We start from the raw sequence: 144,179 nt of genomic DNA, 5'->3' as shown, positions 1-144,179 counted from the left end.
TTGGATGTGAGCTGTCGTTGTAAAAGTTATGCCATTTAGTCGTTAGACACTATGAAGCCATAGATAAATCTATCGGTCCACCATGCTTCACCACGTTATTTCAAGAAATGTGGCAACCAGAGTAACGGGCTTGTAGCACGTTTCTCCAAAAATAACCGTTCAGCCCGACTTCATCGGCGACTACAATGCACAGCCGAAACATTAATCACAAAGCATTTTTTTTCTGAATATTTTTCTTTCGGATTCGTTATTACTTACGACTCGCTTTATGAAAAGTTTTGCTTCGGAACCAAAGTGTCCGTGTTAACGAGGCACAACTTTATTAAAGTAGCGCGTTCAGTGCAAGAATGCCCATTTGTATTGCCAGCCCAGCTTATAAAGTCACGAACACGCGCGCTGTCCATACTGTGAACCACTGATGTGCATCGGCGCTGACATACACGTGTCCGTTACAAACATGACGCGGCGTAAAACATACGACTTGACGTCCCCAGATCGACACGGGCTATGAAAGGCGTCATAGAGGGCTCTGGATAAAGTTCGACCACCTGTTTCTTCATAATGTACGCCGACACCACGCAGCACACGGGTACCTGTGCTTCGCCTCCATCGAAACGCGGCCCTCGTAGCCGGGATCGAATCTGTCTCCTTGGGCTCATCAGCAGAATGCCTAACTTGAGCAGCCGCGATGGGGCAGTGAACAAGCTAGAAGCCAATTTCCCTTGAGAGGGACGGGATTTTGAGCTATGGCCACCAAAATCGGGCATGAAGGGGTAGTGTCTGCTAAACATGCCCAAGCCTTGCTGGGTCACCCAATCAGGGGATGTGTGCGCATTGGGAACACTGCCACACGAAATGACCGTGTAGCAGCGCTACGCTCCTTCCTGCGCTTCCTGACCCTTCCTGCAGTGATGGATTGCGGACGTATGATAAGCTGCATCGAAGTGAGTCTTGTTTTTCAAACAGTTGGCGAAAAAAAAATGATAAAAAACAACGGCACGCCTTATACAAATTTCTTAATTATTGAAAACTGTTCGATAACTTCCGCACGGATTCGATTCATTTCAAATAACTTCAAACATGGACTCTTGATTCGTTCAATGAATCGAATAGGAGGGTATTTAATTCACTATTCAGCAGCTTTTAGTCCCTATTACAAGGCATCTTGTAAAATGTGTCTTAAGAGTTTTATGGATCCTAGGGCGGAACTGGTGAAAAGATTTAACAAGCTTTTGTATATGTTTTAGATCTTGAGTCACCGTCGGGTCTCATTTAGCGCCGCGTAATAGCAACCGACTCGTTTGCACTCATATAAGCACACGAAATACCAAGCAATTAAAATTTTTGCACTCACTATAAGAAGAAACGTTCACTCATCCTTTAAGCATACCGCACTAAAACGGCATCCTTATATGCGCACGTGTATATCTGCTGATCAACAAACTTATCTAAGATACTTATGCTCCTGTACACAATATTTGTGCGGTAGAATAAATCAGGTTTAAATGCAATGTTCTGTTACTTCAAAGCTTAAATTCCTATATGAACATCAAAATAAACAAATGTGAAAGCTGTTTTTGTGTGGGCATAGCAGACGCATTGCACATTCAAGCTCTAATGTAATGTGCAGACGTCAGACAATGAAGTTTTATCGTTGACAAAAAAATATAGCTGGTGGTTTAATTTTGGTTAACCTTGGAGGGAAGCGAAAGCTTCAGGTACACGGCTACGCACATTGCCAAGCTTGCATTAAACACATTGTGCGTTTCTCCAAACGTAAAGCCCGTTCTTTGTTGGTCTCTTCGGCACGTCGCCTTTTCAGGGACTCATTCCGAAGTACCTTTGCGTTCCGACGCGCTACTGTAGCAGGGTGTTCGTCTTCCTCCATCTCGCGAAGTGGTGTAACCTGGGCAGGAGCCCGGGGGTTCCTATTTATACACGTATCGCCCCTCTAGCGCCCTCTACTTCCACGTCACACTGACATCACCTCACGTGACTTTGACCTTGACATTGGTCACGGTCCACTTGGTGGCCTACGTGACTATGACCCAAAGTTACGTGGCTGCCACCAGGTCACGTGACATTGACCTTGACAGTGGGCACGGTTCACTTGGCCTACGTGATTATGACCCAGTCATATGGCGACCACCAGGCTTAGCACAGAAGTTTGACCTCTGAATCTCGTTACCTTGACCTTGAGAGAGGTCACGGGCTATTTAGTGGACTACGTGACTATGCCCTAAAGTCACATGGTCACCATCAGGTTTAACACAGAACTGACCTCTAAATCTCGTGACCTGGTCACAGTTACGGGCATATCCACGGGCCACTTGGTGGCCTACGTGACTATGCCCCAAACTCACATGGCGATCACCAGGCTTAACACAGAAATTTGACCCCTAAATCTCGTGACCTTGATCTTGACAGAGGTCACAGGCCACTTCGCGTCCTACGTGACTATGCCTCAAAGTCACATGGCGACCACCAGGCTTAACACGAAGTTTTACCTCTATCCTTCCGATGGCAGGTCATGCGACCTTGACCTTGACAGTGCTGACGACCACTTGGTGGCCTACGCGACTATGCCTAAAGTCACATGGCGACCACCAGGTCACGTGACCTTGACCTTGACAAAAGTCACGGGCTAGACCTTGACTTTGATAGAGGTCACGGACCACTTGGTCTACCTGACTGCCCCAAAGTCACATGGCGACCAATATGCTTAACACAGAATTTTGACCTCTAAATCTCCCTCAAGATGAAAAGCGTGCATACCTGATGGGTCGATCTACATACTGTAGTGCAGCTTTCGCTTCAAACTGCTGGCAGCTATAAAGCTGTAAAATAAGTGACGATGTGAACGTCGAGTCCGATTCAAAATGCCGTTCAGTCTGATAGGCTTGCTTTCAATGTGACAGGGCTGTCATGTGAGGAAGCCAACGTTTAATGCACCGGCTGTACGGTGAAGCCAGCCTTGCTGGCCAAAGGCTTGCGGCGGCTCTCGCCGTTCACGTAGCCTTCATCGCTGCTGAAGGAGACGGAGGAATCAGCTGCTCCATATTTCAACTTATAATTGTTATTGCGTTTAGAGTGCATGATAGTAACAAAATTAAGCGTCTTATGACCAGCGGCCCCTTTTCCCAAAGAACCGCCGTAGCAGTTTGATGTGAAACCCAACCTCAACGGCTCTTGCATCCACGCGGCGCCGAAGCAAGGTGCGAGCAGCTCGAGCTGCGACGCTCCGATCTATCCCAATGAAACGTTTGGAGCGTGCACTTGCCCCTACTGAACGGTACGTGGAGGTGCGCCAAGTTCGAGGCTGTGCGATGGCCGGTCTAGCGCTCTCCCTCGAGACCGGCCGTGGCGGTGCACCCCTCTTTTCGACTCGTGGCGTGAGGTGACACTTGGAGGCGCGTATGTGCTATAGAGATCCCTAGTGTGCGCGCGTGCACCTCGCGTGTCACAGCACCCGTGGCAAGGTGTGGGATCCCACTACGACTGGCGGTAAGCACATCGCTGCAGGAAGCGTACCGCTAGCGGAGGTGCACCGCATTCACGCTTCTGGGTTTCAGTGGAGCTCATCTGTTTGTGTTGGTAAACATTCTATATATCGAATTATCGATGCACTTAAGTACCGTATTTACTCGATTCTGACCACCACCTTTTTCACAACCGTAATGCTCAAAGTGAGGGGAGGGGCTTAAATTCGAAAAATCTCCCCCCCCCCCCTCCTCCTCCTCCTCCCCTCTCTGTTCTGGCGTCAAAATTTTGAAGAGACGAGTGCGAGAAGTAACAATTTATTCTGCAAACAAACTTCGCAAACGTCTTCCTCAAACGCGATTGCAGTTCGTTTGAACTTCAAACTGTGGCAGCCCTCTCCAAGCTCATTCCGCCTTCCGTTACGGATGCCAAACAGCTGATACAAAAAAAAAAAAGCAACGTGGGCCCGCGATGTCTGCGAAACATATCGAGATCCGCCGAACGGCCGCCGATTCCACTTCCACTTGGAAACACGTTGATAAATCAATCGGGGGTCGCTTTTGGCGTGATGTGCCGCCAACTGGTGTGCGGTGTCGGAACGCAGCCACACAAGACGCCAGAGATCGCGCTGCGGACATCGCACCACTTCGAGTCTCTAAGGGCTCCGGTTCGGATGTGTGAGCAAGCGCGCCGACAACCTCGTCTACGCTCTCATACTGGCTAAAAAGAGGGTCCTTAGTTTCGCATGCATTTTTTTTTTCGAAAATGTTTTTGTGAAGTTCGGGAAGTTGCTTAGAAACTGGGGCTGCTTATAATCGCTAAAATACGGTATTTCGCGATCCCCTTTTAGTTTGATATGTACGAAATTATGAGTCGTGGCCTCCGAGATCAGGCTTGAAGGCAGTCTTTGCCTAGCTATCCTGAGCTCTGGCGCGTCTTCCAGTCTTGTGAGCAATATGAACGTCGCCACACGAGTGGACCGCGTCGCGTCGCGGAGCTAAGCCCTGCACCGTAGAAGGATGGCACGCGGCGTCGTTATTGGCCCTGTTTTCGAAACAGCCGTCTAAGACAACTGCGGCCGGCCTTATTAGAACTTCGTGTCAATGCGAAGAGTGTTCCAAAAATTTTGAACACATTCGATTTGTTGCCAATAATATAATAAACTAATAGGAGGATGTTAGATTTGATACCCGAAATTACTGAATATTTGCGCACATCTATTAAATTTTCTCTTATATACTTCCTGTATAACTTAAAATATGCAAGATCACTTTAGCTTTTCTTTAGATATCTATGAGACGTACTGCGCACGATGAGAAAATTATTTCTTTTAAAGAGTAACGTGAACTGGTTGTCCCATAACAATCAAAGCACTTTTCCGCTGTGCTCACTGTGCTTATTTCCCAGGTAGCACCTAACATTAAAATAATCTTATAAGATGGTTATATAAGTTCCATTAACATGCAATTGAACCGTTATAGCAGTTTTAGAATTAACATATAATGTCATATATGGTATTGTAAGACATTCAAAGTAAAACGCTATTGCTGTGTTCTAAATGTTATTCCCAGTAAGCAACATATCTGCCCATATGCGCATAAAAAGGATGGAATGTCCCAGACCCATTATATCAGTTTGAAGCGAAAGCTTCACTATGCCACCTCGGTTCAAGGTCAACGTGGGCTTCCGTTTGACCTTCAAGGAGCAGGAGGACAAACTGCTGCTATGAGGTTCATGTTTCTACGTAGAAAAATGCAACAGATACTGTGCCTTTCCTTTCCTATAAACCAACACACAATGTCAGCGTGGGCTAGCCATTGAACTTCAATCAGCCACGGAACAAAGTGTGGCTATAATATACTGTGCATTCCTTTTCCTAAAACATCCGACCACTTGACCTTCAAAAAGGTGGTGTGGCCTTCATCTGATTAATTGTAGGCGTTCACCCAAAAGTAAATTATGTATTCATTTCCCTAAAACATACCTTATAGAAAAAGTATGCGCTTCTCCGCCATGGCGTAGTGGTTAGGACACCCGACTACTGTTCCGAAGTACTCGGGTTTGAATGTGACCACGGGCGGCTGCGTTTCGATGGAGCCGGAACGAAGAGGCGTCCGCGCGCTGTGCGATGTCAGTGTACTTTAAAGATCCCCAGAGGGTCTAAATTACTCCGTAGCCCCCCATTATGGCACCTTTTTCTCTCTTTCCTTTCACTACCACCTACCTCCCTTCCCTTACAGCGCGGTTCAAGTGTCCACGCAAAAGGTAGACATACTGCGCCTTGTATTTATAAAATATGCAAAAAACACAGAATGAAAGGAGGTATTAATGGTGATATCGCGGTTACTCTCACAGCTTTCGCTCGCATCACTAGGTTCAAGCCATGCTTAACCCCCCCCCCCCCCCCCCCCCCCCCCCAGTTTTTTCAAACATTTCCAAAGAGGTGGGACCTAGAACCACAAGGAAGAAGAAATTAATCCTATTAAGGACCCAGAAAAGTTTCTTGAGGACCACTGCTGTGAATTAAAACATAAGGAAAAATAAAACACATTTTTCTTCCCGGAAGGCAAACTCGGGAGAAATGGTTTAAAAGGAATGGATGGAGAAAAGCTAGCACCTAAAGCCGCGGGACAAAGGCTTTGCCCTTGCACGTGTTAAGAGATCCGCTCGAACAGTCGAAGGAAACGGTTGACATCGCACCTCTCTCGGGGTATACGGCGTTTCCTGTGGGCCGATGATGCAAGCAGGTGGCGACGATCTGCCTTTTCTGGCGCTTTCCTGGCGCATGGCTGCCCTGGAGTGTGCTAGCTGCTGCAGGTTTCATATTTACCGCCGTGGATTATCGTGTTCATATTCTTCTCAAAGGGCCTCTGCCTGCACAACGGCAGTCCAGTGCACACTCGTGCGCCCGGCTTTCTCGCTTGGCAGCGGCCACCTTGCTCACTCTGGCGAGCAGTCCCCGGCTGTTCGCGTGCCACTGCTAGCATGCGACAGCTTTTGATCTTATTTCTGGGCTGCCGTGGACTTTTTCGGATTCATGGTTTGTGATTGAATTCGCCTAACGGCCTAGGTGGACTCATACCATTACTACCCGGTGCGACGGTGCACCGCAGCTCCTTTCCGTAGCTTCACGGCTTCCAGCATGCGCCCGTCATGCCCTTCCGATGGCCGGAATGATTGCGATGGCCGGAATGATTGCAGTGGGCCGAAATGAACTGCGGCCACCAAGAGCGCTCTTCTGTTCATTTCGGTCTTCGCCGGGAGGGTTCTTTAGAAGCCACCCTTGTTTTGTGCGCTCATGAAAAAGCATGCTCTACCGGCTTTGCCGACACAGTTTCCAGCTTGTCGCAGCGTTTGTGTGTTGTGTCGCCGTCGCTTGCGACACGCCACTCTCCCCGGCCCATGTGACTTGGATTAACCATGGCCTTCCAGATCACCGGTTTCCGGATGCCCAGGATCACTCAATTGTGTCTTCACTTCGCCTCCCATGCTGTATGTACTCTAGAGCGCGCGGCCTACTGGGTCTTCTGACGTATCCCTCTTTGTTATGGCTCATGCTCGCGGTTGTGTCCGTCCGTCCGTAACGCTTTCGTTGCGTGGGAGGCGGCAGCTGGCAGCTGACATGGCCGAGCACTAAGTGGACATAGGGCTTCCCGACATTACGTTCGGCAGGAGTTGCCAACTCGGGCCTCATCTCCTGTCATATAGGAGGGTGATATCACAATCAGCCTGCCAAAACCATTGCATTCACGTTATCCCTAGGCCACGCAGGCAAGTTTGTGCGGCTCGGTCGAAGCGGGGCTTTATATGTTGGCTGGTAGCTTACGCGTGTTATCGCGTAGACGTGGGAGCGAAAACACAGAGAAAGAGGTGCCGTAGGGGAGCGCTTCGAACCACCACGCGATTGAGGCTTTTGCCTCTTCGCAGTTTAGTGATCCAAAGTGTCCCAAGAATTTTTTTCTATATCCCCAAAACTCCTAGCAGACCCTTATTCCCTTAGTTTACAAGAGGAAAAAAGTTCTCAGGACGGTCAAGGGTGTAACCTTTTCCTTTGGTGTTCGAGCAGGACAGATGGCTGTGTGAAACGTCGCGGTTGCCGCCTCTTATTTCACCGCTGGGTCTCCATTGGAAATGTCATCAAGTTATGTTGATTCAGGATTTAGGATTTACGCCTAGTAGAACTAAAATCGTACTTAAAAAAAAATGTACAAAATTCGTTTCCTGACTCAGCTTGCAGTATGCGCCCATTCCCTGCCCGTCCTGTACCCCCCCCCCCCCTTTTTTTTTTTTTTGAGCTCCCAGCTCCCAAGTTGTTCTTTTCATGCCCTTGCTCTTGTGTACGTATACCTTATAGCTCTTAGAATGTTTGCCCGGGGTATTTTGATCAACTTTCAGCCTACATGCTTTTCCCAGAATTTTTTTCTTTATCCCCAAAACTCCAAGCAGACCCTTATCCCCTTAGTTTACAAGAGAAAAAAATCCACGGGACGGTCACGGGTTTCACCTTTCCCTGTGGTGTACGCGTAGGAAAGATAGCTGTGTGAAACGTTGCGGTTGCCATTTCTTATTTCACCCCTGGGTCTCAAATGCCATCAAGGTATGTTGACTTAGGATATAGAATTTATGTAGAACTAAAATTATATATATATTTTTAAATTTGAATTTGTACAAAATTCGTTTCCTGACTCCGCTCTCAGTATGCATCCATTTCATGCCTGTCTGTCCCTTTATTTTGTTTAGCTCCCAAGTTGTTCTTTCCATGTATTTGCCCTTGTGTATGTATGCCTTATAGCTCTTAGAATGTTTGCCTGGGGTATTTTGATCAACTTTCAGCCTACATGTTTTTGTCGCTTTATTTTTTTTTTTCATATCGCTCAGAACTGCAGAAAACCTTCAGTGTTGGGATGAATCAAGTGTGTCATTCTTATATTTCGATGCTGTATCACTACATTGTGTATTAAATGGTGCATATATGCCTCCGCTGCTTGTGTTCATTTAAGTACACTGCACAGATTAAGGAAAGGAAACTACCTATAGATTTGCGCGGGAAACTCGAAGTATCACACACATGACCGCCTAGTGTTTTAGAATAACAACAACAACAACAACAAAAACCCAGTGTGTCAACGAAGATCATGATGAAAAATAGCGCAAAAAGTACGTCCGTGTTGTCCATCCGTCCTTCGTGTACTTTTTGCGCTATTTTTCATCATGAACTTTCACCAACTCACCTAACTTTCGGCACTGCTTAACGTCAGAGAAGGGCTGAGAAATTTGAAAGTTAACATTTCGGAGCTATTTTCGGGACGCACAACTTTTTGTGCACTGCTGGTTGCGGGAACATTTTTGGATATGTTCGGGAAAAGTGAGTGTCCACCTCCTGGGAAGATTAAAATGTGCTGGTGGGATATTTTTAGGACACTCTCAAGAAATTTTGTTTTGGGCCATAATGTTTAAGTATATAACTGTAAAACAACAATGAACATATATATTTTAAGCATTGTACCTCAGAAGTTTCTTTTTTTTTTTTTTTTTGCAGTAAAGACGTTTTTCAACAGGATTACTTTACGCCTAAACGTCTTAGGTTATGCCTGCCATGTAAACTGTGCATGCACAGCTCCATTATTTTGTCAGACACCTTTGATGATTACTACCCATTCACCCCTGTCACTCATGGCTCATATCCTTCAATAGTGGCTGCATAAACTAGATGTACAGTAAAGAAACAGCTCGAAGAAACGAGAAACAACCGAAACATACTTCACCATCATTTTTTTTCAAGAGTTCACAAAGAAAATGCGCAAGTATATTTCGGCCTATAGTAAAAAAAGAAAAAAAAAAAAAAAGAAAAGAAAACTGCGCAAAAAACAACAAAAACAAAAAACGACGACATAACTAAACCGTTCGTGGTGTCCTTTCCGATTCGTCTTCCACCGCAGTGGGGTTCATGATACGATTGTGCTGTGCAGAAGCCGTCTTTATATAAAAAAATGCATATTTTTAAAACATATAGGCGAACTTCCTTTAAATATTTCTTATAGGCGGGCCTTAGCGGGTGGGATACCTTTGCTATTCTAGAGAATATTGCCTTTATGTCCTCTATAAATGCCTAAATAATATTTAGGCAACGTTTTCTGAACGTTGATATGTAATATTTTATAAACGCTGAAAAAGAAAGGACATTACGAACATATACTAAGCCGGGACTAAACAAAAAACTTACTTTGCTGTAACGTTTCAGTGCTATACCTAAATTGGCATGGCAGATGCAGAAAAGGCACCACGCTCATATGCACAGAACGTGACCGGATGCGCATGGTCATCTGCAACGGCACAGTTATGGTTTCATGATTCCGCAAAGCAAATGCATCTTGCCTCTCCACTTTTTTAATGTGTTCCCAGCTCCCCCCACCTCCTCTTCCTGGTAATTTAATAATAAGCAGAAAGAAGGTATAAGTGTCCTGGATCAGCCTACAAAAAATGCAGCCTACGTATATTTAGGTTCCAATGTCCGCAGGCTAATCTAGCGAGCTTGCGAGTTTGAGCTATATGAAAGGGCATCTGATTCTGAATACTACGAGGGAGAGCTGCCGTGTGCGGCTTGCCTCCTCAAGCCTCCACACAGTTCTCTTATTTCTGTTCTCCCACTTTTTAAAATACCTTCCCATGCTTGTTTATTAATTTTTAAGGGTTTGGGGGGGGGGGGGGGGGAGGTATATATCTCGCGCGCAATTTAAAGAACTGCATGACCTCCATATGCTACCCTCTTTGTTATAAAACCACAGTCTCATCGTGCCCAAAACTTTCACTCTCCACGAACTTGCGAAAATGATTCTTTGGCGGGCTTTCGACAATATTAATTCCTGGAAGTTTGCTTAAATTTCTATTCTCACGAAGTTGCCTCGAAGCGTGCTTTTCCACTGAACACCAAGATTCTGCTCCAGGAGATGCCTCAGCGTCCCGACAGGCGGCGATAGGTGAAAAGAGCGTGAAACGTAGGAGGCGCTAGAGGCGCGGAGCAAGCTGCGGGTGCGGGCGGAAACATCAACAAGCGCAAACGATAGCAACGCACGCGGGAATGGCTGCTGTTCATCCGCAGCCGGCGGAGACCCTGCCGTCGGGTTGGGAATGCCGTTTCGACCCAAGAACGGGCCGCAAGTGAGTGGGAGAACCGCTGAATCAGTTAGTTGTATGTTTGTCGCCTCGACCAAATCAGTCCGCTAGTCTGTCTGGTTCTTCCGTGCTGTTTTAGGCCTAAACCCGCGCTACATCGGTCGGCGTTCTTACGGCGCTATCGATCGGATGGGTGCCGTGGTCTGCTTTCTAGCGTAACCAGAGTGCTATGATCTGGTGACGTTTTAATGCAGACCATTTGCTTATAAGCACATACTGCACTGTGAACCATACGATTGCCACAACTTCGGTGGCTTGAAAATGAGCCCTTCCGGCCGGCCAGTTCTTAAGGTTGCGCAGAGCGTGCGTTGTCAGCTGTAGATTAATATAGTATGCTCTCCGTCAGGCTTGGTAAGGGGTTACATTTACGCGCTCCCGTGTCGTGCTGCTTACGATCGCCAGCTTCTGCCAGATTGCAAATTTGTCACATGCAGTTTTCAGATATGTATGCATTCCTTGAGGTGCTTGTATGTACGTGACCAACTTGTTTAATTCAATTTGGAATAGACTAGGTTAGGCCTTTGTGGAGTTAACAGAAGTACTGTTTTTATAAAATCGGGTGTGTTTTTTTCTGTTATGTAACATGACTGATACTGCTTTTCCGTCTGGTTTCTTTTTGATCTTAGCTACTTCATAAACCACAGAGAGCACACGACGACGTGGGAAGATCCGCGGCTGCGATATCCACAGTTGCAGCAGGTATAATCAGGCCACCAACTCATGTAATTCTGCAAGAATATACTGTAACAAGAGAGGTGGATGCTTCTTTGTTCGATAACCTTGTATTCTGTGTGCTGTGAGTAAAATGCTGCTGAGGAAGGGAACTGAAAGTGCCAATTTCTGTCCCCTTTCTCTGATGCTTCATTATGAAAAAAAAAGAACAAAAAAAAAAAAGTGTGCTTGGATTTCATAGTGCCTTTTAAGACAAATTCACTTTACTTGATTGATTATGTGTGTGGAATGGAAAATAAGTTGCTGTCCCATATACTGGATTATATTATATTTAATGCATCATTAGCAGGAAGCTTTTTCTTAGAGGAAATCTCATACAAACATATGGGAATGGAGAGATGCTTTACAGCAGCTGATATGGACCAAATTTATAATTTCTAGTAGAGCAAGTTATGATTTGTCACCAGTTGATAGCCAGACCTCTGACTGAGGCCATACATTGTACAGAATTGACAAAGCCCAGGCAAGTTCACAATATCAAGTTTTATATTCACAAATCCATCACTGATTAACAAAAACAGCCTTTAGATTTTGTAAATGCCTCTCTGTGTCTTTTTCTGTTGGTTTTATTGGTTCAAAATATGTTCCATCTCACCTAGCTCTTCACTGTAAATATGTTAAAATGTTTAAAAAAGAAATTTGAATTGTATCTTTTTGTGGTTGCTTTAAACAATACTTTTGTGAAATTCTCGTGGCTGTCTAACAATTTGCATAACTATGTATATATTCACTGCAGAGCTGTGAAGAGTGAGAATGAAGCTTTCAAATTTTGAAATCTTTTTCAGGTGATTTTTAGTTATGCATTGATAACAGAGACAAATTTTTCTCCAGTAGTCATTAGATATTAATCTTTCTGTTGAACAAGCTTTATCTACCTTGGTGTAGCAGTCACTTGCAGAGAGATTTTTTTCATTCTATGTATTAATTGCAATTTCCAGTTTGAGTAGCAATGCACACTTTTAGCAAAAACGTGGGTATTGTTAGGAGCACTGCTGATGTGTATGTGTGCATGTGTACATTGCATTATCCTAAATACTGAAATATAGTTGATATGCATGTTTAAAGAGTATACCTCTGGTGTGCAGATGCACTTGCTTGAATGTACACAGGTTTGGACTTCCTTCTTGCTTTCTTTGAAAAAATAATTGACTTTATTATAACACTGACATATTTCTTATGTGTGTGCAGTTCTTTGTAAAATATCATGTATTTATAATGTTGTTTGTTGAAGTAATTATGACAAGGTTGTTCCCATGAACTGTATTTGAATCCTTTTTTCTGAAAACCTGTTGGGATCCAATGCAATGACTTTCTTAGCTTACTGAGCTAGTACGTGCCATTTATTCTCATTGGCTTTCATCAGTAACTTTGTATGAAGCAGGAAGCTAAATATTTCACAAGATGCTTGTGAAGCTTTCCTTAATATGGCATGTTTTTAGCTAGAAGTAGTAATATCTTCAGCCATAAAAGTTCACAATGAATGCTTTCAATATTGGTCAGATACATTTAAAATTTTATATTTTGAAAACTGCGCAATGAGTAGAATGCTCAAAAGAAACGATACGAAGTTTGTTGTCTACCATATGGAATTAAGAAGAGTTGTGCTTATGTTTCACAGGAAAGAGAAATATTTGATTTTAATGTCTGAAATGAGACACAACTTGGTGCTACTCCTTTCCTCAACTCGCTGTTTGTAACTGACACATCCACTTCACAGATGCTTGGCAGTTTACGGTAAGTGGTCGGAAAGGCTACCCAGTCACATTAGCTATTCAGGACCAGTAGCACTACCTATGGACTCTTTCACTTGTTCCCATTCATTGTAGCTGCAGGGAGTTTTCTATGACTAGCTGCTATGCATACTATTCAAACGTATGATTTCAACAGATCTGTTGAAATCTTTAAGGAAAAAAAAAGAAAAACAAAAAGAGTAGTCAACACTTTTGTAAAATATCTCACCTTGGAGGCATAGCTGAGGCATGTGCCACGTGTTCCCCTCTTTCTCTCCTGTCCCCTTGCCACCCAATTGCAGGGCAGCTATGCAAAGTACTACCTCTACGGCAGTGGCAAGCCCACACCAGGGCAGGCTGCAACCAAGGTGCAGTTCCCTTCTCTTCGTTGTCTCCCTCCACTGGCCGTTGCAGCTCTTTTGCATCTCTCCATGCGCACGTCGCGCCTCCCAGCTTGCTGTTTGTTTTGCCGGCCACGCATTCTGCCGGAATTTCCTCCTCTGGCACCTGTCCAGTTCTCGCGTTTAGCTGCCGTACTAGTTGCTGGAGCAAATGAAAACACAAAAGTGCGCACGCTAGCAGAACTCCCCTCTGCATGCCCCTTTTTCTCCCCACCTCACGCCTGTCTTCGCACTGAAAAAGACGGAACAGAGTCTCACTGGTGGGAGAGGGAGTGATTGCTTTCTGTACGAGGGAGGGCTGTTCTTCCCCCTCTCCTTTGAGCTTTTGCCTTTCCTTTCTGCTCGTCTGTCTCCACTTTACCACTAGCTGACAGGAGGGTGGCCCTGTTCTCATCGATGCAGCTCTATTTATCGCCCCTCCTGCTGCTTGCTTCTTCCTCTTCCCACGTCCTGTTTGCTGTTGGTCTTGCTCTCTTGTTGCTTTGCTTAAACATGCTTGTCTGAAACTTTGTGGCAGCGTTTTTCGCTCCAACTCCTGCATTTTCATGCGTGGTAAGCTCTTGAAGTGAACAGCCCTTTTTAAAGGAACACTGAGGACAATTATGCAAATTTTGTTCTTGGTAAAAATTTTTGTTTTTAAATCTTTCTGGGTGTGGTAATGTTTATCCAGCAGCAAAAGATGCACATATTGCTGAAGAAATTGCAATAAGGACATTAAAAACTTTTCTCATCACTCGAATGAAACTTGTGAAACCTTCACTGGAGAGGACCTGCGAAATTGGCCAGTGACGGTAACACCTGCACTTTATTTTTGGCCTTTCTTATAATGTTTCTATTTTCGGGGAAAGTAGCATCTTTGTCTTTAGAAGGGGGAAGGGGGGGAGGGGGTGTAATATATATATCAGTACAGGCCAACTTCAGCTTGTCCTCCTCGTCTCTTTAACAACTCCCTTGAAAGCAAATATAGAGCACAAATTACTGATGTCCTTACCACTTGGAAAGATCTTGTTTTGCTGTGGAGTAATGGAATTGTGCATTGTGCACAAGTTTTCAGTGATCAGGGATTTCTTTGTGTGCTGTAGAAGTTCAGTGAGTGACCTGCTTTATTATGAATGTGTGTTTTCTGCTGTAGCACTGTTACATGATAGTTATCGCAATCTATCTTGATGATCAGCAGTGTTCTAAGAATGAAAGCCCAAACCTAAGGTGTACAGCTATTGTAGAATTATTTTTTTTTGCAGCATTATTTGATGTGTTGCACAATAAGTTCTGTGTATGATATTATTCAAGCTGTATGGTTGTTGTTAGCTACATTTTTTAGTGCATGCTGCATGAGTACTATGTGTGGAAGAGACGGCTATCAAGGAAGGAAAGACTCACAGTTTTTGCACGCAGCTAAAGGAATACGGAATGTGAGTTTATAAGGTGTGATTTGTATCTCAGTCAAGGTCTGTCTACTTAAAAGCAGCAGTATAATTTAATGAACCAGAATTTTTAACCAAGAAGTTTAATTCTGTGCTTTTTCATTATCTTACTCAGGGCCCTGCCCAAAATTTTTAAGAGGTGGACATTTGCGGACTGAGGTTATGGGTGGGAAATGGCTTTATAGACCAAATAAAAACATAGTGACACAGTAGATGTCTTCAGGAAAAAAAGAAAAGAGAAAAACTACAGCATGATAGCTGCGCAGCTTTTCCTTTCGGACCCATCTTGCAGCACATGGCAAATAGTTTGTTGGCTTTGGCTGTGCCCTGCTAGCACTAAATTGCACAGGATTTACGTTGCCCTTTTTCAAATGTGGGAAGTTCAGTGGCACTGTACAATAGTGAAAAACGGAGCAGTTTGAAAACGTAATCTGCCAAACAAGCAGCTGCTGTACTACGGTTACATAATATTGCATGAAAGGGAAAATGTAACTTTTCAGAAACATAAACAGTAATGAAAGCAATTAGAATAAAGTGGCAGCCACATTGTCGATGCAGTAAAATCCCGTTACTTCAGCCTTCGAGAAAAATGTTCAAATTATCCGAAAGTTTGCCTTATTGAATGGCTCTAAAAATTGCCGAAAGTCGTTTGCATCACAACATACTCTAAGAGCTGAGGAAGTATGTGGATGCAAAAAAGAAAAACATAAGTAGGCATAAGAACGGTGTGACGCTATCCCGAAATAAACCTAAATGGACAGCGACGCGCACTGCATAGTATGAAACGCCGTGGCTAGTATGAAACGGCGTAGCCAAATATAGTTGTCGGCGGGGGGGGGGGGGGGGGGGGGGGGGGGGAGTGATTGAAAAGGTAGGCGGTCGGCCTTAGAAGTGGGGGTCAAAACCACTGCCGCCCACCGTGGGGCGAACCCTGATCTTATTGCTGAAAGTTAGTAGATAACTGGCCTGTAGTGTCCATTGCATTTTTTGTTATCTCATTGCCAAAAACTAGTATAGGCTCATAGTGGCTATTTCCTTACTCTCCATGCTTAGTAGCTCTACCCACAGAATTGAAACAGGAGACAAGCCAGTAGGTGAAATCCTTCCGATATAAGCCGTAATAAGGATATATTGAGTACATGTCTCAAAGTTACATAATGCTTTTTAAAACCATCTCTAAATCAGTAAGTACTATTGGCATCATGGCTACTATGCAAGGTATCCATGCATGTGTAAGTTGGTTGATTGGTTAAACAAACATGTACAGTGCTCTCTAGGAAGTAAAAAAAGTGCAGTGAGCACTATCTATCTGTCTATGCTTGGTGCTTCATTGAAAACCAATGTAACTGCAAGTACCACTAGAACGTTAAAATACACGAGTGCCCAAAAGCAGCCTATTGCCATGCAAAAGGTGTCTTAGGGCAGAGAGAGATGTGCAGATCTGAAGCATTTGCATTGACAGCATACTTTAGGTTGCAAAATCAGGTACCGTCTTTGCCAAAAGTAACCATGCGGCATGTTCCGCTTCTCAGACGGGTTGTAGAGAATTCGTATCACTTCTGAAACTGTAAATCTGTCCAAAGTAAAGGCGAGCTCCTGTCCTCACTTCTTAACATGTTGTGATCTTCTGGCTATCCTTATTGGTTTTAGAATACAAGCGAGAAGCAAAGCATGCAGCCTGGTTACTTTTGGCAAAGACGGTACCTGTTTCTTTAATATGTCTATGTGTGCTTTTAGTCAGTTCCATTGTGTATGTAATAGTTATATTCTCGTTGGCTCCCATGTTGCTCCAAGGCCGTGGCATTTCAAGTGAAGCTGTGACATTGAAAAAACAAACAAAAAAAAACAATTTTTAACATTTAAAGTACATGCCAGGCCCAGTCAGTCTGTAATAGGCATAGAAATGAAATGAAATGCTTCTAATGCAGGTGATGGATAAGTATAGAAAACAATAGAAAGCAAGGGCAAGTTGGTGAACATTTTTTAGGTGTATCCTATTTTTTGTAGGTTATTATGAAATTGAGGTATTTTTATGCCTGTCAGAAAAACACATTGTCATGAGTGATTATCACGGTTAGAATAGTTTATAAAATATCTCTTGGAAGTTTCTTTCTGCCTGATTTATGACTCGACAAGTGACACCTAGTTTTTTCACCCCAGATTTAGAAAAAAATATTAAACCAGTGATGCAGGTGATTCCATCTAAATGTAATTGTGCTTTGGAGTGAAATTGCCCTTTCCAAGTTGGTGTGTGGTTTTGTAATGGACCTTTCGTTGTTCTATATTTGTTGTGCAGTTTTTTTTTAACATTACCTATTTATTAACTGTATTTTTAATTTTCTTTTCTTTCTTTGCACAGCAAAAGTATTTCCAAGATGACCTTGCAATGGTAATTTTCTCTGCCTGGATTCTAAAAGTGCTGCAAGTGCTTGCTTTCCATTCATCTCTTGCAACCACTTGAATCCACAGGCGTGCCCCCCATACTATGGCATGGTCTACTATCCACCACCACCACCTTCAACGACAGTTTCCAATTCAGCAACGGTAAGCCATGCTTTTTTCGTATGATGCAGTGTTTAAAGCAGTGGTAAAAACGGTTCTACACATCATACATATTTCCTTAATAAACATGGGAGTTCAGTACCTCTAGGTCGTAGCGGCAAATTTTTTGTTTTTGCAAGCCTTGGCACACCTCTTTTTTTTTTTTTCTTTCAAATTGTCCTATATACAATTCATCCTGAACAGTCAGTGACATCGTTTGCGTACCACAGTATCACCTTACACCAAGAATTGAAATTGATATTGCTTGAGATAAGTGATGCCACAAAGTATTTTTTTTTTTTTTCAAGTATGGTAAGCAAGAAAACACTAATCCTTCTTGAGAAAAAAAAATTCCATAAACCTCTATATCAGTGATAACTGCTGCATGTAAAAAATCCCAACTGTTGGCATGCAGGATCAGGGCACTAGTTGGCAATGGCGATGGTGATGTGGCCGTACCCTTTTCAATGGGTGATCACCCGAAGGGATCTGACCAAAAAAAAAAAAAAGCAATTATAAGAAGAAAAAAATACTTATACACAGCAAAAGAACATAAAAGGTCCCAAAGGTCCTTCTTCTTCCTTTCCCTTTCTCTCTGTCTTCGAGCTGTCAAAAAGCACTTCACTCCGCATCGCCCAAACCTCCCGCACTTCTCCATGGTCTCGCCGCTCCTCACATCCACCAGAAATTCTAGCCGCCTTTTAGTGCACTGCACAGATGCTCTCAAGGCTTCTGCGTTAGTCGCACTTTAAGAATGCTTTGGCTCACCTTCTGCAACAGCCCCACTGCCGGTGCCTGTGCATCCAAGTGCAAGGGGCAGGGGTGCTTGCACCACATCGTAGGATCACGTGCTCCACCGTCTCCTCTTCCTCTCCACAGAGGGCACAGTCTGGCAGGCACCCCCTTGTGAATTTTGCTCTTCACTTCCGCTTCTTCAGAGCTTCACACCGGGCCTCCGCCAGTAGCACGCTCCCCATGGAGTTGTCATACCATGGCTCCGGGCCAATCCCTGTCTTTTGTGCGCTGTACAAAGCCAGTGATGGCTTCACTCAGTCCCTGAACACCCACCCTGCCATCTCCGCTTTCTTCACTTTCTGTCTCAGTTTTTTTTTTCTGGCTTACCGCAGGCACCTTTGAGAGGCATGTCGTTGGCAGGTGGTACCTTTTCTGCAACTTCGCTGTCCGCCTAGTCCACTTGGTCGAAATCTCAGCGTAAACCAAGTGAACCAGTACCTGACGTGCCAGGTTGTTCTCCGGGAGTTGTGTCAGTCTATCCTCATAACCGCTTCCCGCGCTATGAATAAGGACCATCCAGCTTCCCCCTGGATTCCCTCCACTGCCGTGTGTTTCGGAACCCCTAAGGCCACCCGGCCAACTGCCCTCTGGTGTCGCTTGAGAAATTCCCACGAGCTGGCGAAAATGCATAACACCGCATTAGCATATGTAAGAGCCATCACCGCCACCATCTTCCACAGGGCTCTGGTCACTTCGTAGCGTTTATACGCCCATAGCGCCCGACCGCCCAAGACACCCCGGTAACGCGCCATTTTCCCACGCGTCTCCCTTTCATGTTGTCCAAGGTAGTTTGCCCGGCTGAGAACTGGGCCCCGAGATATTTTGTTGACTACACTCTCTCTATCTGATGCTCCTGCAGTTCCCACTTGTGGCTGCTCTGTACCTCTCTGTCGCCCCATTCCATACACAGTGCCTCACCTGGGTTGCCAGCATTGCTGGAGGTCTTTTTTCTTTTTTTACACATATGAAGAATCTGGACCTCTGTGGAAACGTGAAATAGTGGCCTATGCAGCTTACTGTACAGTATAGAGCATTAAATGAAATTCACTTTAGTGTCCCTTTAAGCTGCATGCTCTTTCCTTTTTATTTTGCAAGTGAACATACTCCAAACAGTTGTCAAAGTCAGTGATAGGTCTGAAGTTAAGAAAATAAAATAAGGCACATGTTTAACGTTTCCAAACATGTAGGGAATAGTAAAGAACCTCCTTGCAGTTAAAAATTGCATCAACACCTCCAAAACGAAGAAAATGGCATTGTGCTTTTGAGGCGAATTTGTGAGGATGTACTTTTTGCATGGTTAAGCATTACTTTGGAGTTGGTGAGGGGGGGGGGGGGGGGTCTAAAATAAAGGCTTGTCACTAGCGTTTGTTCAGTGTTAATGTCAGAAGACATTGCAGAGGTTATATTTTGCTTATTGTGAAGCTTATAAGTTCATCTTTCTAGCTGGCATCATAATTATAAAGCACGACCTTAGATTCAACTAATATTTCGTGTTTGGTATGTTGCATTGAAAACTAATGTTATTATGTGATGTCTTCTGACCACAGAGGGTATTCTAGAAAGCAACAATGGAATCTGATATATTTGTGTATGTACTGGACCACGTATTAATAAGGTGTCCATTCTTTTGGTGGTGAACATTCTCGCTCTGCTGCATTTCATTGATGCCTTTTGTTCCTAAGCACTTCAACGTGGCTCTTGTTGCAGAGCAGCAATATAACTTTTTTGCCGATACATCACTGCTAACTCTTAAGCACATGTCAAGGTCTGCCAATTTTATTTTTTGATTTCAAGACAATGCCCAGTAAACATGCTTCTTGCCATGTGTGGTCAAGCAGTGTCATCTTGTGTATAGCGAGAAAACAAAGTTCCATTTTCAGGTTCAGCTTCTTTTACCTTTTACAAGAGTGTTTCTTTGTTTTGTTTTTTTAACCTCTTCATGGAAGCTCAGCACGGAAGCACCTTTGTTCTGCTCTGATTATTCTCGAAACCTAGCACTTATCTTGCAGTTGCAGTGAACTGCTCTCTTCCTTGACTGGAGTGGAGGCAACAACATTCAGTAACTTCTTGACATCAGTGTTAAACATGGTCGGTCTCAGTTGACTTATGAAAAGCCCAAGCACAGGTCACATGACATGGAGAAGCATCAAAATAGCAAGCTTTTGTGAAAAAACACAACTTATATAGCTTAAACCTGTCAAGTCACCCACTAAGCGCAGCCTAAAAACCTGCCTTCATTCCAATATAATCTGATTGATGGGTCACTTACGCAAACATCACCTTTCTTTGTACAGAATGCCTTGGCCAACTCACGTGCCACCTGGTTACAGCTCCTCTTCAAAACTTTAGTATCTGCCAACAAAGGCAGGCATGGCCTATCACGTCTGGGCATGCGCCACAGTAGAGGGGTAAATTTGACCCAGTACCTGATTTCATCGAAAGCTGGTGTTCTTTTAGGCGATCATTCAGACAATGGCCTGTCTGTCCGATATAAACCCTGCCACAGGTGAGGGGGACCTCATAGACAACACTCATCACACAGCTGACAGAGTGGCATGACGTTTGATGCAGTCTGTCTTACTTTTCCCTTCGGACATAATCCGAGGGCACAATGAGACCAACTTGCGAAAAACACAAGTTGGTCTGTGCCCTCGGATTATGTCCGAAGGGAAAAGTAAGGCAGACTGCATCAAACGTCATGCCACTCTGTTCGTCAGGTGTGTGATGAGTGTTGTCTATGAGGTCCCCCTCACCTGTGGCAGGGTTTATATCGGACATTGTCTGAATGATCGCCTAAAACAACACCAGCTTTCGATGAAATCAGGTACTGGGTCAAATTTACCCCTCCACTGTGGCGCATGCCCAGACGTGATAAGCCATGCCTGCCTTTGTTGGGAGGTACTAAAGTTTTGAAGAGGAGCTGTAACCAGGTGGCACGTGAGTTGGCCGAGGCATTCTGTATAAAGAAGAAAGGTGATGTTTGTGTAAGTGACCCATCAGTCAGATTGTATCAGAATGAAGGCAGGTTTTTAGGCTGTGCTTAGTGGGTGACTTGACAGGTTGAAGCTATATAAGTTGTGTTTTTTCAAATAAAAATCAGTCGCGAGTCTGAGCTTGTGGTGTTCACTTCTGGTCCTTATCTTTCTGTGCACAGTACCCTTTTATTTATTGCATTGGTCACAATGTTAACTTCTTTTTCTGCTAATCGGGAAGTGTCGAACCAAGGGTATTGTGGCTTTCCATAACCTTTTCTGACATAATATGCTACAAGATGTGTATGCTAGAGTTTTTTGGCTCCCTATCTCTAGGCTTTATAAACTGACTTTTATTTTGAAATATTTGTGTTGGTCGCCTGATTTTTTCGAAGCAAATAGTGGTTTTCATAACATGTTGTTACTATCTTGTCTTCTTTCTCCAAGTTATAGAGCAGACAATTCCTTTACACATATTACATCTTACTATATGTAAACCAAAAGGCTTATATTTATGGCCCAATAAATTCTTCAAGCACGCCACTCTCAGGCAGCGTTTCTCCTATTGTAAGGAAAGAGTTGATGTGCTTGTCTGCTATTCAGTGAAAAGGAATTACTGCTACATTTATTGTTGCATATTGAACTGCATTTCTGATAAGTGTGGCTGGTGACAATTCATGTGACTAAACCAAGACTTGGAGTATAGAGCTTTCAATTGCTGGTGTTACCGATTCTCCAGGCGGCATTAATGTCTTTCTGTCAGCTTTACTGGCAGTGCTGACATGGGTGCCATTGGGTGACATTGTTTATGAGCATGTCTTCTTGCACTGCAATTTATGCAGCTGAACTTTTCGAATGAGAAACTTGATACTATCTTAATAAGAGCTAAGGGTCCTCTAAAATTCAGTGCATCCATATTGTGCTTGTCTTGCCAAAAAAATAACCTAGGGCTTTTATGTTGCGCTTGAATTTATTGAGTGATATGCCTTGTATTGGTGCGTAATTAAGATATAGAGTGTGGTAACCAATCTTTTGTTATTGCTGTGACCTGCCAGAGTAGGTTAGTGATTTTGGGTGGTAAACTAATTTCACTCATTTTTCTTTTCTTGTTCTGTTTTCCGTGTGCCAATTGCTGCCATCACTGCTTCAGTGTGTTTTATACTGCTTCTTGCATGTACCACTTTGTTTTCGGAAGTATTTAGGACATTTACAGGTGACATTTTCACCGATTCACCTTATTTCCTGGACGTGTCAAACATTAAAACTTGTTAAAACAATTATCACTGCTAGCCATGACAATACTACACATTAGTGGCAAGTGAAAACTAGGCCACCAGGGTTTTTGAATTATGGTATTCACAGATAATACCAAGTTTCTGCTTAACTTTGTTTAGGGAGAATTAAAGTTGGGTAGTGCAGAAGCTTGTGTATTTATTGCCAGAATATTTTAAAACAGTTCTGCATGCTTATTAACTTCAGTTCTTGCTGCATTTTTTTCTTGATCATTGTTAGTTTGCTTTGTTCCATGCCTGAAATCACTTCAGTCTTTTGTAGCCTGCTCTTTTATCACTTTTTATGCTTTTCCTTTTGTATTTTTGTTTTGGGGTGCTGCAGATCTCTCGGCACCATGAGTATTGCTTCTGTTTGTTTATGCAGCAGCTTGTTATTGTGCCTTTGTTTCTGTATTTTTTGTTTCAGATAATTTCTTTGATGTGCTGGAAGCAATTAGGCATTTGAAAAACAGGTAACATACAAGCTTGACTTCTATGTTCTTGTGCAAATACATGAAACCTAGTCCTTGATACAGCACATCTTACGTTTCCCTGTTATTTCTATATGTGTTACTTGTTTTTCAATGCTTCTTTAGGCATCACCTAGAGAAGGCTTCTACACTGCAGCGGCAAGACCAGTGGTATGTATACATCTGTAAAGTAAGCACCTTTGCACTTTGTCCTACATCATAAATGTGGGTATTTATTCTGGAATCTAACATTGTCGTGAAACATTTTGCTAGCTCTGGCATCTTGTGACATACCTCCTTATTTTGCCTGCGTGAGCATTCCTTTAAGAAACCTTGTCTAGCAGGCTAGTTTTACATGGTACTATACATTGCATTGTGGTAGTCACAACAGGGGTACCATGGAGTAAACTGGCTGTGTAAACAATACATATACAGTGTGGCGAAGAAGGAGATAGAAAAATTCTTCTCTATCATTCTATCTGTGCGTGTGTGTGTGTATTTTTTTTTTTTTTTATGTGTCTTCGTACCTATTCCTTGTGTGTGTCTGCCAAAAATGGCACATAATCAGTTTTTCATCAAATCATCAAGCCAATATATTTTTCTTCCTGGTTCATTTATTGGGAAGTGGAAGGGCTGTGAAGAAAGTCAGCAGTAGCCAAAGCTGTGAGCTAGCTTTTTCTAAAGGTTATTGCTGCACTAAACTTCATTATATTAGGTTCTTCACACATGGCAATGCAGTTCGCTAGCACAGAATGCATGATTAAGCTCCGAGCTTTAAAATAAGCTCAGGACTAGTTTTTTTTTTTTTCTTTTTAAAGTTGTACCGTAGCACTCCAGGAAGTGAATGTTCTGGTGACTTGACCCGTTGATTTGTCAAAAGAGATACTATAGTCATGTCCCTTAATACGACCTTGTTAATAAGAAATTTTTGAATTAGGGACAGGTTTTCTGTTCACCAAACTTTTTCAGTGTTCTCAGTGTATTCTTACCTTACCAGTACATTGCCCCTGCTTGGCGACCTCCACAGTGCATTAGAAACTACCAAGATTTTGTCTGATTTTCACTTCACTGCCTAACACTGCGGAGAAACAGATATTAATCCCGAAATAGTAGTCTCTAGTTCTCTTTCCTTTTACAATTTTTATTACCAACAACTTGACTTATGAACACCTTTGCTCACTTTGGAATTGCAGTGACTAAATTACTAATGCTGCTAGTGAGGGCAGTTAGATGGTGCTGGAAAGTTTGTTTGGAATACTATTGGATGGAGCTGTAATGCTCTGTAAGAAGGCAACCGGATGTTGCTCTAGGTTTTTCCTGCCTTCCATCAGCCTGTATTCAATATCTTAAAACTCTAGATTCCTGAAAGTGAAGTCAAGCATTGTTGTATTTGAGCTAAATATGTTTAACATATACTTGCATGAGAAATTCGTCAGCAGTTATGTGTTGTGGTGTCAGCTACATCCTCTCATTACACTACTTTTTATTTGTGAAGCTTTGTTCAAGTTACGCAGGACAGGTATGTGAAGGAGTAATGGGTACAAAGCTAAGGACAAGCCAACATGGCATATGACTCCCCTTTTCCATGGAGGGCTTCACTAAAGCTGAACTGAATTTATAGCGAGCCCCATTGGGATGAATGGTTCTTAATATGTGTCATATTTGTGTGTGTAAACTATACGCTTAAATTTTTTTCCCCATAAAATAGCTCTATTGAAAATCTTACAATTTGCCGCCAAGGTTGTGCTGTTTCTGAAGCCAGCTTGATATGCTTCTCATGCTTCTCATGCTTAGCATTTAAAATAAGCATTTGGTAGCATTAAAACCAAGGCTTGTCCAGGTGAATAACCTGGGAAAAGTAAGGCAGAGCTTGCAAAATATAGTGATGCAGTCGAAAATGGTGGTACAGCACAATGATGACGTTCCAGAGTAATGGACAAAAACTTAACTGTATGCAGCGCCCATACTCTTGCTAATATTCTGCAACAGTTTGATTTGCTATAAAGACTTTTTGGAAGTTTGTCTAAATTTTATTGTTGGTTTTGAGGTATTGCGCATGATTGCAGCTAGTGTTATTGATGTTAAAAACAGTTTGTATTGTTCCTTTCGAGGAAAACTCTGTATGAAAACGTGATTTCTATGCATCAGTTCCATTTGAATCTGATTTTGAGCATATTCCAGTGGTCTGGCCTTGACATTTGTCATTTTGGCATTCATTGCCTATCAAATGGTCTGCACTGCATAGAAATTGTTGAAGGCTAGTGCAGAAATAAAATTGAAGAACAGTGTGCACTTGGGCCCCTCGATATCTGCTCGCTATAAAATTATCCAGGAAAAAAGGAAGTCTTTTAAAGTTTTGTTGAACACTGTGGCACAGCTTTGGCAGCACCTCCCTGCTTTTGCTTCACCCACTGGAAAAATGTATGGTTTGTGGCATGTTACTCACTGCTTCCATTGCCTCACCGACCATTGTTGACCAGTTTTTTTTTTTTTCTTTTTTCTTGCTTGGTCTTGTTAGGACTGTTCCATCTACGAGCTTATTCTTTATATGTTGTTTAACTTATCCTTCTATGTTGCTGTGGATAATTTCACTGCTTAACTAATGTTTTTCCCCTCATTTCTCATGCAACTTGCTCCTCTTAGTGTTACTGCAAAAATGAACATGCAGATCGATCAGTGTTGGCCTATTGTTGATGTTGTACAGCTGTGAGCAAAAGTGGTGTACAACACTCGGTCGATGACAGAGCTCAAGAAACCGCACGGAAATCCCGTCTAGTGACACGGATAGGGACAGCGACAGCGACACATGTATGTGGATAAAATGGGGCACCGCCACTATTGTGTCGATCTCAAATAGGTGTTGCTACATGAAGTGGAAATGCAGTGTTGTATACCACTTTTGATCATGACTACATATTTTCACTGAATGGCTTTTCACCGAAAATGCTTCGCTATTTGCAGCTTTCTTAATACTGCCACTAGCTTTTCACATCAATTGTGCATGTTTGATTTCTACTGCAAATTTCAATTCATGATGCCTTTTCACACGTTTTGAAAATGGTGCAGGGCACCAAAAACAGATGATCGAAACAAAAAGGTATTGCCAGCTCATTTCAGGCAATCTTTTTCTTTTTTTCCTCATGAGAAATATTTGAATGCACAAGCTTGCTTTCAATGGCTGTGACCACTGCAAAGAGCGTTTACATGCGCCCATGTTTCTTTTTCTTCCCTCTCCTTTCAATTTCACTTGTAGGGCACCTATTCACCTTACTTTGGAAGTCCCCGAACACCATATCGTTTCAAGGTGACATGCTTCACTGCAGCTCTTTGTTTGCTCTCAGTAGCTTCTTTGTGCCTGGTGTTTCATCATTAAGCATGTGTGGTTGGCTTTTGTTGTAACTTGTGCTTTTTTATTTGCCATTGCACAGCCCAGCGTGTGGCCTGCCATGCAAACAATGTTGTGCAGCAGGGGTCTCTTAATGCTGTGTCTTTCAATGTGTGTTATTTTCCCCCGTTTCTTTTTTCATGTGATCTGCAAAAATATTTATTGTCTGTTACTTTACTAGATAAACAGTTAGGCATGCTACATCCAGAACATGGGTTTATACTCTTGCACTCTATATAGGGGGCAGGCATGTGCCCAAGTGTGCTCTCGCATAGGAGTTTGATATGCTTTAGTATTGCCATAAAAAAGGAGCTTCAGTGTCCTCGCAGTGCCTAGAACATCTTTTATTATACTGTCATTGCTACTGTCTTTTATAGTATCCACCTATTACTGGGATTTATGCACGCACAAAAGCAAGTACATCACCCTGCAGCTTCACTATTTTTATTGACCAAATAAGAAGGGAGAGTTAATTGTAGATGAGTGGTCAGTCAGTTCCCCTTAATGGCTTGTTCAGAATTGCTGCCGTGGTCGATAGTAACATTGCCATAATGTGCTAGAAGGTGTTGAAATTTTTTTTGTTTTTTTTAATTTGGCAAGCCTTTCTCAAATGTATTCGTTTCAGAACACAATTATCATGTTTTTTTTTTGTGGCATATGTTATTTTTTATGTGGCTTTCTTTTGTGCGTGAAATATATGATGCCCCTTTGCACTAAAAAATTATGTAGAGTTAATCTTGGCCTTTTTTTTTTTTTTTTTTTTTTTTTTAGAGAACTAGCAGCTCATGTAGCAGTCAACGCACAAATTATTGTGATAAGAGCCACCCTAGCTGAAAGAAGTTGTGCAGTCGTAACAAAAGGTAAAAATGCTGACGTTAAATGTTGGGGTTATGAGGCAGGAGGAGTGTAAGTGAAAGTTTATTTCCAAAAACTTTGCTCTTGTTCCCTGGTTGCACTCTGCACTGAGAAGAACGACTGGATCATGTGTGCCGCATGCTGACGACTGCAGTTGAACTACCACTTAACTATCATGGAAGCCAGACTCCTCTGTGCCATTTATGGGAGATTTTACATTGACAGCTGCTTATTACGGTTCCAAAAGTTGTGTTTCTCCTTACAAGCAGTGAGAAAACCTACATACTTAACGAGGCTTAAGCTGGCAATACTATCACACAACCCTGTATGCTAACCAACAGTGCTTAGCTAGCAGGTGGAGCCTCCTGACCTGCGACTGTGCATCTGAATTCTCGGATCACTGCCTCAGAACTCACAATCATGGCACTGAAGTCTCATTGTGCTCATTGTTCCAGCATTTTTGTTGTTTCTTCCTGTAATGTGTTGTGACTAGTATTATATAGCCTGGTAATTGTGGCATCCATACTGGTTAAAGCTGGTTCGGTTAAAACTTCAGTAAGTGAATTTGGCATAATTAATTGGTATTTTTTTATTCAAATCAAAAGTCCAAACCCTAAATATTAGCCATCTTTTTTGCAACGCTATATACAGGTTGTTAGTATTAAGAATTCACAAGTTGGCTGGCAGCTGAGTCCGGCCGTGGGCTTGACTGGAGAGGAGCGCGGCGGGCGCTGCCGGCCAGACATCAGTGGTAGCATCAGTAGCTCGCGCGTCTGTGCGCCTTTCGGTCCGAGCGGGGAGTAGGAGGGGAGCGGCGCTTGGCACGCACGCTCTCTGTGGATTCCTTTGTACGAAAGGTAAAAAGAATATATTCAATAGGTTTTCATTTTTAGAATGCTGGTCTCCTTGCTAGCTATGAAGGGTGAGATGAGAGGTGAAAAGTGTGAACAGATCGTTCAAAAAGTAGAAGCTGCTATTACGTTTGGGTCGTGCGCCTAGTTATCGCACCGCTGCCTCCAGTTATTACATGCGGCTCTCGGCCCCTCGGTAGCATTGGCCTGGCGGCTCCGTGGCTCGGCGAACGGGATCAATGGTCCCAGCAAAGATGAGGCGTCTTCTAACGAAACAACCTTTACTACAACATCATGAAGAAACGGGCAGAGAAGCTGACCCGGAGAGAATACAGACATTCACACAGCTGGTGTCTAGCGTCGTGTCAACGGCGTGTCAAAGTAGTCTCTGTCTCAGCGGAGTCTGCCGCTGCTTTTTATAGGCTTGCCAGTTCACAGGGAAAGGGAGAGAGCCCTTCAAGTTCAGACAAGGCGATGACTCAATCGCAGGTGGCGCGACCACATCTCCTCCACCTCCTGCAGACGGGCGAGGGCGACGCACTCTCCCTCGAGCTCCAGGCTTGGCCAGTGTTTGCACACACACGCACGCACGCACACACATTTGGCACGTGGCCGAAATGGCCGATCCGCTCGCTGTTCTGCCTGTTGCTATGCGGTGGCCGCGTTAGCTGGCACGCTTGTCGGTAGCGAAACGTAACAGACTGCCCCGCCGGGGAAGGGAGATCCCGAAGGGCAGGGGACTGCATCCGCTGTCCGGAGGGATTGGGATGTTGCTGCTAGCCGGGGTCGTGCGACTCTGTTTCTCTTGAGCCAGTTAGCCTGAAGAAGTCCTTGGCAAGTCCGGGTTTCCAAGGCACTCTGCAACTTGTCTTCAGGAGAAATTTCTGGCAACCCACAACGTCACAACTACGCTAAAAACTCAACCGGTCAGCCAGCAAGCACGGCACAATCTTCACTAAGTTATGCCAGACTATTTCCCTTTTATGCCCCCATCTATATTAAAGGGCAGCTCAGCAGCACTCGGAACGTGTGCACAAATTTGAAAATCGCATTTTCAAAACATCACTTTCAAACAAAGATAATGAAATAAATGTTCAAAATCCTATGTCAGGAAGAAAAACACCAACAAGTGAAAACTGAGGCTTCTTCTCACATTATGGGCTTCGACTTAAGCCATCGGCGTTACCGTTGAGATCACCCTTTTCACTAAAGCTTCGGCTGTCCGTTTCACGGAACACCCGTACCTTCCCGTTTCTGTGCAAAGAAACGTAGGCTTCTAGGCTTCTCCCTTTACCTCAGACCTTGAGCTGGTACCCATATGATTTGTTAATTGAAGTTAATAAAATAGCAGCATGAAATTGGAGAACAATATTTCATTTCATTTATTTGCCCCTTAAAGGCCCGGAGGCATTACATAAGGGGGAGCGTACATATAGGTTTGGGAGTAATGGCTGAATAGAACGAGGCTTCAAGGTTGCAAAAGGAACACAGTAATATACAATCTAAGAACAAAAGAAAAGAATAATGCAAAGGGGGGAGGGGGTACATACAGCATTGGGGGTAGTTGTGGAACAAAACGAGAAATGCACAGGTTACAGAGGGAACAGAACAATATACAACCTAAAAATGCAGTTTTAATATGACTCAGCTTATGGCAATGCGCAGTGACGAAAAATATGTCGCTGGGGTTATGAAAAGTGATTAGTCAGCTTGTCGCGAAATAGATGGCGGTCAATGCATGTAATTATGTCTTCAGGAAGGCCGTTCCAAAGCACTGTGGCGTCTGGAAAAAACGAACTGCTCATGGCGGAGGTGCGGGCGATAATGCGTGCGATGGGGCGGCTGTGGTTTATTCGAGATGATGTTCTAGAGGGTGGTTTGAGCAAATAATGTCTTGGTGAATGATATAAGAAGAGTGTAAAAGGTATAGGCATGAAATTATGCGGCGGGATGCGAGTGTTGGTAGGCCGAGAGATGTTTTAGTAAAGTAACGCTGGAATTTTTTGAGTATTGTGATGTGATGAAACGAGCGGCGCAGTTTTCAATGGCTTCGATGTCTGAGGTGAGTTATGCTTGCAAAGGATGCCAGACAGGTGACGCATATTCTAGTTTTGTACGCACAAATCTTGTATATGCCAGCTTTTTTACTTCGGGTGATGCGGATTTGAGATTGCGTCTAAGGAAACCAAGTGCACGTGATGCCTTTGAACAGATAGATTGAATGTGTGTTGTCTATGATAGCGATGATGTAATATGTAGTCACCACTGACTTTATATCGTAAGTGCAGTCAATGACGGTGCGTTTGCGCAAAAATGACATGGATTGGCATTTGTTAAGGTTAAGAGGCATATTTCATTTGTCGCACCACGTTGCGATAGCTGTTAAGTCCTGTTGCAGAATGGTGTAGTCGTTAGCGGTGTGGATTGGGCTGTAAATAACGCAGTCGTCTGTAAATAAACGTAGCATGGATTTTGTGTTAATTGGCAGGTCGTTGATGTAAATGAGGAATAAAAGAGGTGACAAGCCTGCTCCTTGCAGTACGCCAGATGTTATGTTGCTAAGAGATGAGGTGCAGTTATTGATATAGGTGAACTGTTTGCGTCCTTTGAGGAAATGTTCTAGCCAGGATAGGTGATTCTGCGGAATTCCGAGCGATGACAATTTTAAAAGAAGATGGTTATGGGGAACACGATTGAATGCTTTTGAAAAATCTAGGAAGATGGCGTCAATTTGGACGAGGTTTTCTAAATGCTGTGAAATGTCGTAGATGAATTCAGCGAGCTGGGTCTCGCATGATAGCTGCTTCTGAAAGCTGTGTTGATTTGGATATTTGCTGACTCCATATGTTTGGGGTGGAAAGTGCCAGTGGTCTGACTAGAAAGAAATGTTCAGAACTAGTCTTATGAAAGGGAAAATAAAATCTATTAGGTGTAGATAGCACCGATTGGTCATGCATTCTAGTGTGCACTGGAGTTATTTTCATGGGAAACATTAAAAGATATTTGGCAGTAATAACACACCACCAGTGCAAGAGCAAGAACTGCATTAGATAGCTGTGCAATTATCAGCACTAACTTTTGCAGATATCTTGTGAAAGGCAGCATAATTGGAGTGTTTCTTACAACATTTGGTAACTGGGAAGACTTCTTATTTCTGAAAAGAAGAAAAATATGTTCGCTGCAAAAGCTGACCTCCCGTGCAATTTGCTGTTGTGATGAGAATATCCTTCAGGAATCTTCAACAGTTATATGTCAGCATGCAGCTATTTAGCAAATTGTTATTCCAAGGATGGACTTCATGGAAGTAACACAAAGAGTAGCGTTTTAGTTTGGTGATGGATGCTCACAGTGAACTGATGTTTACGTACTTGTCTGCTATTAGTCTTGTTTGTTCTTGCTGTATATTTAAATTTCGGTAAAAAGAAAGAGACGCACTGTAAATTTTCAGTTGGAGTCAGTTAAACTTTTCCCATTGTATTTTAGTCTTCTAACTGGAGTCAACCATTTGGACTAAATGGGTCCCAGATAGCCATGCTGCATCTAAGAGATATTCATAAAATCTACCATCCAAGTTATGTAAGATGCACAATGTGGGAGCTATTTGCACAGCTTCACTTATAGCTTTTGTAACATTATGTTGAAGAAAGAAGAAAACAGTTTTGTAAATGAGTTATCATAAGAATTGGAGACTTCCATGGATGGATTGAGCATTTGATGAATGCAAAATGTTACCTCAATTCATTACCTCAAAGGCCTCGAATATGAGGCATTACAGGAAGGATAGGTATGGTAGTTGCATAATGATTGTATTGATTGCATTCTCGAAATAAATGGATTGGTAAAAAGCATGACATCCTTCGGCAGACTATTCCAGTCTGGAGATGACGTGACAAAACATAATCAGAGATGAGTGGTAGTTCTTGCTGCAGTTGTTGCAGTAGGGGCATAGACTAAAGCTCTTAAGGAAGAATGATGAAACATATGCAAGAGGCACAATCGATAACTTCTCCGTCATGTTTCAGAGATTAGGTAAGTTGGCCCTGGATTTTAAAGCAGTAATCAGAATAGCTGAAGTAGATAGCATGATTTTGTATTCCCTGTATGCTTAAAGAAAGGTTAGATTAGCGAAGATTGTGTGTTGGTTATGCATATTCTTGTCTAGGATATTTCACGGATTGGGTAACAAATCACAGATTATGACACATAAACCAAGGGTGTGGTTAGCCTTGTTAGCGATGTTAATCATATGTGAGGGTCATGTTAGATTGTGTGTTAATGTCAGTGCTTGTAGGAAAAAATGGACAACACTTCAGAACCAAAGGAAGGTATTGTAGCCTGTCTTGCCATTCTTGCACAGTCTTGCCATTTTGCCGTGCCTCTCCAAAGAAGACAAAGAAGAAGAGGAAAGAAAAAGAAGTGGAGGAAGAGAAAAAAAGAGGAAGTAAAAAGAAAAAGAAGTAAAAGTAGTAGAGGAAAAAGAAGTAAAAGGAGTCATGGTGAAATTGCGCAACAAACATGACACAAAAGTAAGAGGGACACGTAGCACGGGACGAGCGCAAACTACCAACTCTTTATTGAAGGAAACAATAAATTCCTTCAATAAAGAGTTGGTAGTTTGCGCTCGTCCCGTGCTACGTGTCCCTCTTACTTTTGTGTCGTGTTTGTTGCGCAATTTCACCATGACTACAGTAGACATTCACCAACTAGCCCGCCAACAGCTCCTGTTGAAGTAAAAGGAGAAGAAAAAGAAGTAGAAGGAGGAAAAGGAGAAGAAGGAAAAGAAGCAGAAGAAGAAGACAGATAACTCAGTAGCTGGTAGAGGAAAACGACTATAGCGCGTTGCTAGGACAAAGGTTCGTTCAAACGTTGTGACAGCGCTGGGCCCCAGAGTTCGACGCAGAGGCGATGTCATACCACTAGAAGTCTTCTACACCCGAATGAGAATGGTCAACGACGAGATGCAAGGAGTGCTCATACATGAAGTGATTCCCCTATGGCATAAATAAAGCTGCAACCACAGAGTAAACTACTATGTGCGAAAGCCATGTCTTTACTTTCAAGCCGAAACCTAAACGTAGCCATTCAGATTGCTCTCGCGTAACTCCAGGTATAACCACAAGCTAAATCACAGCTAATTTTTTTAGGAGTGTGGGATTGATTGCCTGTGATAAAAAAAATGTCAAGCATCTTTTAGTAATATTGAGATACATTAGCGATTATTTTTGCACCATGTCTCAATTCAGGTAACATCTTCAAGCTTGTTGACACCACCATTAAAGATTAGGAGGTAAATGCTCAATAATGAGCATATAATTGAGTGGTAGAGGTAATATTGACAGAATAATTGTTAATTTTGTTTTAATTAATGTGCCCGTAGTCGCCTTGCGGGGCGACCACGGCCACATATATTGAAGTAAAGTTGCAGACCCCACTTCGTCTCTTTTGGTACGCAGCTGATACTGGCCACACAAGGCACTACAATGTAAAGAGAAAAAGCAAGTGTCCAAGCGCTGTACCTTGCGGAACACCTGAAATAACGAGAGAATAAGGGGAATACTTGCATACACAAATTACTTTCTGTTAATAAAAAAATTTGCAGAGCCATTGCATTACAAAAGGGTTAAGGTTCAGGTGAAAGAGCTTTAGTAGTAGCCTTCTTGTGGTAATTTTTTGAAAGCTTTTTCAATATTAAGGAAGAGTGTGCCAACAGGAGCTTTGGTCGTTGCTGAAGAGAGTTGATCTGGAATTATGGGAATGTTCTTTTAAGAAGCTAGGAGAAAAAAAATTGGGTGGTAGCTTTTGCAAGTAGATGAACCATTTTGAAGGCTGAAATGATCTTGCCAACTTGAAAGTCTTGTGGAAGCACACCTGTTGATAAGGGCTGCTGAAAGAGGGGGCACTAAATGATGCAGTTTTTTAGTTTTTTTTTAGTACCCTTGTATTTATGCCATCAACACCAGATGAAGCTGCGGGTGTCTAACTCTACTGGTAGTCAATAACTGTTCGGAAGCAAAAGCATTTTAAACCAACCTGGTGATGACCACGCTGCCCAGGCAAAGACTGGTCCCGTTGTCAAGATGTTCGCTTGGCTTCATTGTGAACTGAGGATCCCCCTCAATCCTTGCTCAGTTCTGTTTCATACTGTGTAGCCATCTTCATCCTCTTGTTCTACCCTAAATAACTCTATTAGTTTCATAGTGCCATTAGAATCAGATATGTCTGCTACAACTGGGATAACAGGGAGGTTGAGAACTTAGATGTCCAAGAGATCATTGATACCGTCATTTTTGCTTGCTAATATCGGAATGTTCTCACTCTGCTCCGCTACACGTAGTGTTTGAAGTTTCTTTATAAGCAGCTGAAGAGTTGTGCATGCTTTAATGTTGTGTCATTGTAAATGGGGTGCCCATGAGTATAGCAGTTAAGAACTTTTTTTTTGTTTTGTATTGGTAATCCAGTATTTAGGATTGCAGCACCCTGGAAGATTGGTCATTGCGTAGTATTTTCTTGAAGTTTGATAAAAGTGCTTATGGGCAAACCCCTATTTTCTAGCAGCTGTGTATAAACATTTTGTAATGTATAATAAGCAGTATGTGTTCTGAATCACTTTTGCAGTCAGATGCAACGGTTCCAGTCGATGAACAGCTTCTGATGAAACTTTGCCTTCAATTTCCAACTGTAGAAGAAGGCCACATCTTCACTCTGCTGAAGCAGTAAGTTATTTACTAGGTGTAATTTTAAGTTGTGAATGTTCATATCTAGAGCATGCGCTCCCTTGAGCTAAAAGCCACAAGAAACATTAGACATAGTGCGATCAAGAACCCCTATCTAATAATGAAATTAAACCCTAATGCAAGCAGTTCATTGTTATTGGCTTGAAATTTAAATGCTCACATGCATTTGTTGGCAGCACTGATTCATTTGGTGGCTACTGGCCTCTGCATCCTTTACCCGGTTGCCCCAACTAAAGAAGTGCATCATTGAGCTTCACTGTGTGTGAGCAACACTTTGAACACCTAGTATTTATTTATTTTTATTTTTAGTACCTGCATTGCCAGTAAGGTATTACAGCAGGGGGCATTTCATTAGAAAACAAAAGGTTAAAGAATGCATTTATACGCTCAAAACGTGGTAAAAGCAGCAAAGATGTAATTTGTGTGGCATCAAGCAGAAAAAAGTTCCGGGCACATGCTGTCTGGGCAAAAATGAATATCACAAAGCATAACTTCCTTGACTTTCAAAGGGTAATCCATTTTCTGGGATATATACGAAGGTGGCTTCATGTATTTCTCTCGACTGTGCCACAACATGCTGTCACCTTTTGCACACCTCGTGTGCAGATGAGCATTACTTCAATTTTTCATTACCGTGCATTAACGTCCTGAAAAACCATTCTGTAAGACGGACGTTTGCCACCAGTTCTTTCTAGAAAAGAAAGCTAATGAGGAGGGCTGTTGTCGTCACATGAGTGTAAGATCTTAGAAGAAAGTGCCAAGGTTTGCAAACTACGATCCTTGAGCTCATTGAATGGAGCTGCAAGATATAGAGCTAGGACGTTCGGAAGTTGGGAAACACTGTACATGGAGGCCTCAGTCTCTTTGCTGCCTTGGTCTCTTCTATTTCTTTGGAGAGTTGGCTTAGGAATAAGGTTTTGTTAGCTTTCATACATTACCTTTTAAAGAGGCACAGGAGGGAAATGTGAAGGAGCCGAGAAGCCTTGCGCTCATTCTGTAGGAACACTACCACCGTCCTTTCTGCACGAAAATTTGTGTTTCTGACAAAATCACAAATGAACAATGTTGTTCCCTTCGCCATTTACTTCCCCCAAAATGTGGGTGGTAGTGTCTTTTTTATCACGTGCAAACTTCTGAGGAGTTAGCAAATTGGGGAAAGCGAGTGAAAATGAAACTGCTTGACCCACTGATTCAATCGCTGCTACAGCTTGCCATATTGACTGTCAGATGGCGTCAGCCTAGTGTTATTCGCCTTCATGCTGTGAAGTAGTGAAGTTGACCTGTCGGGACATGGTAGCCGTACTGCTTGGAAAGAGTGTGAATGAACACAGTGCCCGGTTTTCACTTTTGCCGTGAATGGCTGCTTCATACACGCCAGTGAGCTGATGTGCTAAGTGAGCTACACTTTGGAGTATTTTGACTGTAGTCGCTGCACTGCTTTCTCCTGACCAACATGATCGTAAACCAGTCTTGGCCAGTGAATAATTCACTTGATATGTCATTACTGGAATTTGCAAGGGGTGCACTGCATGCCTTGCAATTCTACATAATTTGTTGCATTATTGAAGCACTCAGGGCTTTCAGTGCAAATGATGTACTATAGTATATCATTTGCAATCTTGCGCTAATCACTCAGTCTAGCTAGGCTTCCTATTTTTCCTTAGCATCTTTTTGAACATTGAAGTGTCATGGTGGTTGCTTTCAATTTCCTGGAACTCGTGTCGTTTCATTTTGTTAGTGCCTTGTTTCACTTGTTTTTTACTTTGTTCACTAGATACCACAATAGGGACAATGTTGTGGTGAGCGCCTTACTGGCTGAGGGGCACCCTCGTGCCCAGACACACCCCAATGCCCATGAGCACTTGCCTCCAAAGCTGCTCAAGGTTTTTACTCTTCTTTGTTCCTGCATGCCTTGTAATTCTGCACACAAGCGGTACAAGCAATATGTTCTGCACACTAAGCGCAACTAAAACTATGAGCAATGCAATATAATTCACTAATATTTCTCACTGCGATCTTGTGCCTGAGTGTAATAAAATTGATATTGCCATGCTTTTTAGATATAATTAAGTATAGTCAATTTCCAGCACAATTACTGTCATGTCTCATGGCCATGGCAGTTTTAGCAACTGATTGGGAATGGAACCTGCATACTTTCAGATGAGAATGTAGTGCCCTTGCCAGTCCTTCACTTTGGCAAGTCTCTTGCACAAGCTTGAGTGAAGGAAAGCTTCTGGGTAAAAGAATGTTTAGTATAGATGTGGTCAACGTAGTGCGCTGAGCTGAAGCTTCAGTAATGTGAGCAGGCGCAACACAAGCAGGTAGAATGATAACTTTTGTTATCTTCACTTGCAGGTTGACGAGGCTCTTGTTTCAAAGCTTCATGGCTTCTTCCCAACAATAGACCAGGAGACAATAAGGGGTCTCCTTTACAAGTAAGATATTTTTTCTCTGTTATTATTGCCTGGCCATAAACGTATTTGCGCATGTTAGAAGGAAAGTTACATAAAGCCCTCTTGTAGGCAGCAGTGCACAGTTATAATGTTGCACTTGCATTCTACCTTAGACGCATGTGTTTGAGCAGCATACTCTAGCATCATCAAGCAGAATGCTGCCTCACTAAGCCCATCAGATAAATATTTTGGTGCTAGCTTTTAGATCACATTTTCGATTTTCATGTGTACTTCATTCCAAGTACAGCCAGAGTGTGCGTGCCTTGAGTTTGTTGCTCAAGTAAATAGCCGTCCGTTTTTATTTGAAGTAGCGTAAAATATGGGAAATTTTTTTAATGCGATGGCATAAGGAGTACCATGTAAGTGAAAGCTGTCCAGTGACGGCACCTGTGCAAAGCTTTCACCTGCCAATCATGGCACGTGGCAGGTGGTGTTTAGGGGGATTTCCTTCCCTCTACAGTTGGCAGGTGGGGCGAGGGAAGTCTCAAGGGAGAGGAGGGAGAAGCCGGACTAACAATGTCTCAGCACAAATGAATAACAGATGCAGTTACGAATGGATGAAGAAAATCATAATTAGAATAGGTTTGTGAGTGACAGACAGGGGAAAGAGAATTAGAATCTATTGGTGAGGGAAAGAAAGATGCTGTCACATATGACCTCTGTTTCGATTAAACTGACTGCCCCTAAATTTTTTTTAAAGCAAGGATTGGGATGGTGGATGTTACGACTTACTTGTCTTCAACGCATGAATGGCACTGTGCAGGCACAACAATCAAGAGCATGAAGTGATTCGGATGCTGGTGTCGGGCCCAAACAACTACATCATCCGGCACCAGAGTGCAGCACCGAGCTCACCAAAGATGAAACTGCGCTACCTGAAGCTGCTGTTTCCTGAAGCCGACGAAGCTATGTTGTTCAACATGCTCTACAAGTAAGCTTCTAGTTTTTTTTTTTGTTTGTTTTTTTTTCTTTAATTTGGGAGGGGGGTGGGGGCACTCTTCATTCATTATGATAGTTTAATGTTTAGTGGTACAGAAGATACTCTGTAGCATGCAGCTTAATAGGCTGTAGGATGGTGTGACTGCACCATCCTTCTCTGACTGACACATGAGGACTATGAATTAAATTTAAATTCGGCATTGTTTTTAAAAGACCTGTGCAGATTATCCCCAGTCTCGGGTGTGAATAATGTAGGCTGTCTTTGTGTTAATGTGCATAATTGAGTTCCGTGAGTGGCTTGCATATCTGAAGAACCTCATGTAACGTGGAGAAAGGGCAGGCTTTATATCATTTCAAGTAGGGCCTTGTCCGTTTCTTTTTGGGGAGCTATGCTGGCTGTGCACACGTATATGTAGGGTTCATTTTGCAGAAGTACTGGGTGCCAGGGTGTCGAACCGGAATTTTTTCGGGTTTGGCTCCAGAGGCACATTCCGTTCCGGTTCGAACCGGTTCGACCCTGCCCGAACCGGTTCAAACGGGTTCAGAAAAAAAAACAAAAAAACCTTAGGGTGTATTTTTTGCTCCACTTATTTAATACTGGGTTCTTTTTCCTGTTTCAGTACATTAAAAATTCTAGAGGGCACTTTTGACCACTAAAGTGCGATGAGGTGAAAGCCATTACAGCGTGCTAGATCATAGCCCTCCACTAGGGCACCTCTATTTTTCTCTCTTCTTTTCGTCCCGCCTTCCTCCTTTCCTTTACGGCGTGGTACATGTGTTCGCGGAGAATTGTGACAGATACTGCGCCTTTTTTATCCTGTAAATCAATTTGAAATGCCGCTGATGCCTGCTGTATTAACGCCTCACATCAAGTGCAACCCTGCCAAAGCTAGAGCTCTTATATTTGCGCTCCCCGCATCCGCGATGAAACATAGTGCCTGCTCTTGACGAGAGGAAATAATAGTTGCTTTGTCGGCAATCTTAACACATCTTACATTTGCCATCAACTCCATAAGAAGCACCTTTTTTAAGGTGAAAAGTTCGAATTCGGTGAATTTGTATGTTTTGTTTGTCGTTTTCGTTCGTGTCGCATTTTCGCTGCCCCACAACCCTGCCAGCAGTGCCCTCCGCGTTGCACAATGCAGCGACCTCGACTGCCTCGTCCAGGCAAACGAAGCAAGTTATTGCAAAAGTGTATGCTCGGAATACAGCCCGTTTCCGCAGTAACCACTTGGCCACGAAACAAACGCGTAGTGATACACCTCCTTTTTTTTTTCTTCCGGGCGTAGCTTTCGCTACGTTGCACCTGATGTATGAAACGGAGAGTAGACATCTGGGTCTGCTTCTGTTTGCTATGTGGTGCGGCGTTCGAAGAAGCGGCAAATGAAAGGCGCCGCACGGACGCCTGGATCGGACGCCTGGATCGGACGCCTGGATCGGACGCCTGGATCGGACGCCCGGATCGGACGCCCGGATCGGACGCCCGGATCAGACGCCCGGATCGGACGCCCGGTGGAGTCAGCTTCGTCTATACATGAATCGCCTGGTGACGTCATGACCAGTCGTGATGGCGTGCCCCTTGTCGAACACAACCAGCATTCCATTGAACACGTCAAAGTTCACCGACATTCTATATTTCGTTTACAGGAAATTAAAGGTGCAATATCTGTCACTCGCGGAATCTCGCTATTCTAATGGTAGACAAGGGGAATTATGATGAACATTTCACGATCCGGGGCGTGGCGCCGTTGGTAAAGCACTTGGATAGGGATCCAAGGAATGGAGGTTGGATTCCCAGTGGAGACGAGGTTTATTTATTTATTTTTAACTATCTCCCTCGAAAGTATGACACCCTCTGCCGACAACTATGAGGCATTAAAGGCTTTCGCCTTAATGAGTGCTAAAAATGCATATAGTAGTACTTCTCTTATTTTTTGTTGTCAGATGCGACGGGCTCTAATTGGTTGTACAGACGTCAACAAAAGGTTTATAATGAGTGACCGAGAATTAGAGCAGGATGGGAGAAAAATAATGATTACTTTTTTCATTGGCACATAACCAACTAAAGCTGCCACGCGCCGAAGGTAAAAGAAAATAATGTTTCTTGCTGCGCTTTTCAGGTACAAAATATTTTACATGAATTTTAGTTTAGAGCGAAATCTCTACTACAGTTGACTCCCGCCACAACGAAATTCACGGGGCGCGCTAGAAATTTCGTTGTCGTGGAATTTCATTGTCAAGAAATCTGAAAAAAAAAAAGGAACAAAAAATGACTCTGGAAACCACACTGTTTTATTTCCAGAAGTCTGTTAGCTTTTTCTGCTTTGGTTTCACTGCCAGCAGCGGCGTCACACGAGTTTCGCACTTTGCTAACAGAGCCATGACAATATCCTTATCGTGAGTGCCAAGAAATTGCCGGATCACGTCGAAGGCATCCATTACCTGGCACTTGGTCGCTGAGGCAGTTTTATTCTGGGTGGAGTCATTATCGGACGGTTCTTCTACTTCACGGACACTTTTTATAATGTCCTCATAGTTTAGTTCCTCGTGAACAGCCACCTCCGCGTCAACGCCGAGGAAGTCGTCCAGCTGTATGTCAGCAGAGATGCTCCCGGTCTCTTGAAGCGAACTTCATGCCGCATCAATCTCTGGGGTCAATGACGACGGTATGCCATCTTCTGGGGCTGCGATGGTGTTGGTCGCCGTGCCAAGAAAAAAACCGGCGTGCTTGAAGCAGTTGCTGATAAGTGTGTTCGGTGTGACAATTCATGAAGCAGCCATCATTTGCAGTGCCATGAAGAGGTCCCCTTTCGTTTCTCTTCCCGTCTGAGTATTCAGGAGAAGCCGCTGGATAAGCCGCTCACGGTAGGCACACTTTACACTCCGTATAATTCCCTGATTGAGCGGTTGAATTACAAAAGTGCAGTTGGGCTGAAAGTAGCGCAACTGCACACTTGTCAGCTTCATGTCGTCAATGCGATGGGCCGAACAATTCTCTATGAGCAAACAAACCTTTCGGTTTTGTCTGCTTATATCACTGTCAGTGCACTCACTTAGTCTGCAAAGACGGCACAAGTCATCCATGCATAAGCGTTCGCAACATATTTTACAGGAAGGCTTCGATTTCCCTTAAAGCATCATGGTTTTGCTTTCTTCCCGATTACTAATGGAGGGTGCTTATACGACCCATCCAAGTTAGTGCATAGCAACACAGTCATTCTTTTTTTACTATGTTTTCCTTCGTGGCAACGTTGCCCTTTAAAGTCGAGAGTCTTCGCTGGGAGCATCTCGTAGAAGAGAGCAGCCTCGTCGGCATCGTATATACAGTCGACGACCGATTTTTCGGACACCCAATTTTTTGGACATGCTTGATTATTCGGACTTTTTCCCGACTCCAGGACATACCTTATAAAGTCAATGTATTACGCTGCTCAAAATTTCGGACACTCTAAGGAGGGCTATTCGATTTTTCGGACATTCCAAGCGTCAGCCGGCCAACTGCCACACATTTTGAGCGGTGTCGCCACCATCTTACTTGTTTACTTTTTCCTTCGATAGCCTCGAAACCGGCGCAGGCCTTGCCTGCCGCTCCTCAGCTAAACACGCTGGATCGAGGCTATATTATTCGCCTAGCAGCTTCCGTTTCTGGGAGAACATCGCTGCCATCGCTGCTCGCCGCTGGACTGCCTTTTTTTTTTCTTTTAGCATGATCGCTTAGACTACCTGTTCCTCTGTGTGTTTGCCGTGCGTTTCACGTGCGTTGCCGAGCGTAGCGAGTAGGCCTAGCCATGGTCGATGCGAGAACTACGTTTTGTCGCTACTGTGGCTTGCGTTTAATTGAATCGACTTCAGTTTTTCAAGAAGCTGTTTCCGGATTTTATAAGGAATTCTTTTTTTTTCGTGCAATGCGGCAGCGAGAAGACACTCAACGGAGTCTGTGTTGTGATTCAGTGGTTGGTGGTTGTGGTGTGCCTCGGCAATGGGAAAACCTACTCTGTCGATCTGCTTGGAGCACTTAGTACCCTCGCAGATGCGTGGAAGTCTGTAGCACCCACAACGCTGCGCAATGGCTTCCGCCACGCGGGATTTTTGCTGAATGACGAGTCGGCTGCCTTGGACGAGGAGAGCGTCGTCGAGCAGTTGTCGGGCAGTGAGAGCTGTTTATTCACGACCTTCGTACTGCTGGTGTGAAAATTCCATCAGCCGTCTCGTTTTCACAATTCACAGACGTGGACCACCAGTTGGAACTGTGCGCTGGGCTTGTAGATGCAGGAATTATTCGCCAAGTGCTTGGGGAGTCTGAGAGCGACGACAACGATGGCTCACCTGCAACAGCGCAGCCGACGCAAGCTGAGCTGATGCAAGCGAAATTCAGGTGGACCTGTTAGCACGGAAGCGGAGCATGGTGCAGAAAAGCATTCATGACTTTTTCCGGCCTCAAAGTGCACATTTGTTTTTTCGGACTGCCTGATTTTTCGGACATTTTTGTGGTCTGTTGAGAGTCCGAAAAATCGGTCGTCGACTGTATCGGATAGAGCGTACCGACTCATGATGTCAGGAAAGTTATTTGCAGCCCATACTGAGGCACCTTCCTTATCCGCTGAAGCAGATTTGCCACACAAAACCTTTCCCATGACATTGTGTCTAGCTTTAAAATGATTTAGCCATCCTGTACTGGTTTTGAAATCGTTTAGGCCTAGTAAGCAGGCATAGTTAAGGGCCTTCTGCTGCACCACATGCCCACTGAGCGGGATATTTTTCGCTCGAGTGTCTACAAACCACGTGTAGACAGCCTTGTCCAGCTCGTCATACGTCGGCTGCGTCACTTTTTTATGTTTGGCCCATGTTCCTGACGCAAGTGCCTTGCTTACGCTGTCCTTGCTTTTCAAAATCGTCGACAGTGAACTCGGGGCGATGCCGAAGTCCACTGCAATAAGTGCCTTCTTCTTTCCGCTGTCCGCTTGGGCGATGATGGCTGCCTTATCTTCAAGCAAAAGAAACTTTCTTTTTTAGTTGGTAATGATTTCGACATTGTAGCGACTGGCAGAAGCGGCGAGGTCGTGGTCGATAATCCTCATGAATGACACACAACGAGAAAATGGCGGTGCAATGCCAGCGATGCGATGTGAAAGCAGGGGAGGGAGAGCTGGCGACAGTGGATTTCGTTGGATTTGTCTTCAGCCATCTTCAACCGACTGTGCCGAAGACTAGCTAAGCCGTACCGCCCCAAAATTTTTCAAATGGACAGCTCACTGAATGACGAACGCTTACGAAAAATTCGTTGAAGTGAACGCGTACTCACAAATAATTCACTTTGGAGAGAAGTTTTAAACATTACTTCCTATGGAGGCTTCGTGGGGAAAGGAAAATACTTCATTGTGGCAAAAATTTCGTTGTGCCGGGAGTCAACTGTACTACAAGTGCAAAAATGTTTCGTCCGGCTGCCAGAAAAGGACTTTGAAATCAGATCAAGGTCGAACCAAGCACACACCCCAATGTTAACTACGTGTATACCATGTGCGACTATATATATATCGCCTAGCACGGGGGCACCTTTGCATTTCGCGTTTACATATAGGTGAAAGGCAAAGGAACCCCTGTGTTGGGTTCCGAAAGACGCTGACAAAAGTCCCCTCCACCACGTATTGGAGTTGGAGTCATTATCGTATTTGTTGGAGAACCTGATTAATAGGCTCGTGTGGCCGCTCGATGCGATCACCGCCTTGTTGCACGTCATGGTTGCCTGCATAGGCGGGCTATATAACGTCTTCTAGAACATTGAGGCTCTTAGTCTGGTATGTTTATTAACATAATTTACAATAAGCATGACATGACAGCATGGCTGCTCGCAAATATGATATTGTCACGTCTCGGTAGAACGCCAAGGAGGGCCTAGCGATAGATGGTTTGAATGGTCGACCAGAACGAGTCTTGCGTTCAAGCTTCTTTTCTTTTCAGGCTCGCGCTTGTCGTCTCAGATGTCATCTTTTGCGTCGTCTTCTATGCGTCATTTGCCCCCCTCCTCAGGAAGCATCATCTTGAGGAGGTCAGTCCGAGTTGTACGGCTTCATACGCACAACGTGGACGACGTCTGCTTGTTGCTGGCGTCGCTTTGATGTCGACACCTCGTATGGCACCACCTCATAAGCGACGTCAGTTAAAAGTCGCTGAACAACATAGGGCCCGAAGTATCGCCGCAATAGTTTTTCGGAGAGTCTACGGCGGCGAATAGGCATCCAGACCCACACTTTGTCGCCAGGTTCGTACATGACATGTCGGTGTCTATGATTTTAGTGTCGTGCATCATGCTCTTGCTGATTTTTGATCCGCACACGCGCTAGTTGTCGAGCTTCCTCTGCACGCTGAGCGAATTCCTCGGCGTCCTGATCGAGATCATCGGTGTCGGCATTTGGGAGCAACATTGCATCCAGCATAGTTGTTACTGGTCGCTCGTGAAGGAGGCTGGATGGTGTCATACGAGTGGTGTCTTGGCATGCCGTATTGTAGGCGAACGTGACATAGGGAAGAATTTCGTCCCAATTCTTGTGGTTCACGTCGACGTACATGCAAAGCATGTCTGCGATGGTCTTATTAAGGCTTTCCATCAACCCATTGGTTTGGGGGTGATAGGCTGTAGTTTTACGATGACTGGTACCACTGAGGCGGAGTACAGTTTCCAAAAGTTTGGTCGTAAATGCAGTTCTTCAGCCAGTTATAATAAGTGCCGGAGCGCCATGCCTCAGGACAATGTTCTCAATGAAGAACCGAGCTGTTTCGGCGGCGGTACCCCTTGGCAGATCCTTCATCGGTCATAGTGGAAGGTTCGACCGGCACTCGGGAAAGGCAGTCAGCATTCGTGTGCTTCCTTCCAGATGTGTAAATAACAGCCACGTCAAATTCTTGTAATCGAACGTTCCAACGCGCGAGTATCCCTGAAGGGTCCTTTAGGTTCGTCAGCCAACAGAGAGAGTGATGGTCGCTAACGACTTCAAAGGGGCTAGCGTACAAATAAGGGCGGAACTTCATAACCGCCCATACCACTGCAAGGCATTCTTTTTCGGTTGTCGAGTAGTTTGCTTCTGTTTTAGATAGGGTCCTGCTAGCGTAAGCACTTACTTTTTTCCACACCCTCCTGACGCTGCACCAGCACGGCACTTAAGCCCACGTTGCTGGCATCCGTATGAAGCAGTGTAGGGGCGTCGTCATCAAAGTGCGCCAGGACAGGTGATGTCTGTAAACGCCTCCGCAGCTTATTAAAAGCTTGTTGCTATTCTTCACCCCAGCTAAAGACAGCGTTGTCATGCGTCAATGAAGCTAATGGCCAGGCAATTCGTGAAAAGCCAGCAATAAACCAACGGTAATAGGCGCAAAGACCCAGCACCTCCACCAGTGTCACATCTCGGTAGAACGCCAAGGAGGGCCTAGCGATAGATGGTTTGAATGGTCGACCAGAAGGAGTCTTGCGTTCAAGCTTCTTTCTCTTCCAGGCTCGCGCTTGTAGTCTCAGATGTCATCTTTTGCGTCGTCTTCTATGCATCAATATTATGTGCTCAGTGAATGCTGCCAGCTTCTTTATTTGCCGGCATAAAAGACCGAAGGAAGAGTTCATTGTCGGGGGTTGTTGACGTCATGCGGGTTCGATGACGAGAGAGGATGTGCTTTAGTTCAAAAGTGCTCTCTCGGCTCGGGCTTGTGTATATGGCACAGCAAGTGCTACTGTAGCTAGTGAATACAGCTCTGGGCGCCGCAACTTCTCCTCCCATAATTTCAAAACACTCGAGTCTTTGCTTATTCTTGGTACCTCTTCAAATGCGTAGAGCAGGTTCTGTTCTTCAATTTTGAGAGAACTGCAGCTGTCTCCGATACCTTGCAGAGTCTTCGTCTCTTTCCATAAGAAACACTTCAAGCTGAGCTTGTAATCTCTTAGGGGCAGATTCTGTGCCCGTTTGTAGATGTACTTAATCGCCGCCGGCGATCCTACGAAGTCCCTTCCGTATGGTGACCAAATGCCGTTTTTCTCGGCACGTTTCCTCGCTGGCCGACGTGATGTACTATCGATGGCTTCACGCTGCAGTTCAGCAGTTGCACAATTACCGCCATTCCCTCTATTTTTTTTTTATTCCTTAGGGTGTAATCAAAGGCTCCTTCGGTCCACTTAACCTAGACTCTCTCCCTGCTTTTGAAGGTTTTTTTGTCCCGAACTTTCTCGTCACCGCGCAACCTGCAGACCATGCAGTTTAGTTATTACAGTCAAATCTCGATATAACGAATTCAGCAGGACCTCAAATAATCTTCTTTATTTTGAAATATCGTTGTAATGAAAAATATGCGATTTTCAAACCTAAGTACTAAATTGACATATCTTGGCAGTAGGCACTTGTATAGACAAACAAAACCTCAAGTGAAAATGTTGCACTAACTCCAAAGCTGATTTATTTGAAGAAATCAATTATTTTCTTCTGCCGCGTGCAGCAAACACGACCGCGCACTACATTACAGCACTACAGCACATACACCTTCCACTTTCCAGAACACCTCATTGCATGCGTGATTGCACCAAGCGATGAAAGTACGAACTTTGTCCATGTGCAAAAAAACAAAACAAAAACCATCAGAGTTCGCTATGACCTTATCTTCAATGCTCACTGAAGTTTGAAAATCTTTTCTCGGTCTTTCAAAATGATCGCAGCAGTCGATGGGGCAATGCTAGTTGTCTGTAGAGGTCGAATCACTTTTTCCCTGCGTCAATTTCTTGCAGTGAAAGCCACTGCATTCATATCTTCTTGGCACTTCGCTAGCTAATATCATCGCCAATCTCGCACAAACTTTGCAATAAGATAATCCGCTGCAGAAAAAAAAAAATTTCATCCCACACGCGCGAACACACGAACGACCGACCCGCGTACGGCACAACACAGGAAGAAAAAAACGGCGGCAGCTAGGCCTGCTGGCTACTGCGTAATAAACCATAGCTTCATGGTGGCGCTAGGAGCTGGTACTAGATGTGTTGATGATGATAGCTACAGCCCACGAACCATACACACAGAAACGGCGATTTCTGTTTCACGCGAGAGTTGCAAGCTGCGGCGGTGGTAATCTTAACTGAATTCGTTATACTGATGTTCCAAAATTATAGAAGAAGAAATAAAATATGTTTGTTATTCTGAAATATACGCTAGTTTGAAATTCGTAATTCTGAAATAGTTTTACATTGAAAACATAGCAAATCTGCCGGGGACTCTTAAAAAATTCGTTAATGTGGTGTTCATAGTGTCACGGACAACAGGGCTAGACGTGAAAGACGACGGCACGAAGCTGTACCAGCAGGCAAAGTTCGGCGCACAGCACGCGAGTCAACTTCAGTGTCCTCTTCTTCCAGGCGCAGCAAGAACATGGGGACACCAGGTGGCATTACTCCCCCTCTTAAAAAAGAGAAATAAGGGACGGAGCGCGAGGTAAGGTGTCCTACGCGACAACGAAACAAGCGCATAGCGCATTACCGCACTACCACGTGAAATAGGGCTTCATGCGGACGACGTGCACGACCTCGGAGCGTGGTTGCCGACGCGAAGGCTGCACAGTACCCACTGGAAGAACTTCGTATGTTACTTCCGTGACTCGGCGCAGAACTTCGTAAGGTCCGAAGTAACGAGAAATCAGTTTATCACACAAGCCGGGCCGACGCACCGGGGTCCACACCCAAACTTTCTCTCCGGGATGGTAGGCGACGTGTCGATGACGGAGGTTGTAGTGGCGTGCATCCGTGCCCTGCTGTTGCTGAATGTGAATGCGGGCAAGTTGACGTGCTTCCTCAGCGCGCTGAGCAAACTGCTCGGCGTCTGGCGTGAGTGGATGATCATCTGTGCACCTCGGAAGCATAGCATCTAACATCGTCTGAACGTCACGTCCGTAGACTAGGCGAAATGGTGTAAAATGCGTTGTCTCTTGGGTGGCCGTGTTGTAGGCATATGTGATGTAGGGGAGAATTTCATCCCAGTTTTTGTGCTGCGAGTCTATGTACATTGCAATCATGTCGGCGATGGTTTTGTTGAGTCTCTCCGTGAGGCCATTCGTCTGCGGGTGATATGCAGTAGTTTTTCGGTGGCTGGTATGACTAAGCTCGAGCACGTCGTGCATGAGCTGTGCCGTGAACGCGGTGCCTCGATCGGTTACGAGTAGGGACGGTGCGCCATGACGCAACACAATTTGCTGCATAAAGAATTGAGCGATCTCAATTGATGTGCCCTGCTGCACTGCCTTGGTTTCCGCATAACGTGTAAGATAGTCGGTCGCAACTATAATCCATTTGTTACCCATCGATGACAGCGGAAATGGGCCCAGTAGGTCGATGCCGACTTGGTCAAACGGCGTCCGAGGTGGAATAATAGGTTGGAGCAAACCCGCGGGTTTGAGAGGAGGTACCTTTCGACGTTGACACTCGCGGCAGCCTCTGACGTAGCGATGGACGGCGTCAGAAAGTTTAGGCCAATAATAGGCTTGACGAACTCGAGCGAGTGTGCGTGCAAAGCCCAAGTGGCCGGAGGTGGGCTCATCGTGGCAAGCAAAAGGGATATCGTCGCGAAGGTCGGCCGGCACGACAAGGAGGTACGCTCGATCAACAGTGCTGGAGTTTTTCTTGAATAAAACGCCATTCCGAAGACAGAATGCAGACAGGTGCCTTCCAAACTGGCGGGGGACGTCAGCAGCGCGACCCTCCAGATGGTCAATGACAGGTCGAATGTCTGGATCAGCTCGCTGTCGGGTCATTATGTCGGAGGCATTCAGTAGTCCAAGAAAACCTCTGTCATCCGTGGCGTTATCGACAAATCCGACGGGTGCCCGCAAGAGCGCGTCAGCATCTTCGTGCTTCTGACCAGATTTGTACACAATGGAGTAATCAAATTCTTGAAGGCGAGGGCTCCATCGTGCTAGGCGCCCCGATGGATCACGGAGATTGGCCAGCCAGCACTAAGAATGGTGGTCAGTAACGACTTTAAACGCGCGGCCATAGAGGTAAGGCCTAAATTTCATAGTTGCCCACACAACTGCGAGGCATTCCTTTTCCGTAGTGGAATAATTTGTTTCAGCGCGGGAGAGCGTGCAGCTGGCATACGCAATGACCCTTTCCACGCCAGCTTGGTGTTGAACGAGTACAGCGCCAAGGCCGATGTTGCTGGCGTCAGTGTGGATTTCGGTGGCAGCGTCTTCATCAAAGTGCGCAAGAACAGGGGTAGTTTGCAATCGTCTGCGTAGCTCCGCAAAAGCCTCCTGTTGCTCGTCGACCCACACAAACTGTGTATCATCCCGCGTGAGGCGGGTGAGGGGTGCGGCTATCTTGGAAAAATCGGCGATGAAGTGACGGTAGTACGCACACAAACCCAGGAAACGTTTTAAACTCCTTTTCGTGGTAGGAACGGGAAATTTTGCGACAGCGGCAGTTTTGTCGGGGTCTGGCCTAACGCCTGCGGCACTCACAAGATGACCAAGAAACTTCAACTCTTTGTAGCCAAAGTGGCACTTTTCGGGCTTGAGCGTCAAGTCAGCTGACTGGAGGGCATCTAATACTGCTCGAAGGCGTTCGAGGTGTTCTCCAAAGGTTTCAGAGAACACGACAACGTCGTCGAGATAAACTAAACAGATTTGCCATTTGAGGCCGGCGAGAACGGTGTCCATCATGCGCTGAAAAGTAGCCGGCGCTGAACATAGGCCGAATGGCAGCACTTTAAACTCATGCAGTCCATCTGGGGTAACAAAAGCTGTTATTTCGCGGTCCCGCTCATCAACCTCAGTCTGCCAGTACCCGCTCTTCAAGTCAATGGAGGAGAAGTACTGGGCGCGACGAAGCTTGTCGAGCGAATCGTCGATACGGGGCAGCGGGTAGACGTCTTTTTTTGTGATGTCGTTCAACTTTCGATAGTCAACACAGAAGCGAAGGGTGCCATCCTTTTTTTTCACAAGCACGACAGGGGACGACCACGGACTGTTGGAGGGTTGGATGACACCATCACGAAGCATCTCCTGAACCTGTGTGTGAATCGCTTCACGCTCCGTCGTTGAGATGCGGTACGGCTGCTGGCGTATAGGGCGGGCATCGTCGGGAGTAATTATATGGTGCTTCACAAGAGGCATCTGCCGAATTTTCGATGATGTCGCGAAACAAGCACTGTATTTTAGAAGTAGAGAACGTAGGTCGTGCTGCTGTGTTTCCGAGAGATCTGTACTAATATCCAGACGATCAAGGGATGGGTGCACATTTTCAACTTCTCCGAACGTAAAACATTCAGAAACGTCCGCTAAGGCGTCGGCGAATGCGATTGCGGTAGTGCGGAAAAGATGGCGAGGCTCGTTCGTGAAGTTAGTCACCAGGAGCTCAGATCGGCCGTTACGGAGATTGATGAGACTCCGCGCCGAGGTGATGCCGTGGGTGAGCAAAAGGGACTGGTTGGCCTCAGCGACCGCCGTTCCATCACACAGTTCATCGCAGTTAACGGTCACAAAAACACTGGTACGTGGCGGAATAGAAACGCTCTCGGCGGAAATTCGAAGAGGGGCGTGGCTTTGGCGGTCTGCGGTGTCAGTATCATCCGCTTTCTCGGTCGAAAAGGTCACGGTACGCTTCCGGAGATCGATAATGGCCCCATACTCCCGAAGAAAATCGACACCAAGGATACAGTCGCGGGAGCAGTCAGGTATTACAAGGCAGCTTACAACAAACGTGGAGTTGCGAATTTGGACTCTCGCCGTGCACTGACCGCTCGGAGTTACCACATGCCCGCCAGCGGTTCGAATCTGCGTGCCAGACCATGGCGTCATCACTTTTTTTAGAAGCGCCGCTAGCTTCCCGCTTAAAATCGAAAAATCAGCACCAGTGTCTACCAATGCGCTAACCTTATAGCCGTTGAGGACCACGGGTATATCCAGCGAGAGTCTATCTTCACGTGTACGAACTGTCGTCGGGGCCGTCAAGTCGCGGTCGCTCACAGGTGGTGTTGTCGGGGGGTCTTCGTCGCGTCGATTTGAAGCGGCCTCGCCCCCTGAGGTCGCTGTCTTTAGTTTTCCCGGCTCGGACTAGACGGCCGTCGCTGCGCCATCCAGGAGGAGCTGGGCTGTGAGGTTAGCCATTGTGGAGACGGAGATCGTGACTGTCGTCTAGAAGTTGGCGCCATGCGCTGCTGGGCTACGTAGTCCTCAATATCCCGGGGTCATTGGCCTAAAGGAGGGCTACGCATGTCGATGGGGAAACCCTTCAGTCCCAGTTGTCGATATGGGCACTGTCGATACAGGTGGCCAGGTTCTCCGCAGTGGAAGCACAGGCGCTGCCGATTTGGGGCACGCCACAGGTCAGCCTTTCGGTGGGGTGGTCGGCGGTTGCCGATGTACGGCTCGGGGTGGGCTGAATACAGCGAGCCTTGGTCGGGTGGCGGTAATTGTGTGGAATCAGTTGGGGGACGTCGCAAGATGTCCGCATAGGTTGGCCGACAGGACTCGGTGGAAAAGGATGGCGGGTTAGCAGATGGTACCGAAGGCCGAAATGCTTGTTGGAGCTCTTCTCGGACAATACTAGCGATAGAGCCGACCGTCGGCTGGGGTGCACCGAAGAGCGTCTGGAGCTCTGCACGCAAAATGGAGCGGATGATGTCGCGAAGAAGGTCCGGACTAGCCCCGAAGGCCGAATGCGGCTCCGTGAGCGAAGCGGCTAGTACCGGCCTGTCGTAGGTCGTAGACCGCTGCTGGAGCATCCTTTCCATGGTGACTGCCTCCGAAAGAAACTCGGCAACAGTGCTCGGCGGATTGCGCACGAGCCCAGCGAACAATTGTTCCTTAACGCCGTGCATGAGATGGCGTACCTTTTTCTCTTCGGGCATGGCCGGGTCAGATCGTTGGAACAGCCTAGTCATGTCCTCCACGTACATGGTTATGGTCTCGTTCGGCATCTGTATGCGAGAGTGTAAAGCCCTTTCCGCTCGTTCTCAGCGATCCGGGCTGGTGTAGGTGTCCAGGATGCAGCGGCAGAACTCGCGCCACGATGTTAGGGCGCCTTCGCGATTCTCGTACCAAATACGAGCGCCATCTTCCAGGCTAAAGAAGACGTTCCTGAGCTTTGCGGCGTCGTCCCACTGATTAAATGCGGTGACGCGTTCAAATTGGGTGAGCCAGTCTTCGACGTCTTCCGTCTGACAGCCGTGGAAAGCCTTAGGCAATCGTGGGTTCTGGAAAGTGTAATACGTTGGAGTTTGCATGACAGGTCGAGGGGCGGCTGCGGTGGCGAATTCCAACGGCCCGTGCTCAGGTGGTAGGCCTAGGTTCCTCCGGCTAGCGCGGTGAACAGGCGTGTCAATTGGCACAGGACCTGAATCCTGGGTATGCTGAGGAGTGCGGGACATATGCTGGGATCGATACCCTGCGCCGACACCAAAATATGTCACGGACAACAGGGCTAGACGTGAAAGACGACGGGGCGAAGCTGTACCAGCAGGCAAAGTTCGGCGCACAGCACGCGAGTCAACTTCAGTGTCCTCTTCTTCCAGGCGCAGCAAGAACATGGGGACACCAGGTGGCAATAGTAATGAGAGTTCACTGTAGCTACGTTTTCTCGCAGTAGTGCAGTTCCAGCTCTCAGTGCCACTTTCTAGCCAGTCTTAGGTATTCGCATCAGTGATGATGGATAATGCGATGAAACGCATACTTTTTTTTCGGACGCCATAGTTTTACAGGCCGAAACGACAGCACACCAAATAGAGCCTGTGAATTAATACTCCTACCGGTAATTTCCCTTGCTACATCCAGTCTTCATATTTGAACATCGGAGCTTCATTCCTGACATAGTCTAACATGTCAAGGGAAATAAAACAGTCATCGCTAGGGATAAAAGGAAGATGAGACAAAATAGGATATCGACTAACGAATTCATCTTTGTGCTAAGTTCAGATACAATTCAAGAACAGAGCACTAATTTGCTGCCCAAGGCGGCCTTCCCACCATCAATGTCGGCTTATCATTCTCGTCTCGGTCAACCAAATTGCGTCTGCTGGTGTCGCGTCGCATACGGCTGCTGTGCACGTGCCATGTGACTCATTGCGACGTCGTCGAACGATTGGAAAATGCTGATTTGCTTGGTATATTTAACAGATTTATTATTTCGTTTTCAGTACGTGCTAATGTATTTATATATCGAAATATGTTACTCAGCTTACGAATTATCTGCAATTATTTCTCTGCCTAGGAAGACTCTCAAATGGGGCAACATTCTCCATGAGCGGCGCCATTGAGCAGTGCAGCGGCCACCCGTGTTTGGGATGAAACGATACTCCGACACCAGATACTAATGCTATGCACATGGCACTATATTTTCCTTTGTTCTTGTCATGTTTTAGCGAGGGACAATTTTTCAATATAGTTGTGTTTGCAATGTGCAGTGGCACGTTGGAAATATGCTGCGAGGAGAGGGGTTTACAAGCACCGAAAAAAGGAAAAGTAATAAAGGTAAATTGCCAGCAAAAGTGTGTCGGAACAGTACCGCGAACCGGTTCGGAACGGTTCCTTCGATTGGTTCCGATTCGGGTTCAGTTCCATGATGGTGGAAAAAGTTTGGGTTCGGTTCGGCTCCGGTTCCGGATGAAAATTCGGATTCGGTTTTGGTTCTTGTTAGACACCCTGCTGGGAACTGCTGGTGCTCTCCTCTATGCCGACTCAGGAATGCTTGTCCATGTTAAGTGTCCCTCTTGTGTTGTGTTCTTAGATGTCATGAGTGCTTTACACTTTGCAAACTGGGATGCCAGCTATGCCCCTTTGACGTTGCATTTTAGCAGCCAGTTTTCATTTCCAGCGAAATGATGTACCTTACACAAACAATGAATCCTGGCCTCAGCGGCCGCATTTCGATGGAGGCGAAAAGCTAGGTGCTTGTGTGCTGTGCGGTGTCAATGCACGTTAAAGAACCCCAGGTGGTCAAAGTTTCCGGAGTCCTCCACTACGGGGTCTCTCATAGCCTGAGTCGCTTTGGGACGTTAAACCCCTCAAAACAAACAAACATTGAATTCTGTATTACTTTGCCAGGAACAGATGCCCCTTTGGGGAAGCATTAACTCACATAAGCACAGTGCAGACCACAGAGCTTCAGTTAGCTGCACTTAAAATAGTGCTTGTGCTGCAAGCGCATGACACGATTGGAGTATTCTGGTTTCGCTGTCACAATTTTTTTTTGGATAGCAGTTTTTTTTGCCTGCATTGTGTTTCACTGAGCACTGTTCTCATCTCGCAGTGCTGTAAACCGTACAAAGTGCCTTGTCATACAGCTGTGTCACATTTTGTAGTTAAGTTCTTGTTACAATACAGTAAAACCTCGTTTATCCGGATCTCATTAACTCGGAAATTCGGTTAACTTGGACTTGCTGCGCGGTCCCGGTAAGACTGGTATAGCTTAATGGCAGCAGACGCTCATTATCTCGGAGGCATTTAACTCGAACTTCAAGGATGAGGGCTGCCGACTTTCCTGCGTTACCGTGCGATACAGCATGGATGTGCGTCCGCAGCGGGCGCGCAACGGGAAACCTGCGCGAGGCGAGTCGGTTTACGCGCTGCTCCGCAAAAACGAAAAACAGCGTCAAAAAAAAAAAACAAAAAACAAAAAAAAAAAAAACAAAAGCTAAAGGGCACGAAATGTGATGATGATAGCGGATCACATGAACAGTGGCCAGGTGGCGCCGGTGACTGCGTGCTTCTAAGGTTCCGCGCTTCAAAGGGAGAGGCTATAGACGAATGGATGGATGGATGGAATATAGGAGCGTCTCCTTTGAGACTGGGTGGTAGCAGTAGCTATCATACACATTTTTCTCCCTATATCTTAATTATTGTTTTATATTGGTTAACTATGCCATCATTCTATTTAATAAATTTTTGTTTCTACATTACTAACATTATGTCACTTCTCTGCTTTTAAGCCACGAATCTTCCGGTCGTTTTTTGCTAGCTTCCACCGCTGGCTTATTCACCCGGTTTATTCACTGGTATCTCTAAACTCAGAGCTTCAGGAACAGTGACTGCGCCTGCGTCAATTTCCGGATGGATACCATTACATTCGAGTATAATATGGTCAATTGTTTCACTGGAGTTACCACATACAGTACATGCGTCATCTTCATTGTTAAATTTCTTTTTGTAGCTGCATGTTCTAAGGCACCCTGATCTAGCTTCAAAAAGTAGGGCACTGCCTCTTGAGTTATCAAAGAAAGCTTCCTTCCTAATCTGCCTTTTCCACTTTCGGTATAATTCTACACTCTGTTTCTTTTCCATTGAAATTATCCAATTTTTACCTTCTGTGTTTTTCACCTGTTGCTTAACGCTCTTTATTTCTCCGTCCTTGTGACTAGCATACTTACTAGTTAGTTTCCTAGTTCTTTTCCTCCATTGTGAGTCAACGCTTTTTAGGTATAGATACCATATACACGCGTGTAATGGCCGCACCCCGAACTTTAGAAAGAAAATTGGGAAAAAAAACTTAAAAAATTTCCCGATAAAAGCCGCACCATGAGTTTCAGGAAGTTGGGCAGTGCCGTCTACTGTGCGGTGCAAGAAATACGGAACGTTTTGTGGTTACTGCCTCCAGGTGGGGCCCAAAAGTCAAGTGAAAGCCAAAATGAAGCGTAAGGTTAGAAGTAGAATTGCCAATAAGAATTAAGAACAAAATATTTGAGGAAAAAAAAAAGTCGTGCATGGGGGCAGCGGCCACCACCTCCGTTACAAAGGGAGCGCTCCTAGCCGCAGCGATGTCCGCCCGTTACAAAGGGTGAGGCCAGCAAATCCAATCCAATCCAATCCAAGTCTGTTCGCTCCAGGGGCGAATCTTGCGACGCGTTCTCTACTCGTCCTAGACAGCTTCAGGGGGCACCTGACAGAGAGCGTGCGGCAACAGCTCCGCGCATCTAACACGGACTTCATACCTGGACGCATGACCGGCATGCTTCAGCTGCTGGACGTCTCCGTAAACCACCCTTTTAAGTGTGGATTTCGCCGTGCGTACAGTGAGTGGATGGCAACGGCCCTCCACCAGAAGACTCCTACCGGCCGACTGAAACGGGCATCGCTTGTGGCCGTTTGCCACTGGATACTTGAAGCGTGGGCCATGGTTTCGTTTGAGACTGCGGAAAAAAGTTTCAAGGTGACAGGGATATCAAACAGGCTGGACGGTACGGAGGATGACCTCATCTGGGACAAGGACGAGCCTGAAGTCCCGATGAGTTCGGAGGAGGAGGACGACGAGGAGTGATGTTTTGGACACGGGACGAGCCTGAAATCCCGACGAGTTTAGCGGAGGAGGACGAGGAGTTTTTGACAATAACAAAGGCAGGTACCACCGCAAATAATTTCTTCCGCTGTCTTTTTTTTTTCATGTAATCGCCGCGCCCCTTGATTTTCACCCTAATCTCGGAAAAAAAAGTGCGGCCATTACACGCGTGTATACGGTATCTAAATACTTTAGCTGCCCATCTGTTACTATCCAATTTCCTCTGGCGTTACTCATATAATATTTTATTCTGAGCTTCCCGTACTTCGAAACATGCCCAGCCCATATCTCTCTGTACCGCCTCATTTGTGGTTTTGCCGTGGGCACCTAGTGTTAATCGTCCAATGGCTCTGTGATTTATTTCTAATGTCGACTGTACCTCTGATTTTAGGCACAAGACCGCATTTCCGAAAGTAAGTCTGGGCACCATGATTCCTTTCCAAATACCCCTCAAAATATCATACCTGTTGTATCCCCACAATGCCCTATGCTTCATTATCCCACCATTTCTTCGCCCTTTGGCCTTAAGTGATTGCTTATGCTTTCCAATGTATGCCAATCCTTCGTTTACCCATACCCCCAGATATTTATATTCTGCTACTCTGGGTATTTCATGAGCTGTTGAAAATCATCAGACCCGACCTAACTGCGCTAAAACTGAAGCCTAGAGCGTCCCCTTCGTCTCCGCAATACTTAACTAAAGTTTGCAATTCTTCCAGACTCTCAGCTAGCTGCACAATATCGTCTACATACATCAAACCGGGGAGGCGCTGCTCTACCGCCTTTCCACCTAATCTATATGACAGGTTAAAACCTAGGTTACTTTCTTGTATCCTCCGTTCCAGGTTTATCATATAAAGCATCAACAGCAGCAGTGATAGAGGACAGCCTTGTCTTAGTCCTTTGCATATGTTGACATCTTCCGTACTTTTATCCCTTACCATGTAATTTCTACTTTGTTATCTCGGTATATTTCTTGCAGGAACTCTACTATCTCATAACCGATACCTTCTTCTTTTAATATATTCCACAGGAGTTCCCTGTTTACGTTTTTGTACGCCCCGTTTATGTCCAGGAAGGCGAAATACAAAGGTCTATTTTCCACTTTAGATATTTCGATGCATTGGGTAAGCACGAACAGGCTATCATCTAAGCGCCTACTATTTCTAAAGCCGTTCTGAAGTTCTCCGAGTATCTAGTTACTTTCTACCCATGCTTGCACCTTTAATTTCACCGCCTGTATTGCCAACCTGTACATAACAGATGTTATGGTGATCAGCCTGTAGGATTTTATGTGCATCCTTTCCCCTTTTCCTTTATAAATCAAATTCATTTTACTCTGCCGCCAGCTGTCCGGAATTTGCTTATTCGTATGACTGTTTCCAAAGCTTTTAACAATGTTTCCTTACTTTTGGACCAAGTTCATTAATCAGCTTGATCGGAATTCCATCTATTCCTGTAGATGTGTTTTTAGGAATATTTTTTCTCCCTTTTTACAGTTTAGATTGGTCAGTTCTAAGCTGCTTTGTATTCTGCTACCTTGTGTTGCTTCCTGATTTGCGGAGATTATCCTATCGTCGCTCTTAAATGACTCAGCTATAACTGATGTAATGTAGTTCACTGCGTTGTCTCCCTTTAAACAATTTACCTCGTTATCTTGAATCCGATCCTGCTTTCTTTGATTCCTTTTCCCTAGCCAGCTTATATGGTTCCAGAATTTTTATGCTCTGCCTCTAGAGACATCATGTATGTCAGCCATCCAGAGATCGGTCGACTGCTTTATTTTACTTTGGACAAGTGCCTGTACCTCAAGTCTCTTTTGTCGATATGATTCCCATTTTTGGTCGATTTCCTACTGAGATACCTGTGCTTTCTTTGCCACTTGGTGTTCCCTTGAAGCAGCCCATCGTTGTTCAAAAGCTTCCCTGATTTCCTTATTCCACCAGCTCCGTGGCTTCCTCTTTCCATTCCAGCGGTTTGCTACTTTAACCTCCTTAATTTTCCTCTTTATGAGTAGTTCTACCTGTTCATAATCCCAGTCTTCCATGGGGTTTTTCTCTATTGCTTCCTCTATGTCTGCTGCTATCTGTGCTATTGATCGTCATTTAATTTTGCGTTTACTTTTTGTCTAAGTTCCATTTCTCTTTTCATCAAAGGCCCCATCTGCAGACTAATACGTTTATGATCACTTCCCAGACTACACTCCCCTTTTTCGTCTCTTTCCATTTTTGTGATCTTGCTCTAAATTCCCTGCGACATAAGACAGTAGTCAATGGTCGTCTGCCTGTTGCGGAATTCCCACGTGATTTGGCCTTCGCATTTTGTTTCTCTATTTACTATAACTAGATCGTGTTGCTCACAGAAATCTAGCATTAGCTTCCCGTTACAATCCGAGTATCCATCCATATCGTCAATGTGGGCGTTCATGTCCCCCAGCAGAATAATATTGGCCCCATCTCCAAACTGGCTTATATCGTCACTGAGACATTCAACAAGATCCTTGTTTTCTTGGCTGCATTGGTGTCCTGTTCCTAAATAAACTACCCCTAGCCATGTCCTTATGCCGGCAATTGCTCCTGATACCCAGATATGTTCTTTACAAGATGATTTTATTCCTTGCCACTTTGTTCCCTGGTGTATCAACATACCTACCCCTCCACCGTTTTTTTCCATTCTCGTTCTGTTGCACCCTTCCCAGGCATAGCCTTCTATAAACGGTGGATCTTCTAGATCCTTGAGATGAGTCTCGCATAGAGCGTACACACCTATTTTGTCATCCTTCAACTGCTGTTCTATCTCTAGCCATTTCGCTCTTTTTCTACCTCCTTGCATGTTTATGTAGCTGATCTCAGTGCTAAATTTCTTTTTTGTACTTTTCTTTCTCGACCTCCTCCTTTGCCATTTTTTGGAGCTCAACCATTACACTTTCTTCTGCTTTACTTCTAACTACCACTGTGCACGGAGTCCTCGCGGACCCCCTAAAAAAGCTACAGCCCTGCCTGCCAGGCGCCAGCCAATCTCTGCTGCCACCCTTCTGTTAAAATGAATGCCATTTCGCTGAAAAGCCCTACCAAAACCTGCTTTATGTACCTCCCTGTTCACCTCAACCACTTCGAAACGCTTCTCCAGGCTTATGCAAACCTTATGCAAAATTGCTGCCATCTATCGGACCTTCAGGGAACCGCGCTACGCGACGCCATGTTCAAGGGTGGAGTGCGTCGGCAGCGCTTACGGCTGCTGCCGTTGCTTTAGCTGCGTCTGCTTTGTGCTATGATTTCCGTGTATTTGTTCGCATTCAAAGCAAAAAATGATGGAATAATAGACGATTGACTTGTCCACGCTGCCTACATTCTAATTTTACTTTGTGAAGCGATACTGCACTGCCAAAACTTCTTGCGAACGGTGGTAACAGCGTAGCTACAAATGGCAAAACCTTCATTGTTGCTCCGGGGCATTCCTTGATACGCTACTCAAATATGCGCCCATGAAAGTGCAAAACATATTGATATTGCTTCGGGGTGTAAAACATGTCTGCGATGTCATTACGGGTACACGAAGGAGCTTACTGTTGTTTCTTGTTTTTTTTTTTTTTTAATATAGGACTGATACCTAATAAACACTGCGCCTTCACAGTTCCCAGTGAAGTGCACGCACTACTGTTCCCATCCTCTGTCTGAACGTTTAGCAGCTGATGTATCTCGCTAGCATGTACTCAACCATATAGCAGATCCTATATTCTATGTGTTACTGGCTAAAACCCCCAACCACGTGAATTTGCAGGCGAAACGCGACAGGTCAAGGACGTGATTGCGTGTGCGCTGATCCTCCTTGGATATGTAGCTCCTGTTGCCGTCACATCGTGGTTCTATTTAGTGAAAATCAATATATAGCAGATACTGCTGCCTGAGAAGTCACATAGCAGAGGTCTGCCTTATACCCAGATACAATGTCAAGCTTCTTCGTGGACGCATATTCGAGCAGTGCGTTGTGCAATGCGAAATTTTTAGCAGCAAAGTCTTTCTTCTCTCCAATACCACATCTTTTTCTTTCCTTAATTCTTGACGGAATTGAAATATTTCAATTGTTTTTCGTTGTCCATGTCAGGGATGAGCTCAGTAGTGAGACAAAGGTGGGGGGGGGGGGGGGAGCCAACGAGGTTTAATGGCTTTCTTTGTAAAAACTAAACGCACTGCGTTCTCATGCAATACTCGATACTAGCAACGTTCTTCATGAAATCGTTTTACGAAAAAGTAGCGAACATATACGGGCTGTCTAATGTTAAATGGCGGTTTTCTTTCTATAGCTGCCGAACATATTTTGCAAAGTCCGAATTTATGGGGCGTCCAGTCAGTTGACACCTGAAAGAACACAAATGTTTTCAGTGTGGAGCTGTGATGTATGGGATTTTTGTTTTTTTTTGCCATATTGCAAAACAATAAACGTTATTTGCCAGCAGCAATTCAGGGAAGTAGTAGAATGAACCAAGCAATGGGCATACAGAAAATGTGATGCATACATGTACAGGGCTGAGTACTTTTAGACAAAATAAAGTTGGAAGACTTGTGTGCGCTCATTCTGGCTTCTACTGTGATAGTCGCAGTAACAAACCTCACTGCTAAGCACGGTAAAGTTCACTACAAACGATATTTCTCTGTGGATAGTGTCAAATGGTTGGCAGTTTCATTCCCTAACTTATTGCACTGTTTTCATGGCGCACCATGAAGGTTAAACGAAGAAACGGCATAATTCAGTGATATGGATGGGAGAAAAGAAAACTGGCGTGGTCGATGCGCCTCACGCAACTCGCAGAAAAATAAAAATCTTGCACTAATAAAAAAAGCAAACAGCGCAGTGATCACCATCACTATAGCAACAACAGTCATGCGAACTTGCGGTAGACGAGAGCAGCTAAACGGAAGGGCAGCTGCTGCCACGTATATACTCTGAGTCATTTCTTTTGCAAGTCGTGTTCTGGAGACTCATCTCAGCAACTGAAGCTTGGACGTAGTCGACTACATCCAATTCATCGATGAATCGAATGCGTAAAGACATTTGAATATTGCACTGGAATTTAGGAGAACAGTCTGGCGCCGTTGAAGTGCCGAAACCTGTTCTATTTGGATACGTGGACGTATACATACGGCCGAAATTTGTTGACAGTTTGTTGAAACCTTAAAAGCTGAGATGAATTGGCGCAACAAGGAAATCAGGAACAACACTCTTGCACATCTTTTATGCGAAAAGGCAATGCGCAGTCCGTCTACAGCAAATTTAACACACTGTGGGCAATATATTTCGTCTGCCTTAGCACCAGGTACTGATTTGCAATCTTCCAGTGCACGCTAATTAAGATAATTTACAATTCAGGCGCACCATTGATCGAAAGTGCGCCTAGCGTGGCAACCACGCAAGAGTAGATTAACACAAGACTAAAAAAAAAAAGCGCTCAGGGGATGTAACTTGCTGCTTTTTTTCTTCTACTCCCCTATTTTAATTTTGCGCACAACAAGGGGCACAACAGTATGTCGATATTATCAGCAACAACGAGCATTAACTCAGTCGGCTGCGCAGTAACCCTCTATGCCGCTTGCCGCTCCTCAATGCAGCTACCCTTGAACATGGCGGAAACGTGCGCGGCGGCCGATAGATGGTAGCATTTTTTCATAAGGTCTATATCATTGTCAGGGCAGCGAGACTGTTTGCATTTTGCTGTTAAATGACTGCCACTACTCTCCCATGGCTGTGATGGCTGCACTGACTGCACGCGTGATTTCTTTTGTGATGCGACGGTGACAGCACACGAATCATGAAAATGAGTGCCCGTTGCTCTGTTCGACTGTTTTTGGGGCCTGTTGCCGCTGCTGTTCCGCTCCACAATAATGGCGACCGCCACTCCAGTGAAGCGACGATGTTGCCGTCGCTGGCATGCTGACCGACGACGACATATTATTGGAAGTTCTCGATGAATACGGAAATAGTTCCGGCTGTGAAACTCATGAGCAGCTGCTGCCGCCATGTCGCACTGTGCAAGAGGCCGCCGGGGCTCTCGCTGTGCGGGGGAATTTTGCGTTGAATCACGCAACATTGAGCGTGCACAACACAACTTGATGGGACTGAAAAAAAATGTAATCGTGCAAATTCCGATGAAGAAACAAACAAAAATAACACAGTTTTTTATGAAATAAAGGTATGTGTATACCTAGTACATTTTTTTGTTTTCATGGTAAATTCGATGATCCGGAATTCGGTTAACTCTGACATTTTTGCTTGTCCCTTGCGATGCGGATAACAAGGTTTTACTATATGGAGCTTCTTGTCATGGTTGAGTATACGTAATAAGTAAATAGCGTTGTGCGCTAAAATATTGTATGTCTAATTTCTTTTCAGTAAAATGCTTTTTATAGCTGTCTCCAGTATTTGATTCCGTTCAAGTAACTACACGACTGGAGAAATTATCCCATTAATTTGGGAATGGTTTTAATTTTAGTGCTCAACTTGAAATTGCTCAACCTGATATGTAGTAGAACCCTGCTGTTACGTTATCGGTTGCTGTATTTTCATTAACTAGTCCTATTTGAGTACCCGTATGATCTCATTCAATACAGAATGCAGCTGTTACAAATATTGCCATATGGCGTGTTGCAAATGTCACCAAGGGACGTTGGTCTACCCTTGGCAGCATCTTGACCGTATATGTTTTTAACATGCGCGAAGTGGCGATGACGTCCAGCCAAACTGGGACTCCACACTCCATCAGTGCATGACTGTCACTGTGTTTGGCGGCTTCTGGTGAGCTATCCCCGAACCGACGCCATGCGTGCTTAAGGGTGGCCTGAATTTTGTTGTGGCTATTGGTGCAGTTCCATCACAGTAGCGATGCGAGTGCAAATGACCAATGATGCAAAAACGAAGTTACGCTGTGGCAGGTGTCGCTTGAGCAGTGCTGTACAAGATGTGGTTGCGTAGGTACGCTCCACAGTTTTTGGTTCTGTCTTCCACTTTTTTCATGTTGTTTGCCATCTGTCTTCCACTTTTTCATGTTGTTTGCCATTTGAAAGACAATTTCTAGGCTTAATTTAGGATTGTGTGAAATAAAAATGTCACTCTGAAATCAATGAAGCGCATGTGTGCTGTAGCTTTGCCCGCTCCTAATGCCTGGTTTGGTCTTGGTTTAAGGAGTTTAATGTCCCAAAGTGACTCGGGCTATGAGAGACGCCAATGTGGAGGGTTCCAGAAATTTCGACCGCGTGGGGTTCTTTAATGTACACCAACATTGTACAGCACATGGGTGCCTTGCTTTTCACCTCCATCGAAAAGCGTGCAGCTGTGCCTAAGATTTGATCCTGCATCCTTGAGTTTGGTAGTCGAGCGCCCTAACCGCTCAGCCACCACAGTGGAGCCAAATGCTTTGTCTTGAGAAGCAAAGTCAGTTAAACAAATTTGATTTAATTTTGGTTGCCACATGTGGGAGACTGCATCTAAGAAATTTCGTATTAAGTGCTCGTTGACTCGAGGAGATGTGACTCTTCTTATGATTGCTTTGCACGATGCTGAATGAGGGTTAGTTCAAAGCGTTCCTGAATGAGTGTGCACTTTTTGCTTAAAACTTAAAAGTGGTGTTATAGTGATTCTTGTTCACCTTGACTGTTGTTGAACCTCTTGTTTTCGCAGCTGTGATAACAACGCCCAGGAGGCCATGACACGGTTGAACGACTTGGGCTACAAGAAACGTGATGCTCCACTACCCAAGGGCACGCCTATCAAGCAGGCAGGGACACCTGCCAAACTGCCCACTGTGGAGGTCCGCAGGCCTTCTCAAGTGGTTCCACCTACCAAGGCAGATCGACAGAAATGTGTGTGTCCTTAGCAGAGTTGGGAATAATGTATTAATGCAACAGCGTTAAAGGCCCCCATTCTCCTTAAAGACCACCGTCAGCTTTGGCGCTAGCTTTGTTGTGTTGGTGTTGGCATTGTGTGCAAAACATCACAGGCATGCTTTTCACAGGTGGTAATTGGCAGGCGACATGGCCGGACACTGACTGATCGGTGGGTTGTGTGGCATTGCAAGACCTCATGTTATTGCCGAGATGGCAGGAGCTGCAAACTTGGACAGCCTATTTGAGGTGGGGATTGAACTCACTGGGACCCCTTCGATCTCAAGTCAGACATGCTACTCTCGTACGGCTTGATTAAAGCAGTCCTTATATCTATGTCAGGTGATGTTTCACACAATGTGGTAGCTTACGACTGCATTCTAATAAGTATATATGAGATAACAGAGGCACAGATTGAGGGATTAGTGATTAAGCGAGTAGCAAAGTGCATGTACCCGAGTGAGTATCTACTAGGAGGAGCTGCAGACTGGAGCCATTAACGCTGTCATGCCATATCTTTAAAGGTGGCACTTAATGAAACCGATAGCAAATGGGAAGGTGCACCTGGCAAGCAGTTATGTATGCAAGAAAGCTTTGGTCATTCCTTGCTGATCCATTGTTTTCTTGACTGTCTGGGATTTCATTGGAAAGAAATCTCATGAGTTCTCTACACATAAAGATTAGACGTACCAGCTTACTCTCGGGAAAATATTTTCGCATCCTGACAGCGTTTTTATTTTCTGATATAAAATTGATAAAGGATGGCCAATATAACTTTTTTTTTTTTAAAGTGTTCTGAATTGTTGAATTTATTCTAGATGTTTGTGGAAGGCCAGATGATTGCACCGACTGTCAGAAAATATTTTATTTCAAAATCACTCATGCCTTAGAGAACTAGTATAGCACACAGGAAAGTGCACAAAAGATTTGGAAGTTGAAATTTTTGTTGAAAGAGCACCAGAACAAGAGGGCAAAAATTTATGTAGGCTGATGGCAAAAATGTTACTATTGGGGAGCTAAAGGTTTTTTTTTATTCTTGTGACCTTGGTGCATTATTTTTGGTCAGAAATATTTTTGGTTGCTTGCTTTTGCATTCTCTGTAAGCCTATATAAAAATTTATTTTCGTTTTGATGCTTTTGCAACAAAAGATTTCAAATTCCACAATTTTTTCATGTTTATCTATGCATTGTATTTTTTACATTATGAGGCAGGTTCAACATAAAACACTTTTTGGTAGTTGCTATTCCCTGGCCCTCAATAAGTACCATTAGAAGAATTTATAAAATTAGTATAATACTTCTGGGGAAAAATGTTTTCCAATCCATCTTTTACCTTTTACGTTGGAAAATAAAACAGCTGCCACAGCATCAAAATATTTACTGTAAGCAGTCCAGTAAGTGCAGTCTTAAATCTAGGAAACCTGGGACATTTTTTATCAGAAAATTCCGTGGTCAAGAAAATGCTGGATCCTTTGGCATGGGATGGCCAGCTTGTGAAGCGTATTGTAGCATGTTGTGGCAAAGCTTTGCCGGCCATTCCTTCATATCATTTTCCACTAGACATGTTGGCAGCTTTTCTCTTATTCATTAGTGGCATTTCAATTTTTTTTTAGCACAGGACAGTGTTCAGATATATGACATCATCTTCATATTGGTCACCTTTAAGTGGTTCGAGAAAGTGTCAGTGGCAGAGCTGTTTTGCATATATAACTGCAGTATCTGCTACAGAGGTGAGCATTTGTTTTCAGCTATGCAGCCTTGCCAGCTGCAGTGAAAAAGAGAATTGAGGCGGCACTTACCCTCCGCCTTTAAGGGTACGGCACATCGGCGTTAATAGCACCCATGTGCAACTCTCCTTGCGGTCTTTGCTCGCGTGTCTGCACTTTGCTACTTGCTTAATCACTAATACCTTAATTCTTACCTCTATTAAATCGCACATACATACAGTTGAACCCAGATATATTAGTTATATCGGACTCATGGAATATTCCCTTGAAAATCCCATGTAAAAGTATAGGAAAGCTGCGTCGTATATCGAACTCAATTTCACCGGTCGATCAATATATCTAACTCCGCACCACGCACTGGAAGGTGCATCTTCCCCAAAGATGATCGCGTCACCCCGGCTGTTTGTCTAGTGACATTTTCAAGCCACGCGCCAAAGGAATGAAAGGGAACAATTCGGCGACGGCTGGTCTAGGGCAATGCCGCGTCCTTCCTCAAAGGCGCGCACATCTTCGTTTGCCGCGCCGTGCGTGACCACCGGTATGGAGTGGACGCAGCTGCCAATACAGCCATGGTGTTCAGAAGAGAGGAAAAACGCAATAGAGCAAAGTGCAAAGATGCGCCCACTCTTCTGCCGAGCTTCGCTCCCCTTCCTCTCTCTTTCCCAATCTTCGTTAGCAGCAGCACGCACTAAGCATGCGCAGACAAGCCTCTGAACCCGCTGCGCGCAGCAAGGCCCCGTGCGGTGGTTGACGTGCGATGCACATCTCATGTCTTCGTGCTATACGTGCGTAAGCTATGGCAGCTGCAGACGCTGAGAAGAGCAAGATTTTCTTTTTTTTTTTTTGTGAAAGTCGTCTATTATTGTTGCACTGAACGTGCTGCATAGCAATAAACTACAGTGACTGCAAATGTTAGATAGCGTCACATTTTTTTTTCTTTTTTCTTTTTTTTTTTTTTTTTTGCGAGAGTATTATCTTTACACGCAGTCAGCTGCGATCATGACACTGGCTTTTAGCATTGTTCGCTTTAGACGGTATTTGCAACTATAACGCTTTCCAATGATTTTGTGGCAGTGGACTACGCTTGCCCCAAGCGTGGCGTGGTAAATCGAACCAGGCTTGTGCAATCAAGCCGTCAAGGGCGCTCTGCGAAGTTGGCTCCCCGCCGCCATAGGAGCTATCAAAATTGTTGGAATCATTTTGTAGCGGTAAAAACAAAAGACACAAAGAACACGAAACACAAGGGACACCATCTAGTGTCCTAGCGTCCTAGTGTCTAGTGGGTGTCCCTTGTGTTTCGTGTTCTTTGTGTCTGTAATTTTACCGCTACAAAATGATTCCAAAAAGAAATTGCCAACTAGCCCAACTTGAAGTTTTAATGGAGCTATCAAAAGTATAGTCAAAAGACAAACATGCCGTGACGTTATCCCTGTGCAGCATCTCGATGCGCTGCCAATAAATGAGCTCTGGATATGATGGCCAGAACGGAAAGATGCGCCGCTGACTAAATGCTGTTTCACATGCAAGCGAAAACACTTGCGATTTCTGCCACGGCGACGCAAAAACGATGTTGTAAGCTGTCGTGATGGCTCTAGCATCGAGAGCGACGCAGTTGCAACAAATTTGAAATTTTTCGCTCTGCCGCTGCCGCTCATCGCTGGGTTCGCTCAATCGCTTGCATGTGAACCGGGCTTATTTTTTTTTTTTTTAAATTCTCTGGAGTAAAAGTTGAGGGTGGGTTCATTATGCGAATGGGTTGATTACGCGACAGATACGATATCATTTTTCACATTACAACCAACGTCTCAAGTCGATTTTTGTATATCGAATTATCGATACATCAAACTATTTCGCGATTCCCTTCGAGTTCGATATATCCGGGTTTGACTTTATTAGCTTACAGTCGTAAGCTACCACAGCATGTGAAAGCCCACCCAACATAGATACAAAGCAGTGTTTTAATCAAATCAAGCTGTACGAATGTGCCTGTGTAGCCTTGAGGCAGTATGTCTAACTCGGGATGCAAGGGTCCCCACCTCGCCCTCCATAAAGCTCTTGCCATCTCAGCCATGTCATGTGGTCTCATGATGACCATCCGATCAGTGCCTGGTCATGTCACCTGGCAACTACACCTGCCAGAGGCGTGCTCATGATTTTTCACTTATGGTGCTGACAGTTACTACTACAATATTGAAGCTGGGTTATCTGCTGGACGAGAGCTTTAACACTGTTGCATTAATTTGAGTGATCTTCACAAGTGAGAAAGAACAAGTTCGAAACAAGAGAATTTCTGCTTGTTTTGTGGTGCAGTGGTGTCACGACTGCACGAGCAGTTCCCTGCGGTGTCCCAGACATTGCTCAACATGGCCCTGGAAAGCAGCCAGTTCAATGAGGAGAGAGCCAAGCAGTTCCTCAGAGCCATGACCCCGCAGGACAGGTATATTTTTTTTTATACATTTTTTTTCTTCCTGAGCTCAAATTCAGATGAAATGGCATCATACTTCTAATGGTTTTCCACTACAGTGGTGACCTTGTGGTTTGAGTATTGGCCTAGCATTTGCCTCATATGCAGGCAGTGCAGGGTTCCGCTGGGTGCCCACCACCAGTTCTCGCATTCTCGCATGCGACTGAGATGCTGCCGCGTGTTCGGAGAGCGCTCAAAAATAGCCGCTTCGCGGGACAAATGTCAACAGTATCAAAAGTGAAATTTCAGTTATCAGACTACACACTAGATAGTATAGCGTGTCCATGAGCGACACGGAAGGGTTCGAAATCGGTGCACGAAGTCATCGTTAGTGGGCTGACGATGCTCAATGGACACGGTAGGTAAAGAGTTAAAATGGTGCTCTCAGTTTGTAGCATGTCATTTTAGTTACGTATCTGTCACTGGTTGGATCTTTTACGCTTCGTTTTTCTTGTCCTGTGTACTTTTGTATGTAGCTGCAGCTGCAGAGGAGCTCTGTAATAAAACCTGTGTGTCCCACGAGCACTGCATCGGCTATTTGAGTATTTGAAGTAATACTGAAGTGGGAACTGAGGGCTGTTATACATATGGCTTCAAATGTCTTCAACAATCACCTGCTCAATGGTCCATCAAGTAGACAGAGCAAAAGGGGCGTTGTCATTATTTCAAAGGCGTTGAAGTGATAACAGCTTGCACTCCAAGATATGCTCTTCTCATAGCTGTGCATTCTGCATTCAGAGCAGTGCTATGACCAACAAATTATTTAATTAGAAAACTAAATACTACATATATGTTTGCAAAAAGGCTGCGCAGAGAACCATAGTTACGGTGTCATGTAAAAAAATGGGACACTTACTTGCAAGAAAAGGCACATGTGTAACTGCAATATGACTAGAAAGGTTGCATTAATTTTGAGGATGAACCACAGTTTTACTGTCAAGTAAAAAACAGGACACTTACCTGCAAGAAAAGGCACATGTGTAACTGCAGTATGACTAGAAAGGTTGCATTAATTTTGAGGATGAACCACAGTTTTAGTGTCATGTAAAAAATAGGACACTTATTTGCAAGAAAAGGCACATGTGTAACTGCAGTATGACTAGAAAGATTGTATTAATTTTGAGGATGAAGCACAGTTTTAGTGTCATGTAAAAAATAGGACACTTATTGCAAAAAAAGGCACATGTGTAACTGCAGTATGACTAGAAAGGTTGCATTAATTTTGAGGATGAACCACAGTTTTAGTGTCATGTAAAAAATAGGACACTTACTTGCAAGAAAAGGCACATGTGTAACTGCAGTATGACTAGAAAGGTTGCATTAATTTTGAGGATGAAGCACAGTTTTAGTGTCATGTAAAAAATAGGACACTTATTTGCAAGAAAAGGCACATGTGTAGCTGCAGTATGACTAGAAAGGTTGCATTAATTTTGAGGATGAACCACATTTTTAGTGTCATGTAAAAAAATGGGACACTTATTTGCAAGAAAAGGCACATGTGTGACTGCAGTATGACTAGAAAGATTGTATTAATTTTGAGGATGAAGCACAGTTTTAGTGTCATGTAAAAAATAGGACACTTATTGCAAAAAAAGGCACATGTGTAACTGCAGTATGACTAGAAAGGTTGCATTAATTTTGAGGATGAAGCACAGTTTTAGTGTCATGTAAAAAATAGGACACTTACTTGCAAAAAAAGGCACATTGGTAACTGCAGTATGACTAGAAAGGTTGCATTAATTTTGAGGATGAACCACAGTTTTAGTGTCATGTAAAAAATAGGGCACTTACTTGCAAGAAAAGGCACATGTGTAACTGCAGTATGACTAGAAAGGTTGCATTAATTTTGAGGATGAACCAGTTCTAGTGTCTTGTAAAAAATAGGACACTTACTTGCAAGAAAAGGCACATGTGTAACTGCAGTATGACTAGAAAGATTGCATTAATTTTTAGGATGAACCACAGTTTTAGGGTCATGTAAAAAATAGGACACTTACTTGCAAGAAAAGGCACATGTGTAACTGCAGCATGACTAGAAAGGTTGCATTAATCTTGAGGATGAACCACAGTTTTAGTGTCATGTAAAAAATAGGACACTTACTTGCAAGAAAAGGCACATGTGTAACTGCAGTATGACTAGAAAGGTTGCATTAATTTTGAGGATGAACCACAGTTTTAGTGTCATGTAAAAAAATAGGACGCTTACTTGCAAGAAAAAGCACATGTGTAACTGCAGTATGACTAGAAAGGTTGCATTAATTTTGAGGATGAAGCACAGTTTTAGTGTCATGTAAAAAATAGGACACTTGCAAAAAAAGGCACATGTGTAACTGCAGTATGACTAGAAAGATTGCATTAATTTTGAGGATAAACCACAGTTTTAGGGTCATGTAAAAAATAGGACGCTTACTTGCAAGAAAAGGCACACGTGTAACTGCAGTATGACTAGAACGGTTGCATTAATATTGAGGATGTTTAAATTTTTTCATAATAAGTAAATACAGTCGAACCCGGATATATCGAACTCGAAGGGGATCGCGAAATAGTTCGATATATCGATAATTCGATATACAGAAATCGGCTTGTGACGGTACTTACGATGCGAAAAAACGATACCGTATTTGTCGCGTAATCAACCCACTCGCATAATGAACCCACCCTCCACTTTTGCACCCAAGAATTTGAAAAAAAAAAAAAAATGGGTAAAGGCCAGCTTGCTCACATGCAAGCGATTGAGCAATCAACCTCAGCGACGAGCGGCAGCGACAGAGCGAAAAATTTCAAACTTGTTGGAACTGCGTCCCTCTTGCCGCTCGAGCCACCGTGGTAGCTCAAAACAAGGTTTGTGTGTCGCCGTGGCAGAAATCGCGAGCGTTTTCGCTCGCATGACGATGGCGCGCGTCACTCCGTTTCGGTGGTCTCATCCACAGCTCATTTCTTGGCAGCGTGCCAAGATGCTGCGCAGCGATAACGTCCGGGCGCGTTTATCTTTTGATAGCTCCTGCGGTGGCGGGGAGCAAACTTGGCAGAGTGCCCGTGATGGCTTGATTGCACAAGCCACGCCGCGCTTGGGGCGGGTGTCATGATCGCAGCAGCTGACCGCGTGCTTTCGTTGATTCGTACATGCAGGATAAACGACTCCCGCAAAAAAAAAAAAAAAAAATACTGCCGCCGCTTAATGTCCGGACAGCACAACGATAAGAAAGGATGACTCTCAAAAAAAAAAAAATAGAGAGAGCTGCCGCTTCTTAACGTCTTCAGGCGCCATAGCCACATCAGCCGCCGCGCGCTGAGGCGCAGAGGGTTCGCAACACGCGCTGGCGAAAGCATCCGACGTCTGTCTGAAAACGGGCTTAGCTGGCTTGGTGCATGTGTAGCGCGTGCTGAAGGAGAGAGATAGCTCGGCAAAAGAATGGGCACACCCACGCACATGGCTTGCAAATGTCATATGTTGGCGCGTGGGAAACGATAACTGCCTATGCGTGCGCCTTTGGGGAATGGGCGCGGCACTGCCCAGACCAGCCGTCGCCGAACTGTTCCTTCTCATTCCTTCCACGCATGGCTTGAAAACGTTGCGCGGCAAATGGTCAAGGGTGATGCGATCGTCTTTGGGAAAGGCACACTTTCCAGTGCGTGGTGCGGAGTTCGATATATCGAACGGCCGGTGAAATTAAGTTCGGTATATGACACGGCTTTCTTATACTTTTACATGGGATTTTCAAGAGGATATTCCGTGAGTTCGATATAACCAAAATTCGATATATCCGGGTTCGATATAACCGGGTTCAACTGTAGCGTATTGTTGGAATTTTAAGTGTAATGTGGGGTGGAAATTTTTATACATGCAAACCGTTGATGGCAGCTGTGGTGCCACTAGTGCTCAGTGCTGAATTACTGAACTTCTCAGTGAACCTTCTTGTGTAACAAAAACACTATTCTTTCTGGCTCAACGGCAGAGTTTTAGATTCTCAAGGAGCCTCACCTCTGTTGCCGGTTCAGTGTGATTGTGTGACACTAGTATTATTTAATACGCTGTAAAGAGCCACTTCTAACTAGACTACGTACCAAACACTTGTTTGCCAAGTTTGTTTAGTAATAATAAGGGAGTAATTACTCATTGACATCCACCCAAGTGCAGTCATACGGCTACAAAGGAAAGCTATACAGCTTTCTCAGAAATTTTGTAGTTAAAGAAAAAAATCGTCTGGGGATCGAACCCGGGACCATCGCCTTTCCGGTGCAGTCACTCTACCAACTGAGCTAAGCAGGACAGTCAGCAGATCAGGTGGTAGGGTGAGAGTGAATTGATCAATAACTCGAAGTGGGAATGGTGTTGGTCGAATATATTGCAGCACAGCCCCTCAACACCCGCTACTCTGAGTCTGCCCCCAAGTCTCAGCTGCTGCCCCTTCGACGAGGAGGCTGAGATACGTGCCAGCCGGCGACTTCAAGGGCTTGCTCCTGAATTTGGTCTGTTGCCGAACTCCGGCTCTTCACGACATACAATGGCCCAGAGTACCACGACCCAATGTCAACAGACGGACTCGTTTCTCGCACCGTCCGTGGTGTATCTACCAATGGCTCCTCGAGCGGTTGCCCCATTCCATGGCGATGCCTCTGAAGATGTGGAGAATTGGCTGGAACAGTACGAACGTGTGGCCCGCCACAATGGCTGGAATGCCGAAAACTGTCTTCAGAATTTGTATTTCTGCCTGGACAGTACGGCTCGGCACTGGTTCGAAAACCACGAGGCCTCCCTTACATCCTGGGACACCTGTATGGAAGAGCTGCGACGGACGTTCGCCAATCAGTATCGGTGACAGCGAGCAGAAGACCTTCTGCAAACAAGAGTACAACGCTCGACGAAACTGTAACAAGTTTTGTTCAAGGCGGCATACGACTTAGCTCCCGAGCCGACCCCCGTGCCACTGAGGAAAAAAAGGTGCGTGCACTCATGCGGGGCGTCAGGAGTGACATTTTCGGCGGGCTTATTCGGGATCCGCCAACTACAGTGGCCCAATTTGTAAATGAGGCGACGAACATTGAGCGAGCCTTGGTTACACGAGCGGACCATTATCGTCGCCTTACTGGAGGTCCCAGTGTTTCGAACCTTTCAGCTGCTCGCTTTCCTGTTGGCTCCCTCGGCAACGTAAACCTACGCGAGATCGTCCGCGAAGTTGTACGCAAGGAAGTGCGGCAGCTGCTTCCACCTGCTGATGGTACGGCATCCTGCGCCCTCACGGATGCTGTCCGTGAAGAAGTACAACGTGCCCTTTATCCACAGTGCTCCGTTGCTTCTTCACCTACTCAGCCCGTTGAGACGTACGCATCCGTTGCTAGTTGCCCGCCGCCGCAGCAGCCACCACTGCCGCCTGTTCGCTGTCAGTACTTTCCTGCACAACCCCGCATCCCTGTGTACGATCTTCGTTTGCAGCAGCAATGGATGAGCAAGGCCGACGCGTGGAGGACAACCGACCAACGCCCGCTATGCTTCCACTGCGGAGAAGCAGGCCACGTCTACCGTCGCTGCCCTTACCGTGAGCTTGGTCTTCGCGGTTTCCAGCGGAATGTTCCCCGCCCGGAGTTCGGCGAGCAACCCCGCGACATTGCAGATTATCTGCGCCGTTCACCACCACCGGTACGATTCTCCTCTTCGTAGCAATCGACGGGAAAGCCTGTCCCCTCATCGGGAAAACTAAGCCCGGTGACGTCTGGAGGTGACGTTGCCGAACCCGTTCCTGTCAAAGAGCCTCCATGTTTTTCGCCCCGCTCCCCCATGCGAACCGGCGATCAACCCGACGACCTTCCCGACGAACTTCGCGCCGAACTTCCCGCCGAGCTTTCCGACGAGCTTTCTGACGAATTTCAAGACGAACTCCCCGACGGAACTTCCGACGACCGTCGCGCCACAGTGTACAATAACCTTGATGTTGTGATCGACGGATACGACGTGACGGCACTCGTTGACACTGGTGCAGACTATTCTGTTATGTTTGGGGAGCTGAGGCACAGGAGGCAGAGAGCAGGCGCTTGACCAGGCAAAAGCAGCGGCGGCCCAGAACCACGCGCACTCCGCACGAACTTCTTCTTCCCTCTCCAGAACTGACACGGTTAGCGCGGGTTAAAGAATGCCTCGTGGTTGTTTGGGCGATTAATAAGCTCAGACCCTACTTGTACGGACGCCCATTTCAGGTGGTTACCGACCATCACCCTCTATGTTGGTTCAGCACGCTGAGAGACCCTTCAGGGCGACTTGCACGGTGGGCCCTTCGATTGCAAGAATTCGGTGCTACTATAGTTTATAAGTCCGGTCGCAGGCGCACAGATGCTGACTGCCTCTCAAGAGCCCCTATAGAATCAGCATCTGACGGTCAAGACGACGAGTATGAATACGCTTTTATAGGTACCATAAGCACGGTCGATATGGCAGCATGGCAACGACACGACACTGAACTCCGTGAAGTAATCGCCCATCTGGAAGGTCAAGAAGGCACCATTCCACGCGTCTTCTTTGCGCGTTCTACCCGCATTACGTCTTCGCAACAATGTGCTATACAAGAGCTTCGCAGTGAGTGCGAGGTCTTGGCTACTGGTTGTTCCGGCTGACCTACGTAATGAAATTAGGGACGCTTGTCATGACGACCCAACTTCCGGGCATTTGGGATACAGCTGAACACTCACACGAATTCGTTTTATTACTGGCCTCAACTTGCTAAGACTGTCCGTCACTATACCAGGACCTCCCGCGAATGTCAAAGAACCCGCAGGACATCTTCACCCCATTCCGCCGCCTATGACTCCGTTCCAGCAGGTAGGCATGGACCTGCTCGGACCTTTTCCTACGTCCAATTCGGGAAACCACTGGATTGCTGTTGCTACGGATTACCTCACGCGGTATGCTGAACAGCGGCTGATGTAGCGAAGTTTTTCATCGACTCCATCGTCCTTCGTCACGGTGCTCCCGAAGTCTTGATCACAGATCGCGGTGCCGCGTTCGTGTCCCAGCTAATGGCAGAGATCTTGCGTTTAAGCAACACGCACCACCGCAAAACTACCGCATACCACCCCCAAACGAATGGGCTCACTGAGCGCCTTAATAAGACTATAGCCGACATGATATCTATGTATGTGGACGTCGAGCACCGTACATGGGACGACATTCTTCCCTACGTAACTTTCGCTTATAACACTGCAACTCAAGAAACAACCGGGTTTTCGCCGTTCCGCCTGGTGCATGGTCGAGAGGTGATTACCATGCTTGACGCCATGCTTCCCCATGAGCCGGAGGCCTACTCTTACAACGATGTCCATCTGGTAACCCAACACGCGGAAGAAGCCCGACAGTTGGCACGACTACTCATCCAAGACTACGCATCCAAGACTTTGAGTGGACTCCCGTTCGCCGTCGCGGTCTCAGCGAGAAGCTCCTAAAACATTACTTTGGCCCATACGAGGTCGTTCGCTGTATAAGCGACGTGAATTACGAGGTGATTCCGATTGTTCCGAGCACATCTCGTCGGCCCCCCTCATTCTGAAGTAGTGCATGTGGTTCGCCTCAAAACTTATGTGAACGCTAGAACCACGTATTCTGACTCTGAGCTCTGCTCAATTTAACGTTTCAGTTACGCTGCAGCCTTTCAGGGGGAGGAGTAGTGTAACCCGCGCTAACTGTGTCGGTTCTGGAGAGGGAAGAAGAAGAAGTTCGTATCGACGCAACAACTTTTCACTTAGTCCGCGACGGCGAATTGGTGTCCAAATTCACACTTGGTCTCCTGGGTTGTACTCTGCGTGGCGTCGTCGTTAGTTGCATCGTCGGCTGTCGGTGCGCTGTTGGTCTTTAATACACAGACGTGCGAGTCGTCGGGCTTCCTCTGCATGCTGCAGGTAGGCGGCGACGTCAAGGTTGTCCTCGTTGGTTACGTGCGGCAGCTTTGCGTCGAGCGTCGTCGTGGGCTCCCTGCCGTACACAAGCTTGAACGGGGTCGCTTTGGTCATTTCCTGGACTGCCGTGTTATACGCGAAGATCACGTATGGCAAGATGGCGTCCCAGGTCTTGTGTTCAGCATCGACGTACATGGCGATCATGTCTGCGATCGTTTTGTTTAGGCGCTCCGTAAGGCCATTGGTCTGGGGATGGTAAGCAGTTGTTCGTTGATGGCTTGTATGACTGTATTTCATTATGGCTTGCGTCAACTCTGCCGTAAACGCCGTTCCTCTGTCCGTGATGAGCACTTCTGTGGCACCGTGTCGCAAAAGAATTTGTTCGACAAAAAATTTGGCGACTTCTGCCGCAGTACCATTTGGTAGTGCTTTTGCTTCGGCGTAACGGGTAAGGTAGTCAGTGGCCACGATGATCCACTTGTTACCCATAGACGAAGCTGGAAAGCGGCCGAGGAGATCCATCCCAATTTGTTGAAAGGGCAGGTCTGGGGACGAAATCGGGTTTAGTAGTCCTGCTGGTCTGATAGGTGGCGTCTTGCGTCGTTGGCGCTCACGACGTCTACACGTAGTGGGCAACTTCGGCAGCCAGTTGCGGCCAGTAGTACTTCTCCTGGATTCGACGCAACGTGCGTGCAAATCCGAGATGGCCTGCTGTGGGCTCATCATGCAATGCCTGCATAATTTCCTGCCGGAGGTTTTTAGGCACTACAAGAAGTTGCGCAGTCCTGGTGGGTGCGAAGTTCTTCTTCACGAGGAGGCCATTGTTTAAAGCTAACGAAGATAAATGTCGTCTGAACACACCAGGAGGGGAAGCGGTCTTTCCTTCTAAGTAATCGGCTAGCACTTTCAGCTCAGGGTCTGATCGCTGTTGTTCTGCGAAACTGCTGGCGCTTACCGGTCCCAAAAAGGCGTCGTCGTCATCGTCCTTCGGGGGGCATCGACGGGAGCGCGTGATAAGCAATCTGCGTCGGAATGCTTCCGGCCCGACTTAAAGACTACAGTCAAGTCGAATTCTTGAAGTCGTAGGCTCCATCTGGCAAGGCGGCCAGAGGGATCTTTCAAATTAGCCAGCCAGCAGAGCGCGTGATGGTCGCTTACCACCTTGAAGGGTCGGCCATATTGGTATGGACGAAACTTAGAAGTGGCCCAGATGATTGCGAGGCACTTCCTTTCGATCGTCGAGTAATTGACTTCGGCTTTTGAGAGGGACGTGCTAGCGTAGGCTATTACTTTCTCCTTTCCGGCACTTTTCTGGACGAGAACGGTTCCTAGGCCCACACTGCTCGCGTTGGTATGAATTTCGGTCTCGGCGTTTTCATCAAAGTGGCCAAGTACAGGGGGGCATTTCAGGTGGCGCTTAAGTTCGTCGAAGGCTTCTCCTTGCGGCGCTTCCCATTTAAAAGGTACGTCAGCCTTTGTAAGCTGCGTCAACGGTTCGGCGATGCGCGAAAAGTTTCTGACAAATTGTCGATAATAAACGCACAACCCAAGGAATCGGCGCACAGCTTTCTTGTCGACAGGGGGTGGGAATTGTGCGATTGCAGCTGTTTTCTCCGGGTCTGGGCGAACACCATCCTTACTAACGATGTGACCTAGGAAATGCAGTTCTTGCGAAGTGACACTTTTCTGCTTTTAGCATTAGTCCCGATGACTTGATGGCTTCCAGCACTGTCTGCAGTCGTTTTAGGTGATCTTCAAAGTTTGACGAGAAGACAACAACGTCGTCCAAATATACCAAACAAATTTGCCACTTCAAGCCTGCCAGGACTGTGTCCATTACTCGTTGAAATGTGGCTGGTGCGGAGCAGAGGCCAAATGGCATCACCTTGAAATCAAAAAGACCGTCCGGTGTGATGAATGCGGTGTTCTCACGATCTCTTTCGTCAACCTCAATTTGCCAATATCCGCTCTTCAGGTCCATCGATGAGAAGTAACTTGCATTGCAGAGCCGGTCGAGAGTGTCGTCGATGCGAGGAAGTGGGTAGACATCCTTCTTAGTAATGCTATTCAAGCGGCGGTAATCAACGCAGAAGCGAAGTGTGCATTCTTTCTTCTTCACCAAAACGACTGGTGCCGCCCAGGGGCTCTTCGATGGCTGGATTACATCATCACGCAGCATTTCCTCAACTTGATCGCGTATGGTCTGGCGTTCTCGCGGCGATACACGATAGGGGCTTTGGCGCAGAATTCTGCCGTGTTCATCCGTTATAATGCAGTGCTTGGCCAGTGGTGTTTGTCGTACCTTCGATGATGACGAGAAGCACTCCCCGTAGCTTCGAAGAAGACTGAGAATCTGATCTTTCCTGCTGTGGGTCAATGCCTGGTTGATGTCAAATGTGGGCTGACGGAATTGGTCCGGTGCGTCTTCCAGCGTTTGGTCGTGGAGGGTGAATACATCTTTGAGGTCCGTTAATCTGTCGAGAAAAGCGATCGTCGTGCCCTTGTTGAGATGCCGGTATTCTTCGGTAAAGTTGGTTACCAGCACCTGAGCCTGACCTCTCCGGAATTTCGCGATGCCTCTTGCGATGCCGACACCTCGTTCTAAGAGCGTTTGGATATTTCCTTCGACAATGCCTTCAGCGGTTGCAATATTTGCGCTACCTACGCAGACTACGACGCTTGATCAGGGCGGCACGGTCAATTCTTCATCGAGGACGTTTAGAGCGATGTGTTGCGTCGAAGTCGTCGTAGCAGGAATGGCTTTGTCTGCGGAGAGCTTGATGAGCTTGGATCGCAGGTCAATGATAGCCCTATGTTCATTTAGGAAATCCATGCCTAAAATCACGTCGCGGGAGCACTGCTGCAAGACCACGAAGCTGATGGGGTACGTACGCCCATTTACGGTTATTCTTGCAGTGCATCGTCCCGATGGAGTAATCAGGTTGCCACCTGCGGTGCGAATCAGCGGGCCATCCCAGGCGGTGGTAACTTTCCTGAGCTGAGAGGCTAACGGTTCACTGATGACTGAATAGTCAGCTCCGGTGTCTACTAGAGCAGTGACTCTGCGGCCGTCGACATCAACTTCAAGGTCACATGGGCCTTGGTGTCCGATCCCGGCTCCGTCGTTTCTTCAGGTCATGGCCGGGGCATACCGTTGTTACTTCTTTGGGCGACGGTGTCGACTTGCACTCTGGTCGTGTTGTCGTCGATGTCGTCGTGTGGAGCGGTAATGAAATAGTTGCATCGTCGTTAGTGGTCGTCAGCGACAGAGGATCTTCCTCTTTTCGCCGTTGAGCAACCTCACCTCCAAAGGTTGCTGCCTTTAGTTTCCCCTGTGCGGGCTTGGGGACCTTCTGCACATACGCTCATCATAGTTACGGCCTGGCGACGCAAAGCGGGCCTTGTACGGCGATGAAGATCTGAACCGTCGGCTTGGTGGCGCAATCTCACCGCTACGCAGATAGCTGTCGATTTCTTGCGGTCGTTCCCCTGGGCGTGGTCGTGGAGCGTCGACTGCAAATCCGCAAAGACTGATTCGTCGGTGGGGACAGTGCCGCAGAATGTGACCGGCCTCACCGCAGTGGAACCATAATGGCTGGTTGTTCGCTGTCCTCCAGGCATCGCACTTCCTGGTGCTTGGGGGTCGTTGGTAGGCTTGGCGGGCGGGGGCCAAGGGGCGGCTTTCAGGAACAGGACGGTAGCGGCGAGGGCTTGGGAAGTCATCACGTTGGGGCGCAGGGCGACGTAATGCAGCAGCATAGTTCATCGCTGTTGCCTCTTGTGCTGGAACTGTCGCAGCCATTGCTTTAGGAACGCCCAGCGCCTGTTGGACTTCTTCACGGACGACGCCCGCGAGCGTTGCCACCTGGGGTTGTTGCGATGATGGTATCAATCGGCGGAGCTCCTCTCGCACGACCTCCCGGATGAGGTCTCGAAGGTTCTCTCCGCTTGCAGATGCGCTGTGTGGGTTGAGCAGTCCGACTGAAGTGGTCGCTCGTAGTGGCGCATCTGAGTGGGCAACATCTTCTCGTTAGTAGACGCCTCCATTTCAAATTTCGCCACGGTTTTTGGCGGATTTCGGACAAGACTTCCAAAAAGCGATTCTTTAACGCCTCGCATTATAAATTTGACTCTCTCATTTTCGGTCATGTTAGGGTCGGGGCGACGAAAGAGGCACTTCATCTCCTCAACGTATGCCAGGACAGGCTTGTTAGGAAGTTGAAGTCTTGACTGAAGGAAGGCCTGGGCTCTTTCCTTTCGGACGACGCTTGAAAAGGCAGTAAAAAACGCTTCCTTGAAAATCTCCCAATCCTTCATAGCTGCCTCATGATTTTCAAACCAAACTCGGGCATGTCCTTGAAGAACAAAGTAGACCTGCCTAAGTTTTGCAGCGTCGTTCCAGCCGTTGAATTCTGCCACACGTTCGAAAAGGTTCATCCAGTCTCCAGCATCTTCATCCGGTCGTCCATGGAAGCAGGGGGGCTCACGGGGTTGGACGAAAACAACTGGTGCTGTAGGTTGGGCCATTGTCAGCGTCAATGCCTTCCGAGATCGAATGGGGTCAGGCAGCAGACCGTGTTCGGGTTGTAGGCCTTGAAGTCAGCGGCTGGCTCGGTGTCCTGTAGGCTGGTCTTCCAGGGCGACAGGAACACGGCTTGGGTTTTCGTTTGAAGGATCAATGGCAGCGCCTCCACCAGATGTCACGTAGTGGTGACAAGGCCGTACACGCCAAAGAAGACACAGGCGTGATGGTACTGAAATAACTTTTTATTGGGGCTGACTTGCGCCCGCAAAAGAACTAAGCAACTCGGCGGCGGCGATAGCAACAAACGTGCTCGTCGGTCGTCGAACAAAGAATGCCCGTCACACTCGTCAACGCTCAAATTAAAGGCTGCTCAGAACAATCTAGATAACGTCGCAAACAGCTACCAGCACAAGCTGGAACATTGTAGAAAGACACACGAGTGGCCGGAATCTTCGGGACAGATCTCGGTGCATCTTGCGCTACAACGAAACTGATAAAGGTGTGACTCGCGACATCGAGCATTAACAGACAAAGAATGCAGAACTGATGCACGATCCAGAATCAGAGTGATAAGGCCGTATGACGGCGGCTGTTAAAAAACAACAAATACAGTTTTGAAGGTTTCACGGCAGTATTACAGAAAACATGAAGCCACGGTGACAAAAATAATATTGCCGCATTCCTACTCAATCTCGTGGCGCCGTCACGTGGCCAAACTGCATTACCGGACGTTTTAGCTGGCCTTAGCCATGCTAGCGACCCGGTTGTTCTTAGTCTTCCTCTCTCGAGCTTCCGACTGCCTAGCCCGCGTCCCAGTACACTGATTAAACCTACCTTGTGGGAAAAACTACTTTGGCTGCTCTGGCTGTTTGACGGTGACATTTGGTGGAGCCGTCCGGGGTATTGTCCCATGTACACTGACTTCAAAGGCACCTTTGAAACCAGTTCCGAGCGTGTGGACACAACACCTGTCCATTAGGCGAGCTGTCGCCTGCGAGGCCTACAGCCTGAGTTCAGCTGCCTGAGAAAACCTCCAAGAGCCATGTCTTCTTCCATGGGCAGCCATACTCCTCAGCAGTCTGGAATGGTCCTGTCGCTTGTTCTCCACACACCTCGGTCAGCATCTTCATTCCATGGTGATAGGTTCGAGGATGTGAAGACTGGTTGGCCAGTTTTGACCGTGTGGTGGGCTTCAACCAGTGGGGCGATGAGTGCAAGCTACAAAACATCCAATTCTCATTTCTGGATTCGGCCAAAATGTACAAGAATTATGAAGGTTCTTTTACCACCTGCCAAGCTTTTCGTCAAGATTTGCTGGTGACATTTTGTACCAACGAGAGGAAAGAGATAGCTGAACTTGCCCTGCACTCAAGATCACAGTAGCCAAATGAAAGTGTTGCCATGTTCACTGAAGACATGACGCGACTCTTCAACCGGGCTGATCCAGCTATGCCCGAAGCCAAGAAGGTGTGCTACCTAATGCGGGGTGTAAAGGAATAGTTGTTTGTTATACTTGTCTGCGACCCTCCGACAACTGTGGCTTAATTTATGAGAGGCAATGGGTATGGAGCGCTCCTTGCAAGAGCGGGGCGACTGGCTTATGTAGCAACCACCCATCACTGCACGCCTACATCGCTGTCCACTGAAGAACTTTGAGAGTTTATGCTGAACACTGTGCTTGAAGAGCTCCAGAAACTCAACTTCGAAGCTCCACAGGCAAGCGTCGTTGCAGTAGTGGACGTGGTCCAAGATAAAATCCAGCGAGTGGTGCAGCGACCTCCAGTAATCCCGCAGCTGGAGCCCTTCACAATGACTTACTGCGATATACTACGAAAACCTGCACCAGTGTCTCAAGCCTTTAGTTACCTCGTGTGATGTTCCAAGTACCAGCTGTGCCCGTCCCACAGGAGGAATTCAGGCCCGCCATCTGTAAAGCACACGTGTGGCGAACATGCAACAACCGGCCATTGTGCTACCAATGCGGGGAGCCCGGCCACATTCTGCGCAATTGCCCCCTACCACCAAATTCGTCTCGGGGTTTTTTTTTTCTGACACACTTCGACCGCGTTACGGTGAGCGACCGCAGGAGATCGAGCATTACTTGGCGGCTAACGTGCAGCCCCCAACCGCACGACAACACCAGTCCCGATCCCCATCACCTAGAAGGTTCTCTTCTCCCAACTGCCCATCGACCCCTAGCCAGTTCAGAGGCATATCCCCACAGTGGGAAAACTAAAGACGGCGTCCTCTCGGGGTAGGGCCGCCGCAGCTGTACAGAATCAAGAACCTCTACCCAATGATTTGCCGTGACGTGCCGACTAACGGCGACTTGACCCGACGAGACTAACGACAAACTGCGAAAAACTGGTTTCCGCTGAAAGTACAGTAACCGCCGACAACTGTATTGTGAAAGCATTCATGGACACCGGCGCTGATTTTTCGGTAATGAGCAGCCATCTGGCCACGACCCTCAGACAAGTGTTGACACCTTGGACTGGGCTGCAGGTCCGGACAGACTGCGGCCATGTGGTGACGCCAATTGGTGTCTGTACCTCGCAAATACAGATTCGCGGTGTAGCTTTCCTCGGCTGGTTCGCTGTACTCCTGTGCTCCAAAGACCTGATACTCGGTTTGGATTTCCTCCTTTAGTATGGCGCTGTGATTGACTTTAAGCACCTAATCGTTTTGTTTGCCACCCACCGCACTCTTGATGCCGAACCCGAGCAACACATGCCGAAACTGCAAGTCTGTGACTATCATGTTGTGATACTGCTAAGAGCCAGCATGTTTGTAACTGTAGAGTGCGATAGCAGCCCCAGTACTTGCAGCATTGCCGAAGCCAACATGTCACTGCTCCTGGCTCGGCAAGTCTGTGTAGCTCGCAGACTTGTTGAACTGAAGGACAGGTGAACCGAACTTTTGGTGATGAACTTTAATTGTGAACCGCAAAGTTTGGTGGTGAGCAACACAACGATTGCGTATTTTGAAAAACTCGCGGGCGCAGGACAGTATCATCATCATCATCTTCAACCTGACTATACCCACTGCAGGGCGAAGGCCTCTTTCATATTCCTTCAATTAATCCGATCCTCTCGAAGCTGCATTCACTTGACTCCTGCAAACTTCTTAACCTCATCTGCCCTCCTAATTTTCTGCTGTCCCCTGCTACGCTTTCCTTCCCTTGGAATCCAGTTTGTTGCCCTAAGCGACCATCGGTTATCTTTTCTTCGCACTACATGTCCTGCCCATGCCCATTTCTTCTTTATTTCCACTAGAATATCAGTGACTTGAGTTATTTCTCTGACCCACTCTGCACACTTCCTATCTCTTAACGTTATCCCTGTCATTTTTCTTTCCATAGTCCTCTGTGTTGTCCTCAACTTAAGTAGAACCCTCTTTGTTAGCTTCCACGTTTCAGCCCCTTAGGTGAGTACAGGTAAGATGCAACTGTTGTATACTTTCCTCTTGAGTGATACCGGTAAGCTGCTAGTCATAATCTGAGAGTGCTTGCCAAATGCGCTCCACCCCAGTCTTATTCTCCTTGTTATTTCCCTTACATGGTCCGGATCTGCGGTTACTACCTGTCCTAAATAGATATATTTGCCTACTACTTCCAGTGCTTCGCTACCTAATGTAAATTGCTGTTCCTTCCCTAGGCTATTGAACATTACCTTAATTTTTGCAAATTGATTTTCAAGCCTACTTTTTTACTTTCCTGTCTAGGTCACCAATCATTCTTTGCAGTTCATCCCCTGAGCTACTTAGCAAGGCAGTTCCATCAGCAAGTCGCAGATTACCGAGGTATTCTCCGTCTCCTCTTATCCCTAACTGCTCCCATTCCAAGTTTCTGAATACTGGTTCTAAGCAGGACAGTATGAGTTGTCTATAATTAAAAGGTCATTAGAAAAGTCGACTACTCCACTTAAAACTGACGTCAACCCAGACCTCCTGCCTAATCAAAAACGCTGCCTGGAGATCATTATCGACTCTTTCCAGGACTATTTTGCATCAACCTCCAGGGTTAGACAAACACCACTCACAAAGCATCGAATTATAGTCGATGAGAACCAGAGACCATTATGTCAGTCACCTTATCGGGTGTCTCCAACGGAGCGGGATGCAATTCACGGTAAAGTTCAGGAAGTACTCCAGGACGATGTGATACAGTCATCAAGGGCCCCATGGGTATCGGCTGTTGTCCTAATAGCAAAAAAAGATGGGACCCTATGGTTCTGCATTGATTACCGGCGTCTAAACAAAGTTACCAAAAAGACGTTTATCCTCTACTGTGTATTGATGACTCCCTAGACTGGCTGCGGCACGCCAAATACTTCTCAGCGATCGATTTACGCAGTGGGTATTTGCAGATAAGAGTGGATGAACATGACCAGGAGAAGACCGTCTTTATTACCCGGACGTTTTGTACAAATTCAGGGTACTCTCTTTCGGCCTATACTTGGCTCTTGCAACCTTCCAGTGGATGATGGACACTGTGCTTCTGACCTGAAATGGCAGTTTTGCCTGGTGTACCTGGATGACGTGATTTTCTCCAGTACTTTCGAGGAACACTTGAGGCGCCTGCATGCTGTTTTCGAAGCCATTCGCTCAGCCGGTCTCTCCCTTAAGCCAGAAAAGTGCCATTTTGCTTTTCAAGAGCTGAAGTTTCTGGCCCACATTGTGAATGCCAAGGGCGCTAGCTCAGACCCCAACAAGACAGCCGCCATACCTGCTTTTCTCATTCCAACCGACAAGCGAAGCGCTCGTCATTTTCTGGGTCTTTGCGCCTACTGTTGGCATTTTGTGAAGAACTCGCAGATACCTGAGCCCCTAACCTGCCTCACAAAAGAGAACAAACCGTTCCACTGGGGCCAAGAGCAACAACAGTCCTTCGAGGAACTACAAACTCATCTACAAAGTGTTTCTATACTTGGTCAGTTCGATGAGGAAGCCGATACAGAACTGCACACAGGTGCAAGTAATGCTGGCCTTGGAGCGGTTCTTGTACAATGGCAGGATGGTGTCGAACGCGTAATCGCATACGCAAGCCGCACCTTATCCCAGCCCAAGGTGAACTACTCCACTACCAAAAAGGAGTGTCTAGCTGTTGTGTGGGCGGGCAGTGACAAAATTTCGCCCCTACTTGTATGGCCGACCTTTCCGAGTAGTGAGTGATCACGATCACTACTAACTCTGTTGGTTGGCGAGCCTCAAAGATCCCTCAGGGCAGCTAGCACGCTGGAGTCTTTGACTTCAAGAATTTGATGTAACCATCATCTATAAATCAGACAAGAAGCACAGTGGTGCAGACTGTTCGTTCCGCATGCCTCTTCAGCATAACAGCACCGAGTTCAAAGACGATTCTGTTTTTCTTGGTGCTATCTCCATGGTCACTTTGGCTCAACAACAAAGAAACGACCTTGAACTACGGCCTTTCATTGAGTATCTGGAAGTAAACAATCCGACTCCGCCCTGAATCTTCTCGTGCGGATTGTCATCGTTCTATTTATGAGACGACATCCTCTACAAGAACTATGGGCTGAGGTTAGCTGTTTACCTTTTTGTCTTACCTAAAGGTGTACTGAATAAAAAAATTGCCGCCGAGATTTCCAGTGCAGATGGTAGCTATCGCATTGGGAGTGACCAAAACAATCCATTTTTTTATCAAAAATGACTGGAAAGTAAGTATTTTAATGAATATTTTTCAAATCGCCGCACCTAGCCGGCTCCTGTGAAAGCTCTGATAAAACCGGATATCACAGTTCAAGTACCTGCCTCCCTCATGCCTCCCTGGACACCCGCATCGCGAGCGGTCAAAGCTTTTTTTTTTTTTTTTTTTTTTTTTTTTTTTTTTGCTGCTCGGGTTCCTGCGCACAATTTATTGTTCCCTCCCAGGGCGCAAACAATTGTTCGCAATACGCGCCCTCCGTACGCGTCCCCCTCGCCCTCCCTCGTATGGGGCATTCCACACTTCGCAGCATTGTGCACGGCGGGACGCGGTGAAATCGATACTGCCTGTAGCCAGCCAACCAACTTCAGGTGCGGGGGCGGCGGGATTGGTTGTACAACTTTTAATTCCATCGGAAACGGGGAGTTGTGCGCCCACGGATTAGAGGCTGGCAGGTAGCCCTTGGCTTGCTGCGGCCTCTTCAGCCAGATGGACGGTGCGGTGCTGGATCGCAGGGTCCGCGATCGCGGGGCCATGACGTTGCTGAGGGTAGTTGTGACGTCACACCCGCCGGCTCACAGGTTGGGAGGGCGCTACCTGTGACCCGGCGGCTGCTCAGAAAAGTAAAAAATACAGCTATCCGCTCAACACTAAGACTAATTATGTGTCTGTACTAGTGTAATCGTGTCTTAAGAATGCAATTGTGGTGCTTTCTCAATATTATATTGGATATTTTTTTCAGTATTGCGGCAAAGTCCTGCAGGCATCCCATGAAGCTTCTGGTCACCTGGGTTTTTCCCGAACGTTGGTACACGTACGCTGTGGGGGAACGATCTCCCAGCGTCCCCTTTAAAGTCGACTTTCCCCCGCAGTAATGACTCGGGGACACTTTTTCTTGGTAATGGGCGCAAAGGTAAGGAGGCGGGGCATCTTTAAACGTGTTGCTCTGTCATGTAGTCCGACCGCGCGGCTTTCGGCCTGCATAGACATTGCAGATCATTTCTTTCGTTTGCTTCGACAGCCAGCGTCTCTTGAACGTGACTCGAATCTTGTCTGGTGAAAACGCTTCCAACTGTTGCAGAGTGGACGAACCAGTACCAGAACGACCCGAACAGGCGGCAGTCGCCATCTTGTCTGCCAAGTCGGGGCGTCTCTAAAACCCGTGACAGACATCGCACAAGAAAACCCGGTGGAATCAAGACAAGTGTTTTAGGCATAACAGCTTCATTTCGGAAAATCGTTATAAAAAATTTCCATAAATAACTAGCGCTATGATTTCAATTTGTTTTGTAGAAACTGGTCATGTATCTAGGGACTGTACTCAGCTGCGTAGGAAGACGATGCATTTTGGGTGTGTAGCTTTGGCTGCATTGCCAAGAAAAAGTGTCCCCGAGTTATTAGCCTCAAGATCGAGCAGAGTCGCCACCTTGAGGCTCAGCGGTGAAACCTACTCAGTGTGGATGCGTTTTCGTGTCGCGTGCCAGCCCGCAGTGATTTACGCGTGTGCATGCGGCGTATACAGGAGCGTTTTTGTTTGTTTCGTGGTCCCTGTGCGCTTTTGCTTACTTATATGCCTCTTCAAAAAGAATAATGAGCAGGCTATTACCCCACGCTTCATTAAAAAAAGAATACTTGTCGGTATCGAGTATGTCATACTGGATAAGGACATCATTCGTCGTGGTCTTCGGTGCTTGAGATCCTTTGACACGCAGTGTCTCAAACGAAGTAATACTGTCGTTAGCGCCGTTTCAAAGCAAAATAGGTCACTGCCGTCAATAAAAGTTAATGCAAACGCTCAGAAATCGCATATTCCCCTTTCTGTTTGGAATACCTCAGATACTAAAACATATGCCACTACAGACTGCTTCATACAGCAGAATGCAGTTTGAACAGGCCACTCTACGCCTGCTATGCCTTCTGTATGCATGATAGAGTTGTGTGAGTACTTTTTTTTTTGCCTCTAAACCTCTGTCGCGGCATCTCAGTGGTAAGGGCGCTCTATGGCTGACGTTGAGAACGGAGGATTCAATCACGACCGTTTTGAAAAGCGCTCCTCTGCGGTGGGATTTGACTGCGCATTAAACAACGCCATGTGGTCGAAGGGGTGTTAATAATGAAAAGAAAAAAAAAGAACGACACCAAAACCAACCCCTGCAATCATCCGTCATAGCCGATGTCGCTTTTATGCGTTAAACCCCGTGCCAACATGCTTTTTTTTCTTTGTTTTTTTGCTGCTGAAGGCTTCTGCGCATCTGTAACAGTGGTAGTGAGCACATTTTGCTTTAGAGAAATTCTTTAGGAAACATCTTCCCTGCACCTAATTGTTACACTATATATTAGATAATACACCTAGATCAATGTCATTTATTGGTAGCCTATTATAATCAATATAATTCCTTTTTGTCTAAGTGCTGTCTTCCGAGCAAACTCATCGTTTCTGACAAGGGCAGTAAAACAGCTTCATTCGGGCTTAAATATTAGTGTTTAGTTCGGGAATAAATACATCTTTATAGTCGCATGATAAAATGACCTCCATTTCTTTTGGAATAGTTTTATATCCGGCACCTGTTTTGGAATTAACCCTAATATTTTACTTCGCATAAGATTTAGTCATTGCTCAATAATTAGTGATAAAGAAATCTTCAACCTTTAAAAGTGATCATGCGCAGTTTATGACTATGTCTTCGCAGCGAGTGATTCGTTGAAAATTAATCGCTGATTATCAGAAATTTTGTAAAGTGTGTAAAAGTTCTCACGCGGTAAAATTTATTGGCATTGCAAAACAAAATAATTACACTACTGCTAATTTACCGTTATATATCACACACATCACAAAACCCTTATATTTTCCTCAGTTTCAGAAAATCATTTACAGTTAGTGGCGCATGCATGCAGTAATACACTATCACATTCTATGACAGTGGCCGCAAAAAGCATCCACGTTTGTGAGCTCTCATTTTTGGGGAATACTTGAGCGTGCTTGTCTAGTCAGAGTTGATGTGCACTCAGTCTAAGGCAACTCGCCATGCAGTACACTGTCAGTGCTACATTTAACCTGCTTAATCCTCAACTCCAGCGCGATATAATGAACCAGGCTTTCTCGATTCATTCTAAAGTACTGCAGGTCAGAGCACGAACCTTGTATCCGTGGGCTTGACACTAAATTCGCCTGTCTCACTCGCATGAGACACGCGCACACTTTAAAATTCGATAAGAAAAACAAAGCTGTCATTAGGCAGGCCCAAGTATTAGGCTCGTGAGCGTGGTACAGCATAAGAAACGTGCAAAGTAAATCTAGAAGACTGGTGGCTGCGTGCCTTCTTTTCCTAAAATCCGTGTTTCTTCCGCTGCATTGGCGAAATCCTTGGATTTTTTTTCTGCAATATTGCAGAAATACTGCAGAAGTCACGTTTTCATAGCCAACAAACCCGCCTTAAACTCAGAAGCAGACCTACGCTGCGTGCTTTTCTGCGAGCGCCGCCGGCTGCCGATCCACACTACCGGAGCGACGGTGGGGCCACCTCTAGGCCGATCTCGCAGCGAATAGCTGTCGCGAAATGACGTCAGTATAACTATAGTTATTGAGAGATGGCGCCAGCGTCGCGGTAGCTGTAGAATCACTCACGGGAGCCTTCCCACCTGCGCACGCGGGCGGCGCGAGCCGGTTCTTTTCGGCATCGGGAACTCGAAGCGAGCGGTCGTATTCTCGCGCGACTCGCAGTCGCCGGCGAGGCGAAAGCCTCGCTAAGCCTCTCCGGCGACTGCCCTAGCGTGCCCTGCCCTAGCGTGGGCGAACATTCGCCTGTTTGCCTTGCTGGTGAGTCAGACGATCTGTATTCATTAGCGTGTTTTATTGCCAGCTGGCGTTGTTGTTTACTGTCAGCACGTGTTGTTCCTTTGTTCCCAAGAACAAAGCCCGCATGGTCGGCATGCACTACCCAGCACACGTGATAACTGGTTGGAGTCGGCGGTTTGGACTGTCAACCGCGACTAAGCGGGGAAAACTCATTTATCCCTCTATTAAAACCCCACATCTGGCAGCCCAACGTGGGGCCGCTCTTGGAACATTGGACGACTGTTGGTTCGTAGCAAGGGACGTTCTTTGTTCGGACATAAGTGCTAGGCCTAGAGTGAATTTTGATCCCTAGGCTCTGTGGCATGCTTTCTTGAGCGCGAGGTGAATTCCGCTACAGCATATCTGAACTTTTCGGCTCAGTGCATTTTCTTTTGTGCCCTTTGGAGAAGGTTTTTCAGTTTGAAAACCGCATGGTTCACACCGAGGGAGCGCGAGGCCTAGCGCCCGCGTAGTCGCCAAGCCTGTAGCGAGTGAGTACAGAAGCCGTGTGGGTGGTCCGAGTTTCGTGTAGTACATGCATATTTTCTCTTCTGTCTTTTATGCACTACCGAGCACACGAGATCACTGGTTGGAGTCGGCGATTTGGACTGTCAACCGCGACTAAGCGGGGAAAACTCATTTATCCCTCTATTAAAACCCCACATCTGGCAGCCCAACGTGGGGCCGCTCTTGGAACATTGGACGACTGTTGGTTCGTAGCAAGGGACGTTCTTTGTTCGGACATAAGTGCTAGGCCTAGAGTGAATTTTGACCCCTAGGCTCTGTGGCATGCTTTCTTGAGCGCGAGGTGAATTCCGCTACAGCATATCTGAACTTTTCGGCTCAGCGCATTTTCTTTTGTGCCCTTTGGAGAAGGTTTTTCAGTTTGAAAACCGCATGGTTCACACCGAGAGAGCGCGAGGCCTAGCGCCCGCGTAGTCGCCAAGCCTGTAGCGAGTGAGTACAGAAGCCGTGTGGGTGGTCCGAGTTTCCTGTACATGCATATTTTCTCTTCTGTCTTTTGTGACTCCGGGAGCAAAGTGGCCTGGTGCCACGGGTGCCGCGATGAGCTTGCTGGTATTGCATGCCCGGCACCGGGCGCTCCGACACCGTCCGGGATGGTGGGCGCCAACCTCAAATCCTTGGAGTAGGACCAGTCCATCGTGCTGATGTCTCCTCGCGGCTTTGCGCGCGTAACCCTTTTTCGTTCTTTCTTTTTTTTTTTTTGAAGGCGGTCTGTCATAGTGGATGTTAGGCCTAAGGCTTTGTATAGCTGCTTGCACTTGAGAACCGCTGGGTCCGTGGTGTTCTAGAGCAGGAGCACATTGCTAACTGCCCCACCCCCCCTCCCCCCCCACCCTTTTTGAAGGCAGTCTTTGTCATAATGGATGTTAGGCCTGAGGCTTTGTATAGCTTATTGCTCGCCGGGTCCGTGGTGTTCTAGAGCGAGAGCACATTCCTCCTGGCACTAACTGAGCATTCTCGAGCCGCGTGGGTGGTCAGTTTTCTGTACATATTTTCTCTTCTGTCTTTTGCGACTCCGGGAGCCGAGTGGCCTGGTGCCGTGATGAGCTTGCTGGTATTGCATGCCCGGCACCGCGGGCGTTCCGACACCGTCTGGGATGGTGGGCGCCGACCTCAAATCCGCGGAGTAGGACCAACCCATCGTGCTGATGTCTCCTCGCGGCTGTGCGCGCGTAACCCTTTTTCGTTTTTTTTTTTTTGAAGGCGGTTTTTGTCATAGTGGATGTTAGGCCTAAGGCTTTGTATAGCTGCTTGCACTTGAGAAGCGCCGGGTCCGTGGTGTTCTAGAGCAGGAGCACATTGCTGACTGCCCCCCCCCCCCTTTTTTTTGAAGGCAGTCTTTGTCATAATGGATGTTAGGCCTAAGGCTTTGTATAGCTTATTGCTCGCCGGGTCCGTGGTGTTCTAGAGCGAGAGCACATTGCTGGCCACCTTTTTTTTTTTAGTATCCTGGCACGAACTGAGCATTCTCGAGCCACGTGGGTGGTCAGTTTTCTGTACATATTTTCTCTTCCGTCTTTTGCGACTCCGGGAGCCGAGTGGCCTGGTGCCACGATGAGCTTGCTGGTATTGCAGCTCTGCACCGGGCGTTCCGACCAAGACCGACTGAAGTACAGACGTGCACAGATAGCACTGCTCCAGCGCTTACCTTCTGGTTCATAGCCTTTGCCGTTAGGGAACGTTTCTTAGTCGTTATACTTTATCTGTCCACGCTGTAATGCACAAGCACCTGTCTGCGCATGTGCCTCTGGCAAAGATGCCTCTGGCAAAGATTTTTTTTTTTTTAATTTGGGTAGTTTGTTTATAGTAATTTGTGATTTGATGATGATGAAAATGACAGACGAACAGGTCAATCGAGTGCCCTCAATGGCTAGAACGGTAACGAAAGTTGGCGCACGAGGTCCCATAGGTCCCCATTTTCTGTACAGGTCTGTATTTGTCGGTATTGGTTCCGATGGTGGGCACCGACCTCAAACCAGCTTCGTGCGGTGAAGGGAGTAGGATTAACCCATTGTGCTGATGTCTCCTCGTGCCTGTGTGCGCGTAACCATTTTCTGGGTTTGCTTTTTTTTTTTTTTTGAAGGCACTCCTTGTCATAGTGGATGCTAGGCCTAAGGCTTTGTAGAGCAGCTTGCGCCACTTAGAAGAGAAAACCGCCAGGTCCGTGGTGTTGTAGAGCGGGAGGACATTGCCAATGCCCACTTTTCTTTTTTTAGTATCCTCTCCAACTCAAGAAAGGACTTTGTTCACTTGAACTTTGCGTTTTAGAGCCGCATGGCACGTTTTGCTAGCGAGTTTTGTATGGAGCCACAAGGGCCGTGCGGACGCCGGTGCTCCCTCCCGCGACTTTCGTTAAAGGCATGTGGCGAGCGTTCTGGCAGTTATGAAGGTTCACTGGAGCCACTCAGGCCTACTGGCCTCTGCACATAGTCTCGCTGCCGCCTGCTGCAATGGAGCTGCCTGTATCCTGTTCGGCACATTCACCCGGGGCAGCCGTGGCGAGACCAGTCGGCAGTCACATCTGGCTGCTGCTATCCTGGCCTCCAGCTTTCAGCTGGCCCTGTGGATACGTGGTCCACCTCCCGCGATCCCTAGTGTTGCGCCTAACCAGCACCTGGCTCGGTCCTCTCGGGTGCCGTCTGCATCTGCCTTCCAGACAGTGGCGCCACCTCTATGGGCTCCTGGCTGCAGTTTTCCGCCAGGCCCTGCTGCGTACTGACCTGCAGACACTGAAGCCCACGTGACATGCCGGCCGTCCTGTGGAGACCTTCATGCTACCTCTGCTGGGAGGTCCTGTCTCAAGTGCAAGTTCATGAAGACATCTTCATAGCATGTACTTGCAGGCGTGTGGGACAATTTAAGGTTGGGGGAATGTGGGGAACGGTCTCCCATCGTCCCCTTTAAGGTCGGCTTCCCCCGCGATAGTTACTCTAGCTATCGCGGAATGACACCAACATTGGTGGTTAACATTAACTATAGAGATGGCGCCAGCACGAGCGCCATCCCTGATCTTGTTAGCGCACATGCGGGCAAAGCCAAGTCTCTTCGGCCTGGAGAACTCTATGCGAGCAGACACATCTTCGCGCGACTGCAGTCGCTGCTCGCTCTGACCGGCCTTGGAGCTTATCCCCAGCGTGTAGCTGGCGTTGCTGTTATTGCAGCAATAAATGCCTGTTGTCAGCACATGTTGTCCCTTTGTTCCCAAGAGCACGTCCCACAGTAGTAGGCGGGAGCTCAGTGGCGGTTTTGACTGTCAGCCCCAACTAAGCGGGGAAAACGCATTTATCCCCCTATTACAGCCCCACACGCCAAAAGTATTCTTGGCCTAAGCTTACCGCAGTTGTCAAGCACTGTCAAAGCTTCCGGAAGAGCCAATGTCGCTGACCGAGGGAAACTGCTTTCACCTCAGTGCTCACACAGGAGGTTATGAGAGTCAGTGGCACGCTACCGGACTCCAACCCTCAAACAGAACTGCTTAATAAGACAATCACAGACATGACTTCAATGTAGACATCGGAACTGGGACGCAGTACTTCCATGTCACCTGATATAATTCTGCGCCAAAAGAAATGATGCACTTCATTCTGTTTTTAGTCCATGGTCGCGAAGCCATGACTGCTGGACGCAGTGCTACTTTTTGATAATGTTAACTCCACAGTCATGGGTGCTGAATTCTTTCTTCATGTCGAGGCCGCCCGCCAACTTGCTCATATCTGGCGTCTTCAAGAAAAACTCAGATATAATCTACACCACATAAATGCGAGTTATGAGCCCAATGAACAAGTTTGGATGTGGAGCCCAATCCATGTGAGAGGGCGGTCTGAAAAGCTGCTTTGTCGATACTTTGGCCTGTATGAGGTGGTCAGCCAACTCAATGAAGTGAACTATGAAGTGGAAATGTTTGTTCCTCTGGATGGCCGACATCCGAAGTGGTACATATCGCACGAATGAAGCCTTATCACGCCCGTTAGCCGCTTCTTTCCATCCTAGCCACCCGACACTACCGATGTTCCTTGTTGCTCGGTTCCGCAACGGTTAGCGCCGAGGCCGCCGGCACACTTTCAAACGGGAAGTAAGGCTGCATTCCTAATCAATCTTGTGGTGCTGTCATATGGTGGGACTGCATTACCGGACGTTTTAGCTGTCCTTATCGATGCTAGTGAGCCCCGTGGTTCCTCGCCTTCCTCTCTTTCGAGCTCCCGGCTGTCTTGCCCAACGTTAATAGAACTAAGATCTGTTACCGAACTATCAGAGTTCTTCATGCTGCTGAATTGGAGCCTCAATTTTAATGCGAGGAGGTGTAGCTGTCGAACTCGGCTCCAGGTCGCTGTCTAAACGCATACGCTGCGGGCCCAGCCGTCCGGCGGAGCATGTAGCCTTCGGGAATGTTAAATTAACTGACGTCCCAAATCCGGCACTTGCCGTTATTTACGCTAAAGAAAAAAGTCGTCTGAACCCCGTGTGGCGAGCATGCTACAAAACTCTGCTGAAGCAGAGCTTTACAGGTGATCGCTGCTCAGCCAACGCTGGCTGACATGGGCGGTGGTCATCTTTTGAATGGAATGTGGTCGTGCGAGCTTCGTCCCCCAAGTGGCATATATGAGACACCTACACTAACTAAGGGCGGATGTCAGATTATCGCAAGGCTCATCGTAAGGTCACTAATAAGCTTAGGTCAGTGCAAAGGTCTGGCACGTGTTTCTGCGCCACTGCGTATGCGCTTAACGACCAATTAGCAAGATGTTCACAGCACAAAGGGGCACATTGGCGGCCATCTAAAGTTGACCATGAGTAACTGCGATGTCTGTGGTGTGGTTTTCTGGAATAAGTGGATTATGCATGCAGCACTAATTTCGTCAGTGGGCATGTGATGACTTTTATCTGCGCGTCACGTGCAACCTAAGTCGCGCAATTCTTCAGCTTCGTGAGTTGTCTGTTCCTCTTTTCCTGCAAGAGAAGAGGGAGCGTAGAGAGGAGCTCCAGCGCAATCAACTTGAGACAATAGTTTAGTCTTTTTTAACCCTTTACGGTCCGTTGTCGGGCACGGCCCGACATCGGAATACGGCCGTAGCGGTCCGCTATCGGGCACCGCCCGACAAGGGTGTTCGTGGTTTAAATTTTGCGGCTTTTCTTACTGCGATCCATCCGAATTTTTTTCTACATGATGCGCCATCTCTTGAGTGTCAATAAAACTATGTTTTTGAAGTTTACTTTTTTTTGCACCAGGGTGCAGCACAATGTTCAGCACTGCTCCTGGATACCAGAGCTTTCCTCCGCGCAACACCGCATGTTCGGTCGGTTCGCTGAGAAGCATGGCCACGTTTTCACTGTGTGCGTTTTCATCATCATCATCATCGTCAGCCTGATTATACCCACTGCAGGGCGAAGGCCTCTCCCATATTTCTCCACTTAGCGTGCGTTTTACGGTGGTGCATTTAGTGACAGTGACGATGATTTCAGCGAAGAAGAGAACTACGTGCCTCCATCAGATAGTGATGACAGCGATTCGACAGAAGAGAGTGATGAAGACGACGGCGGCAGTGGAGACAGTCCGTCTGTTGACACACGAGAGAACAGTGCGCGACCACGTGCTGCGGGCTGGAAGGAGTATGCGGATAACGTGCCTGATTTCTCCAAGTTTTCCTTACTGTCACAAACGCAGGATCACATGTAAGCGCTCAGAATCTGAACTGTGAGCTGGATTATTTTCAGCTGTTTTTACAGACGAGCTGATGAACAATATTGTGAGCGAAACGAACAGGTATGCGCGCGAAAAGATTTCGAGTGCCAGTGAGCTGCCAAAGGACTCAATCTGGAAGGACTGGCAAGACGTGAATTTGACAGAATTCAAAGCTTTCCTCAGCGTAATTGTAAACATGGCCTTGAATCCAAAACCAGAACTAAAAGAATATTTTAGTCAAGAAATTGTAAATAACGCCTTTTTTCCCGCATGTTTTCTGCCGCAAAAGATTTTTGCAAATCTTTTGGATGTTACACGTTGCCCCGTGCCATGATTCCTCTTCAGGTCGGCCGGCAACCCGTGGAAGCAAAATCAGGGACGTTGTCAACTACATAGATACGAAATGCAGGGAGCATTTCAGAGCCGGCCCCAAAATTTGCATCGGTGAGAGCACCGTTGGTTTCAAGGGCCGTGTCTCATTCAAATGCTACAATCCGCAAAAGCCTACCAAATGGGGCATGCGTGTCTACGCACTTGGCGATTGTCAAACGGGGTATATTACGGCAATTGAGCCCTACTACGGCAGCACAACAACTGACAGCCTCATTCGCCCCGAGCTCCCCTTCACCTGCCTGATTGTCCTCCACCTTCTCCAGAAAGTGCAGCAAGCTACACTGGGAAGTGGATACCACCTCTACACAGATAGATATTACACTTCGCCGATGCTTGCCGAGGAATTACTTCTACATAGAGTGCAACTGACTGGTACCGTGATGCCAAGTCGCAAGCAAATGCCGCAGCAGGTAAAGAAAAAGCTGAAGAAGGGCGAAGTGGCGGCGTACAGAAAAGGAGACTCCTACATGGTGCTTGCTTGGCGAGACAAGCATCAAGTCACAATGCTGAGCTCTGCCCACAATATATCTCTGAAAGAAGTGACAAGGACAAGGAAGTGACATGGGGGCTGTTGACCGTGCAGACCATTACTGTGCGAGCTTATGCATTTTGTAAAAAGACAATGAAATGGTGGCGAAAGCTTTTTTTCTGGCTTTTAGAGGTTTCCATCATCAATAGCTTCATTTTGAAGCGTACACAGCTGCAGATTGATGGTGAGAAGGAACAGCGGCACCTGCAGTACCGCCGCAACCTCATCCAACAGCTGGTGGGGGACGTGAGGGCTAGAGCCAGAAAGCGCGGCCCGTCTGTACGGAAGGAGTGCTAGGAAAGGCGAGATGGCAAGTGCCATTTTATCTACAAGCTTTCAGGCCGAAGCAGCAAGGACTGTGCTGTTTGTAGCGATCGAAAAACAAAAGGAGGCAGGAGGGAAACTGTGTTTTTCTGCAAAACCTGCAGTAACAACCCTAGCCTGCACCCTGGAGAATGTTTTCAGCGGTATCACACGCTGCCCAAATATCGGTAAAGGTGTTGCGTGCAAAATGCAAGAGAAAAAATAAACATCCTATGAGTTTTTCGTCCGCAGTTCGTGTTTTTCTTCGCAGCGTCAAAAACTGCCAAAATAGTTTCGGACCAGGACAGCCGGAAAGTGGGTAAAAGTTTCGGACCGCAAAGGATTAAGGTTCACTACTCTCTGTTCATCGTCCCTGCCCAGCGTTGCAAGTATTTATTTTGTGATCATTGCTGCAGACACAAGTAAAGGTAATGGATTCATAGCCGCCTATATACAATGTGGTACAAATTATTCACAGCACTTTTGCACTTTATAATGAATGCATACATTATAAGCAGGCAAGATTTAATTATTCCTTCCGACTCACTCCTCTTGAACGGAAATCCTGTGTAAAAATGCATCCGCTTTGCCAAATAAAACTTCCTCACTTGCACTGTAAGCTGTACAAAGTGCAGGTAACATGCTATTCGTGGTAGCTTCTTTCTCTAAAGTTGATCCACAATCGAACAGAACAGATCTCTGAAGAACTTTTCGGTCATTTGTCGCTCGAACTCTGAATATTCAAATTGTCAGTCAGTTGAGTAGCTGGTAGGGTCCTTGAGTACTCCAGAAATGTATTTGCGCTTTTCAGTTAGAAGATAATTACTCTTATATATTTAGTACTTTCAGCTCCTGAGCATCAAAAATGCCACAAAGCTGCTTCCGCTATCTTTCGTCTTCCATGACTGTACCTTCCTAACCAGCAGTAAAATCTTCAATATGCAATTTCAAACCTTGCTCTTGGCGCATGATGGCCTGAGTTGCCTATGTGCCATAAAACGCAGCACTGTACCTTCCTGTCTGGCAGTTTTCGCTTTGTAGGCAGCTTCGATAGGTATGAAGGCAGGTTAGGGAAACTTACGCTTCCTTCTATGAAGCTCCATTTACCCCTCTCAATTCTTTACCATGGATAATATGAATGTAAGTCTTCAGCATATCTTCATGAAAATTAAAGGTTGAAAACACGTGATTTGACAAACCTTTTTGTCAACACACGGAATCGTGCGATCCCATGCTGCACAGAGGCCCGCGTAATGTGGAGCCAGGAGCAAATGCCTCTGTTTTGTTGCTCCTGTAACTACTCGCACAGCCTGGCACGCAGCTCATCGTCGTGATCATTATAAACTGTATGCAAGCCTAAGCAGCACAAACCATGATCACTACAGCAACCGCTTCGCGAATGCACTGTATGGGTCCAGCCACCGATCGGACCGGCTGGATCCTGGTTCGACTGCACCACTCAAAGCAGCCAGTGACGGCGCCGCCGCAAAACAGCTCCCAGTTTGGGAACTGACCCTATATTAACATTGGTCTTGCCTACATCCCAGTACGTTGATTAAACCTACCTTCTGGGCTTTGGCTGCTCTGGCTGTTAGGCGATGACAATATCTTTTGCTTTAGGCTGCAACCAAGCAAAAGATCAAGCAGGTTTTTGGAAATTGTACTCTACTATCGGTCATATCCATACCATCAACCAGGTGATATAAAAATGCTCGGAACATAACCAGCTCTTATACATAGCATTCATTGATTACAAAAGAGCATTCGACTCGGTAGAAACCGCTGTGGTCATACAGGCATTGGGAAATCGGTGTAGACGAGCCGTACGTGAAAGTGCTGGAAGATGCATATAGAGGGTGTACAGCAACCATAGTTCTGCATAAAGTAACAAAATTTCTATAAAAGAAAGCTGTTAGGCAAAAGGACACTGATCTCCCCAGTACTATTCACAGCTTGCTTAGAAGTATTCAGACTTGGAATGGGAGCAGTTAGGGGTTAGAGTAGATGGAGAATACCTCATAATCTGCAATTTGCTGACAGTGCCTTGCTAAGTAACTCATGGGATGAATTGCAAAGAATGATTGATGACCTAGACAGGAAAAGTAAAAAGGTAGGCTTGAAAATCGGTATGCATAAGACTAAGGTAATGTTCAATAGCCTAGGGAAAGAACAGCAGTTTACAGTAGGTTGCGAAGCACTGGAAGTAGTAGGCGAATATGTCTACTTTGGACAGGTAGTAACCGCAGATCCGGACTATGAAAGGGAAATAAGGAAAATAAGACTGGGATGGAGCGCATTTGGCAAGCACTCTCAGATTATGACTAGCAGCTTACTGGTATCGCTCAAGAGGAAAGTATACAACAGTTGCATCTTGCCTGTTTTTACTTATGGGGCTGAAAAGTGGAAGCTAATAGAGTTCTACTTAATTTGAGGACAAAGGAGAGGACTATGGAAAGAAAAATGACAGGGATAACGTTAAGAGATAGGAAGTGTGCAGAGTGGGTCAGAGAAATAACAAGTGACTGATATTCTAGTGGAAATAAAGAAATGGGCATGGGCAGGACATGTAGCACGAAGAAAAGATAGCCGATGGTCGCTTAGGGCAACAAACTGGATTCCAAGGGAAGGAAAGCGTAGCAGGGGACAGCAGAAAATTAGGAGGGCAGATGAGGTTAAGAAGTTCGCAGGGGTCAGGTGGATGCAGCTTGCACAGGACCGGGTTAATTGGAGGAATATGGGAGAGGCCTTCGTCCTGCAGTGGGTATAGTCAGGCTGCTGCTGATATGTTGGTGACTAGTGCAATATTCCGTGTGAACATTGCACCTATAGCAGAATTTTTAGTCATGCTGCTGAGGTAAGCAATGAATGGTGCACAATACTGTGCTATTTTGATTCCAGAAGCAGGAAAAGTATAACACATGGCATCCCTTGGTTGCTTATTTTTTTAGTGCCTTGTTAGTACAAAGAGGGTACGTGAATTCTGTGCAGCCGTCCACTGCTTGGATCCGAGGGCATACAGCCGGGAGTGCTGGTCAAAAGCACGCCCCCCGTCCCGCCCCGAAGCCGCCATGCCTCCCCGGCCCAGACTGATGGTCTGGCCCTTGTCACCAAATCTGCACCGTCCACTAAGGGTCAGCAGCCCTTTGCTACCACTTCTCTGGATTGTCAAAGGAATTCCCCACCCCGTGCATCTCCTTTTGTGAAGTTCTTGCTCAGCTGCACACGTAGCCATATAATTTCAAGCACAGTGGACACCTTAGAGTGTGCCACGTGAGCAAGGAAGTGTATATGCTGTCAGCTGTATATGAATGTGCTTATAACACATCTTTAAAATGCATTATTTATTTGTGTTCACCATACTTAGCCAATGAGATACTGCTGGTATTTTCAGTCATTAAGAGGAAAACATGAGCCAGGCATTTCAGATGTCTTGTCTCTGTATTGCATGTTTGAGTAAACTGAGGATACGGAAATGAAAACTATTTGCTCTTTCTGTCCCCATGTATTTACCTGGGATTGTATCTTTTGCACCATTCAGATATAGAACTATTCATTATTATTCATGAAACGTAACCACATTTGGCACAATTCTGCAACTTTTTATGTTGGTTTTAAAGCTCATTATTTTTTGTGCCGCCTAATATAGTTGTTGAATAAATACTATTAAAACCATTTGAAAGTTATATCTGAGACGTTAAATAATAAGGAGAAACTACAAGCTTTGGATGTCTGCATGTTCATAATGATCTGTTGTGTGCAATAAAGATTTGTTTAAATGCATAGAAGTTATGTAGATATATATGAGTGTTTTACCAAACATAATTTCAAGACCTATTGCTGGTCTTTGGTTTTTAAATTAACCGGGTTTTCAATTTGATCGAACACCTCAAAAAATTTGGCCTTAGCAAAAAATTCTATTGGGAACAGACATTAGCCATATTCCCCCCCCCCCCTTTTTTTTTTCTTACTTCCATCCATCAGTCATCAATGAAAGCATGTGGTCAAATCACAATCTGACGCCAGCTTTTAGAAAGGCTTTTGCTGCTATCACTGTTTCCAATGATTTCATGGCAGTGGATGGCACTCATTTCAATCGCGGCGTGATGAACCAAACGCACTGAACACCAGGCTTGCGCAACCAGACCAGCCGGGAGCAAGCCACTGCCCTAAGGGTGCTGGCACTCTGCCAAATAGCCCCTCCCCCCCCCCTCCCCCCGCACAGACATAGCAAGAGCTAACTTCAGAGGATGTCGCGCAGCATCTTGGCATGTTGCCAAGAAATGAGCTGTGGCCTGTGACGACAGCGCAAAACAGAGTAATGCACTAACAAACTTTTTTTTTTTTCAGAGGCTTATATGGGGTCGGTTTCATTATAACGGTGGGTTCATTAGTCATGTGAGTATATGCAGCAGTTGAGGTGCCCGTTAACCCTCTTAGCCATGGCACACCATTAAAATAAACGGCCTAGGTCGATTTTGCGCCCTGCCACCCCATTAAGACCTGTTGAGGCCACGTAGCGAGAGTGGTCGCATCGCAGGACATGCACGGCCGCTGCTATGGATGGGAGATGATTTGATGCGAGCCCCTCCACTGCCTCAGTCCCACTGTAATTGACGATGTGCGTGAGAGTATCCACAGCTGCATATTAAGCATAAGCATCACTTGAAAGCTCTGAGGTGCCACTACTTGATTGCTTTGCAGCGGAATCGGGATCGAGCTTTTCAGTAAAGCACCGAAAGCCTTCAAATGAACAGGGCTGGTACAGGCCCCTGCTTCGAATTGTGGTTAAATTTGTTAGAAATTACGGTACCACAGAAATTCTTTCAATTATCCAGGATGCTTAACTGCTGAACCCAAGGACATGGGTTAGATCCTGACCGTCGACGGAAGCGAAAAGGGTAATGCCCGTGCACAGTGCGAATTCACTGCACGTTAAAAGACCCCAGGTGGCCAAAATTTCTGGAGACCTCTACTACTGCATCTTCTGTCCTCTTGGTTGTCCCGCCCGTGTTGTGCAAATATTGTTTTTTTTTCCCCAATGAGTGAAGTTATTAAGGCACAGTGAAGTATCTATTTCCAATAAACCTTCAAGTGAAAGTACTAACATGCTACTGTTCTTATTTTTTTCCAGAGGGTCCCTCCAAAGAAGAAACCCAGTTTATAACTGTTAGGTAAGTAGCATTTCTGTATTCTTTCTTAGTGCTTTCACAGCCCCGCTGGTAAAATGTTTACATCTATTTGGAAGCATTTCATTCATTGCTATTATTTTTTTATAGCAAGTGCTTTTTTATGGTTGTGGCAAATCGCTGTTAAATATGTATACATTGTTTGTATTATTCCTCTTCTGCACTAAGCTGCCTTATCAGATACATAAAACTTGTAGTCCAAACATGACTACCACACGCTTTTTTGTGAACAGCCCTTGTATAGGGTCTGGCGATGATTTCACATTATTTAAACCTTAATTCTGATTGGTACTGTGCGAGATCTGATACTGATACCATCCATGAATATCAATGCTTCGTTGCTCAACTCCTTCCCTACCGTGGGCAAAATGACCATTTTCTGCAGGTTTCAGTAGTTTTGTTCTGTAAAAACTATGTCTAAAAGTTTATACAATACGCGAGAAGAAAGCTAAATAGATTTGATTTTCAGGCATACAACTTTGAATATGAAGTTTATGGTTGTAACACACAATATAATTTCTGAAAAGACAGATTTAAAAAAAAAAAATGAACAAAACTTGGAGAAATGCACTTGTAAATGAAACAACAAAAATTTTTAACAAAATGTAGAGCAATATATTAGCCACTTTCTGTGAAAAACTAAGTGTAGTACAGTTGAACCCGGTTATATTGAACCCGGATACATCGAATTTTGGTTATATCGAACTCACGGAATATCCCCTTGAACATCCCATGGAAAAGTATAGGAAAGCCGCGTCATATATCGAACTTAATTTCACCGGTCGTTTGATATATCGAACTCCGCACCCCGCACTGGAAATTCTTCCCCAAAGACAATCGCATCACCCTTGGCCCTTTGCCGCGTGACGTTTTCAAGCCACGCGCGGAAGGAATGAGAGGGGACAGTTCGGCGACGACTGGTCTGGGCAGCGCCGCGCCCATTCCCCAAAGGCGCTCGCATCTGCAGTTATCGTTTCCCGCGCGCCAACACATGTCTGCAAGCCATGTGCGGGGGGTGTGCCCATCCTTTTGCTGAGCTATCTCTCCTTCAGCACGCGCTACGCATGCGCCAAGCCAGCTCAGCCCGTTTTCAGACAGGCGTCGGACGCTTTCTCCAGCATGTGTTGCGAACCCTCTGCGCGCGATGACGTGACTATGGCGCCTGCGGTCGTTAAAAAGCGGCAGCTCTGTTTTTATTTTCTTTTGCGAGTTATCCTTTCTTATCATTGTGCTGTTCGGACGTAAAGAAGCGGAAGATTTTTTTTTTTTCGTTTTTTTTTGGCGGGAGTCGTTTTATCTTTGCATGTATGAATCAACGAAAGCACGCAGTCAGCTGCTGCGATCTTGACGCCCTTCCCAAGCACGGCGTGATAAATCGAACCAGGCTTGTGCAATCAAGCCATCACGGGCACTCTGCCAAGTTCGCTCTCCGCCACCGCAGGAGCTATCAAAAGATAAACGCGCTCCGACGTTATCGCTGCCCAGCATCTTGGCACGCTGCCAAGAAATGAGCTGTGGATGAGATGACCAAAACGGAGTGACGCGCGCCATCGACATGCAAGCGAAAACGCTCGCGATTGCTGCCGCGGCGACACAGAAACTTTGTTTTGAGCTGCCGGGGTGGCTCGAGCAGCGAGAAGGACCCATTTCCAACAAGTTTGAAATTTTTCGCTCTGTCGCTGCCACTCGTCGCACAAATCGCTCAATCGCTTGCAGGTGAGCGAGCTGGCCTTAACGCATTTTTTGTTTTTTTTTTTTTCAAATTCTCGGCGCAAAAGTGGAGGGTGGGTTCATTATGCGAGTGGGTTGATTACGCGACAAATACGGTGTTGTTTTTTCGCATCGTAAGTGCGTCGCAAGCCGATTTCTGTATATCGAATTATTGATATATTGAACTATTTAGCGATTCCCTTCGAGTTCAATATATCCGGGTTCGACTTTATTGGATAGTGTTCTTGATGCATAATGAGCAATCAACCTTTATAACCAGCCAAAGGACGAGACACTGAAGAAAAGGACGGGCCAAGGCTGGCCTCTCTGTCCCTGTGTCTCTTCCTTTGGCTGGTTAAAAATGAACCCTTACCAATTTGCCCTATCATCAACCTTGTTGAGCAATCAAACGGAGGCCGCTGCAGAGCGCCATGCCGAAACGGATGCCCGGTTCCCTTCTTGTGCAGAATGCCACTCCTTGTTTTGTGGGAGGCAAGATAGCATGCGCAAATGATGTTGACACCCTGGGAATGAGATAAATGACACCAACAACACAAACAAAACATCCAGAGTAGTCCCAGACGCATGCAAAACAGGCCAACAAAGTGTCGCCGCCAATGTTTCGGGCTGGTTTCCATCGTCATCGTGGTTGGAACAGAATTCTGACAATAAGGCAGCATTTTCAGAGTCACTGCTGCTTGGGGCATCGATAAAATCGTCGTACACAGTGCAGAATCTTGAGATGTGCGACGTTTCGAATCGCGTGTCGTCGATGCGGATGCTGGGTTTCTAGAACACTGTAGCTGCGTCGTCGATGTGGATGCCGCCATTCTCGCATGCGACTCCGACGCTGCCGCATGCTCGGAGCGCGTTCAAAAATAGCTACCTCGTGGGAAAAAATGTCAGCAGCAATAAAATCTAAGCTTCAGTTACCAGTCTACACGCTAGATGGCGTATCGTGTCTCTGAGACAAGCGGAAAGGTTCAAAATTTGCCCGCGAAGTCATCGTTAGCAGGCCGGAGTGCAGCCGTCGGTGTTCTGGGTTGGTTTCCATCGGCGGCGTGCTGGGAACTGAATTCTGAGGATAATTGGTAGCATCTTCATAGTCGCTTCTGCTTGGAGCATTGATAAAATCGATCATAGATAGTGCGTAGTCATCAGATTTGCGACGTTCGAAGCACGCATCGTCGACATGAATGCAGCTGAGACGCTGTCGCGTGTTCGGAGTGCGCTCAAAAATAGCCGTGTCGTGGGAAAAATGTAACCAGCGTGAAAATCGAAACTTCAGTTATCCATACCTGCCAACTCTTACGAATTTTCCGTAAAATGTACGAATTTTGACCAGTCTTACGATTTTACGAATCTTGTGGGAAATTTTACGGAAAATGTTTTATTTTCGGAAAAAAAAATGCGGACATTTATTATCATGGCCTCCGAGATAACAGCACACGCGCGGTAGGGTAATCTCGGAGGCCATCTATTATTGTACCTTTGGCGGCCACAAGAGGGCAACATATTTGTGATATCATCATCAGCAGCTGCAAACGTTGTAGTGACTTCTATCGTCTACTCGGGGGAACACGAATCCATATCCAAAACCTAGTGGCTGTTCCTTTGTTCACGTGTTTGGACAACTTTGGTGTAGGCCTCTGTTTTTGCGTGATCTGCGGCCGCGTCCGACTCAGTGTGACTCTGAAGTTTTAGTAGCAGCGGTTTCGCAGTGCAATGGCGGGCTAAAAGCCGCGACAGTACTTCCAAGTATTTTTGAAGTCGTACACGGCAGAATTTCCGTGCTTCGTGCCGTCTAAGAAAGGAGAGAAGTTCGGATTTTGCACCACATGTGCCTGTGATGTTAACATTTCACATGGTGGCAAGTCCGACATAAAGGTCCACATCGCTTCGAAAAAGCACCAAGGATACGTGCGAGCCGCGGACAGCCAGCCGAGCCTGACAAGTTTTGTTCGCAGTGACAGCGACCTCGGTGTGATTCGTGCAGAATGCCATTTCACGGCGTTTTTAGTTGAACACAACATACCGCTCAGTGTCAGTGATCACGCTGGACCACTTTTCCGGAAAATGTTCCCCAAGTGCGAGGAAGCCAAACGCTACGCCTGTGGACGGACGAAGACAACGGCAATTGTTCGTGAAATGGCCGCGAACGCAGAGACTCCTTTGCTGGATGCCCTAAAAAAACAGGTATTTTCAATTGCTGTGGACGGAAGTAACAATAGGGATACGCAGCTTTACCCTATTGTTGCGACATACTTCGTTAAAGAGACCAGTAGAGTTGAAAGCCGCCTCCTTTGCCTCGGTACAATCCAAGGGGAAGCGACGGGTCAGAAAATTGGAAATCTGATTCTCGACGAAATGAAGTCCCGAAGTTTGCCTCTTGAAAACCTGTTGGCATTGTCTTCGGACAATGCCCATGTCATGATTGGCAAAAAAAACAGCGTTTCGACTGTATTGAGGGAGGCCCAACCAGCTTTGATCGGGGTTGGTTGCCCATGCCACCTCATCAACTTGGCCGCCCAAAAAGGAGCTGCATGTCTTCCTGTTAAGGTTGATGAGGCCTTGGTTGACATTTTTTTTTACTTAGAGAAAAGCTCAAAACGGAAAGATCGACTAAAAGACTTTCAAAGATTGCATGACGTCGACGTCAGGAAGATGCTGAAGCATTCGCCGACACGTTGGCTGTCTTTGGGGAAGTGTTTGAAGAGGCTGCTGGACCAGTGGAAACCACTACTTAGCTTTTTCTTGAATGAAACAAAACAGTGTAATAAGCAGAGCTTGTTTTTGGAGTCTTACCAGATTCCCAAGACTTCTCTACAAATCGCCAAGAATCCTGCGCCGGCCTCAAAGACTGCTGCACACCTTCCCAAGGCTGCTGCAGGTGTTGAAAAAAAAAGCACCGACTGTGATGGACCTTCACTAAAAAGAAAAGGAGTTCATTCTGCACCACAAGTAAAGAAACTGAAACTTCAATGAGAGGCATCTGCAGAAGCTAGCCACGTGACCCGTGAAGAGCGCCTGTTTTTTTTTTGTCATCGGAGCTAAGCAGGGCATGCTGTCTTTTTCTCCAAAATGTTATCCCTCTTTTTGAGAAGACAAACTGCCTACTTCAGTCGCAGGCTCCTCAGATTCATGTGCTCAGGGGCCTCTTGAACCGCCTTCTCGAGGATCTGTTGACTCGATTTGTGCGGCCAGGTGTTCTCAAGGGATGCCATTCATTGCCTGAAGTTGCCTACGGAGCGGTCGAGAATCAAAAAGATGATAAAGACATCATCATTGGCATGACAACCTCCTCTGTAGTTGAGACGCTGACCTCAAATGAGAAAGAGCAGTTCTTCTCGGCTGTACGTCTCTACTTCACTGCAGCATGCAATTATATTCGCCACAAGTTCCCACTGGAAGACATCAGCCTGAAGATGGCTGAAGTTGCCCAAGTGCAGGCTCTAGAAACTGCTTCATTCAGCAGTGTACTCCATTTCATTATGGCATTTCCTGCTATTCTGCCCCAGCAGAGTGGTGAAACAAGAGAAGAAACAGTTGATGCACTCGAAGTGGAGTTTGCCAACATACAAGCTTACCAGATTCCAGCAGACATACTCAATGAGCGAAGGTGCGACATACAGTGGTCGCAATTGGGAAGCATTCGAGATGTCGACGGATCGCCCAGATTCCGCAGAATCTCAATGGTTATGCTGGGCATACTCTCCATTCCCCACAGTAACGCTGAATGTGAGAGAATATTCAGCTCTGTCAACAAAACTCGAACGGAGTTTCGCTCATCAGTTTCCGAGAAAACTCTAGAAAGTCTGCTGATGGTGAAAGGACACCAGAGTGGCACCTGCTTTGAGCAAGCCTACACAGAGAAGTTTTTGAAGCAGGCGAAGTCAGCAACTGCAAAAGCATTGCAAAAATAAATCGTGACAGACACAATGGAGTTTTCGCTCATTACTCTACGGGACACGGATTTTGCTTGTGGGTGAGTGAGCAAGGAGCAAGGGTGTCGCTAAAGATAAATTCTCGGGAATTAAAAAAAAAAAACAGCCCCCCCCCCCCCCTCGTCGCGGAGGTTTTACGAATTTTGAAATCTTCAGGTTGGCAGGTATGGTTATCCGACTACATACTAGATATTATAGTGTGTCTGTGAGCAACATGGAAGGGTTCGAAATCTGTGCGCGAAGTCATCGTTAGTGGGTTAACGATGCTCAGTTTGTGCGGTAGGAAAAGAATTAAAGCCTTTTTTAAGGGTTCTTTTTAGTGGGATCCTCAGCAGTACACGCACAGCAGTTATTTAAAGTCTGGAGAATCTACTGTGTCTACATTTCATGCCACAATCACTACTCTTCTTGTCTGATGGGAAAACTTTGTCCAGTGGTGTGGTAACATGCACAACGTTGGGATTCAGCTTAAAGCTGCTGTAAACTGCCAGATGCAGTCAGCATTAATAAACATCAAACATGGACTTTGCCAAAAAACGTCCTTTTTTTAATTGAGGAAACGGTGTAAACGTCCAGTACCTGTGGTGGCTTACCACGCACTTTTGCACTACGAGTGGTCACTTCTTTACACTACATATCAGCTACATTTTCACAAATTGTTTGCTGAGCATAACTCGTGATTATGATAAGATGAGGTATATCTTCTAGAATGATGTTTTAATAATGAATTGCGTGATGCAAAAAAAGTATGGAAAAATAAGCCCCCAGTGAGGTCATCAGAGGTGGCCAGCTGATTCATAGCAGTCATTTAATTGTCATTCTTGGTAGCATTAGTTAGACTGGCATGGTACAAAAGAAAAATTGCAATAAGGGATTAATTTATAATTAGCATCTACTCAAGTGCAGCCATGCAGCTACAATGGAAAGTTGTGCAGCTTTCACAGAAACCTTGTAGTTGAAGGAAAAATTTTAATCTAAGGATTGAAACTAGAACCACTGCTTGCTCGGTGCAATTCTTTAACTAAGCTCTAATCTTATTACAGAGCCAATTCACCTTGCCTGGGCAGTTCCCCCCAAAAATGGAACTAAAAATTAAAAAAGAAATGTTTAATAAGAAATTCCTTATTTATGAACAAGAACAGCTATTAGTAGCCAAGCCAGATATCCAAGAGTAGCAACCAGACTTGAATATTTGGATGCACTAATGAAATCGGTAAATTCTCAGTAGCTGAGTCAAGTATTTCTGGTGCTCGAATTGTAAAAGCTGTGTGTGCTGATTATAGTGTTTGAAGTTGTTCTTTCGATGATCTGCATATTTTTTTTCTGTGTTAAGGTAGCCAGTGAATCACAAAATGTCATACTATTTGTAAACTGTGCTACCTACCAACTGTGGCCTGTGGTTGTTAGGTGGCAGGTGATGTACACGATAGTAGTATGCTGCCAGATGTTGACTTTTTTTGTGGTAAGACTTCTAATATGAACACAATAAAAGTGGTGTGAAGCGAGTGCCTCTGACTGCACCCCCACCGCTGCATAGTCTCATCTGCCTTGCAAAAAAGAGCTGTGGCATCTAAGCAACAGTAGATGCTATCCTGTTTTCAACATGATTGTGGGCTTTTTGTAGGTTACCCCTGTGGCAACTAAGAATGTGCCATTAAGTTGAGTATATCAGCAATGAGAACCAAATGGCCAAACTCTATCCAAGGTTATCCATCTGATTGCCTCTGTTTAAACCCAAGGCCCCTTCCAGAGTAGCACAAAGCCATTTGCCAAACTTGCGCTTGTCTGTTTTGAGTAAAAGAAAAACTTGCTCCGCAATATTGCTGGTAAGCATTTTAGTCCGAAGAATCCTGGATTCCACAAAGCCTGAAATGTTTGCCAGCAGTATCAATTAAATAATTTATACCTGGAAGGTCCCTGGCCAGTACATTACATGAGGGGCGGGCATAACATGACAAGATATTAAGGTGAGAAGGATTGGATGATGGGCTTTAATTGTAGACTTGGAAGTGTCAGAGGTCACTTATTTTCAGGCAGGTGATTCCAGTCAATGGCAGTGCAGTTCGAAAATTAATTTTGGTATGTGACAGTGCATGCAAATGGAGGGCACACGGTGTTGGGATAGATCAGGGGTTCTCAAACTTTTTTGCTTGGAGGAACCCCAAAAGCCTTCAAATAGTTCCAGGGAACCCGCCCCCCCCCCCCTCCCCCTCAGAGCCAGTCTCATATCAGCTGCCGGGTCAAGACGGCTCCTGTGCTTGTTCTTCAGATAGGTGAGGGCTGAAAATGCCTGTTCACATGCATATGTAGTTGCAAAGGGAAGCAAAATGTCCACTGCCCTTTCAAAGAGGCATGGAAACAGCGGAGCAGTCCCCATCCAAAATTTCACCAAGCCTTCACCATTAAATTTTTCTTTGAGAGCAGTGCTTGCCCTGAGCTCTGAGGATTCTCTGCGGAACACAAGAAGGCAGCCTGCGGAACCCCTGTCTTCTGTGGAACCCAGTTTGAGAACCCCTGGGATAGATAATGCAGGGATAGCAGTTGGGTGGTCCCGATAGTCGTCCAGTAGTACTGAATGATAAAGCCTCTAAAAAAAAATGAGGTGGGCTATTTTACGAGATGTGAAAGGGGGTAGATCAAGATGTGTTTTTAGTGGTGTAATATTGCTGTTGTAAGAATAATGAGATTACGTTAATGTAGTGGCATGACATGGTTATAAATGGATTCAAGTATTATTAGATTAGCGTGATGAGGGTCAAAAATAGCACTAGCATACTTCTGTTTCAGTCAGATTAGAATCTTGTAGGTTTGCAGGCAAGCACTGTAACAAAAGGCGATGCAAGCACAAGATTGTGGCAGCCTAATAACTGATTCTTGAAGTAATTCTTGCGCTAATAACTGATAGCGCAAAAAAGACGGGGACAACTAACACAGATGTAGACAGGACAGGCGCTAACATCTGTCTACATCTGTGTTTGTCCCAGTCTTTTTTGCGCCATGTCTTCAAGAAACTGCTACCAACTAGCCCAAACCAAACATCTGTTGCATCAAATAACTGATGATGCTCAGTTATGGTAGGAGCGATACAAGAGATGTCTTACTTGCATTGAGCATCATGAGCCGTGCGTTGTATCATGCTAGTATACTTTGTTAAGATCCTCTTGTAGGCTGGAAACAGCTACGGGAATAATAATTGGGCACTATATGACATGGCCATCAGCGAAGATGCAAGAGATGTTATTAGGTAGGTCGTTAATATAGATGAGGAAAAGAAGACCAAGGACAGGTCCTTGGGGCGCACCAGCAACAACAGGGGATATAGAGAGGAATGTCAGTTTGTGTTTGTAGTTAGGAATCCTCAGATCCATCCCAACACAGATTGATGAAGGTTAAGATCCAAAAGCTTTAAGTATTGAGCTTTTGTGAGCGACCTTGTCAAATGCTTTTTCATAATCCAGTAACAGGGCATCAACAGGAATACATTCGAACCCGGATATATCGAACTCGAAGGGGACCGCGAAATAGTTCGATATATCGATAATTCGATGTACAGAAATTTGTTTGAAACGCCACTTGCGAACGTTGAAAATTATACGGTATTTGTCGCATAGTCAATCCACTCACATAATGATCCCACACCCCATTTTTCTCCCGGAGAATTTGAAAAAAAAAAAAAAAGTGTTTGGTGGTGCGTCCCTCAGTTTCCTCCATTTGGACCGTCGCATCCACAGCTGATTTATTGGCAGCACGCCAAGATGCTGCACAGCGATAATGTCATGGCGTGTTTATCTTTTGACTGCTTTTCATAGATCTTATGGTGGCAGGGAGCGAACTTGGCAGAGGGCCCGCGTGATGGCTTGATTGCACAAGCCTGGTTCGATTTATCGTGTCGCGCTTGGGGTAAGGCGGGCGTAGTCCACTGCTACAAAATCATTGACAAGCGTGATAGCTGCAAATGCCGTTTGGAGCGAACAATGCTAAAAGCCGGTGGTATGATCGCAGCTGACCGCGTGCTTTCGTTGATTCATAGATGCAAAAATGAACAACACTCATAGAAAAAGAAAATTAAAAATCTGCCGCTTAACATCCACAGCCGCCATAGCTTACGCTGCGTCGCACGTTCAGCCTGACAAGAACAATTCATGAAGGAAAAGTGTGAGCTGAGTGTCACATGAATGCTTTTCATGTAATCCTTGTTGATTGGGGCAAAAAAATTTAATAGATGATAAAAAATTAGCAGCACTTGAATAGATGAGATGTTCAGTGATTTTGAAGTGGAAGCAAGTGATCTAAATGGGTTGTTAATTATCTAGAGAGGGTCTGATGTGCATTAGTTTCTTGTAAAGTCTGAAACAATGCACAAGGCCCAATTCTACGAGTCTGAATATCAATCACCTACAGCACTCTTTTTCTCCAACTGCACTCAGATTTCTATTTCAGCCGTCCTAACTTTCGTTTCCCAGCAACAAAGCTCTTGCTTCTTTTTTTCTAAACAATTTTATTAATTAAATTGAGGCCAGTGCACCCTTTACCTTCTTTTGCCTATGTCTCAGCATTGTGTGCAACCGACATCCTTAGCCGCAGCGGTTAATCTAGTCGAAACAGTTTGAATAGTCATCACAGATAGTCAGATAGTGCAAATATTGTTATTGTTGCATTATGTTTCAGCATGATGTTTTATTAGACGAGGCCATGGGAAGCGTTTTAAGTTGCTTTTTGCATTTCCGCACGTAAGCCCCTCAACAAAGGTAGCCTGTGCTTTTTCGATATCAAGTTCTTTTTTTAGAAGAATCATACCTGCTGGATTTGTCATCCCAGGAATGGAAAAGTGCGTTTGCCTTTTAGTTCTGTGCACACTAAGCTCATTAAATGAAATATTGCTCGTTTAGGATTCGTCAGTTGTATAAAACAAGTCATGTCCACCTGCTGCTGAAGGAAGCATCTTCCTGTAGTCGAAAAAGCAGCAAGATACTGGTTATCCACTACACATGCTGGTCTCAGTGGTGGAAGGACTTGTTACAAAGAACAAAAGGGAAACTAAGTCACAGCAGCAACAGGAAAAGAGAAAAGAAAATTTGCAGCCAATCCTGTAAACATGCACTTTTGCGTAATCTTAAAATTGGTAACTAGGTGAACGTTAACTTTTCTTTCTCTGCCCCAAACAAGCTGAGTGTGCTATACAAGCAAAGCAGTTCAGAAAACCAGAGAAAGGACGGTTGCACAATCAAGCATCAAAAGCCATTTCTAGAATGCATTGAAGGGGTTGTGTACAAGGTGCTTTTGACCCGTGGTAAATATTACATAGGTCAAAGGGGAAGATGCCTAAATGAGAGATTGGGTGACCCTGACTATTGTGGATAGCAAGATAAGGGGGGTGCATGAGAATTCATTGTCTCAAGTGCAAAAGCAAGAAGGCTTGTTGTCCGGTCTTTCCCAAATGTTAAGTTCCTTATGAGGGCAGATGTAAAATTATGCAAGAAATTGAGATTTTAGAGGTAGCCCGAACTGGCAGTTATTGCATAAGTGCTCCCTCAGTTCCGTTGTCTGCAATAGAGGTGGCATGTCTTACATTGTTCACATATGCAGCTCGTAAAGTGTGTCATTCATCACTGTGTGGTAATAACCTTTAAGCATGAGCAGGCAGCTTTAGGAGTATAAAATTCTGCTTCTTGCATGAAATAAAGTCGGTTGGAAATAAGTGCTCGTGTGTGTGCCCTAGCATTATTGTTTGATGACTACAGTTACTTGCACCTATCTGAGTGTCCGTGTCTCCTTTCTTTCTTCATCATGCTACTAGGAAGGCATTAGTGCTAATTTCAAGTGGCAGTGTACGTTAACATGCTCTTTCTGTATTATGTTAACTCATCACCAGCTGAAGAATGTTGCCTTTATGGCTTAGAAATGAAGCTATTTTGTGGGGCAAGGAAACTGTTTACAGCCTTGTGTTGAGATTGTTGATCACATGGGCCTGAAAATATAAGATCTTTGTAGAAATTTTGTGTGTGTGTGCATTCATGCCATTCATTTCATGCACTCATTTTTCAGTGACAAAGCTACGTCCCCACCTCCAAAATCTATTACCGAACGAGCATTTAGGCCCAAGTTTCTCCGAAAGTTGTTCAAGTGAGTTCTCATTTTAATATTTTCCCCTTGTGTCACTTAAATATTCTATATTTATTCTTGCTAACCGGACTGTATTCATTGAGTGCATCATTACATGCATTGTTTATATTTTTGAAGCAGCTTGAAATTGGATTTCTAGTCTGGTCACATCTTTCTGCTGTGTCACAAGCATGAGTTTGCGGTCTCAATGCCTGCCTGGCATGATCGCCATGTTTCAGTGGTGAAAGAACTTAAGGTGTCTGGAATGCATTGCACAGCCAAGTCTGTTCATTCAAACCTGCTGCAGTTGCACAGTGGTTAGGGTGCTCAACTGCTCTACCCAAAGATGTGGGATCGAATCCCTACCACGATGGCTGCTTTTCGATGGTGGCGGAAAGCAAGGCGTCCGTGTGCTGTGCGATGTCAGTGCACGTTAAAGAACCCCAGGTGGTTGGAATTTCTGGAGTCCTCCACTACGGCATCCCTCATGGCCTGAGTCGCTTTGGGATGTCAAACTAGTAAACCAAAGCAAACAAAGTCTGTTCACACTTGCCATGTATGGCTCACACTGGCAGGAGGCTTTGGGAAGTAGGTGGCAGGAGTAGCTTGCATGGGATTGTGTTGCAAGCAGAGGAATGCAATTTCTGGTACAGTTGATAGAAAAAATGGCGCTGAGTCCACTTATCTCCACAAACTGTTTTTTTAAACACAACCATGCAGTTTGCAAAAGATTGGATTGGCTCATTAGTCGTAGCAGTAGCAATTGTCTTGGTTGAGGGGAGTTGGCATTTCTGGTGTTCTTAATTGGTGAAACTAGCAGACCTGTTCAAAACTCTCCGATAGGTGCATGCGTGACGCTGGCTGTTAAATAATTTAGCCAAACGGCTGTGTACAATAGACGACAGATTTTTCGGACACCCAATTTTTCGGACATGCTTCATTATTCGGACTTTTTTTCCGGCCCCAGGACGTGCCTTATAAAGTCGATGTATTACGCTGCTGAAAATTTCAGACACTCTAGGGAGGGTTATTCGATTGTTCGGACATTCCAAGCGTCAGCCGAGCCAACTGCCACACATTGTGAGCGGTGTCGCCGCCATCTTGTTTGTTTACTTATTCCTTCGATAGCCCCTAAACCGGTACCGGCCTTGCGTGCGCTCCTCAGCTAAAGTGGCGCTGGATCGAGGCTCTATTATTTGCCTGGCAGCTTCCGTTTCCGGGACAACGTTTCTGCTCACTGCTCCAGAGTGCTTTTTGTTTTCTAGCATGATTGCTTCGATTGCCTGTTCCTCTGTGTTTGCTGTGCGTTTCTGAGTATAACGAGTAGGCCTAGCCGTGGTCGTGCTGATGAGAGAACTACGTTCCTGTTCGTACTGTGGCTCGCATTTAATTGAATCGGCTTTAGTTCTTCAAGAAGCTGTTTCCAGATTTTATAAAGAGTTCTTTCTTTTTTTTTTTTTTTTTCTTTTTGCATGCAACGCGGCAGCGAGAAGGCACTCAATGGAGTCGGTGTTGTGATCCAGTGGATGGTGGCGGTGGTGGTGTGCCTCGACAGTGGGAAAACCTACTCTGTCGATTTGCTTGGAGCACTTTGTACGCTCGCCGATGCGTGGAAGTCCGTGGCACCCACAACGCTGCGCAATTGCTTCCGCCACGCGGGATTTGTGCTGAATGACTAGTCTGCTGCCTTGGACGAGGAGAGCGTCGTCGAGCTGCTGTCAGGCAGTGAGCAGCTCACTGATGACCTTTGCACTGCAGATGTTTAAATTCCATCGACCGTCTCGTTTTCAGAGTTCACAGACGTGGACTACGAGTTGAAATAGTGCGCTGGGCTCATAGATGCAGAAATTATTCTCCAAGTGCTTGCGGAGTCTGAGAGCGACGACGATGACTCACCTGCAGCAGCGCAGCCTACGCAATCTGAGCTGATGCAAGTGAAATTCAGGCGGACCTGTTAGCACGGAAGCGGAGCGTGGTGCAGAAAAGCATTCATGACTTTTTCCAGCCTCAAAGTGAATAATAGGCAATAAATACAGCTTTTTTGATGCACATTTGTTTTTTCGGACATTCTCATGGTCCGTTGAGAGTCCGAAAAATTGGTCGTCGACTGTATTGTGAAATTAACCATCAGCTGGGAACCATTTTGGATATGTGCAGGTTCTCCAAAGGTACCAGCACGCATGAGGACCAGATGACGCAGCCTTCCAGCCGGATCTGTCCAAAAGGGCCTAATTCTAGTCTCCTCAAGGGGCCCAATGACAGCAACCTCTTGTGAGTCCTACACTGTTCTGTATCTGCAATACAGAGTTAGGCACCTGGATTCCATTCTTTCCACTAATTACTCTAGCAGTGTGGTGCCAAGCCATAAAAAAGAATATGAACACAGGATGTCAACTATAGGCAAAAATATCGAAGGTTGCTTCACATACTCAGTGTTATTCCAAGTGCTGCAGAAACAAAGCTCTGAATATAGGCAATACTTAAGTTTGGCTAACTTACTTATGACACATTAGGGAAAAAATTAAATTTTTGTCACTTTGATATCTTATGTGTTTGATGAAAGAGCCTTGCTATTTACTTCAAAACGTATACAAAGAGATCAGAAGCACGCACAGTGCTTACCACTAAGTGCATGTAAACCAAATTTAGCCTTGTGCACATGTACTGTCAGCGTCAAATGCAATGTGAACAAGAAAGTTGAAATCGGAGTAGCAAAACGAGGATATTTTGCTTGATTTTAACTGACCATTAGTACATTATATTTCCTCTTCAGTGGTGCGAAGACTGCTGCTTGGAAGAGTTAATTGGTTGTGCGTGTGTCTTCTTTCCGTGAACCGATATTTTTGTTTTTGTTTTGGCAGTAACATGTTCTGTTCACATTTTGGGTTGACACTGATGGTATATGCGTAACACTAAGACTGAAGGCATAAAAGCACTTAAGCCTGCCTGTATGATCAAAGTTGGTGCATGTGGACAGATATGGAGAGGTGGTCATGAATTATTTATGGTAGCAGAGTACACAGAGGCACCTGTATTCTGTGCGACGATAGTGCACCTTGAAGGACCTCTGGTAATTGAAATTATCCAGAGCCTTCCACTATAGCGTCCCTCATACATAGCCTGAGTCGCTTTGGAAGTGTAAACTTCATAAACCAAACCAGATTTAAAAAATGCTTATTGGTCAAAAGCGTGCAACACAACTTCAATAGCATGGGAACGTGGAAGTGGTTATGTGCTTCAGTATTTGAATTGACATCAAAAGGTTAATCAAAGCTTGAGTTACTGCTTGAGGGACAGTTTTGAAGTCTTCTTGCAGGGGTTCAACTTTTTGGTTTGGACTGGAAAAGAATAGCAATGAAAGTATGCTGGTTTGATTTTTTTATAATTCGGTTTTAACCAAAAATAGTCAGCATCCTTGCCACAGCTAACTACGTAGGAGTGACAATGAAGCGACAACGAAGGTTAAGGGGAGACACTGGTCTTAAAATGAAAATTTTTATTTTTAGAGATATAATAACGAAATTGGGTGTGTATATGTATTTCTTCCTCCTGTTTTCAAAAATGTAATTAGTTTTACTCTATCTCAATTAGTTCTAATGTTATTGGGAAATAACCAAAGCCTAATTTGGTAATTTCTTACGGGTCGTTAGGACAGTTTCCCTCAATATTTTTTCGTTCCGATTAAAATGTAGTTGTAGCCAAAGGCCTGCCATGTGGAGCTATGCTATTTATATTATCATTGATGTACATCACAGTATAAAAATATTCAATTATGTAGATGCCCCACAATTCGAAAATATAATTAGCTGACATTATTGTTCAATAAATTTGATATGTTCAACTTAGCAATATAAAAATAGCATAGCTCCACAGTTCGAACCTTTCTGAATTCAACGGTATAAGATTTATTAAAATTGCACCACAAAAACCCAATGAAAAGTTCCGTAAGGCTAGTCATGTCACCAAAAAACATGAAGCTGAGAAAAACTCATTTGAAGTTTTGACACTGAGTGCAGAAAATATTGGGAAGAATCTTCGACAACGGATGTTACTCAGATGTTCCCTGTCAGTTTCCCTACAAAACAAAACAAAAAGTGTCTTATTCCATCCAAGGAAACATTTAAAAAAAAAATGTCGAATGTGTAAGTGTGATGAAATTATAGAGGTTACTTTCGAAAAGTTAGGGGTTGACTTTTTTTTTTTTTTTTGAGGTGAAAGTGAGGACCGGAGCCGAGACGAGGGCTCCACCAGGCAAACAGTTGGGGAAGAGAACTGCTTCGCTTATTCTTGGGGAAGAGAACTGCTTCTGTTCGAAATCGCAGTTTTCGCAGACAAGCAGAAGCTTTACAGCAAGGCCGTACTCCTTATCTGTTGCCTTGCTCAAACGCAGACTTCCTACGCCGCAGGTTCCGCACTTCGCTTGCGCGAAAAAATTGTTCAAAACCTTCAAGTCCACAATCACGAACTGGGTACCGGCATCAGCTGTCTGGTAATCCGCACTGACGCCAAGAAGGTCAAACTTGCGCTGGGTAGCCGACTTTTCCGACAGAACGGACTTTGCTTGCGCCGATCGCTCAACACGCTGCGCCTGCTTGGTCGACGAATAGTACACAGCATCAACACGAAGTGTACCACGATCCGAGATACGATTCGTGCTGCAACTTGGTCCCGCGGTGTCGTCATCGGGCAGCGTGCTTGATGTACCCGGCGGATCCAACGAGTCCGGCACTGCAGGCCCCGGCGACGCACTGGTGGCCGCTGCCTGCCGTTTTTTGTTCCACGGACGTTTCTTCCGGCTTCCAAAAGCTCGTTGCGTGCTTGGTTTCAATCGACTGTCTCCCGGCATCTCGATCGCAAAGAGAAACTCCCGGCACAAGGCGGAAACACGGCGTGTAGAGAAACACGAGCGCAAAAACAGACGCGCACGAAGCGACAGCCACAGCGCCGAACGCAAGAGAAAGAAAAAAAAAGATGACGTAGACGGTCACACCAGCCAATAGGAGGCGCAGAACGGCGCGCGCGCGAGGCGCGCCGCGTGCCAGCCAATCAGAGACCCGAAAACGGCCTTCGGGAAACCGGCCCGAACCGCCGCTCGGCTTGAGCGACGCCATTTTGAGATAGCTCAAATTGCGCACAAAGAAACCAGCTTCAAAACAAGCCCAAGATGGCGGCGATCGGCCGGCTGCAACGCCGGCGGCGCGCGCGGGAAGTTCGAACAAAGTCTCTCTTTTCGGGGCCATTTCGTCGCTGCCGTGGTGTTTTGAAAGCCGATTTTATCGCATTTCCCGACCGAATTCAGCGTTAATAATTTTACTGTAGATGCTCGAAAGGATAAACCTTCCGAAAATGAGTTTTTCCCAAAATCGACTTTTTGACCATTTTCGACCGTTTTAAGACCCGCGTCTCCCCTTAAATAGCAGTTCCATTGCTGTCATCACACAGACTGTGTAATGCTCTACCCTCGATCGTGCTTAATCGAACAGAACAACCCAACTAAACATGGCAATCCTTATTCTAGAAATTACCACTTACATTTTTTTCTAACAGTTCCATCATTTCAGTTTTGTTGCTTTTATTTGGCAATAGTACTTTCTGTGAACATAGATATTAAGTGCTTTACCAGTAATTACCGATTATTTGCGTAGTATTCATTTATGGCAAGGTCAAAGGCCCATGCCTGACAAAAAGCTCCAGTGACTTTTGACTGCGATGCAATATCTCATTACAAAAATTTTGAGCACCAGTAATTCATTCATAGTAAATAATATGCGCCAAAAAAGAAAAAAAGGTGAAAACTACTTTCTTGAATGAACACCAAAAGTCGGTCTAAACAGCAAAAAAAAAAAAGAGTCCAACCTTTGTCTCTTTTGAAACATATAGTTGCTGCATTTGCATGAATGGAGGGCGTGGTGCACTATGTTTCTTTGTTACATTTCTTTTTTCTTGCCATTATGAAAGTTGGTTAAAATGTCATTAAGCCAAATCCAAGTCTAGGACCAGTAGCAGCGTACTGTGTACCATGTTTTAGGCGACCAGGTTCAACAGTGATTGTGTTTGTGAGAAATTTAGTCACCTATAATTAACTTGGCCATGATTAACACCACTAATTTTGTTGTTCGGAAAATGTCAAGTTTAAGGATTTAGCAAGAAAAAAAATTGCAGTATTCTGTGGATAGCGTAACAGGCTTAAAATAAATATATATACCATTATGTTCCACACCCACCAAATGCACCTTTGTTAAAAGTGAATGAGACTGTTGTATTCAGAATCTGGTAGTGGCTGATATTCTCTTAAGATTGGCACTTATTGGCACAGTGCCTCCCTCCCCCCACTTCCCCCATGGCTGAATTCTCTCTCTAATGATGTCCTTACTACACAGACGATTCTGCAAATGTTTGGCGCCCACTTGCTGCTCACATTCATTCTTGGATGGAAGTAACCAGAAGGGATCTGAGCATTATTCTAAACTATTTAGTTGATCTTGGATAAATTTGCTTATTGATTGTATCAAACATTCAGAATGCCCCATTCAGCCGAGCATTCCACATATAAAACATCACTCCTTAACATTGTGCTTCTCCTGTCAGTGCTCTTATAATCACTTTTCATGCACGGAGTTGGGTCGACCGCTTGGTTTTGCACAGCTACCCACAGAACATGCACTCAAGACAAGTAGAGCGTAGCCTTTGGTTTGGCTTACCTATTTCCTACTGGATAACATTGTCATGCAGAAAAGCATCATTTGATACACGGCTCATTATTTGGCGCGAGCGCCACCACTGAAGCGAACGGCAGGGGAGCAAGTGGGATCGCGTGATTCCTCTTGCTGCTGCTGGAGCAGACGCTCGGTTGAATTTGTGCGCGCTAATAGTCGCTTTTTTTTTTTTTTTCTATAGTTTTGTTTTATAACTAGCATTGCACTTTTTGATCTTGCATCGTTGCTGAAGTTTATTTAAGCTGTTGCCAGGGTCCGCTATTGCTCTCTATACGGACTTAACGTCGGAACCCAGCTCAAGCTCCATTACTACCCAAAAAAATAAGCTCACAGAATCTTCCTTATTCAAGATTTGAATGGGCAAAGCAGCGAGTGATTATTATCATGTGTGCAGCAGACATTTCAGCGAGCAGGATTTCATCCATAAAGTTCGCGCTAAATAGTTCGGTGAGTAGTGGCAGAAGGAATGGCACGCGCGTTTTAATTTGCGTTCATCACTTGTGAAGCTAACGAAGACCTATTGCCGACAAGATGGAAAAGATGCTGCCTTCACTGATCTGTATGTTTTCAGAATAAGGAAGGATCGTGCGGAAGACAAGGTCTCATTCTTTTAAATGAAGGCGTTGACACAGAAGTTTCACTGAGAACTAAAGATTCTGCAGCCATGGGCAACAGTGTGCATCATGAATTGTCTCAGGCACTGTCTGTGGTGCTGATGTAATTTCAAATGTCAGAGTACACGAATAAATTCGAAATAGAATGTTGTGATAAGCTCAGGTATGCGTCGGCAAAAAAGCTACTTTGCGTGGGGAAAACAAATATGCGTGCCCGAACCATGATTGCCAATGACGAGATAGTCAGTGCACAAGAATTCGCTGCGTGGGAAGCACTTAGTCATACTTGCTATAAAAATTAAACCATGTCTTCCTTTTCTGTTCTGAACGGCACCGCTTCCGCCAGCGCTACTTGAAGGCGCTCAACATCTGTCAGGTGCCTGGCAGCTCTGCTTCCTCTAGCAAAGAATCCTTATAATTGAGATTCACTGGCAGCTTTCTACTGCAGGTTGTGAGAAAGCTTCAGTTCCTTCCATAATGGCAACAACAGCGCTGGCCGCAGTCTGCGTCCTCGTCCAAGTAAACTTATCGGTCAGGCCCACGCTTTGGCAGCAAGCTGATTCTATGGATGAAGTGCTGTCTTGCTAAATGAATGGGCCTAATACCTCAAATTAAGCCTAAACAGGCCTAAACCAAAGCGTAAATAAATAAATATGTGAATGCAGCATTAGTGTGCAACCAAACTGTATAGGAAACGATCGCATAGCAGCAGTTCAACGTGTGTTATCACACTGTTAGTGTGTCACGCGGGGCTGCCGAGAGGTGACACCACGGTATGTCCTCGCACCCAATACTGTGAAGCCATTGTAGCAAACTGAAGGCATAATAGGACTTCACTTTGGGTTATTTGTGCATGACGTTTGCAAAAACAGGTGAGCACAAATAAATATGACAGAGCATGAAAAATGGGATGACCCGAAGCACTTGTTTGGTTTGGTTTGTGGGGTTTAACGTCCCTAAGCGACTCGGGCTATGAGAGACGCCGTAGTAGAGGACTGAAAATTTCAACCACCTTGGGTTCTTTAACGTGCACTGACATTGCACAGCACATGGGCGCCTTGCTTTTTGCCTCCATAGAAAAGCGGTCGCCGAGGCCGGGATTCGATCCCGTATTCTTGGGAACAGACGTCGAGTGCCGTAACCACTGCGCCACCCCAGCGGGGCGCCAAGCACTTGTGGTTGCCCCTTCTCTGTGATATGCATTATGTCTGCAGTTGTCTGTTTCCTTAAAAATGACCGAAGGCTACCATCAGCTTATTCCTGGCCCTTTCAGGGCCTGCGATTCCAGTTAGAGTCATCAACTTTAAATCACAGCAGATTTCACTAGGAGAAGCAACTCGAACTGCTTGCTTTTATGCAAATCCAGCACTTAACTATTTATATGTCACATTAGAAAGCTTTTGCCTCACAGGCTAGTGCTGCTGTGTAGGAAGGAAGTGTAAAAACTATGCGCTCTGCTGTCACCATTGGCAAATGTCATTGCCTTCCTTTTACCATACGCAAGAAAAGAAATGGTGTCTGTTTCTCTCTGATCACACAGACGTGGACTGGTAGACCTTATGGTATTCCTTCAAAGCAAATCGTTTTCTAAACTAGTTTGTAAGTGCTAGGGGGGATTTGGCAATGCTAATGATTGTAAATTGAATCATTGGGAAGTGGAGATACTAAACCAGATGTGTCCTGCAACCATATTAGTTTCTGTGATGCCTTGTGCTATCTAAATATCACAACAAAGGACTCAAATCAGCCTATCTCATTTGGTCGGGCATTAAGACAATTCATCAAATCAAGAATACTCATTGCAAAAACATAACAAAACAAGTAGAACGTGAAAAGTGAGGAACCGATAGGGATTTCAGCCACTGTTTGGAGTTGAAAACTGTAAGACAGTGAAAAACAGATTGAGTGGTTGTGCAACAATGCCGCTAGTTTGAAACCACCAAAAAACTCGCCAGAACCAAAGTCGCTTTTGCTGAAGCAGCAAGGTAACTGCTTACAAAGATAGAATACAAAGGACTCTTTCAGAAATCTTTCAGGGTCTTTCAGAATTTCAATTCAGAAGTTTTACGTCATGCAGAAATCTGAATTATTTTCACGTGTAGCACACACCTCCACATCTACGAAGACTGGAATTGTTAACAAGCGTTGAGGTGCCGGCTAGTTGGTAATACATTTTGGAATAACAGCGCGAAGGACGAGGCTGTGTTTGTGTCCTTCTATCTTCGTCCTCGTCCTTCGCGCTGTTATTCCAAAATGGAATTGTTCCAGTGCTTTTCATGGGAATATTTTTTTTCCCTGTCTTCTAGCGATAATGAGTGCATGTTTGCATTTTTTAGGATAAATTCAATGGCACTTTGGGATTTCTTTCTTTTTTGTAGGCGTGAATATATGCCATGGCAAGGTCCAGACCCTGACAACCGACGAGGCCCAGATCCCAGCTTGCGTCGAGGCCCAGATCCAAAAAACCTGGCCAGCAAGGAAAGTTCCACCAAAGCACGAGGTCCACAGGCATCAAGCCTGTTTCGCCGAGGGCCCCTCAAAGACATCACTTTCCGCTCCTTTTTGCGGGGATCCTCATTATCTTCTGGTGGTAGTGACTCTCCTCAGGGCTCCAAGTCCTCCTCTTCCCAACAGTGATTGGGACCGAATCATACTTAGGCCCGACTTTGAGTGGTAGCAAACTTGAAGGTATAGCTAAAGCCTGTCGCTCTCTGCTGGTGGAAGCAGTACACTAAATTTGAACGGCTCGTTTGTTAAGCTTGTCATCTAGTCTCGCAAGAATATTACTCTCACTCGTTTAGCATATTAGTGTGCTAGTCCCGCAAAAGATTAGCATTTAAAAAAAAAAAAGCCTGGTTCTGTAAACATCTGAAACAGACCAGCTTAGCTTTAATTGGTGGCATAATGCAAATGTAAATTCGATATGCAACATTACTATTAATTCTGGTGAAATATTGTTCTGCTTGTATAAGTGACGTGAAATTTGTGAGTTACTTTTCGTCTTTGTTTGGTTCTGTTGAGGTATTTTGCATATATTTTTTTTTTATTCTTTCTTTATGCTCCTGTGTATAGACAAGTGAAATGCATGTGCAGGCATCTTAGTGCTACCACATAAAGTTGTCACTGAGTACGAGGCACGCATAGATGCCTACTTGGTACACATGGTCACTGAACTCTTGTTTGGGTTCAAGTTGTGAGAAAATAAGAAAAGGCAAAGCTATATACGCACCACATACAGGGTTTTGCTGCACAGGTTCTCCTCATCCACTTAACGCAGGCACGCTATCTTCATGCAATCATAGCCTGTTCAGTGCAGCTGGCGTAGCTCATTTCACTGCCTTTGAATAGCATGCTAAGTATTCCATAATTTATAAGTAGAATGAAAAATTATCAACCATTGAAGATAGAGAAGCATCATCTTTATTTCTGCTCAGATGCTGTTCTGTATCAAGTTCAGCAAGCTTTTCACATCGGCCGTGTAAAGTGTTGCCTAATGAAATAGTTGTACCTGTTATATCCTGCCCGCACATTTTATGCCACTTTTTTATCATGAGTGCAATGTTATTGGCACAGGTAGCTGCAGAAACATTGCCTTGATGCTGCCAAAGTTTTTAAGGGTTATGCAGCCTGTTTTGACTCAGCAGGGATGCTTCATACTGTGCTTTGCAACTTTGTGTGATTACCGCATCCCAGCTTGCTACAGTGTGGATGCTATCATAATCTCTGGAGTGGTAGACGTCCTATTGAAAGATGCCCATTGACAGACTCGTGTAAGGCTGGTAGTGCTGGTAGTTTGAAGAGCACTCGTAGCAGGGCTTCAGCTGTGTTAATAGACCGAAAAAATGTCACTTTCACAAATAGTTCAGTCACTGTATACTCGTACAGACATGCTTCAGTGCTTAGTGATGTCTTCAAGCATCTGCAATTGATGCCTGCAATTGCTGGCCCACGTCATTAGATGCGCGTCATTAATAGCTACATCAGATTAATATTTGAACACTTGTCTACTCAAAAGGTCACTGTCCTCAACAGCTTGCCCAAAGGTTCAGAGATAGTTGTGGTCAAGGTCATTTATTCATGGTACACCTCAAATGCATCAAGTAAGCATATTAGTACATGAGGGAATATTAAGTACATTACATTATAATTTCAGTGGCAGCCAGGCTTCCCTTTCCAGCAAAATATGATGTCAGAAGCTTAAGAGCCACACGTTTAATTTTTTTAGCCTTTTAAGAGGGGAGGCTACCTTTGAATACCAACTTTGTTGTTTCTTGAGATAATTGAATGAAATTTTCAGGGTAGACTCGTGGCACAGCTATTTGAATAACTGCAAAGTTTCATGGAGCTGCGCACATTGGTACTCAAGTGTATCAGAAGTATATCAGAAGTATATCAAGAAGTATATCAGAATGGTTCACATGGGTTCCTTGTACCATGCCTGGTGAACTTGCAAAATGTGTTGGCACTATGAAATTCATTATGAAGGTTCCTGAATAGGTACCACAGGGCAAGACGGAGCCCTTTTTTTAAATTTCCCTGCTGAAAAATTTTAGCAGTGCATTGAGGTTAGTGCCACTAATTGGACTTGCATTAGCCTAATTTTGATTGATTATTATAAATTCCAGACTCAATAATTTGAAAAAATGAGCTTGTCTTGCCCTCTGAAATTTATTCAGGCACACAATAAAAAAACCAGGTGGGAATCCGATTAGCGGTTCCAGAAATACTGCGGGAATAAGCAACCATACCATGAAAAAAATTAATTCTGAGAAAATGGCACTTGAAGTTTAAAACAGCATTTTCAAGTCTAAAGTTTGTCTTTCACTGCAGCACGTTGTGCCTCCACCTCCCCGATTCCCTCGAAAAGTGCATTTTCATGCGAACAGCGGACGACGCTGACGACGCGTTATCGCTTGCGATGAGACGCGATACGGGAGGCCGAGATCGCCGAGGTTGATATGGCCGGTACAGCAGGCACGCTTCAAACGCCGGCTCCTTACGTTGACGCGAAAGATACGCAGTTGGAAGGGGCAACGCAGTCGGTCTAGTAGTGATGTAGCAGAAGCAGCACTAATAGAAGCGTCTCTGCGCCCGTTGGCAACGCCCTTCACTAACTTCGCGATTCTGACGGCATTCACAGAACGACGACGTATGCAGTGTTTTGAACTTCTTAGCGCGCATCGTGGCCGACCGTGCAATAATCCACGAAGTGCACATAACCGTTCAAAACACGCCACTAGAATTCGTAACGAGCGATGATCACGGTGATCTCAAAATGGTGAAACGTGAAGCGATTCAGCGAGCGCACAAAGAACGCCAGCTCAGTAGGCAGACGACACACCGGGGAGGGGCCACCGCGTCAGCGCGCGCAGCAGCCAATAGCAGTCGCGCGATCCCCCGCGTTCTCACGGAGCGCGCGCTGTGTCCAATCACAGCCCGAATTCGAGACGCGGGAAGCTCAACAATCCCTGTAAGGCCCCCAATCACAAGCGAGCCATGCTTCTGCTATGCCGCGGACGCCGCCGGCGAAGGCAATATGGAAAAGGACAAGCATTCACAAACAAAACAAGACCAAGATGGCGGCGCTCGGCTCAGCGGCAGAGAAATGGCGCGCGCGTAAAGTTTGGGTACATTTGCCGTTCACTCGCGACTCTGGGGCTGCCACGCCTAGTTGTATATTTAATATAAAGCAGTTCCACGATGAATTAGGCATTTATAATTATAGGAAAGGTAGTTTATAACATATACAGCCGAGATATGTACTTTTTGAAAAGCCGACTTTTTCGTGATTTTTCGAATTTCAAAGCCCGCGTCCCCCCTTAATGAGGAAAAAATGCAGGCAATATTCTGGATATTTTTTTAAGTTTTTGTGATGCCAGTCTCGCAGGAAATATTTGGTTGGTTGCTCGCCTCTTCAGGCTTTTGTAAAAGTTGCCAGCAGAAGTGCCACCATCAGTGACGGACAACAGCTGAGGGGGCAGGAGTAAGAATTTTCCTTAGGCGATGGCAGAGACTGGAATTCACACTGGATGTCAATCAGAGCTGTAGCAGTGATCACGTCGACGCTAGGCATGTTTCGTCGGGCCTGGAGAATTGGAGGGTTTTCGGGTCGGGTCTTCAGAGCAGTATCACCTCTCAACGGTGCAGCCATCAGTTTTCCGAACGACATCGAGCATACGGGTCAGAAAATGACGGGCGGCGAGATCGGGGCGATGGGGAGCGACGACGGTAGGGGGGCGACGAACAGTTGGTGAGCAGAGTCTGAGCGTCGGGGCTTGAGTATTGCTGTTTCAGAGTCCGATGAAGAGTGGCGGGAATAGATATTGTTACAAATTTGGGGGTCGCAGCGGAGCACTAAGCAAGAGGACCAGCGTGGCAGGCTTCTCGTTCTGAACAGCCCGTGCCAAGCTTGCGCTCCAAGCACGTGCTGTACATCTTTATTTTCCTCCTAACACGGCTGGTAACGCTGATCTCGGCACCTCCGCTCTGTAGCGTCGGCGGGCACTATAACATAGTCCGGGTAGCGGCGGTAGGTCGATGGTGGATGAGTCCGGCAGTGGCGAGAGATGTTAGAGAGTCGGCAGCCGTTAAAGCAGATAGGCCTGTTGTCAGGTGTTCACCACTCATCTGGGTTGCGGTTGCGGCGAGGGTAGTACGGATGTCCAGAACCAAGTACCGGGGACACACGGCGAGCATCTGGGGAGCTAATGGATCATACAGGTTGGACCCCGAGATTGGCGAATTCTTGCCGGACAACAGCCTGTATAAGGGATACCGTAGGAGCACTGTCCGGCATCGATAGTTGGGGAAACTTTGGGAGAAACTGCTTGTAGCTCCCGACGCACAAGTCGTCTCAGGCTGTCTGATATTGGCAGATGGCAAGATGGGGTTCAATGCACGCAGGGCGACGTCGCAACCGTGTTCGGCAGCCGCGTGAACTGAGAGGAAATGCGGCGGCTTTCCGCTTGTTCAAACCATCGGCATTCTTTTATGATTGCGTCAACCGTTACGTAGTCCTTGTACACGAGCAAGTTGAAAGTTTCGTCTGCTATTCCTTTAATTCCATGATCAACTTTCACTCTGGCAATGCGGTATCAACTTCCTTGCAGAGAGCCAAAATATCTTGAATGTATGACACATACGTCTCTGTAGACTATTGTTTTCAGCATACGGGCTCCTTCTGCGCGGCCAGGTGATGTCCGTTTGGCTTACCAAACAATTTAGCAGATTTTCGGACAAACAAGGAATGAATTTGCAACATAGCATAGAAGTCGCTGGCTCGCAACTTATCAGGCTACCAAGACCGGCAGGCACAAGCAGCTAGCCGTTACAGGGTCAACTGTAGCATTTCCTATCTGGCTGTTTTCTTTGTTTCACTGCAAGCGAAATAAAAAAGTTGACCCTGGGCTGGTCGCGCTTTCGGTGACCCGTGAAGATGCCAGCCTAGCGAAAAAGGCCGCGGACACCCTTCCTCCCGAGGGAGAATTTGTGCAAGCGTTAAAAAAGCCCCCCACCACCGAGGGACCCCCGAGAAACGGTTTCTTCCTCTTGTGAACACCCCTTAAGACTTTGATGCCTATTGAATGATACTCTTCCTTGGTTTTCCCCCCAAATAATATATGGGATGGTATATCACCACAGGTGAACAATCCTGAATTACCCTTTCTATGCAGTTATGTGCGCTGTTATTGCCGAATGTGACATCCTACAGCAGATGTACATAATCCTGCGTATGCTACACATCTCGATAGGATAGGATAGGAAATACGTTAATTTCTCTAGGAAGGTCTTGTACTAAGAGCAGAATCATCCATCTTCCGTCTTCTCACAGGGTCGGTGCCCCTATTCCAGGGCTCCGCTGAGCTTCGCTGCTCGCTGGGCGTGCTGGATTAGACCTAGTTGGCAATCCAGATCGCCACTGGAGAGCCGGCTCTCCCACTGTTCCACACTCGGGTCTTTACGAAAGGTATCATTATTTCTACATTGTCACGTGATGTGGTATTAACGAAGGTTTGCTACCACACCATGGGCAGGTGTCCCGATATTCTGACGGGTAAATTTTGCTTAGTATATGTAGGTTAGGGAATGTTCCTGTCTGCAGTCTTCGCCAGTACACTGCCTCTTGTTGTTAGATCCCGATGAGGTGGCGGATAGCGGATCCATACCCCCTTATAGTAGTTCAGAATGTCTGAGTACGTAGGGCCGACCCGCTGGGGTAGATCGTCCTATTGGGAGCAAGCTCCGCCCGTGTACTCTCGAGCTACCTTATCGGCGCGTTCGTTCCCCGCTATGTCGGTGTGTCCTGGCACCCAGTAGACGTTGTGTGTGACTTTTGATTGGGTCGCGCACTGGAGGAGCCTGAGCGCGGCGCAACCTATGCGGCCGTTCATGTAGTTACGGTACGCTTTTATCGAATCTGTAAGAATGGTAAGGGACGTGTTGCTTCGATACCCAGCTACCACCGCTAGAGCAACGGCCAGCTCCTCCCCTTCGGTTACCGTGCAATCCCTGACTGAGGTGCTAGCAAGTTATTTGCCAACATGGCGAGTTATTTGCCAAGTTACTAACCGCTTCTGAGGTCGGTGCTTCTCCACGCAGTTCTACTTTTGCCGGTCGCGTTCGGAATCTTCTTTGCTCCTACTACCTCCCGTCACACTTTCGGAGTGGTACTCACCTCCCGGGGGAGATTTTGCGCCAGCGTTAAAAAAGCCACCCCACCACCGAGGGACCGCCAGGAAACGGTTTCTCCCTCGTGTGAATACCCCTCAAGACTTTGATGCCACTGAATGATACTCTTCCCTGGGTTTCCCCAAAAATAATATATGGGAAGGTATATCACCACGTGTGAACAATCCTGAATTGCCCTCCTTTCTATGCAGTTATGTCCGCTGTTATTGCCGAAGGTGACATCCTACAGCAGTGCTTTCTATAACGGCAGCCTGTTCCCAAGTTTTGATTTTACTAACATCTCAATTGGCTACTTTGACATCGAAATTTTCTCTCTTTCGAGCTTAAAGGCGAGTTCCATAGAATCCAATATTGTTTCGCCCCTGCCGCCAGTCCTCCGCGCCAGCAACGGGCTAATGTGGGCATGGCGCACTCAAAAGTGCCAATGGAGCATGCTGACAACTCCCCTGGAATTTGCCTCCCCAAGTATGGTTCCGGGATGGACGCTGTTACGTTTCGCCACTGACAAGTGTGACAGCTAACGTGGCCACCGCATAGCAACAGGAAAAGCAGGGACCGTGTCTGCCATTTCGGCGCCGTCCGGTCGACCGCCCAACGCTTCCTCAACCTGCATTTTAGAGAACCCAATCCATGCATTCCATCATTGAATGACAGTAGCATTGAAGTGGTGGACAAAGAAACTCCGCTCCCAGATGGTCCGGTCGGCTTGAATTCCTTTGGATTGGGAGGCATGATCACGTAAAAGTCCATGCCGAATATGAGGTCCTTGCAGCAGTGCGACAGGATAACGAACAAAAGCTACAAAGGCTGAATCGGTGATGGCTACTTGAGCAGTGCACCGTCCGATTGGTGTCGTAAGGTGACCGCCAGCAGTACGAACTTGCGGCCCCAGCCATTCAGTTTTCATAGAGAGTTTCCGCTTGCAGAGGTCCCAACTGGTTAGCTCCTCCTCGTTGGTCTCGAACCAGACCCTTGCAGTGTCCGTCACGTAGAAAATTACCTTAGCAGCAAACTTCATAGTAGGGTCCCACCTGTTGTGTGCACTCACGTGCTCATACATAGCGAGCCAGTCCTTCACGTCAGAACTGTCCACTCCATTGAAAATTCCAGGATCACGCTGATGGGCAGTGATGAAAGCAGGGGTGAGTGATGCCGATGATGCCGCCTCCTCGCTGGGCATGGCTACAGAGCCAGGAAGTCGAAGCGGAGTTCCGTGCTTGCTGTAGGCCACCCCGCACCTCCACCAATAATGTAATGTAGATACACGCACACAGCGAGTGGATGTATGAACAAATACGTATATACAAATGGATTGCTGACTACAGACGACAAACTTCTGCCCAGCGGCGCCCAGCACGAACCACCCACACACTTCGTCGTCCTGGTGTTCCCCACATTCCACACGCGAGCACAGCACATTGCCCTCATCGTCCCTTGACAGACAATATGTTCCATTAATATGCAACAAGATGATGTTAAGGTATGAAAAATGATCAAGAGATATTTTGCCAGTGATTTCGCGTACCCACGAAGAAATGAATTTGGGAGATCGTAGGGTCCTGGGGAAGATTTAATTTATATGTTTAGTAACGTGGAAACCACACCGTTATGCGAGGTTAAGCTAACCTGTGAAGGACATGCAGCTGTTGGGCTCGACTCGTACGGCTTTGGTTCTGAAAATACGCTGTGGAAGTAACTTAAAATGATGAGCAATAATATCCTCATTGGTAAGCATAGAATTGTCGATTGATTTTTCAGATATGGGAGATGTTTTCTCGCTAATGTGGCGCCAGATTTTACTGCTGTCATTCCGTATGAAATTTGGCAACGTCGTCTTGAAGTAATAATCTTTTGTTCGACGCACAGAAAGTGCTAGATATTCTCGTAACTTATTGATTTAGCTCTGCTGTGCACGTTGTTTCTTTAGTCTCTTAAGTCTGTGTTTTAGGTGAATGATGTTCAGAGTTACTCATGCACCTGCTTTAGAATAAATTTGTATTTTTTAGGTACAAGCTTCTCTATACAATAGTGACATGTTGTCTTAAATTGACTCCACAGTGCGCATGCGTTAGTGCCATTAAATTCCGCAATGCACATTTCAAGATGTTCGATGATTGAGGTGTCATTCGCACGTGTGAAATCCAAGACGCGATGTACACTTTTCTGGTCTGGCAAGCGGGTGTATCGGCACAGAAACGCTGACTACATCAAGATCCAAAAGTCCATTATTGACAGATACAGTGCATTCATGGAAAGCATCGGGGACAAATGCTGAATCTAGAACTGAGCTGTTTCTATGAAACACTCGCGTCTGTTCACGAACCCCTTGGGTCAAATTGTGCGTAAGCATTATATTGTTACGTGGCGGCAAGCGATGACGATAGGAGAACAGAGGACGGAGAGAAGGTGCTCGATGGCCGTGCGATGACGTTTAATGAATCTGTGTGCGGGCCTAGCGCCGCGCTCCTGCCTGCGCCACTGCCCTCTTCCTCGTTCGTCTCACTCAATTTCTTCGAAGGCGAGGCCTCGAAGCAATGATAAATTCCACTGACACTAACCACAGGTCCGGGCTGGGCGGTGGTAGTTGGCCCGTTCTGGGGCAAAGCTGCTCGGCGATGTCCCTGGGCCCTCGATAAATGGTCCCGGCTTACAAATAGCGTCGATGTTTCAAGGCGAGTATGGGGATAACGTAGGCCGCACTTCCAACCAAATGTTGCGTGGCGGCAAGTGATGACTACAGGAGAATAGAGGACAGAGAAGATGCTCGATGGTTGTGAGATGACGTTTAATGAATCTGCGCGAGCCTAGCGCCGCGCTCCTTCCTGCGCCACTGCTCTCTTCTTCCTCGTTCCTCTGTAAACAAGACTGCTTCAGATAAAGGCATTCAAGATCAATTACTTCTTCCAGCAAAACAGCCTCTATATTGTTTTTAATAATCACAGCTACTCTTCCACCCTCTATCTTTTAGAAATTCTCTGTACGAGGGGGATGCTATCATAATCTCTGGAATGGTAATGTCCTATTGAAAGATGCGTATTGGCAGGCTCGTGTAAGGCTGGTAGATTGAAGAGCACTCGTAGCAGAGCTGCAGCTGTGTTAATAGAGCAAAAAATGTCGTTTCCAGAAATAGTTCAGCCGCTGTATTCGCCCAGAGACGTGCTTCAGTGCTTAGTGATGTCTTCAAGCATCTGCAATTGATGCCTGCATTTGCTGGCCCACGTCATTAGATGCACATCATTAATAGCCACATCAGGTTAATATTTGAACACTGTCTACTCAAAAGGTCACTATCCTCAACAACTTGCCCAAAGGTTCAGAGATAGTTGTGCTCAAGGTCATTTATTCATGGCACACCTCAAATGCATCAAGTAAAGATATTAGTAAAAAAGGGAATATTAAGTATGTTACATTATAGTTTCAGTGGCAGCGAAGCTTTCCTTTCCTGCAAAATATGATGTCAGTAGCTTAAGACCCACACAATTAATTTTTCTAGCCTTTTAATGGGAAAGTAAATGCAGGCAATATTCTGGCTTCTTTGAAAGTTTCTATGATGCCAGTCTCGCAGGAAATATTTGGTTGGTTGGTCGCCTCTTCAGGCTTTCGTAAGAAGCTGCCAGCAGAAGTGCCACCATCAGCGACACGGACAAAGCTGGGGGGGCAGGAGTGGGCACCTTCCTTAGGCGATGAAGGAGACAGTTCAGTTCAGTTCAGGCGTTCAGTCATGTCCGACTCTTCGTGACCCTATGGACCATGTCACGCCACGCTTTCCGGTCTCTCACTATCTTCTTAACATCACATAGCTTCATCTGCAATGCCTCGAGAATGCCATCTAACCATCGCGTGCGCTGCCTACCCCTTCTCCGGCGACCCTCAACCTTTCCCAACATCAAATCTTTCTCCAGCGACTCCTCTCTTCTCATCAGATGACCAAAGTAGCTGAGCTTTAACTTTAGAATTTGACCCTCCAATGAGCAGTCAGGGTTTATGGTCGACAATATCGACTGATTTGATCTTCTGGCAGCGCCCGTCTCGGCTGCGGGAGGTGGTTAGTTCGAAACCCACCGCCGGACACCCACCGGTAAAAATGGGTACAAGCGTCCCCCGGCCTGGCGCTCGGCTTTTTCAGGGGTGTGCGTTTGGGAGAAGTTCCGTAAACCCCGCTGCGCGCCCCTCCTCCGCAGTGGGCCCAAACTCAGTTTCGAACCTCGCAGCCTGCAAAGGTGGTTCTGTTTGTCTTGCAAAGGTACTTCCTTTGACCCTGAAGGCGATGAAGGAAGTACCAGATGAAGGAGACAATTCATACCAAATGTCGATCAGAGCCGTAACAGTGATCACGTCGACGCTAGGCATGTTCCGTCGGACCTGGAGAATTGAGGGGTTTTCGGGTCCTGTCATCAAGCAGCATCACCTCCAGACGCTTCAGTGATCAGTTTTCCGAACGACATCGAGCGTACGGGTCAGACGATAACGGGCGGCGAAATCGGGGCAACGGAAAACGACGACGGTAGGGCGGCAACAAACGGTTGGTGGGCTGAGTATGAGCGTCAGGGCTTGAGAATTACTGTTTCAGAGTGCGATGAAGAGTGGCGGGAATAGACATAATCCGGGTAGTGGTGGTAGGTCTATAATGGTGGACGAGTTCGGCTGAGTTGAGTGATATGACCAACTCAGGAGCAATTGAAGCAGATAGTCCTGTACTCAGGTGTTCACCACCCATCTGGGTTGTGGCTGCAGCGAGGTTAGTACGGATGTCCAGAATCTAGTACCTGGAACACACGGCGAGCATCTGGGGAGCTAAAGGAGCATACAGGTTGGACCCCGATATTGGCGTATTCTTGCCGGACAACATCCTGTATAAGGGATACCATAGGAGCACTGTCCGGCACTGATAGTTAGGGAACCTGGGAGAAACTGCTTCTATGTCCTGCTTATAGATGGGGTTGAATCCCCGCAGGACGACGTCGCAACCGTGTTTGGGAGCCGCGTCAACTGAGAGGAAATGCGGCGGCTTTCCGCTTGTTCAAACCGGCATTCTTTTAGGATCGCTTCAACCATTCCGCATTCCTTGTACACGAGCAAGTTGAAAGCTTCGTCTGCTAGTCCCTTGATTACATGATCAACTTTATCGCTCTCTGACATTGCGGTGATAACTTTCATGCAGAGAGCCAAAATGTCCTGAACATATGATACATATGACTCTGTAGACTGTTTTCGGCATGCGAGCTCCTCCTGCGCGGCCAGGTGATGTCCGATTGGCTTACCAAAGAAGACAGAAAGTGTCCGCTTGCAGAGGTCCCAACTGGTTAGTTCCTCGTCGGACTCGAACCAGACCATTGCAGTGCCCGTTCTGTAGAAAATGACCTTAGCCAACCTCATAGTAGGGTCCCACCTGTTGTGTGCGCTCACGTGCTCGTACATAGCGAGCCAGTCCTCCACGTCAGCACTGTCCACTCCATTGAATGTTCCGGGAAAACGCGGATGGGCTGTGATGCAAGCCGGGGTGAGGGATGCCGATGATGCCGCCTCGTCGCTGGGGGTGGCTAAAGAGCCGGGAAGTCGAAGCGGAGTTCCGTGCTTGCTGTACGCCACCCCGCACCTCCACCAATCATGTAATGTAGATACACGCACACAGAGTGGATGTATGAACAAATATATACAAATGGATTGCTGACTACAGACGACCAACTTCTGGCCAGCGGCACCCAGCACGAACCACCCACACACTTCGTCGTCCTGGTGTTACCCACATTCCACACGCGAGCACAGCACTTTGTCCTCATCGTCCCCTGACATAGACAATATGTTCCATTAATTTGCAACAAGGTGATGTTAAGGTTATAGGTCTGTAGTTTTTTTACATGACAGCAGTCGCCTTTTTTAAACACAGGCACAACTCTGGCTGTCTTTCAGGCATCATGTACTTTTCCTGTTAACAAAGAAATACGAAAAATGATTAAGAGATATTTTGCCAGTGATTCCGTGTACCTACGATGAAATGAATTTGGGAGATCGTAGGGTCCTGGGAAAGATTTAATTTTTATGTTTAGTAACGTGGAAACCACACCGTTATGTGAGGTAAAGCTAACCTGTGAAGGATATGCAGCTGTTGGGCTCGACTCGTACGGCTTTGGTTCTGAAAATACGCTGTGGAAGTAACTGTTAAAATGATGAGCAATATATCCTCATTGGTAACCATAGAATCGTCGATTGATTTTTCAGATATGGGAGACGTTTTCTCGCTAATGTGGCGCCAGATTTTACTGCTGTCATTCCGTATGAAATTTGGCAACGTCGTCTTGAAGTAATAATCTTTTGATCGACGCACAGAAAGTTCTAGATATTCTCGTAACTTATTGATTTAGCTCTGCTGTGGACATTGTTTCTTTAGTCTCTTGAGTCAGTGTTTTAGGTGCATGATGTTCAGAGTTACTCATGCACCTGCTTTAGAATGAATTTGTATTTTTTAGGTACAAGCTTCTCTATACAATAGTGACATGTTGTCTTAAATTGACTCCACAGTGCGCATGCATTAGTGCCATTAAATTCCACAATGCACATTTCAAGATGTTCGATGATTGAGGCGTCATCCGCACGTGTGAAATCCAAGACGCGATGTACACTTTTCTGGTCTGGCAAGCGGGTTTATCGGCATAGAAACTCTGACTACATCATGATCCAAAAGTCCATTATTGACAGATACGATGCATTCATGGAAAGCATGGGGGACAAATGCTGAATCTAAAACTGAGCTGCTTCTAAATGAAACACTCGCGTCTGTTCACGGACCCCTTGGGTAAAATTGTGCGTAAGCATTATATTGTTACGTGGCGGCAAGCGATGACGATAGGAGAACAGAGGACAGAGAGAAGATGCTCGATGGCCGTGCGATGACGTTTAATGAATCTGTGTGCGGGCCTAGCGCCGCGCTCCTGCCTGTGCCACTGCCCTCTTCCTCGTTCGTCTCACTCACAATTTCTTCGAAGGCGAGACCTCGAAGCAACCATAAATTCCACTGACACTAACCACAGGTCTTGGCTGGGCGGTGGTAGTTGGTCAGGTCTGGCTGGAAGGGCTGGGGTGAAGCTGCTCGGCGATGTCCCCGGGCCCTCGATCAGTGGTCCCGGTTTACGGATAGCGTCGATGCTCCTAGGCGAGGATGGGGATGACGTACGCCGCACCTCCAACCAAGTGGTACGTGGCGGCAAGCGATGACGGCAGGAGAACAGAGCGCAGAGAGAAGATGCTCGATGGTCGTGAGATGACATTTAATGAATCTGTGTGGGTGCCTAGCGCCGCGCTCCTGCCTGCACCACTGCCCTCTTCTTCCTCGTTCGTCTCACTCACAATCCCTTCGAACGCAAGACCTCGAAGCCACCATGAATTCCACTGACACCAACCACAGGTCCGGGCTGGGCGGTGGTAGTTGGCCCGGTCTGGGGCAAAGCTGCTCGGCGATGTCCCTGGGCCCTCGATCAATGGTCCCGGCTTACAAATAGCGTCGATGCTTCAAGGCGAGTATGGGGATAACGTACGCCGCACCTCCAACCAAATGTTGCGTGGCGGCAAGTGATGACTACAGGAGAATAGAGGACAGAGAGAAGATGCTCGATGGTTGTGAGATGATGTTTAATGAATCTGTGCGAGCCTAGCGCCGCGCTCCTTCCTGCGCCACTGCTCTCTTCATCCTCGTTCCTCTGTAAACAAGACTGCTTCAGACAAAGGCATTCAAGATCAATTACTTCTTCCAGCAAAACAGCCTCTATATTGTTTTTAATAATCACAGCTACTCTTCCACCCTACGAAGGCCTATCTTTTAGAAATTCTCTGTACGAGGTGGATGCTATCATAATCTCTGGAATGGTAATGTCCTATTGAAAGATGCGTTTTGACAGGCTCGTGCAAGGCTGGTAGATTGAAGAGCACTCGTAGTAGAGCTTCAGCTGTGTTAATAGAGCAAAAAATGTCGTTTTCAGAAATAGTTCAGTCGCTATATTCGCCCAGAGAAGTGCTTCAGTGCTTAGTGATGTCTTCAAGCATCTGCAATTGATGCCTGCATTTGCTGGCCCACGTCATTAGATGCACATCATTAATAGCGACATCAGGTTAATATTTGAACACTGTCTACTCAAAATGTCACTATCCTCAACAACTTGCCCAAAGGTTCAGAGATAGTTGTGCTCAAGGTCATTTATTCATGGCACACCTCGAATGCATCAAGTAAGGATATTAGTAAAAAAGGGAATATTAAGTATGTTTGCATTATAGATGCAGTGGCAGCGAGGCTTCCCTTTCCTGCAAAATATGATGTCAGTAGCTTAAGACCCACACATTTAATTTTTCTAGTCTTTTAATGAGAAAATAAATGCATGCAATATTCTGGCTTCTTTGAAAGTTTCTATGATGCCAGTCTCGCAGGAAATATTTGGTTGGTTGGTTGCCTCTTCAGGCTTTCGTAAGAAGCTGCCAGCAGAAGTGCCACCATCAGCGACACGGACAAAGCTGAGGGGGCAGGAGTGGGCACCTTCCTTAGGCGATGGAGACAATTCATACCGAATGTCGATCAGAGCCGTAACAGTGATCACGTCGACGCTAGGCATGTTCCGTCGGACCTGGAGAATTGAGGGGTTTTCGGCTCCTGTCATCGGAGCAGCATCACCTCCAGACACTGCAGTGATCAGTTTTCCAAACGACATGGAGCATACGGGTCAGACGATGACGGGCGGCGAAATCGGGGCGACAGAGAACGACGGCGGTAGGGCAGCAACAAACGATTGATGGGCTGAGTCTGAGCGTCAGGGCTTGAGAATTACTCTTTCAGAGTGCGATGAAGAGCGGCGGGAATAGACATAATCCGGGTAGCGGTGGTAGGTCTATTATGGTGGACGAGTTCGGCTGCGTTGAGTGATATGACCAACTCAGGAGCAGTTGAAGCAGATAGTCCTGTTGTCAGGTGTTCACCACCCATCTGGGTTGTGGCTGCGGCGAGGTTAGTACGGATGTCCAGAATCTAGTACCTGGGACACACGGCGAGCATCTGGGGAGCTAAAGGAGCATACAGGTTGAACCCCAAGATTGGCGAATTCTTGCCGGACAACAGCCTGTATAAGGGATACCGTAGGAGCACTGTCCGGCACTGATAGTTTGGGAACCTGGTCCCAGGTTCCCCAACTATGTCCTGCTTCTAGATGGGGTTGAATCCCTGCAGGACGACGTCGCAACCGTGTTCGGGAGCCGCGTGAACTGAGAGGAAATGCGGCGGCTTTCCGCTTGTTCAAACCAGCGGCATTCTTTTAGGATCGCGTCAACCATTCCGCATTCCTTGTACACGAGGAAGTTGAAAGCTTCGTCTGCTAGTCCCTTGATTACATGATCAACTTTATCACTCTCTGACATTGCGGTGATAACTTTCATGCAGAGAGCCAAAATGTCCTGAACGTTTGATACATATGACTCTGTAGACTGTTTTCGGCATGCGAGCTCCTTCTGCGCGGTCAGGTGATGTCCGATTGGCTTAGCAAAGAAGTCGGAAACTGTCCGCTTGCAGAGGTCCCAAGTGGTTAGTTCCTCGTCGGACTCGAACCAGACCGTTGCAGTGCCCGTCGTGTAGAAAATGACCTTAGCCAACCTCATAGTAGGGTCCCACGTGTTGTGTGCGCTCACGTGCTCGTACATAGCGAGCCAGTCCTCCACGTCAGCACCGTCCACTCCATTGAAGGTTCTGGGATCACGCGGATGGGCAGTGATGAAAGCCGGGGTGAGGGATGCCGATGATGCCGCCTCTTCGCTGGGCGTGGCTAAAGAGCCGGGAAGTCGAAGCGGAGTTCCGTGCTTGCTGTACGCCACCCCGCACCTCCACCAATAATGTAATGTAGATACACGCACACAGAGAGTGGATGTATGAACAAATATATACAAATGGATTGCTGACTACAGACGACCAACTTCTGGCCAGCGGCACCCAGCACGAACCACCCACACACTTCGTCGTCCTGGTGTTGCCCACATTCCACACGCGAGCACAGCACTTTGTCCTCATCGTCCCCTGACATAGACAATATGTTCCATTAATTTGCAACAAGGTGATGTTAAGGTTATAGGTCTGTAGTTTTTTTACATGACAGCAGTCGCCTTTTTTAAACGCAGGCACATCTCTGGCTGTTTTTGAGTCATCATGTACTTTTCCTGTTAACAAAGAAATACGAAAAATGATTGAGAGATATTTTGCCAGTGATTCCGTGTACCTACGATGAAATGAATTTGGGAGATCGTAGGGTCCTGGGAAAGATTTAATTTTTATGTTTAGTAACGTGGAGACCACACCGTTATGCGAGGCAGAGCTAGCCTTTGAAGGATATGCAGCTGTTGGGCTCGACTCGTTGTACGGCTTTGGTTCTGAAAATACGCTGTGGAAGTAACTGTTAAAATGATGAGCAATATATCCTCATTGGTAACCATAGAATCGTCGATTGATTTTTCAGATATGGGAGACGTTTTCTCGCTAATGTGGCGCCAGATTTTACTGCTGTCATTCCGTATGAAATTTGGCAACGTTGTCTTGAAGTAATAATCTTTTGATCGACGCACAGAAAGTGCTAGATATTCTCGTAACTTATTGATTTAGCTCTGCTGTGCACGTTGTTTCTTTAGTCTCTTAAGTCTGTGTTTTAGGTGAATGATGTTCAGAGTTACTCATGCACCTGCTTTAGAATGAATTTGTATTTTTTAGGTACAAGCTTCTCTATACAATAGTGACATGTTGTCTTAAATTGACTCCACAGTGCGCATGCGTTAGTGCCATTAAATTCCGCAATGCACATTTCAAGATGTTCAATGATTGAGGCGTCATCCGCACGTGTGAAATCCAAGTTTCGATGTACACTTTTCTGGTCTGGCAAGCGGGTTTATCGGCATAGAAACTCTGACTACATCATGATCCAAAAGTCCATTATTGACAGATACGGTGCATTCATGGAAAGCATGGGGGACAAATGCTTAATCTAAAACTGAGCTGCTTCTAAATGAAACACTCGCGTCTGTTCACGGACCCCTTGGGTAAAATTGTGCGTAAGCATTATATTGTTACGTGGCGGCAAGCGATGACGATAGGAGAACAGAGGACAGAGAGAAGATGCTCGATGGCCGTGCGATGACGTTTAATGAATCTGTGTGCGGGCCTAGCGCCGCGCTCCTGCCTGTGCCACTGCCCTCTTCCTCGTTCGTCTCACTCACAATTTCTTCGAAGGCGAGACCTCGAAGCAACCATAAATTCCACTGACACTAACCACAGGTCTTGGCTGGGCGGTGGTAGTTGGTCAGGTCTGGCTGGAAGGGCTGGGGTGAAGCTGCTCGGCGATGTCCCCGGGCCCTCGATCAGTGGTCCCGGTTTACGGATAGCGTCGATGCTCCTAGGCGAGGATGGGGATGACGTACGCCGCACCTCCAACCAAGTGGTACGTGGCGGCAAGCGATGACGGCAGGAGAACAGAGCGCAGAGAGAAGATGCTCGATGGTCGTGAGATGACATTTAATGAATCTGTGTGGGTGCCTAGCGCCGCGCTCCTGCCTGCACCACTGCCCTCTTCTTCCTCGTTCGTCTCACTCACAATCCCTTCGAACGCAAGACCTCGAAGCCACCATGAATTCCACTGACACCAACCACAGGTCCGGGCTGGGCGGTGGTAGTTGGCCCGGTCTGGGGCAAAGCTGCTCGGCGATGTCCCTGGGCCCTCGATCAATGGTCCCGGCTTACAAATAGCGTCGATGCTTCAAGGCGAGTATGGGGATAACGTACGCCGCACCTCCAACCAAATGTTGCGTGGCGGCAAGTGATGACTACAGGAAAATAGAGGACAGAGAGAAGATGCTCGATGGTTGTGAGATGATGTTTAATGAATCTGTGCGAGCCTAGCGCCGCGCTCCTTCCTGCGCCACTGCTCTCTTCATCCTCGTTCCTCTGTAAACAAGACTGCTTCAGACAAAGGCATTCAAGATCAATTACTTCTTCCAGCAAAACAGCCTCTATATTGTTTTTAATAATCACAGCTACTCTTCCACCCTACGAAGGCCTATCTTTTAGAAATTCTCTGTACGAGGTGGATGCTATCATAATCTCTGGAATGGTAATGTCCTATTGAAAGATGCGTTTTGACAGGCTCGTGCAAGGCTGGTAGATTGAAGAGCACTCGTAGTAGAGCTTCAGCTGTGTTAATAGAGCAAAAAATGTCGTTTTCAGAAATAGTTCAGTCGCTATATTCGCCCAGAGAAGTGCTTCAGTGCTTAGTGATGTCTTCAAGCATCTGCAATTGATGCCTGCATTTGCTGGCCCACGTCATTAGATGCACATCATTAATAGCGACATCAGGTTAATATTTGAACACTGTCTACTCAAAATGTCACTATCCTCAACAACTTGCCCAAAGGTTCAGAGATAGTTGTGCTCAAGGTCATTTATTCATGGCACACCTCGAATGCATCAAGTAAGGATATTAGTAAAAAAGGGAATATTAAGTATGTTTGCATTATAGTTGCAGTGGCAGCGAGGCTTCCCTTTCCTGCAAAATATGATGTCAGTAGCTTAAGACCCACACATTTAATTTTTCTAGTCTTTTAATGAGAAAATAAATGCATGCAATATTCTGGCTTCTTTGAAAGTTTCTATGATGCCAGTCTCGCAGGAAATATTTGGTTGGTTGGTTGCCTCTTCAGGCTTTCGTAAGAAGCTGCCAGCAGAAGTGCCACCATCAGCGACACGGACAAAGCTGAGGGGGCAGGAGTGGGCACCTTCCTTAGGCGATGAAGGAGACAATTCATACCGAATGTCGATCAGAGCCGTAACAGTGATCACGTCGACGCTAGGCATGTTCCGTCGGACCTGGAGAATTGAGGGGTTTTCGGCTCCTGTCATCGGAGCAGCATCACCTCCAGACACTGCAGTGATCAGTTTTCCAAACGACATGGAGCATACGGGTCAGACGATGACGGGCGGCGAAATCGGGGCGACAGAGAACGACGGCGGTAGGGCAGCAACAAACGATTGGTGGGCTGAGTCTGAGCGTCAGGGCTTGAGAATTACTCTTTCAGAGTGCGATGAAGAGCGGCGGGAATAGACATAATCCGGGTAGCGGTGGTAGGTCTATTATGGTGGACGAGTTCGGCTGCGTTGAGTGATATGACCAACTCAGGAGCAGTTGAAGCAGATAGTCCTGTTGTCAGGTGTTCACCACCCATCTGGGTTGTGGCTGCGGCGAGGTTAGTACGGATGTCCAGAATCTAGTACCTGGGACACACGGCGAGCATCTGGGGAGCTAAAGGAGCATACAGGTTGAACCC

General features: G+C 46.1%; 1 protein-coding gene and 1 pseudogene across 2 annotated transcripts; both read left to right on the top strand.

Moving 5' to 3' along the window:
* The first annotated feature begins 22,962 nt into the window (after positions 1 to 22,962).
* LOC146203539 (uncharacterized) lies at positions 22,963 to 133,787 on the top strand. Of its 2 annotated transcripts, none has more exons than XM_084588834.1 (13): positions 22,963 to 22,992; positions 23,116 to 23,160; positions 34,696 to 34,793; positions 36,589 to 36,697; positions 37,170 to 37,249; positions 38,031 to 38,198; positions 64,161 to 64,342; positions 68,401 to 68,527; positions 100,879 to 101,021; positions 103,022 to 103,061; positions 114,776 to 114,853; positions 116,990 to 117,103; positions 124,541 to 133,787. In XM_084588834.1, exons 3-13 carry the CDS (start codon positions 34,732 to 34,734, stop codon positions 124,797 to 124,799), a joined length of 1,362 nt encoding a protein of 453 aa, XP_084444960.1. In that variant the 5' UTR covers positions 22,963 to 22,992; positions 23,116 to 23,160; positions 34,696 to 34,731; the 3' UTR covers positions 124,800 to 133,787. The 2 variants fall into 2 exon arrangements, with proteins under 2 accessions (XP_084444960.1, XP_084444962.1); XM_084588836.1 differs by lacking the exon at positions 22,963 to 22,992 and adding an exon at positions 26,243 to 26,293.
* LOC146203540 (uncharacterized) lies at positions 68,904 to 74,346 on the top strand (annotated as a pseudogene).
* Positions 133,788 to 144,179: the final 10,392 nt, after the last annotated feature.

The sequence above is a fragment of the Amblyomma maculatum genome, chromosome 1 (genome assembly GCF_055883805.1).
Source record: "Amblyomma maculatum isolate TAMU_Amacu chromosome 1, ASM5588380v1, whole genome shotgun sequence".
NCBI lineage: Eukaryota > Metazoa > Arthropoda > Arachnida > Ixodida > Ixodidae > Amblyomma > Amblyomma maculatum.
Note: the sequence above shows the minus strand (reverse complement) of the source record. Positions and strands in the feature narration are given on the sequence as shown.

Excerpts from the sequence above, each read along its gene's own strand:
- LOC146203539 (XM_084588834.1), top strand. The coding sequence starts at position 34,732 with ATGAAACTTTGCCTTCAATTTCCAACTGTAGAAGAAGGCCACATCTTC. Across the intron at positions 36,698-37,169 it reads TGCCTCCAAAGCTGCTCAAG|GTTGACGAGGCTCTTGTTTC; the intron begins GTTTTTACTCTT and ends CTTCACTTGCAG. Across the intron at positions 114,854-116,989 it reads TTTCTCCGAAAGTTGTTCAA|GTTCTCCAAAGGTACCAGCA; the intron begins GTGAGTTCTCAT and ends GGATATGTGCAG.